The sequence below is a fragment of the Chlorocebus sabaeus genome, chromosome 10 (genome assembly GCF_047675955.1).
Source record: "Chlorocebus sabaeus isolate Y175 chromosome 10, mChlSab1.0.hap1, whole genome shotgun sequence".
NCBI lineage: Eukaryota > Metazoa > Chordata > Mammalia > Primates > Cercopithecidae > Chlorocebus > Chlorocebus sabaeus.
The window spans coordinates 95,890,830-96,035,008 of NC_132913.1; the positions used below are offsets into that span (position 1 = coordinate 95,890,830).

Sequence of the window (144,179 nt, forward strand, 5' to 3'; positions counted from 1 at the left end):
TCTAGGGTGCTCTCCGGTCCTACAGCCTGCTTCTGTAGCTTCCTTCTAATGTGGGGAGATGCCTGTGTGATAAACTTGTCCTTCAGGATGAGCTGTACCTCAGCTGAATCAGGGGATAAAGAGGCGTGTTTTATTAGTGTGTTTTTCAGCCTTTCCATAAAGGCTGTGGGATTCTCATCTCATCTTTGGTCTAGCATGGACAGTTCAGAGTAATTGACAGGGTTGGCCCTGGTCTTCCATAGGCCTTCTCTATTAGAAAAAGGGCTTCCTTTTCCATTCCTCTCTTGAGTTCTTGGGATTCCAATCAGGGTTGTCTACTGCAACTGCTTCCCTTCCTAGTGGAATGGAGTTTCCACCTCTTGCTCACCTTCCCTCTCTCCTCTTTTTCTCCTGGGTCTGCTATACGAGGCATGTTGCTCATCTCCGTATTTTTCTGCTGCCTGCGGAACTGCCTGCTTTTCAGCTGCAGTGAGGGTCTGACTTAGCAGCAACATAACATCCCTCCATGTGAGATCAAACACCTGAGTTACATTTTGGAAAATTTCTATATACCTGTTGGGGTCATCAGAAAATTGGCCCAAGTCTCCCTTTATTTGCTTAAGGTCCTGTAATGATAAGAGAACTTGAACCCTTATGGCACCACTCCCATCAGGCATTTCCTGCACAGGTAAGAGGAAGGGGAGAGTAGGATATACCTGAGCTGGTAGAGCTGGAGGAGTGGATGGTATGATTGGAAGGGGACTGGAAGGGTTGGGACATTCAATAGCTGTCTCTGATTGCTCCTCTGGAACCTGCTTTAGCTCTAGGGAACTATTCTCTGTGGGCTTGCCTGTTGTGGCTGCTAAAAGAACTGGGTCAATTGTACAGAACTTGCAAAGGTCTGGGGGCAAGGTTTGGGGGGCAAAGAAAGCCTGTACATAGGTGACCTCAGTCTATTTGCCCTTCTGTTTGCAGAAAAGTTTTAACTTTTGGATAATACTAAAATCAAGGCTTCCCCCCAGCAGGCCAGGTTTGCCTGTCCCCAAGATAGTAAGAAGGCCATGCCCTTGTGCAACAGAATAGGAGGTGCTTGTTCTTCAAAGTCTCAGGGTTGAAGGAGTCCCAGAACTTTAAAATATACCCCAGGGGGGTGCATGTTGAAGATAATCTGTTACTCATCTAGAAAGAGAAGTGAGAATACAAGTGTTCTTTCAGTCTCCTTCCTTTCAGTGTGTGATCTGGGATAGAGAAGAAAACAGTAGAGGGTGTCCCCCTCAATTATTTTCTCTCCCTGGTTCCTGGATCCCGGCACCTATTTAAATGTGCCACCCATGACTGCAGGCATGACCCTCCAAGCATGGCACCAGAGAAACTAGACTTTGGGGCCTAGTCACGCTTCCCTAAGCAGCCTTAGTCCTCTGCCTTTTATTTCCCTTTGACCTCCTAGACGTGTGTGACCTGTGTGCCTCCCTGAAAAGATGGATCTCAAGAAAAACTGCGTAATTGAGCAAGGCCCCTTTAAGGGAGGGGGCGTACTAGATTAGATTGAACTCTATATCCTGCTATTATGGCCCGTGCTAAAGCATTTACCCTTAGAAAAATTGTTCCAGTTAACTTCTGGGCTTAAAATTATTAATTTTATTTACATAATTAAATTATTTAAGTAATTAAAATTATTAATACTATTATTAAGTACTTATTAATTAAATACTGTCTTAATCAGAGACAGAATAGGTGCCTTAAACGAACGTAGAAACTGAATGGCCATTTATTTTCCTGCTGATGGGACAATAACGAGACTAAAATTTGGCTGCGGAAGACATCTTACTCCTAACTGTTAAAGGCAGAACTTGCCTGTTCCCAGAAGAGGCCTAGAATCTGATCCCTATTGGTGCAAAAGGAAGCTGCGGTGTGGCTGTGGAAAAAAAAAATGTGCCTCATGTAGAGGATTTCTGTTTCCACTAGGTGGTGCTGTTGGCTTAGAAAACTGTGTGCTCGCCAGCGATGTGGTGGCAAGAAACCTCACCACCGGGGAAAGGGAACAACTCTGTTCCTAGAAGACTGCAACCACATTTTCCTGATCTTGCCTAACAGGATTACTTTCCTAGGCTCTACAAATCCCTGCACATTTCACAAAGAGAAAGAGTATGAGACCGTGGATAGAGAAGGAAGGAGAATTTTGCAACAGGATAGCTGAGGATTCTCTGCCAACACCCAGAATGGGCTGTCAGAGGCTGGGCCCAGTCCAGAGGCCTTTGAATCATGCCAGGGTCAGAAATCTGCCCTGGCCAGAAATTCTCAGTTACCTGAGAACTTTTCCCAGCCTCACACAATGGCAAGGTCTCCCTGTGAAAAGAAGCTGTTTCAAAAATGGCCAACATTACCAATGACCCTGGGGTACTGTGGGGTTCTCCATGTTTTCACCAGCAAGCCTCACATCCAAGCAGCTGATTGTAAGCATGTGTACCCATCTGATGGATGCCCATTGATTTATTTGATTTTGTTTTAAAATAGAGGCCAAGACCAGGGCATTCAGACAAGAGAAAGTAATAAAGAGTATTCAATTAGGAAAAGAGGAAGTCAAATTCTCCCTGTTTGCAGATGACATGAATTGTATATTTAGAAAACCCCGTTGCCTCAGCCCCAAATCTCCTGAAGCCGATAAGCAACTTCAGCAAAGTCTCAGGATACAAAATCAATGTGCAAAAATCACAAGCATTCCTATACACCAATAACAGACAGAGAGCCAAATCATGAATGAACCCCAATTCACAATTGCTACAAGGAGAATAAAATACCTAGGAATCCAACTTACAGGGGATGTGAAGGATGTCTTCAAGGAGAACTACAAACCACTGCTCAATGAAATAAAAGAAGACACAACTAAATGGAAGAACATTCCATTCTCATGGATAGGAAGAATCAATATCGTGAAAATGGCCATACTGCCCAAGATAATTTATAGATTCAATGCCATCCCCATTAAGCTACCAATGACTTTCTTCACAGAATTGGAAAAAACTACTTTAAAGTTCATATGGAACCAAAAAAGAGCCCATATAGCCAAGACAATCCTAAGGAGAAAGGACAAAGCTGGAGGCATCACGCTACCTGACTTCAAACTATATTACAAGGCTACAGTAACCAAAACAGTATGGTACTGGTACCAAAACAGAGATATAGACCAATGGAACAGAACAGAGCCCTCAGAAGTAACACCATACATAGACAGTGATCTGATCTTTGACAAACCTGACAAAAACAAGAAATGGGGAAAGGATTCCCTATTTAATAAATGGTGCTGGGAAAACTGGCTAGCCACACATAGAAAGCTGAAACTGGATCATTTCCTTACTCCTTATACAAAAATTAATTCAAGATGGATTAGAGACTTAAATGTTAGACCTAAAACCATAAAAACCCTAGAAGAAAACCTAGGCAATACCATTCAGGACATAGGCATGGGCAAGGACTTCATGTCTGAAACACCAAAAGCAATGGCAACAAAAGCCAAAATTGACAAATGGGATCTAATTAAACTAACGAGCTTCTGCACAGCAAAAGAAACTATCATCAGAGTGAACAGGCAACCTACAGAATGGGAGAAAATTTTTGCAATCTACCCATCTGACAAAGGGCTAATATCCAGAATCTACAAAGAACTTAAACAAATTTACAAGAAAAAAACAACCCCATCAAAAAGTGGGCAAAGGATATGAACAGACACTTCTCAAAAGAAGACATGTATGCAGCCAACAGAGACATGAAAAAATGCTCATCATCACTGGTCATCAGAGAAATGCAATTCAAAACCACAATGAGATACCATCTCACGCCAGTTAGAATGGCAATCATTAAAAAGTCAGGAAACAACAGATGCTGGAGAGGATGTGGAGAAATAGGAATGCTTTTACACTGTTGGTGGGAGTGTGAATGAGTTCACCCATTGTGGAAGACAGTGTGGTGATTCCTCAAAGATCTAGAACTAGAAATACCATTTCACCCTGCAATCCCATTACTGGGTATATACACAAAGGATTACAAATCATGCTACTATAAAGACACATGCACACGTATGTTTATTGCAGCACTATTCACAGTAGCAAAGACTTAGAACCAACCCAAATGTCCATCAATGATAGACTGGATTAAGAAAATGTGGCACATATACACCAGAGAATGCTATGCAGCCATAAAAAGGATGAGTCCATGTCCTTTGCAGGGACGTAGATGAAGCTGGAAACCATCATTTTCAGCAAACTATCACAAGGAGAGAAAACCAAACACTGCATGTTCTCACTCATAGGTGGGAATTGAACAATGAGAACACTTGGACACAGGGTGGGGAATATCACATGCTGGGGCCTGTTGTGGGGTTGGGGGCTGGAAGAGGGATAGCATTAGGAGAAATACCTAATGTAAATGATGAGTTGATGGGTGCAGCAAACCAACATGGCACATGTATAAATGTGTAACAAACCTGCACGTTGTGCACATGTACCCTAGAACTTAAAGTATAATAAAAAAAAAAAAAAAAAAAAAAGAGGCCAAGAACACCTTGGAATGACAGAACAGATTTTTAGCTTACTCCTATACTTAACACTCTGAAGAATGCTGTACTTTGGATACCTGGCCAATGCACCAAAATGATATGGCTTTGATGACTGGAGGAACACCAGGGTCCTTGGTCTCGCGCCAGTTTGAATAAAATGACACAGACACATGTGGAGTGGTTTTAGGGAGTGGAGAATTGTAATAGGCAAGAAAGAAGGAAGAGGCTCCCCCTGTACAGAGATAGAGGTGGTGGGGCTTTAAGCTGAAAGAGGGAACCCTGAGTGCAGTGACTATGAGGAGGCTGGAGGAGGTGGTGTCTTACTGGCATAGCACCCAGAGGATTGGTTTGACCAGGTATGTCATTCAAGTAGCCGGTGAAAAAACTGGCCCTCCTACCCTAGCTTTTAATATGCAAATGAAGGGCGCCATGATGTTCTGCACATATGGGGATGTGGGGGTGGCCATGTTGCCACGTACATGTGGGCACAAGAAGATGCCAGGAATCGCCATGTTTGGTGGACCTAGTTTCTAATGGCCTGCAGTTGCATATCAAAGCTTGTCTGCCAGGGTCTAAGAGCCAGAGTTTTTCTGCTAGGCCAGAAACATTTCTGGAGCTGCATTAAAGAAAAACTTCCCAAGGACCCCTTTTCTTCTTTATCTGTCTGAAATATTTTTTTAATAACTCCTATAACATAATGATTACTAGAAAGCAATTTATTCATGAAACTTAAAACTAAAATCAAATAATAGAAAATTAATTCATTGGGTTTTGATATTAATATTCTTTAAGCCACAGAAGTCATGGAAAAGACTGAATTTGTCACCCTAGGCATTTCATTAAAAAAAAGTTAGTTTCTTTTGTCTCAGAATGAAGTAGTCTAAGTCCCAGAGCAGATATATCCTCATTATCATTAGTGAAATGGTGGTTTACTTAATTTTTAACGTATAAATAGAGTCCATGTCACATTTATCACTCCTTGGCATTCTCTTCAAGGATCTGATGCCAGAATGGCCATGGAAGTCAAACATGTCTCATGCAAGAAATGGAGCAAAAAGTTTCTATGAGTTTATGGTAATGGTTGTTTGGAAGTGTTTACTTTTTGTAGCAAGTATTGTCAATGTTCCAATCATTTCCGATGATCTTGGTGATTTGGTAGATAATTAGATGTGTGTCCTTAGACCAAGAAACTGCAAAGGCATAGAAGAAAGACAATGTTCTTGTGTTCAATGCTCTTGTGTTCAACACAATGCTCTTGGGTTCAAAACGAAAAGCTTCTTTAGGGGCATTGTATTTTACTTAGATAATCATTTTAGAGCTTTATATGAGGTGTCTGGATGTGGTTTGGGGAATGTAATTAGATCAATTCCCTTAAAACTGTTTAAAGTGATTTCTCTCTTTCTGTAAGTTATTATATTACTAATTAATTTATTTACTATCTTGATTTTGTGCTGTTTGAATCTTAAGGCAGAAAAGAATTGTCTCATCTACCTGTATCTCTTGTGATAACACATATACTGGAATTAGAAAATTAGACTCTCTTGAATTCTAGCTCTTAATGAGCACCAAACTTGACTCAGAATTCAAAGGATCAGGTAAGCACCAGGCACAAATGAAACAGTGTTTTCTTGGAGAAGTCTGAGACCATTTGGCACAGATTTCCAAAATGACCCTATTCTCATGCAGTAGGATAAGTTTTAGATTTAACAGACAAGCTTCTTTATGAGCAATATGTGCAGAGACACTGTTCAAACAGAGGGAATAATTCCAGTTATGCAATGTCTCTTCTTCATACCTTATTGATTGTTTACATAATCATCTCTTAGTTTCCCATCTCATCCATAAACCTGTGAATTCGAAGTTTATTTATAATAAAAACCTACACAATCAAGATGTGTGCTCCTAAAAGCATTTTATACTCTCCATTATCTTTCCATTCCTAGTAAATACTTAGTGGGTTTCCTGAAAAATTTGGTTATTCATATGTGTGCCGGGAAGGGTTAGCTCAGTAGGTCTGGGTTGCTCAAACCCTGCACATCCCCAAGAAAGGCCACTCCTGAGGCCTGGTCCTTGGCTGGTTTCTGGGAGATGAGCTCTAAGTCCTCGGCATAATCTGATGGATAAAAGTGGTTTGTGTCTCTGCAGCCTTAGGCTACGCTGTACCTGTTTGAGCAGGTAGTTTGTGCTAACAATGTGATCTATGGTGAATGTCTGTTTTTGCTTGGGGCAGGGTTATGGTGGGGCTGGGTTCCCAGTATGTGATTAAAAACCCTGGACACCAGGACTCAGATAAGCTTCCCTGGTTGGCAACACTTTGCACAAGTTGTCATACATCATTGCTGGGAGAATTAAGTGCGTCTGTGTGACTCTACTGGGAGAAGACCCCTGGAAGCTTGTTCCTGGTTCTGCCTGAACATCACCTTATGTGACTTTTTCCTATGTTGAATTTAATCTGTATCCTTTCAGTCTAAGGAATCATAACCATGAGATAACATCCGAGTCCTATGAGTCCTTCTAGCAAATCATTAAGCATGATGGTGGTGGTTTTGGGGACTCCCAACACAGCATGTTTACCAAGAGATTTATTTGAGGTTTTTCTTTCCTTTCTGATAGAGAAAAGTTCACACGTGCTGTTCATCTTTTCCTTCCCACTATGTAGTGTGGAGCTATGAACCTCTGTGCTCACGTCCTCTCAGCCCTTTTTATTGATACTCACCCTGTCTCTGGGGCCTTAAACCTTCATTAATAACCCTATGGAAAGTAAAACTTTATTTCAGTAGGTCTCCAGTTATAGCACCTAGAAAATTAAACTCTTCCTAAAACCCAAGTTACTTCTTTCAGCGATTTGGCCTATTTTGTTTTTCAGAAAACTCTTCTGTTTATACCTTACTAAAATATTATATTGTAGTGGTTATATTTCCAGAGGCTAGTAGAGTACTTGTTTATTGAAAACAAAATAAAATATGAATTCTAAATAGTAATGTCTAAATTCTTCAAATTTTAAATGGTAGAATTGACTTTGGTAGACCTTTTCTCCTTTGTAATATATTGTTATAATATCCTGAGACATACTCAGCATAAATATCTTCCCAGTCATTAAATTAGTCATCAGCACCTCTCTTTGGGGACTGCCTACAATGAAAGGATGTGTCTTTCAGTGGAATATTCTTATATTTCCAGGGGTAGTGAGAGCTATTTGAATTTCTCATTAGAATATCTTTTTCAGATGTCTAGTTTAACCTGGTAACCTAGTGAAAATAGCAACATCCACATCACTAAAGGATGGTTCAGAGTAGATTATATTAGTGGTTATTTTGGTATTAGATTTGTGGTACTATCTATAACCTTTTATACAGATCTCATTAATTTATTTTAATGTAGGGAAAATCATTTTAGACATGGATGAATCAGACAACAACTTAATTTTATCTAAATATTTTGCAAATTTGGTCAGCAAGAGTTCACTATATAATTGCTAAAATAGTTTCTTTAATTTCCAAAGCATATGTATATTTTATTGGAAATGTGATTTATGTGCATTATATTCAACTAATAAACATTATATTTGATGTCTCAGTAAGTAACCAGATGTATATGTAGCTCTTGAACTTTTATTGCACAAACATAAAAATTCTGTTTGTGGAGAGAATAAAAGCAAATTTCATAGTAGACCTCAGTATATATTTGACAAGTACTGACCTCATACTTCTAGAATAGAAACCAACTTGGTATGACACATGAGAGTCAGTAGACCTAGCTTATGATCATTATGATAATTCATTGGTTGCATTCCAGATATCAGAGGGAGGTATACAAGAGGATTATGCCATGCTCAGAAATATTGGGTGTATGTGTATGAATCCTATGAAGAAATCATTCATATTCCCATAAACACTGAGTTTCTTCACAGTCTCACCTTCCATCTGTATGGGAACTATTCCCAAATCTGTTTTCAGCACTTACCTCAGCCTTACTCTCCAATTTCACATTCTTTTCAAAAGTCTCCAAATTCTCCCCTACCTGCCACCTGTATGTTCCAATGTTACCTGAAATGGAACATGAGGAGAGTTAGGAATTAGCATCTGTCCCCTGTAAAAACAGTGCCCTTTCCTGCCTTCCCACTACTATCAATACTAGTCTTGTTCTTTTGGCCTCTGAGACTTGCAAAATGGTTTTTTTTCTTCCCCCGTCATTCCTTTTACCTTCCAGACCACTCAGTGACTATGTCCTGTTAATATTTTCTTCATGGTGTCTCTCCTTTTTATTCCTTCCCAAGTATATATATATATTTTTTACTTAATCCTTTTCCTCCTCAGGGTTTGCAGCTGCCCTTCTTCCTCTGCGGCACACCTGCTGTTTTAGAATCCCTCCTGTTCTGCACGTCTCCTGCTTTGCACATGTTCTTCTCTGCTTCGAATGCCATCTTCAGCATCCTCCGTTGGGTCACATGCAGCCATTCTTCACGCTCAGTTCTGATGACTCCTCTGGAAATCCTCTCTCACCACACAAGGCTTAGAGGACTTCTGCTGTCTTTAAGGCTCTGGGAGTGCACTGGAAACAGGACAGGATCATTCTCCTTGAAGCTCTAGTGCCTACTAGACCCTAGCCACAGTGTGTTGTTATTACAGGTTGTCCCCTTACACAGCTCCCTGGTTCCTCTCCACTGCATCTGTTCTACAAGAGCCAAGAGAACGCCTTTTCCTACAAAAACATTTTTGTATCACAGCCATTTGGCGGCACATGACTGGCTACCACACCATTGCAAATGCCATGTCTTAGCCAGGCTTTGAAGGACTCCCAGTTCCTGCTACTCCACCTCACTTTCCCATTTTTACCAACAAGGCCGTTTTCTTCCTGTTTTTGCACATTATATAACACACCCAGCTTCTTGGTGTGCTTTTGCCATTCAAAACACTTAAAATGCCCTTCCCCTCTGTCATAGCTTCTGAGAAGCTTTGCAGATTTTCTCACTATCCTGGAAGACTTCTTCAAGTAACCTTAGCCCCAAAGTAATCAGTCCCTCCCTCTGCAGCCTGTAGCTATTTTTATATTACATTATTTTGTCCATTTGATATTTTGCTTTGTCATATAAATTCTTTAGGGGAAAACCAGTACGTTCCCTTTTTTTTGTTTTTGTCATTATTTACTTGTTACGGTGATCTTTCTTGTCTAAAAAGTTAGCATAAATTGTTAGCATAAATTGCTAACAAAACGTCATAGCTCCCTACATCTTAAAAAGTCCTTAATCAAATTTTATTTTTCAAGGCATCTTGTACTTATTTTAAGTGATAAAGAAACAACTAGATTGACATTTTCAATGTTCTTTCCTAATCCATCTTCAAATTAAAGAGTTGTTACTTTTCTTATCTAGGTGAAATTTCTCTTTCTTGTGTTATTTGGTACATTCTTGGGAGCATATGCCTTCGTATGCTGCAAGACTCAATATAAATTGCTCATAGATATGTCATACTGCCTGTAATGCTGACTGATCCTTTGGTTTAACAAGGATTAAAAATGTAATTCTATTGGGAAGTTATCTGTGTTGGGGGGAAATGAGAAAATGCATGAGAAGGTGCTTAGTACATCTGCGAAGTTCTATGGAAATGCTAAAGCACATTCTATAGGGGCTTGGTAGAATGGTAGAAAAAGTGAAAAATGTGAAAACAGAAGACCTAAGCTGAGGTCTTCCCTGGCTGCTGCGTGTCCTTCTGCACATCATTTAGCTTCTTTCTGAGTTGTAGTTTCCTCATCTAAATGGGTACTACCACGAAAATGGGTATCTTAGTTTATGTCTCTCTAAGGCTTGTTTGGGGAATCAGGATATTTTGCTGGATGCAAATGTTTTGAAGAATGCAGATTTATGAAATAAATTGGTAATATGTTAAAAATATGAGCTATTGTTATAGCCAGCAAATTATAGCCATTTAATCCATGATATTAGCTAGCTCAGTCAGACGTTTTCCATGGAGGCAGTAAGATTTTCATTATTAGAATTGTTTTTATTGAGGAAATATGCTATACATATGTAGGGATGGTTTACGTATTGGGAAGAAGTTAAACGACTTTTTCACATAGTAAAATCCTATGGGATTTCTAGAGAAGACTTACAGCTTTCCTAAATTGTTGACAGAAGAGTGTGTCAACTCTGAGAAATCCATTTAATTTTAGAAAGACAAAATGGAGGTACAAAAAGCCGAAGGGGCTATTTGTCCAGTTAGCATTTGGACAGGATTAAATCCTGGTGCTAAGTGATCTAACAATTAATGAAATCATATTGCCCTTACATGAGATGCCAGCAGCTAGATTTCACACTGCAAGCACAGGAGTTTGATGACAGGATGGTGTTCAGTTATTATTGGTGTGTAGCAAGCTACCCCTAAACTTAATGACTTAAAGTAAGTACAACCACTTACATAGCTCAGAAATCTGTAATTTGGACAGGGCTCTTCTCTACTTAAGCTGGCATCAACTGAGGCAGCTCAACTTGGGTTAGAGGATTCAGTTCCAACATGGCTCACTTATAGGGTTGATGAGTTACCACTGGTTGTTGCCTGGAACAGTGGTTAGGATTGAGACCTGAGATCTTCAGTTGCCTGCACTGGCTTTCTCTATGGGCGTCTCAGACTTCCTCACAGCATGGTGGCTAAATTCCAAGACTGAAAGGAAGTCCTAGAGCCTGGCAGTAGAAGCTGCCAGTTTCTTAAGGCCACGGTTTATTTCTACTATATTCTATAGATCAAGCAGTCATAGAGCCCATAATCACAGGAAGGAAACATAGACCCTCACCTCTCAATGAAAAGTGTGTGTCCAAGAGTTTTGGGGACATATTTTAAAACCTCTACAGTCAGAGAGTGTAAGGGGAGGACAGAGAGAAGAAGAACATTAAGTCTTAGGAGGACAAGCTTGAGTTGGGGCTGTTAGTTGGCTACTGAGAAGAAAGTTCTCATCTAATTATTTGAGAAACAAAGGCAGAACATTAGGAACTTAACAAGTAGGGTAGCGTAGATTTAAGAGAGAGGAAATGACATGGTGCCAAGCACACAATTGTCCAACTTCTTAATTTTGTTCAGGCTTTATCTTGACTGAGGTGGGCCTTGAATTTGTTAATAATTTTCTTTAATCCTCAGTAGGGAAACTTTAAAATTGGCTATTGCTTCCTTTTCATTATTTCTCTTAAGCTACAAATTAATTACTGAGTATTTCCATAATAGGCTTTGCATATTAATAATTATAAATGGAATGTAATAGTGTATATGAAAGTATTATGCAAATACCAAGCTTACTGTCATTTGTATAACTATACAGCTGATAAAAGTTTCTTCGACATTGTCATTATCTCATTTAATTGTTACATGGACCTTAGGAGGCAAGTTGTTATTAGTAATAACAACTTTTCCTAATTAAACAGAGAGAAAGACACTTGCACACAAGCCACTGCACATCAGTTTGGAGTCAAGACAAAAACCCTCGCCTTGGGGAGTACCTTTTCTCTTCAGATGTACCCCAAGAAGTACCTGTGTTTGAATGGCCAGACTTCTCTGTTGTTATCTGGCTACTTCCTGAGTTCCAGTGAGAAAACCCTCAGGACTGAGCTTCAGAGGCCTAAGTTCTTCAGCTTTCCAAATTTAACAGTCAGGCACTCAGAGGAAAGATTGCCAACCATTTGATGGAGGTGTTTCACATCTGAGTTTGATGAATGGTGTTCCACCCTGGATAAACTGGAGAGATGCTCTATTCAATCGATTGCAAACCCTACTTTGATTTCTAAGCCTCTTCTATAGAGCAGCCTTACATCGAGCTAAAGTTGTGATTTCAGAGGCATTAGCAAACTTTTGTCCTCCACCTCCCTTCAAAATATCTTTCCCAATAAAAAGATGGATTCTTTAATAAGTGATGTTGCATTAACTGGTTAGGTACTTGGAGAAATTGTTATATTACCTAAAAAATTGATACTTTAAAACATTAAATGTAAAATTATGAAACGGTAGAAAAGAACTAGTAAAAAGATCTGATGAAAAGATTTTCTATTTTTTAGTATGCAATTCCTTTCTTCCATAAAAGCTAAGGAAGAAATGATAAAAGAAAAGATTGCTAGATTTAGATACATAAATTTAAAAAAAACCTCTGCACTGATCAAGATATTATAAATTAGGCCAAAAACAAAGTTGAAAAACATTTTGGTATTTATGTCAGAAAAATATTTTATATTGTAAATATAGACAGTGCTTTTCTACATAGATAGGGAATACTCAAACTTACCACAGCCCTTGGCCCATTCACAGACTAGGATCACAATAATAATAATAATAATAATAATAATATTCATCTTCACCAAACAATGCTAATGATACTAGCTAATACTTATTGAGCATTTCCCTGGACTTTATGTTTGTTTACTCACTTAACTTTTCCAGCAAAATTTTGAGGGAGTGCAGTGGGCTGAATGTTCATGTTCCCCCAAAATACACATATTGAAGTTCTAGTCCTTAAGGTGATGGTTTACTAGGCAGAGACTTTGAGAGGTGATTTGGTCACGAGGGCTCTGAGACTAGTGTCCTTATAAAAGAGACCTCAGAAAAATCCCTCATCCCTTCTGCCATGTGAGGTTGCAATGAGAAGACAGCAGTGGTCAATGAGGAAGCAGGCTTTTATCAGACACTGAACCTGCCAGCACCTTGATCTTGGACTTTCCAGCCTCCAAACTGTGAGAAATAAATCTCTGTTGTTTATAAGCCACCCAGTTTATGGTATTTTGTTATAGCATCCGGAGCTGAGTAAAGGAGGTTCTCTCATTTCTCCCATCTTGCAATTGAGGAGATTAAGACAAAGAGAGGCCAGTATATAATTTGCTCAGGGTTACGCAGCTAGCACGTGGCAGGGCCAGAATTCAAAGCCTTTCTTCTTTCAAGAGGCAAGAACAAGAGATTTTAAAAGGCTGTAATACAATTGGCCAATGAATGTCTAAAATAGTCAAACTTAAAAATATACTAAAAATAAAAACAATAATGATATGTCCATCTTTGCTAAATTGTGAAGACTTTGAAAAATAGTAACAACCAAGACAAGAGAGTAGGGAAACACTTCACCAAGGCCATGTGTTCTATTTGTAAATATTCACAATTAGCCTTAAATTTGAGCATATATTTTTAACAAAAATTTCATTAAAAATTTTATATCAAGACAATATTCAATGATTTACATACAAACACATGTTCAAGAATAATCATTAGAGGTTCAGTAATGACCTGAGGTAAAACCTAGGAATATGCATTTTAACAAGCGCAGCTGATTCTGATACCTTGACCAGCATGTGACATGGTGGTCCTGCAAAAGACAAAAACAAACTAACAAATAAATAAACACCAGCAAAAATCCAAAGCAAAACATTGCCAGAAATAACAAGAAAATGTCATTTTGACTGTGATTTGCTCAGAATTGAGTCTCTTTATCATCAAAATTCCATTTTTCATTTGTAATTGGAGATGATAAGACCTGTCACCTGCCTTTCATTGATTTAAGGATTGACAAGATGTCATTTGCAGCAATTTGGCAGGTAAGTCATTTAATCAGCTTTGCATAAAGGTTTGTTTTAAAGTTGTTAGCTTATAAATAATGTTAATTAATTATTCCTAATTTACCCATGATATAAGCAATTACATATTTTATGACAAGAGCCACAAATATCTTGATATCACAGCAATTTATATATTTTTTCACTTTACCTAACATTTTTCAATTACCACAGTCTAATCAAGGCTTTCAATACTTTCAGTCTTGAACTGTGGATTTGTACCTGTTAGTATGAATGGACCACTTGAATAGCATACATTTAACAAAAATTGGTTTTAAGTTCCAAGGTATAGAACTTCTTATTTGATTGAACGTCTAGTTAATAAATAGCAGTAGTCTTGGGTACCCTTTGTGCTGTAATGCAGGGTTTCTCAACCTTGGCACTATTGACATTTTGGGCCAGATATTTCTCTGATTTGAGGGGCTGTCCTATGAATTGTGGGATGTTTAGCAGCATCCATAGCCTCTTCCTACCACAAGCCAGTAGCATGTGTGACATATCAAAACTGTGACACAACCAAAAATGTTCTCAGATACTGCCAGACTCCTAAAGTGGAGCATGAAATTTTTCTTGGCCCAGAACCCATGCTGTTATGCACATTAAATTATTCTCAATTTTTGGGAGATAGAACAATGAAATGAAAAGAAAAACTGCATGGAAAAGTATTCCTGGTTTTGTGAGTCCTAAGGAACATGATAAAAATTTGTAGTAATATTATTGCACAAATAGAACGGATGACTAGCAGTGCCACAATGATGGAATATCTGGACCTTGGACAAATACTTAGTGTCTATTTCCTTGTCTATTAATATGGATAACGATAATACTTACCTCACAGAGTTAAAGATTAATTTCATGGAAAGTACTTAGAATAGTAACTGAATGTAGTAGCACATAAAAATGTTATATATCAGTATTACTACCATTATCATTATTTTCTTGCTTGAATAGGGTAATGTAACATGTGACGATTGTAAATCATGTAATCAAATTGAAGATTTTAGATAATAGCAACTATAGAGGGTTCTATTTTGAAAAAGAGTTTCAACACCCACCTCCAAAAAGAACACACAAAAAACAAAAGCTCAAAACAAAAACTTTAAATCAGTGATGAAATCAGTGGAAAGTAAACTTTATTTGGTAATTCTGCAGGCATGTGCCAAGGTATGTATGTTGTATAATTTAGGTTCTGCTATTTCAAAAAAGCACATGAAATTGTTTATAATACATATACACGATATAAACAACACTATTAAAATAGAGATAGGAGTGAACATTTTCAGACATGTAGAAATGGAAATATGTCACTCCTTTAAATGTTTTAGAGCTGGTTGGCAATCAATAATCTATACATTTTATAAGCAAACCCAGTTGTCATTTTGGCAGCAAATGAAGCCAATCTGTGAGAAATCTCAGATTATTGTGAATTATTGGGCTTCACCTATGGGAATCGCCTTTTTCCAACAGTATCAGATCCTGGGAGACTCAATGTCTAAAGCATTCTCTGGCATCTTCATAATTAGGTTCTGAGGAAAATATAGGAATAGGCTTTGTCCCAAATCAAGGTGCTTACACAGCCACACACAAAGTGTTAAAGAATATTAGACTGGACGCGGTGACTCACGCCTGTAATCCCAGCACTTTGGGAGGCAGAGGTGGGCGGATCACTTGAGGTCAAGGGTTCGAGATCAACCTGGCCAACATGGAGAAACTTCGTCTCTACTTAAAAAAATAAATAAATACATAAAAAAAAATAGCTGGGCGTGGTGGCGCGCCTGTAGTATCAGCTACTTGGGGAGGCTGAAGCAGAAGAATCGCTTGAACCCAGGAGGTGGAGGTTGCAGTGAGCCAAGATCATGCCACTGCACTCCAGCCTGGGCGACAGAGGGAGACTCCATCTCAAACACAACAAAATAAAACAAAATAAAGGAAAAAAAAGAATATTAGTTATCTTTTTTAAATGCCAGAATTCAAAGCACAATACCACACAAAGAACTTTTAAACCACAAGAAATACATATATTATTTCTACTTAACACACACCCAGTATTATAATGGTTAGGAGAAAATTAGAGCATTTTAGAGGGTTTTAGGACTGTCCGGCGAACAGCGCAGACGCAGGGCCCACCTGGCCTTGGGAGCCTTTAGTCATCCTGTGACTGTCCTAGGGCCCGATGGTCAGCGCACGCAGGACAGTAGGGAACTTCTGGACCACTCCCCGAAGACCCAGGGGGCCCCTAGAGACAGGGCCCTGGAACGCGGGACGGAGTGGAAGGAAGCAGAAGCATTGTGAATCGGGGGTGGCGGCAGCAGCTCCGTGGGATCCTTTGCCCTCCGCCCCCTGGGCTGAGGGACGCGAGGAGGAGCGCGAGCGCAGCCGCGCGGGGCGCACCCGGATCCGCCTGGCGCGGGAGCCGCCCCCTTCCCGCGGCAGGTGGCGCGGGGCTGCGAGTCAAGTGCAGGACTCGGGTCAGTTTCTCCGGAAGACAAGACCAACCTCGAGTCGCGGCGCAGCAGGACGTGGGCTCTGAGAAGCGCGTGGCTCCGGCGACAAGACCCCAAGCACCTCGGCCGGCGGCCCGGGCCCGACCACCCCAGCTGCGCATCGTTACTGACCACAAGTTTGCCCAGGCCCAGCCAAGTTGGTGACTTGGAAGCTTCTCCCGGGCTCCGGAGGAGGGTCCCTGCTTTTCTCTACAGCCGTTCCGGGCATGGCCGGATTGGGGGCGTTACTCCACGTCTGGGGTTGGCTGATGCTAGGCAGCTGCCTCCTGGCCAGAGCCCAGGTAAGAGCCAGTGCTCCGCGACACCTGTTTTCGCGGAGCCTCAGGCGGCGATTCGGCTTTAGCAGCACGGAGGCCAGGTGCGCGCGAGAGCTCATTCATGTTCACACGTCCACACACGCCCCGGCACGCACCGAGGCGCACCCGGCAGGTGCTGGCAGGCAATTAGTGGAGCTTCAAAGATCTGCTTTAGTGGAGTGATGTCCTGGGGCATCCTGGCATCCGCAAAGTAAGGGGATATTTCAGAACAGCGGAGTCGTGGATCAGGAGTGTGAGGCTGGGAAGGTGAAGAAACTTTTCTTAAACTCCGTGGTCCCCATTTAATTAATCGAAACGGCTTTCGTTTGCTGGTAATTTACCATCGCTTTTGAGAATTTCAACTTACAGGATCGATTGTGACCACTATCTGAAAGAATAATTGGCTGTCTGTGATACAGAATCACACATCATTCAAGTTAGGAGACAGAATAAAAATACCAAAATACAGCTCATTTGTTATAATGTTAAGAAGCGGTGGCTGTCACTTTCGTACTGCTAATATCATTTAGAGATTTTCTGGGCGATCTTTCACAATGAAGCCTCTTTAATGTGCAAGGCACAATTCAGACGCCCTTTTTTTTTTGAGTCAAATCAAATGTAGGGTTTACAGTCAGCTTTTCAGATGAGCTAGAGAGATGCATTGTGGTGGATGTTATGCAGTTCAAGAGCCCTGTGAATTTAAACTGAATCAAGGTATTTCCAATTCGGTAGGGGGTGCACCTAGACCATCAAATGAAGGCCCAGTAAAAAATTATTTCACCGTGAGAATGTAAAGCAGTGATTTATATATTGATACTGTCTAAACTTAATACTATGTTCTCGGCTTTGAGATGACTAGTTTAAATTTCAATTATTCTAAAAGTGTAGTTTTAGAAACCTATTTGTTATAGACATAACCAGAGACATTAAAACTTAAAGGGGATTTCTAGAATAGGTGCCATGCTAAAAGTGGGCTTTACTTAACATGACCAAGATGCTTCATGTAGATTTATTTTGTTGATAAATAAATTTTGTTAATAAGCAATTTGTGTGTCATACATTGACTAATAATATTAGCAATGGATACCTGAAAGTAAGGTACGCTTAAACCTGAAAAAATTCATCAAGTTACCAGAAGGAATGTGAATGCATGGAAAAAAATTTGGTGATAAATTTCCAGGACCGTTATAGAACTCTGGTAATCTCTACTATACTTCCTACATTTCTATCTTGTAAGATATTTGGATAATATGCTTAAAAATGGCATCTTCTTATACCTAAGAGGCAACTAACCATTTATTTTATTTAGTGTTCTAGATTACTTTTTATAAGGAAATGGGGAGGTATTATTTAGTACAATACGAATAAAAGGCTTGGGGTGGCGCACGCCTGTAATCCCAGACCTTTGGGAGATGGGAGGATCTCTTGAGCCCAGGAGTTCGAGGCTGCTCTGAGCTATGATCATGCCACTGCACCCCAGCCTGGCAACAAAATGATACCCTATCTTGAAGTAAGAAAAGAAAGAAAAGAAAAGAAAAGAAAGAAAAAAGAAATCATCATGGGATTGTGGGCAGAATATTTTCTTTTGCTTTCAACAAAACCATTAGGACACTGAATACTTTTTCTATAACTTTAAACCAGGGTTTCCCAACCTTGGCATTATTGACATTTTGGGCTATATATAATAATTCTTTGTTTTGGTGGGGGCGGGGGTGTTGTCTTGTATATTGCAGGGTATTTAGCGCCATCCCTGTCTCTTATATCCAGTAGATGCTAGTAGCACCCCTCCCCCTAACTGAGACAACCAAAAATGTCTCTAGATGTTGCTATACATATTTGGGAAGGCAGAATCACTCCTGGTTGAGAATCATTGCTTTACACGGATTTCCATTTATATCTATAGATTATGAATTGCATAAAATGACAGTTTGTGGTATTATATTACATTTGCCAAATTTTTGACATTTTAAACAAAATCTGGAGGTTAAATTCAAGTGATTTATATCGACAAACTGATACATTTTCTGATCTTCAGTTTCTTCATCTTCAAAAGAGTCATATTGGCTAAGATTCTTTTAATTCTATAATTCTTGGCTTATTACTTTAGGTTACAGTCATTTTCTACTCTGAAATTCCATTAGTTAACCTGGAGTATAACAGAGACTAAATATATTCTGGGTATTATTTACTTCAAATATCAGTTGCTGATATTATTAGCTTAAGTATGAGAGACAAGGTATTTATGAAAAATGAGCCTGGCTTTATTAATTTTTTTTTTAGCGTACCCAGTTAATGATGAATATAATGGTAGCTAACACAGATATTTGAAAAAAATTATAATATATTGATAGAAAACCAAAGGGAACTCACAGGCAGAATGAGCTTGTGTAGAGTAAATATTTAGTATTCAGTAAACATTGGATCACACCACAAAATAGATGATATAGACTAGCGCTCATCAACTGTTTTGAGGGTCTCTGTGGTTTCTGGTTGGTAAAGATACACTTTCGTCTCAATGCATAGTTCAAAAGCCATGCACTCATACGTCGTTACAGAGCCCAGCAATGCATTTTCTATAGTCAGATTATCACATGGTAATGAGGACCACTAGATAAACATGTTCAGTATTTTCTTTTACTGTGTTAGTGGATCCTCCTGGTAACAGACTGTGAGATGGAATTGGGGTGCCAGAGATTTATTAGGGGAGGAGGTAATGCTTGTGAAAGTTGAAAGGGAGAGGGAGAAGGATTGGACAGGGGTAACCTCAGACCAGCAAGCGAATCTGACAAAGTTTTGTCCAACTCAATGGAGAACCCTGGGGGAAAGGTTGCCCATCAGAGGAGTCTCCTGCTGTGAAAAAATGGCCACGTCTTAGAATTCCTACTATTGACCTTCCAGTATAAAGATTCAGAGCCTACTGGAAAAATCAGAAGTCTGTTTCTGGGTGTGGAAAAATGGTAATCAGTGATGCTACTTGCCAAGTACCAAATACTGTGCTAAGTACTTGATTCTCTCATTTAATTATCACAGTAACTTTATGAGATGGGCACTGTAATTGTTCACATTTTTATAAATGAGAAAATGGGGCTACGAGATGTTAGATAATATACTCAACTCACACAAGCAGCCATGATTTATACTCTGGCCTTTACCTCTAGGGCCCACCCCTCCTACTGGTACCCTCATTGTGGAGATTAGCTGGGCACAGCTTAGTGACATTTTGTATACACATGTCCTCTGTCCCAGCAATCTCCGTCCTTGAGTCTCTATCCCAAGGAATTTCTCACCCAGGTCTGTAATGATTCTTGCAGTAATTCTGTGATGTTAGAGAATTAGGGACAATCTGGGTGTTTGTAATGGGGTATTGTGCAGCAATAAAAAGCAATGGCTTAAGTGTGCACAAATCAGCATGGACAAAATTGTAAAAACAGGATAACGTGACACAGAAACAAGAGGATATATGGTATGATATCATTTACATACATTAAAATACATGCGTATAAACAGTAATATATGTTTTATGAACATATTCAGATAAAAGATTGTGTGTGTGTATGTGTGTGTCTCACATAAATGCTTGTATATGGGAGGTAGAGAAGTAGGAGTGGGGTATAGAGATAAAAGGGGATAAATCAACAAATCAAGTAGGCCTGCACTCTGCATCTCAATGCATGTGTTAATTAGAAATTGTGGTAATAATAAACAGAACTGTCAAAACTATTACTGGTGGAGTTAAGAATGAGGACAGCTGGGCGCAATGGCTCATGCCTGTAATCCCAGCACTTTGGGAGGCTAAGATGGGCAGATCACTTGAGGTCAGGAGTTCAAGACCAGCCTGGTCAATGTGGTGAAACACCATCTCTACTAAAAATACAAAAATTAGCTGGGTGTGGTGGCTCATGCCTGTAATCCTAGCTACTTGGGAGGCTAAGGTGGGAGGATTGCTTGAACCCTAGAGGCAGAGGTTGCAGTGAGCTGAGATCATGCCAAGTCCTAGAATATAGGCAGCTTCTCCAAAGTGGAAACTAAGGACTATCTTTGGCAGAATCAAATGGAAACTTGACTGTTGATTATCTCTATACTGTGTTTATTGCCACAAACACTATTGTAGTTAAAGATAAGAGAGTTGGTTTATTCTCATTCTTTTCTGTTGACAACCAGGACTGTTTCCATTTGTCTTCTAGTTATAAGGAAGCCTTAAATCCCTGAGGAATGGGCTTCTCAGTGGCTGCATTGATTGTGAGTAGTCTCTTCAGCCCTGGTAGACCAGAGGCAGTAAGATGGAATGGTCACAGGTGTGGCTTTTTCTTGCCAATGCACAGAGAGTAGGTTTCATTTTCCCAGAACTTCCTCAATTCTTTGTGACAAAATAAAGTATTTTCAGCCAGCATTCATGCATCTCACTTATTTTCCTGTCTTGAACTTCAGTTGGTTTTGTCATCTGCTAGAACCCATCTTGTCCTTTCTTTCCCCTCTGTTTTGTTTTTGTCTTTTCTCTGGGTTATTAATTAAGTTTTTAAACAGTCATGTGACTTTAGGTAGTTAATTTCATTTCTTGGTGTCTCCATTGGCTCCACTGTAAAATAGGAATTACTCATAGAATAAGCATTATAGTGACATCTACTCATAGAATGTGAGTCTTGAATTTAAAAATATACAAACAAAAAGCTTTAAGGTGCCTGATAACAAAATATGTGAGCTCTTTCCTCTTCTTTTATTAGAAGATCAGTCAAGTTCTTTTTAATGGAACGATTATTAGATTAAGAATATTTCTAAGCATTAGTGGGAACTCCTGAAGGCTTTTAAATGGGGTGTGTATGTGTGTGAGAATTTTGCGAGGCTATTTTCTCTTCCTTTTATTTCTTATGGCTTCTCCTTCAGAACCCACATTTTTCTGATAGCAATTGGACATTTTCTTCATAACACTGATAGCTGTTATAGTATTACATTTATTAATATAAGTACTTGGTTAATATCTACCTTCTTCATTGCTTTTGCTCAAAATTTGTTTCCTTCTTGCTGATGGATATTACCACTTTACTTTTCCCAGTTGTTATTATCTCCAAGGATCGCACAGCTGTGCTGCATGACAGATGTATTGCCTAGAGGGAGTGACACTAGTTAGAAATGAATAGAACATTGACCATTGTTGCTATTATGTGTAGATATATAATTTGGCCTTCAGCCTGATTTTCTGTAATCTCAGATACTTGTTGCCGATTGCAGGCAGGAAACGATCTTCTTGATGATTTCTCATGTCCAAAACAGGTCAACACTATTTCTAAAGTGATAATCATTGGCTGATTTCATTTCCTTATGAAATGAACTCCATCACTGAGTAGAGCTGCCATAGAATAGCCTTGAAAGGCAGAGGTAGTGCTGTGTAAGGACACTGTACTGGGAGATAGGATACCTGGCTGTAGTCCATGTTTTACTGTAAATTAGCTGGGTGGCCACAGATAAGTGGCAAAATTCTGGGTCTCATTTTGTCATATGTCAAGAGTATAAGGCTTCAAGTTCCATCATACCAGAGATTCAGATTTTTTCAGGTTATCAACAGTAGTAGCTTTAAAAGTAGTGTTTTTGCTATATACGTATAACAGGGGTCAAAAGCAAAAACTACTCGCATTTCTATTTAGTCTTTGTCTATGTGCCTGTTCAATTAATATATACTTTCAATTATGCCATAAATGAAATTTTATATATATTTTCACTTGACATTATACAATCCACTTTTTTTTCATTTTCCTATGACTATTTTCCTGTCTTCTGTACTCATTCTCTTTCTCTCTCACTACAGGCCCATCTCCTCTCCATCCCACTCAGATAATATTGTGCATCTTCCACCTTTTTCTCCATAATTTTTTTGCTCATATAAAATATAAACACAGATGTAGTTATTTCATGCTTATTTGTTTAAAAAGTGACCACCACACACACACACAAACACACACACACACAGAATGTTTATAAACAATGTAGAAGACTGGCAATTTGAACTCATTAAATTATATTACAAATGACAGAGAGCCACCACTTGAATCTTGAGAGAGTGGTCCTCCTTTCATCTTGAGTGTTGTTATCATAGTATGTTCTCCCCATGTGATGCCACTCTAGCAATTTCAGACACAGCTACATAGAAGTCATGACTACAGGAACTCCAAGAGCCAGCCTTAGCAGAGACAGCATTTGACGCTATCAAGTGTCACTGATGTACAGAAAGAAAAATTAGACTTTAAGGAATGCAAGTGTAAAAAAGATTCAGTGCTCAGGAACTATAAAGTTAGTTACTTCAAAATGGAATTTGAGCTCTGTTATGATTTCAATAGTGCAAGAGCTATACTTAATCCTGCATTAACCATTATTTTAATATTTTTGAACATTTTTAACATATGGAATATAAGATATTGACTAAATGGAACATGTATTATTTTTACATTCTTGAAGTTTTCTATGTGTTGCTGAAAACCATTTATCTGTATTACCTAATTAGCCACCTTGAACAATGTCACAACTAAAAGCTGTAAGGGTTGAAGAAGGAAGAAAGAAACACAAAAAGTGGCTCAACAGTCAAAGACAGGTTTATTTTGGAGAATAAACCTGGGAGGGGCTTCTGGCCAGTTTTGGTCAGGAGCATGCTCTCTTACAGACTAAAAGTATTTAAGGGTTCAGGGTGGGAGAGCTTATCACAGACTTGGACTCCTTCTGTGCCTCTTTGTCTTGCTTATTTGGGAGGGATAGTTTTTGTGTTTGTTCCCATACATCTTCCTCCACCTGCAGGCATATCCCCCAAGTCTGCTTTTAGCTTCCCCATCTTAGTGCACCTAATGGGAAAGGAATATGCTGATTAGGGTACACTGTTTTACTGGGGCTCATTGTATGAGTGTGAAGTCTGGTGGTTACTCAAGAGACTTTCCCCCTCCTTCTGTGCCCAAGCTGTCTTATCTTTGTTTTACTGTCGGCTCTTTCTGGTTGCTTGTCGTTAGAAGAGAAGTGATTTCCTTGAAATGCGTGAGGTTAGAAAGGGAGCTAGAACTTAAAATGGTGGTATTTGTCCAAGATGACGGTGCTCCTGCTCTGTCAAAAGCAACTAAAAGTGGAGGTTACATTCACTCCATAGCCCATTTTCTTAATATATATGGTGACAATAGTACTTAGTGATACTTTTGTATTCAGTCTTGTCCATGTATAGATATAATATATCCTACATGGTTACATTCCTCATAGTATTCCCCCAAGTTCAGTAAAAGCAATAATCCATGCACTATTTTTTTCTTCTGATTATCTTTTGAGTCCTTTGTCAGCTAATGAGGATAGTCAATTTTTTTTCAGTTTTTTTCTATTAGAATATCTATTAGAATAGGTAATTTTGGGTTGATATATCCTCAGTTCTCAAACTTTATTCCAAAATTTTTATTCACTAGAACAAAAATGGGCAAACTATGGTCTGTTATCCAAACTCATTCCATCATCTCTTATTCTATGCCTCATGAGCTAAGAATGATTTTCACATTTTTAAGTCATTGAATAAAAATCAGAAGAAGGACCAAGGTTAACATTAAGAGTGAAGTCATGTTGATAGCTTGCACTATTGATAGGTGAGTGGCACTTTACTTCTGTGGTCTTCCTTTTCAAAATATATTGGCCCAGTTCCTTAATGAGAAAACCAGAGAAAAAACCCAACTGTGGGACATCATACAAAATTTCTGATTAGTGTTCCTTAAAACTGTTAAGATAATTAAAAACGAGGAAAGCCTGAGAAACTATCACAACCAAGAAGAACCTAAGGAGATATGACAAGTAAACATGATGTGGTGTCTTGATGAGACCCCAGAACAGATGAAGGATGTTAGGTAAAAACTAAGAAAATCTGAATAAAGTACCAACTTAGTGAATAACAATATATCAATATTGATTGATTAATTATGACAAATATACCTACTAAGATTTTAATAAGGGGAAACTGAGTGTTTATGGGAACTCTGTACTATCATATAACTAGATTTTTTTCTGTAAATCTAAAACTATTCTAAGATTTAAAACATTTAAAAGGGGCTTTTATTGTATTTTAAAAGGATAATATTTTGTAGATGTGAAGATTAAATAAAATTAAAATTTCAGTGTTAATAAAATTTTATTTGAACACAGCCACATTCATTCACTTACTTATTGTCTATGGCGCTTTTATGCTACATAGCAGAGTTGAGTAGTTTAGACAGAGCACCGCTTCACATGGCTGTTTGGTGCATTCTGAATTGCAGTGACTCAGTCATAACTTGACACATTTCAAGTGCTACATGTATTGCTCTACATTTTCACTTTACTTTTTTCACTATCAGGGAGAACCCATCATGTCAATATAAGAAGAGAAAAATGGACTAAATATTCTGCTTCTAAAGGCACAGTGTACGTGGATTTTTTTTGCTATCAAATAAAATAGAAAAGCATCGTGTTTATTATTCAGTGACACCGCAGCTGTGCTAATAGAATACAGTATATGTTGACATTCCCAGATTAAGCAATCATTACAGTATTCCCAGCTGATAGCACAGCATTCAGTCAGAAAAAATTAGAACATTTAAGATGAGATATCTCATCACATAACTTCTTTTAAAAAATGAGGCTGCAATAAAAGTAAAGTTCAAAGCAAGGTTGTCATTTGTTAGCTAAGCAAGGAAAGCCATTTACCAATGGTGAACTAATAAATGGGTTAAATCATATTTGATTGTAGCAGGCATGAAATGTGTCTAGAAAAAATAACTAGTTTAAAACTACTTACCTTTTGAAAAGAATGGAGTTGAGGATGTTGTAGCAACACCAATAATCAATTAAAAAACAAAGCAAATGATTTTAAGGGGTTTTCCTTGGCTCTTGATGAGTTAACAAATGTTACTGATATTAATCAGTTGTTTATTTGAGGAGTCAGTGCTGAGTTTGGTTTACTGAAGCGTTTGCCTTGAAAAATAGTCTGCGTGGGAGAACATTTTCAAAGAATTTGAGAAAATGACTAATTTAGTTCAACCTGAAATGGAGTGTTAAAGATGTGTTAAAAATGATGGTGTTAAACCTTTGCGTGGAAGACCAATCCAAAGCTCATGAAAATATAAAGCATTTAAAATCAATGGTTATTTATTGTATTATTTATCTGGAAGTGCTTTGTAGGAAATATTTGAATCTATCATGTGTTATTGAACCAATAATGCCAATGGCCAACTTTGTTCACCCTTACGAACTTAATTATCATCAGTTCTTTAAATTTTGGCAGAAATAGAAGCCACATACTTTGACTTGCCCAACTATGGCTTAGCCATGGTAAAGCTTACTATGATTTTTCTGAGCTCAGGGTTAAAATGTTGAAATTAGGTGAACTACTTTTTCAAGCTATCTGCTGTTCTGTATGTGATGGTTGATACTGAGGGTCAACTTGATTGGATTGAAGGATACAAAGTATCAATCCTGTGTGTGTCTGTAAGGCTGTTGCCCAAGGAGATTAACATTTGAGTCAGTGGGCTGGGAAAAGCAGACCCACCCTTAAGCTGGGCAGTCACAATTTAATCAGCTTCGAGCGTGGTTAGAATATAAACAGGCAGAAAAAATGTGAAAAGAGACACTGGCCTAGCCTCCCAGTCTACATCTTTCTCCCGTGCTGGATGCTTCCTGCCCTTGAACACTGGACTCCAAGTTCTTCAGCTTTGGAACTCAGACTGGCTTTCCTTGATCTTCAGCTTGCAGATGGCCTATTGTGGAATCTCGTGATTGGTGAGTTAATACTTAATAAACTCCCCTTTATATATATATATCTATTCCATTAGTTCTGTCCCTCTAGAGAACCCTGACTAATGCAATGTACCTCTCAATGAAGACTGGAAAAGAAAGAAGGGATGAAGAAAAAAATAGCTTAGTTTTAGGTCTAACAAGAATCTCTTGATCTTTGGTACTTTTTTTTTTTTTTTTTACAAGGGGTTTATAATTCAGTAGTGATGGATGAATCTCATATTAGTTTCAGGAAATTTGTTAAAGCTGCCAAAATGTCCTTCCTAGATTTCATTATTTATGTCTTGAAATGCATTAAGGATCCATTTTACATACATTGTAAAATTAGTCTTTTTTGTTATAATCCTGGAAGCCAAGTAACTAGGCATGTGTATAAAGAAAGAAGAGAGAGAAAATTCCTGTGCCAAAATTTGTAACTGGTGTGTAGCTAGATATTTTTTCTCTTGGAGGCAATCTAGTTCATTTGCAAGAAATGGTGTTGAAAAGACATGGATTTATTTATTTGAAAAATTCCAGGTCTGTTTGTTATAATAAAGCTGGTCATAAAAACACAAGTACTTGTTAAAAGAGAAGTACTGTTCAAAGACGGGAATCTTTTTTTTTTTTTTTTTTTTTTTTTTTTTTTTTTTTTTTTTGGTGATGGAGTCTTTCCCTCTCGCCCAGGCTGGAGTGCAATGGCACAATCTTGGCTCACTGCAACCTCCGCCTCCTGGGTTAAAGCGATTCTCCTGCCTCGGCCTCCCGAGTAGCTGGGATTACAGGCATGTGCCACCATGCCCAGCTACAAAGGTGGGAATCTATGGTCTAACAGGAGGCGAACATCATTAGAATAAGCTGGATAAAATAAGAGAAGCTAAATAGAAAATCCAAGAGTAACTGTGCAAGTCAGCCATATCTTGAGGGGAGAAAGAAAGGCAAAATATCACAGAAGTAGATCAGTCTTGCTTATCATTGCAAAACATGAAAAATCATTTTTAACTTTATGTTAAAATACAAATACCTTATGAGCAATTTTGGCTTTATTCTGTTGATTCTGTTATTTGCAGATGTTAGCAATACTTTTATAAGAAAGTCACTAGAATTCACTAGAAAGTATTAAAACTAAAAAAAGTTCAGTAATGTCACCAAGAATGACATTAAAAATAGGAAATAAAATAGCTTCCTTATGTGTAAAAAAACTACCACTTAGCATAATAAGAATATCCTATTAGTAATAGCGATCAAAAATAAAATAACTAGAAATGAACGGAAGAATTATACTGAACCTGTATGACAAAAAGAAAGCTTTACTAAAGCTTAAAAAGATAAACATTAAATAAATGAGGAAATATACCATACATTTATCAAAGGAGGATAAAGGGAATGTCTCATATTTTCAGGAACCTATACAAGTTGTGAGGGGCTACCTAATGCATGATTTCTTTTGCACTCAATTTTCTTTTTGCTAATGAAGTAGTCTTAATATATTTGACCTTACTTTAGCTCAAATACTATATTGCATTTAATGTACAATTAACTTAAAATTTAGTTGGTGTTTTTCATGGTTATAGTCATGAAACTAAACAATTCCTGAAAAACTTCAGCAGATGAATTTTTAAAAATCTGTGTTTTGGGAGAATTATAGATTCACATGCAATGTAAGAAATAATACAGATACTAAATACCTTTCATATACTTTGTCTCAATGGTAACATCTTTCATTACTATAGTACAATATTACAATCAGGAAATTGACATTGATATAATCCCTCTGTCTTATGCAGATTCCATTGGTTTTATACATACTTGTGTGTGTGCACGTGTATTTAGTTTATGCAGTTTTATCACATGTAGAGTTGCATGTGATCACCACCACAGGGAAGATACAGAATAGTTCCAGCACAGGAATCCTTTCATAGCCACAACCACTTACTTCTCCCTTCCCTGCAACACCTGGCAACTGCTAATCTGTTCTTTGTCTCTGTAATCATTATATGACTCTTAAAAATTTAACCGTGCTTTGTTTCTAAGTAGTAATTGGAGCTCTACAAATATCTGTAATAAATTCACATGTAGTTAAAATGTAAGAGAAAAGGATGAGCAATAGCTTTGAAGGATGACAGCTCAATGTGATCGCATTCTTAATGTTTTCATTTAACTATGTGTGAGCCACACCACAGATAGGTACATGGTTTTCTTAAATCATTTTCAATTTACTTCTTGCATGAACAGGGTCATGGAAATTTTTAGAATTTGTAGTCAAATGTGCAAAATCAACTGATCTTCAGATTTAGTTTGAATTAGAGGTCATTATGTGAAAGGATTAAAAACTTAAGAAGCCAAGACATTTTCATATTGTGTGTGTGTGTGTGTATCTGTGTGAGTATGCATGCTTCCTTGTGTGTGTTTGTGTAATGTATTTATGCTGTATATCTTATCTGTTTTTCTTTTTTATGTTGACTTAAAAAAAGGACTAAACAAAAATAGTTTCAAGGTTCATAATTTAAAGATAGATGATTCAGTAATATATTTCTGAAAACTATACTGTTTATTATAACAGATTCCCTTATTTTAAAGCAATATTGCAGACAATACATTCTAAATAATTGAAAACATGTTTTCATTGTTTTTTTTTTTTTTAAATTTATTTATTATTATTAAACTTCAAGTTGTAGGGTACATGTGCACAACGTGCAGGTTTGCTACATATGTATACTTGTGCCATGTTGGTGTGCTGCACCCATCAACTCGTCATTTACATCAGGTATAACTCCCAATGCAATCCCTCCCCCCTCCCCCCTCCCCATGATAGGCCCCGGTGTGTGATGTTCCCCTTCCCGAGTCCAAGTGATCTCATTGTTCAGTTCCCGCCTATGAGTGAGAGCATGCGGTGTTTGGTTTTCTGTTCTTGTGATAGTTTGCTGAGAATGATGGTTTCCAGCTGCATCCATGTCCCTACAAAGGACACAAACTCATCCTTTTTTATGGCTGCATAGTATTCCATGGTGTATATGTGCCACATTTTCTTAATCCAATCTGTCACTGATGGACATTTGGGTTGATTCCAAGTCTTTGCTATTGTGAATAGTGCTGCAATAAACATACGTGTGCATGTGTCTTTATAGCAGCATAATTTATAATCCTTTGGGTATATACCTAGTAATGGGATGGCTGGGTCATATGGTACATCTAGTTCTAGATCCTTGAGGAATCGCCATACTGTTTTCCATAATGGTTGAACTAGTTTACAATCCCACCAACAGTGTAAAAGTGTTCCTATTTCTCCACATCCTCTCCAGCACCTGTTGTTTCCTAACTTTTGAATGATCGCCATTCTAACTGGTGTGAGATGGTATCTCATTGTGGTTTTGATTTGCATTTCTCTGATGGCCAGTGATGATGAGCACTTTTTCATGTGTCTGTTGGCTGTATGAATGTCTTCTTTTGAGAAATGTCTGTTCATATCCTTTGCCCACTTTTTGATGGGGTTGTTTGTTTTTTTCTTGTAAATTTGTTTGAGTTCTTTGTAGGTTCTGGATATTAGCCCTTTGTCAGATGAGTAGATTGCAAAAATTTTCTCCCATTCTGTAGGTTGCCTGTTCACTCTGATGGTAGTTTCTTTTGCTGTGCAGAAGCTCTTTAGTTTAATGAGATCCCATTTGTCAATTTTGGCTTTTGCTGCCGTTGCTTTTGGTGTTTTAGACATGAAGTCTTTGCCCATGCCTATGTCCTGAATGGTACTACCTAGGTTTTCCTCTAGGATTTTTATGGTATTAGGTCTAACATTTAAGTCTCTAATCCATCTTGAATTAATTTTCGTATAAGGAGTAAGGAAAGGATCCAGTTTCAGCTTTCTACTTATGGCTAGCCAATTTTCCCAGCACCATTTATTAAATAGGGAATCCTTTCCCCATTTCTTGTTTCTCTCAGGTTTGTCAAAGATCAGATGGCTGTAGATGTGTGGTATTATTTCTGAGGACTCTGTTCTGTTCCATTGGGCTATATCTCTGTTTTGGTACCAGTACCATGCTGTTTTGGTTACTGTAGCCTTGTAGTATAGTTTGAAGTCAGGTAGTGTGATGCCTCCAGCTTTGTTCTTTTGACTTAGGATTGTCTTGGAGATGCGGGCTCTTTTTTGGTTCCATATAAACTTTAAAGCAGTTTTTTCCAATTCTGTGAAGAAGCTCATTGGTAGCTTGATGGGGATGGCATTGAATCTATAAATTACCTTGGGCAGTATGGCCATTTTCACGATATTGATTCTTCCTATCCATGAGCATGGTATGTTCTTCCATTTGTTTGTGTCCTCTTTGATTTCACTGAGCAGTGGTTTGTAGTCCTCCTTGAAGAGGTCCTTTACATCCCTTGTAAGTTGGATTCCTAGGTATTTTATTCTCTTTGAAGCAATTGTGAATGGAAGTTCATTCCTGATTTGGCTCTCTGTTTGACTGTCACTGGTGTATAAGAATGCTTGTGATTTTTGCACGTTAATTTTGTATCCTGAGACTTTGCTGAAGTTGCTTATCAGCTTAAGGAGATTTTGGGCTGAGACAATGGGATTTTCTAAATATACAATCATGTCGTCTGCAAACAGGGACAATTTGACTTCTTCTTTTCCTAACTGAATCCCCTTGATTTCTTTCTCTTGCCTGATTGCCCTAGCCAGAACTTCCAACACTATGTTGAATAGGAGTGGTGAGAGAGGGCATCCCTGTCTTGTGCCAGTTTTCAAAGGGAATTTTTCCAGTTTTTGCCCATTCAGTATGATATTGGCTGTGGGTTTGTCATAAATAGCTCTTATGATTTTGAGGTACGTTCCATCAATACCGAATTTATTGAGCGTTTTTAGCATGAAGGGCTGTTGAATTTTGTCAAAAGCCTTTTCTGCATCTATTGAGATAATGATGTGGTTCTTGTCTTTGGTTCTGTTTATATGCTGGATTATGTTTATTGATTTGCGAATGTTGAACCAGCCTTGCATCCCAGGGATGAAGCCCACTTGATCATGGTGGATAAGCTTTTTGATGTGCTGCTGAATCCGGTTTGCCAGTATTTTATTGAGGATTTTTGCATCAATGTTCATCAGGGATATTGGTCTAAAATTCTCTTTTTTTGTTGTGTCTCTGCCAGGCTTTGGTATCAGGATGATGTTGGCCTCATAAAATGAGTTAGGGAGGATTCCCTCTTTTTCTATTGATTGGAATAGTTTCAGAAGGAATGGTACCAGCTCCTCCTTGTACCTCTGGTAGAATTCAGCTGTGAATCCATCTGGTCCTGGACTTTTTTTGGTTGGTAGGCTATTAATTATTGCCTCAATTTCAGAGCCTACTATTGGTCTATTCAGGGATTCAACTTCTTCCTGGTTTAGTCTTGGAAGAGTGTAAGTGTCCAGGAAATTATCCATTTCTTCTAGATTTTCCAGTTTATTTGCATAGAGGTGTTTATAGTATTCTCTGATGGTAGTTTGTATTTCTGTGGGGTCGGTGGTGATATCCCCTTTATCATTTTTAATTGCGTCGATTTGATTCTTCTCTCTTTTCTTCTTTATTAGTCTTGCTCGTGGTCTGTCAATTTTGTTGATCTTTTCAAAAAACCAACTCCTGGATTCATTGATTTTTTGGAGGGTTTTTTGTGTCTCTATCTCCTTCAGTTCTGCTCTGATCTTAGTTATTTCTTGCCTTCTGCTAGCTTTCGAATGTGTTTGCTCTTGCTTCTCTAGTTCTTTTAATTGCAATGTTAGAGTGTCAATTTTAGATCTTTCCTGCTTTCTCTTGTGGGCATTTAGTGCTATAAATTTGCCTCTACACACTGCTTTAAATGTTTCCCAGAGATTCTGGTATGTTGTATCTTTGTTCTCATTGGTTTCAAAGAACATCTTTATTTCTGCCTTCATTTCGTTATGTACCCAGTAGTCATTCAGGAGCAGGTTGTTCAGTTTCCATGTAGTTGAGCGGTTTTGATTGAGTTTCTTAGTCCTGAGTTCTAATTTGATTGCACTGTGGTCTGAGAGACAGTTTGTTATAATTTCTGTTCTCGTACATTTGCTGAGGAGTGCTTTACTTCCAATTACATGGTCAATTTTGGAGTAAGTACGATGTGGTGCTGAGAAGAATGTATATTCTGTTGATTTGGGGTGGAGAGTTCTATAGATGTCTATTAGGTCTGCTTGCTGCAGAGATGAGTTCAATTCCTGGATATCCTTGTTAACTTTCTGTCTCGTTGATCTGTCTAATGTTGACAGTGGAGTGTTGAAGTCTCCCATTATTATTGTATGGGAGTCTAAGTCTCTTTGTAAGTCTCTAAGGACTTGCTTTATGAATCTGGGTGCTCCTGTATTGGGTGCATATATATTTAGGATAGTTAGCTCTTCCTGTTGAATTTATCCCTTTACCATTATGTAATGGCCTTCTTTGTCTCTTTTGATCTTTGATGGTTTAAAGTCTGTTTTATCAGAGACTAGTATTGCAACCCCCACTTTTTTGTGTTCTCCATTTGCTTGGTAAATCTTCCTCCATCCCTTTATTTTGAGCCTATGTATGTCTCTGCGCGTGAGATGGGTCTCCTGAATACAGCAGACTGATGGGTCTTGACTCTTTATCCAGTTTGCCAGTCTGTGTCTTTTAATTGGAGCATTTAGTCCATTTACATTTAAGGTTAAGATTGTTATGTGTGAACTTGATCCTGCCATTATGATATGAACTGGTTATTTTGCTCGTTAGTTGATGCAGTTTCTTCCTAGCCTTGATGGTCTTTACATTTTGGCATGTTTTTGCAATGGCTGGTACCGGTTGTTCCTTTCCATGTTTAGTGCTTCCTTCAGGGTCTCTTGTAAGGCAGGCCTAGTGGTGACAAAATCTCTAAGCATTTGCTTATCTGTAAAGGATTTTATTTCTCCTTCACTTATGAAACTTAGTTTGGCTGGATATAAAATTCTGGGTTTAAAATTCTTTTCTTTAAGAATGTTGAATATTGGCCCCCACTCTCTTCTGGCTTGAAGAGTTTCTGCCGAGAGATCTGCTGTTAGTCTGATGGGCTTCCCTTTGTGGGTAACCCGACCTTTCTCTCTGGCTGCCCTTAAGATTTTTTCCTTCATTTCAACTTTGGTGAATCTGGCAATTATGTGTCTTGGAGTTGCTCTTCTCGAGGAGTATCTTTGTGGCGTTCTCTGTATTTCCTGGATTTGAATGTTGGCCTGCCCTACTAGGTTGGGGAAGTTCTCCTGGATGATATCCTGAAGAGTGTTTTCCAACTTGGTTCCATTTTCCCCCTCACTTTCAGGCACCCCAATCAGACGTAGATTTGGTCTTTTTACATAATCCCATACTTCTTGCAGGCTTTGTTCATTTCTTTTTCTTCTTTTTTCTTTTGGTTTCTCTTCTCGCTTCATTTCATTCATTTGATCCTCCATCGCTGACATTCTTTCTTCCAGTTGATCGAGTTGGTTACTGAAGCTTGTGCATTTGTCACGTATTTCTCGTGCCATGGTTTTCGTCTCTTTCATTTCGTTTGTGAGCTTCTCTGCATTAATTACTCTAGCCATCAATTCTTCCACTTTTTTTTCAAGATTTTTAGTTTCTTTGCGCTGGGTACGTAATTCCTCCTTTAGCTCTGAGAAATTTGATGGACTGAAGCCTTCTTCTCTCATCTCGTCAAAGTCATTCTCCGTCCAGCTTTGATCCGTTGCTGGCGATGAGCTGCGCTCCTTTGCCGGGGGAGATGCGCTCTTATTTTTTGAATTTCCAGCTTTTCTGCCCTGCTTTTTCCCCATCTTTGTGGTTTTATCTGCCTCTGGTCTTTGATGATGGTGATGTACTGATGGGGTTTTGGTGTAGGTGTCCTTCCTGTTTGATAGCTTTCCTTCTAACAGTCAGGATCCTCAGCTGTAGGTTGTAGCTGTAGGAGATTGCTTGAGGTCCACTCCAGACCCTGTTTGCCTGGGTATCAGCAGCAGAGGCTGCAGAAGATAGAATATTTCTGAACAGCGAGTGTACCTGTCTGATTCTTGTTTTGGAAGCTTCCTCTCAGGGGTGTACTCCACCCTGTGAGGTGTGGTGTGTCAGACTGCCCCTAGTGGGGGATGTCTCCCAGTTAGGCTACTCAGGGGTCAGGGACCCACTTGAGCAGGGAGTCTGTCCCTTCTCAGATCTCAACCTCCGTGTTGGGAGATCCACTGCTCTCTTCAAAGCTGTCAGACAGAGTCATTTGCGTCTGCAGAGCTGCTGCGTTTGTTATTGTTTACTGTGCCCTGTCCCCAGAGGTGGAGTCTACAGAGACAGGCAGGTTTCCTTGAGCTGCTGTGAGCTCCACCCAGTTCTAGCTTCCCAGCAGCTTTGTTTACCTACTTAAGCCTCAGCAATGGTGGGCGCCCCTCCCCCAGCCTCGCTGCTGCCTTGCCGGTAGATCACAGACTGCTGTGCTAGCAATGAGGGAGGCTCCGTGGGTGTGGGACTCTCCCGGCCAGGTGTGGGATATGATCTCCTGGTGTGCCTGTTTGCTTAAAGCGCAGTTTTGGGGTGGGAGTTACCCGATTTTCCAGGTGTTGTGTGTCTCAGTTCCCCTGGCTAGGAAAAGGGATTCCCTTCCCCCTTGCGCTTTCCAGGTGAGGCAATGCCTCGCCCTGCTTCAGCTCTCGCTGGTCAGGCTGCAGCAGCTGACCAGCACCGATCGTCTGGCACTCCCCAGTGAGATGAACCCAGTACCTCAGTTGAAAATGCAGAAATCACCGGTCTTCTGTGTCGCTCGCGCTGGGAGTTGGAGACTGGAGCTCTTCCTATTCGGCCATCTTGCTCTGCCCCCCATGTTTTCATTGTTAAACCTCCTTTAGAACATAAAAGCTTCAGCTACCCTCAAGGGAATCACACTCGTGAGGGTGACATTGGCGTTTAAGAAAAGGAAAATAAAATAATTATAAGTTCATATGAACTTTTTTGAGGTCTGTGGGAAAACATGGAGTAGAGAGTTCATAAAACTGATTTGTTACTTGGCCCATTCATACTGGAGTAACCCTGAATTCCAAGCAAAATTCCTTCTTATAGACCAGCTCAGTTTTCTCTCAGGCTATGGCAAGTAGAATGGCTAGCTGTGTTAGAGTTCTTCAGGGATCAGAACCCCCATGGGATATATATACAAACAGATTTACTGTGAGGAAGTGATTTACACAATATGGAGACTGAGAAGTACTAGGATTTGCTGTTGTAGATGGACCAGCTGCAGACAAAACTCAGACACCAAGTTAAAGAAGGAAGGGATTTATCTGGCTGGGGGTATTGGCAAGACTCCTGTCTCAAGAGCGGAGCCCCCCAGAATGAGCAATTCCTGTCCTTTTTAAGAACTCACAACTCTAAGGGGGTACACGTGAGAGGGTCGTTATTGATTGAGTAAGCAGGGCGTACATGACTAGGGGCTGCATGCACCAGTAATTATTTCGGTACAAAACAGGATAGGGATTTTCACATTGCTTTTCAATACAAAGTCTGTAAACTATAGATAACATAACCAATTAGGTCAGGGATTGATCTTTAACTACCAGGCCCAGGGCGTGGCGCCAGGCTGTCTGCTTGTGGATTTCATATCTGCCTTTTAGTTTTTACTTCTTCTTTCTATGGAGGCAGAAATTGGGCATAAGACAATATGAGGGGTGGTCTCCTCCCTTACTGTAAGCAAGCTGAAGATAGGAAAGCTAGTGGTATAATTCAGTCCAAGTCTGAATGTTGGAGAACCGGGGGAGCTGATGGACTAAATCTCACTTTGAGGGCTAGAGAAGATGAGGTGAAATGTTGCCAGGAAGGGAAAAAAAGGGTGCAAATTCCTTCTTCTTCTGCCTTTTGTTCAATTGAAACCTTCAACAAATTAGATGAGGCCTAGTTACACTGTGGGAGGGCAATCTGTTTTGCTGAGTCTACTGATTTAAACGTGAATCTTAAATGAAAACAGACACACAGACACACCAGAAACAAATGTAATCTGGGCACCCATGGCCCACCCAAGTTGCTACATGAAATTAACCAACACACTAGCCTAGAAGGGAATTCATTTTTAAAAAACATCCTTTTAATCCTTTCCAAATTAAAGTAAAAATTAATATATAAATGTCATAGTAACCTTCCAAGAGAACACTATATTCGTTAAGTAGACTTCACTTTAGGAAAGAGATATTTTTGTAAAATTATAAAATAATCATATCTAAAATATTTTTATATACCTTTTATTATTATTATTATACTTTAAGTTCTAGGGTACATGTGCATGTGCAGGTTTGTTGCATATGTATACATGTGCCATGTTGGTGTGCTGCACCCATTAACTCGTCCTTTATATTAGGTATATCTCCTAGTGCTATCCCTCCTGGCCCCCCCGCCACCAATAGACCCCGGTGTGTGATGTTCCCCTTCCTGTGTCCAAGTGATCTCATTGTTCAATTCCCACCTATGAGTGAGAACATGTGGTGTTTGGTTTTCTGTTGTTGCAATAGTTTGCTGAGAATGATGGTTTCCAGCTGCATCCATGTCCCTACATGGTTACATCTGCAGAGGTTTCTGTTGCTTGTTGTTTAGTTATGCCCTGTCCTCAGAGGTGGAGTCTACAGAGGCAGGCAGGCCTCCTTGAGCTGTGGTGGGCTCCACCCAATTCGAGCTTCCTGGGGACTTTGTTTACCTACTTAAGCCTCAGCAATGGTGGGTGCCCCTCCCCCAGCCTCGCTGCCACCTTGCAGTTAGATCTCTGACTGCTGTGGTATCAATGAGGGAGGCTGCGTGGGCGTGGGACCCTCCAGGCCAGGTGTGGGATATAATCTCCTGGTGTGCCGTTTGCTAAGACATTTGGTTAAGTGCAGTATTAGGGTGGGAGTTACCCGATTTTCCAGGTGTTGTGTGTCTCAGTTTCCCTTGGCTAGGAAAAGGAATCCCCTTACCTCTTGCACTTCCCAGGTGAGGCAATGCCTCACCCTGCTTCAGCTCTCACTGGTCGGGCTGCACCCACTGACCAGCACTGGCTGTCCAACATGCCCCAGTGAGATGAACCCGGTACCTCAGTTGAAAATGCAGAATCACCCGTCTTCTGTGTTGCTCACACTGGGAGCTGGAGGCTGAAGCTGTTCCTATTCAGCCATCTTGGGTGCCCCCCCATATCTTTTTTTATGATCACCTTGTGGTAGATTCTCATTTACTAGAATGAGGTAGTATTTTGTGGTTTTTTTAAGTTAGAGAAGAATGCTTCGAAGAATGCTTCTTTTCTTAAAAAATGATTTTTTTGGTGATAGTTGTAAATTCACATGCAGTTGGAAGAACTAATGAGAAAGAACATGTGTATCCTTTACCCAGTTTCCCCCCTTATCACTTGTAAGATGATAACCTCTTATAAAACTACAATAAAATATCACAACCAAGATAATAACATTGATAACAGTCAAGATACAGAACATTTTCTTCCCAGAAGGATCCCTTCTGATGTTCTTTATAGCCAAACCCCTTCCTTTGCACTTGCCACTCCTCAACTCCTGGCAACCACTATCTCTTTTTCATTTCTATAGTTTAATTTGTGTATTCTTCCTTTTTTTCTTGGTTGCCTTTCTAGAAGCTTGTCAATATTATTGGTAATTTTAAATCACCAGCTCTTTGTTTTACTGATAGTCTGTATTGTTTTTCTGTTTCAATTTCATTGATTTCTCCTCTTTATGATGTCCTTTTTTCTACTTGCTTTGGTTTTATTTTCTTCTTTTTCTAGGTTCTCGAGGTGGGAGATTATATTATCGATGCAAAATTTTTCTTCTTTTCTAATGGGTGAATTTAGTGCTATGCATTTCTCTTAGCACTGCCTTAGATCTGTACCACAAATTTTGATATGTTATTTTTGTGTTTTCATTCAGTTCAATGTACTTTTGATTTCCCTTGAGACTTTCTTTTTGACCCATGGATTATTTAGAAATGTGTTTAGTTTCTAAGTGTTTGGAGCGTTTTATTATCTTTCTGTTATTGATTTCCAGTTGGATTCCATTGTGGTCTGAGAACATTGTGGTCTGAGAACTCCGTATGCTTGCAATTCTTTAAAAATTGTTGAGATTTGTTTTATGATTCAGGATATGGTCTACTTAGGTATTTGTTCTATATGTATTTGGAAAGAAAGTGTATTCTCCATTGTTGGGTGAAGTGTTCAGTAAATGTCTATTAGATCCTGTTGGTTGATGGCATTGTTGACTTCTATATCCTTGCTGATTTTCTGTCTAGTTGTTCTATCAATTGTTGAGTACGGGGGTTGCAGCTTCCAATTGTAATTGTGGATTTGTTTAACTCTTCTTTCAGTTCTATCAGTTTTTGCTTCAAATATTTTGCAGCTCTGTTTTTTTGATGCAAACACATTTTGGAAGCCATGTTTTCTTGATGGAGAGACTCTTGTATTATTATATAATGTCCCTCTTTTAGTCTCTGGTAATTTTGTTTGCTCTACTTTATCTGGTACTAATATAATTGGGGAAGTGGGATTATCACCTTATTACTACTCGTGGAAGTAGAAGTTTTGGTTCCCCTGTCAGCTATCACTGACACCTATGGTGGGCTCCTCCATGGTCCTGAAGGGTGGGGGTATGAGTTCTGCTTCTCATGTGGCCTCCACTGACACCACAATGGGAGTAGCCTTGTTACTGCTAGGCTGACTCTCCACTAGGTCTTCTCTGACTCCCCTCCAGCTGAGAAGTAGAGGGACACTGTTACTGTCAGGAGGGGTGGAAATCCAGGCACCTCATATGCAGGTTGTGGAGAAAAGGTGGGGTGTCCAGAAACCTTTGGTAAAGCATAGTATTAGGGTGGGAGTTACTCTTGTTACGGGCCAGTGAGAGGGAATGTTTTAGTTCTTTACTTTGCTCTTAAACCATTCTGGGAGGTTGTAGCGGTCCCTTGTTTTGGGTTGAGTTTGTCAGACAGTGTGACAGGCAAGCGTTCTTGTACAAGTGGTTAGCTGTCCTTGTGTTGCTAGCTGTCCTTGTGTAAGATATCCATGTAGTAAACTGTGGTTTGGAAAAATTTCTTGCGATGGTTCCCGTTATCCAGCAAATCATGTGTGAGAGCCCTGCCTTCATGGTTCTGCCCTGCTCCGCTTGCCAAGGCTTGACACAAGTTACTCTAGTTTGGATCTTACAACTTCCACATTTCTCTGAAAGCATCACTGATCGACTCTCCTGTGGGTTGGTTTTAATTGTCCCTTGGTGCTGAGATGCACCTGTCCTGGATTGTTGGTCTGGGCTCACATTGGGAAGAAGTAATTGGCGACTAGGAGTCAGTATCGTAACACTTTCAGCCACATTTGAGCAACAAGCCTGACCTGGAGAAAGTGACTCTCAGGCTAAATCTTCCCAGAGTCCACTGTTAAGTTCAATTTTGTTGGTTCCATAAGTATTGGTTGTCATTTGAAGCACTGGGCCAGCATTATTCTATTAGGTGTGTTATTTCTATAGAATTGGATCATGACACAGATAGGTCCAAAGTTTAAAGGAAATAATACAAAGTAAAACCAACAGGAGCATAGCGAATTTATTTTGTACAATGGTTTTGAACCAAAAGGCCAAGCCTGAGGGCAACAAACTAAGCAAATCAAAAGACCACAGGGAAATTGGGTGAGACCTGTTGTAGCCATTGAGATCAACTGACTAAATAAAAATTTCTAAAACTCTAATGAAAAAACTAATGGGTTCATGAAACTGCAAATCAAGATCAAGCAGAACAAAATAATTACACAAGATTGAATAATTCATAAAATTATAATTTTTATGACTTTTTAAGGAGAGTACATCAGTGTGGAGGCAATGATTCATGACCTGAAAATCACATGTAATGAGATGGAATAAAAAGCTGAATCCTTGAGATATTGAGGTAGGAGGTGGGGCTCAGAGACTGCACCAAATTGAGGACTAGCTAAAAGAGGGACAGGGTGAAAGTGGCTTTCCATAAGACACATCCTCCAGTGTTCCATGCCAGTTTACCATTGCCATGGCAGCACTGAAAGTTACCACCCCTTTCCACAGCAATGACCCAATGACCCGGAAGTTACCACCCTTTTTAAAAGAAATTGCTTTATAATCTACCTCTTAATTTGCATATAAGTGGGTATAAATATGACTACAGAGCTGCCTCTGAGCTGGTACTCTGGGCAGACTGCCTAGCCCTGCTCTGCAAGGAACAGTACCGCTGTTGCTGCTGTACACTGTCACTTCAATAAAAGTTGCTGTCAAACACCACCAGCTTGTCTTTGAATTCTTCCCTGGGCAGAGCCAAGAACCCTCCCCGTCTAAGCCCCAGTTGTGGGCTGCAGCTTTTTCTGTGGTGTTTTTCCAGGCTGTCTTTTTCTTCCTTGTCTAGACAGCAGGCTTCTCTTGAGACTTTAAAATTTTTTTGCCTGTGCCTATTGGTGTTCCAGAGTTTCCAGCTTCTTTTACTCCAAGTTGGGGATGTAGAAGGCAGAAAGAAAACCCAGGGAATTTACCACTGTGTTGTTTTCCAGGATCTGTAGCCTGCTCTGCATCTTCTCTCTGCCTTTTAGAATATTGTTATATTCATTTTATATGTAAAGTGTAGGGCTTTTGTTTATATTTACTGAGAGGAATTGGGGAAAGCACATCAACTCCATCATGCTGGAAGTGGAAGTTCCAGAATACCTCTTAAATTAATCTAACTTATGGATTTATGGTTACTTAAAAATTGAATAAATGTGAATATTGGGTTAATTATGAAGATTTTCATATCTTAACATTAAAATTGGCATCTGTATTTACAACGTTAGGGGCTTTTAATAAAGTACAAATTACCAAATTACGGCTTCTCTTACCTATCAAATATGTGACAGATTGGAATTTAACATTTTATTTCAAATCATAAATGATCACTTGTCCAGGAAAAATTACTAACATCTATTTTTCTAAATGTAACATTTTGTTTTGGGTGCAATTGTTGCTTTTGGAGAAACAGACATTGAAAATGTAAACTGCTCTTCTATTTGAAGTACACTATCATTTTAATGTCATTCTATGTTAAAGAACACTTGTGTCTATAACGAATGAATAAAATAAAGCAGTATAAAAAACAAATACTTATTTGCTTTTACTGGAAATGACTGATTTGGTTTGGCTGTGTCTCCACTCAAAATCTCATCCTGAATTGTAATCCCATAATCCCCACATATCAAGGGTGGGAGCAGGGGAGGTCATCAGATCATGGGGGCGGTTTCCCCCATGCTGTTCTGATAGTGAGTCTCATGAAATCTGATGGTTTTGTAAGCGTCTGGCATTTCCTCTGCTTGCACTCACTTCATCCTGCTGTCCAGTGAAGAAGGTGCCTCCTTCTCCTTTGCCTTCCGCCTTGATTGTAAGTTTTTTGAGGCTTCCTCAGCAATCTGGAACTGTGAGTCAATCAAATCTCTTTCCTTACCCAGTCTTGGGTATTTCTTCATAGCAGTGTGAGAATGGACTAATACAATGACTAAAGATCAATTTAACAGATCATGATTTAGCACATTCTGATCATACTTGCTCCTCGCTAAACTGACCAGATGTTTTAGAACAAAATGTCTTTAGAAGCTATAGTTTATAAGACGCACAGGTTCCTGAAAAGTTTATCCCAATAAAAAGGCGGCATATGCACAGAAAGAAATAAAAAAGAATATTTTCAAATAAAAATGGTACAAGGGGTGATTTGAAATATTCACCTTTGATAATTGAAGTTAAATTTCTCTGAATCAAATGTACAGTTCTGAAATTTGGTCACAATTTACATAGTGTTTTCTAGGATTGAAGTAAAAGGAAGTAACGGTTTAACTGAAAAAGCAGCCAGGAAAAAAACAAAACAAAACAAAACACTTCAGTGGTGCCTGACTGTTTCTAGAGGACGAATGGGAAGGAGTCAATTTTTCCTGCTGTGCCCACTCAGAGACTCATCTGTTTCCAGTTCATTCTTTCTTTTTGATATATGAGATTTTAGGCTCACTTTCAGTGTATCTACTTATAACTCAGAATCTGTGTTGTATTATATTGATAGATAAACTCTGGTATATATTTCAATCCCCCAAATTAGTTTTTACTTATTCTCTCATTTTCAAAAAAAATCATTAGAATAAGTTTGGGCATTGAGCTATGAATATAATCCAGAAATCTCCAAAACTATGTATCTGACTATTCACTGAGCGTCTGTTTGTGCTATAAATATCTTAGAAAATAATACCCAGCTGCATCCATGTCCCTACAAAGGACACAAACTCATCCTTTTTTATGGCTGCATAGTATTCCATGGTGTATATGTGCCACATTTTCTTAATCCAGTCTGTCACTGATGGACATTTGGGTTGATTCCAAGTCTTTGCTATTGTGAATAGTGCTGCAATAAACATACGTGTGCATGTGTCCTTATAGCAGCATAATTTATAATCCTTTGGGTATATACCCAGTAATGGGATGGCTGGGTCATATGGTACATCTAGTTCTAGATCCTTGAGGAATCGCCATACTGTTTTCCATAATGGTTGAACTAGTTTACAATCCCACCAACAGTGTAAAAGTGTTCCTATTTCTCCACATCCTCTCCAGCACCTGTTGTTTCCAACCATCATTCTCAGCAAACTATCACAAGAACAGAAAACCAAACACCACATGTTCTCACTCGTAGGTGGGAACTGAACAATGAGATCACTTGGACTCGGGAAGGGGAACATCACACACCGGGGCCTATCATGGGGAGGGGGGAGGGGGGAGGGATTGCATTGGGAGTTATACCTGATGTAAATGACGAGTTGATGGGTGCAGCACACCAACATGGCACAAGTATACATATGTAGCAAACCTGCACGTTGTGCACATGTACCCTACAACTTGAAGTTTAATAATAATAAATAAATTAAAAAAAAAAAAAAAAAAAAAAAAAAAAAGAAAATAATACCCAGCTAAGCATCTCCCAAACTGTGAAACAAATTAATGTTTGTTGTTTTAAATCACAACATTGTTTTGGGATGTTTTGTTACACAGCTATAGGTGATAAATACAGATTGTTTCCTCTTTAAGTTTCTGTTCCTCTGGAACCAACCACTCTTGGTACTAAATAAATTGTATCATGTTAGATGGAAGCATAATATTGCAGGAAATTAATTTTTTCGTTGTATATTATTTTTATTTTTAGTAGTATATTATCTCTAATATAAGTTTTTTTAGTATTTTTTCTTAGTATAATATCTCTATTTTATTTTTTCCTTAGTCTATTATCTCTAATGTAGTTACCTAACTATATTAAAATTTTCTTACTTCTGGTATGAGATTTTTTAAAAGGCTAATCAGGTAAAAGTAAAATTATTCTAAAATCTTACACATTGATGGATTTTGAGTTTTGATTCAGATAAAGGACTATTTCAAATAGCTTGATATCAAAACTCATTTTCAATTAGATTAGAAGGTGAAATAATGAAAGCTTGCATCCTGACTTGGAAAAACATGATGAAAATGTTTGTATTTTGTTCATTTCTACAGCTGGATTCTGATGGCACCATTACTATAGAGGAGCAGATTGTCCTTGTGCTGAAAGCGAAAGTACAATGTGAACTCAACATCACAGCTCAACTCCAGGAGGGAGGTAAAGATGCCAAGAAAATTTGCTACCCTTGTGCCTCCTATTCGTTCTCATAAAGATTGCATATTTCCTTCCTTCTTTAGTGCTAGGGAGATCCTTATCAGTCAATCCACATTTCCATGTGGAGGGGTGTACAGCAGAATAACAACACTCTTTTCATCTCTACCCTACATGCTTTTCCTTCCCTGTGGAAAAAGTGACTTGCCTGATAGTGGGTTTGAGAATAGCAATTGGGCATGTGCACATCAGTCTGTCCCTTAGTCCTTTCTTCAGGGTTTGTCTGCCTGTAGAGACCATGCATACTGATTTGCCCTTGAACATGCAGTAAGCTTGGAGGAGTAGGCTCTGTCCCTGTGGACATTGCCTCTATTATAAAATATGAAGTTCAAAATCTACTTCATACTTCTCTAAATGCCAACAAATAATTGTGATTGATTTCTCAATTGTTTATGATCAGAGAATGTGGTCTGCATGACACTGAGTTTTAAAAATGTGTTGGGACGGCCAGGCGCGATGGCTCACTCCTGTAATCCCATCACTTCGGGAGGCCGAGGTGGGCGGATCACCTGAGGTCGGGAGCTCCAGACCAGCCTGGGCAACAATGGTGAAACCCCGTCTCGAAACCCCATCTACTAAAACCCCGTCTACTAAAAATGCAAAAATTAGCTGGGCACGGTGGCGCATGCCTGTAATCCCAGCTACTCAGGAGGCTGAGGCAGGAGAATCGCTTGAACCCGGGAGGCGGAGGTTGCGGTGAGCCGAGATGGCGCCATTGAACTCCAGCCTGGGCGACAGAGCGAAACTCTGTCTCCAAAAAAAAAAAAAAAAAAAGTGTTGTCAGTTTTGATAACGTTCCATGTGGTCTTCAAAGGTATGTATGTCCTCTAGTTCCTGAGTACAGTGTTTCATAGTGTCCACTAGATTAAGCTTGTTAGTTTTGTGGTTCGTATATTCTGCATCCATAATTATTTTTAAAATGTGCTTGACCTATTATTTTCTGAGATAATATATCTTAAAATTTATGCTACTATGATGATGAATTTTTCAACTTTTCATTGAAAAATTCATTGGATATTTTTACTTCATATATTTTGAAAATATATTATAAGGTTATTTAAGTTTAGAAATATTAGATTTCTTGGTGAATTAAACCTTTTGTAGTTATGCAGTAGCCCTCTCTATCTCTAGGATACTTTTCCTTCATATTTAAAAAATATGTACAATTTAAAATTACTATATTTTAAAAAATTTAACAACACTAGTTTGCTTCTTTCTTGGTTAGTGTCTGCCTTGTATATATTTTCCGATCCTTTAAAAAATGTTTCAATTGTGACAAAATATACATAGCATTAAATTTACCATTAACATTTTTTTCATTGTACTACGCAGTAGTGTTAAGTATATTCGCATTGTTGTGCAATCAGTCTCCAGAAATATTCCATCTAAATTGACACTCTGTACCCATTAAATAACAACTCATACTTCCTAATTCTTTTATTAACCTTTTCTGTATATTTACATTTCAGGAGTATCTTTTACAAACAGGACACACATAGAGTTTTTCTTGTTATCCATTCTGATAATCTTTGTCTGTTAACTGAAGAATTTAGCTCAACACTTTAATTGTAGTTACTAATATACAGTATTTGAGTTTAATTCTAAAATCTTATTTGGGCTTTCTATTTCACCAGCTCTTCCTCTGCCTTTCCACTTCCCCAGTTCCAACTCTCTCTTGGATTGAGTGAGACCTTTTACTCATTTTATTCCATCCCCTGCCACCTGCAACTAGTATGGAAGATATGTATTATATTTAATGCTTTTAGTGGTTATCCTAGAAATTTTTCACATATTTAATTTCAGAAAGTTTAAAGTTTATCATTCACTTCCTTTTTCCAAATAATGTATATAGTTTGAGATACTTTTTTTTTTGCTTCCAAATTATATGCTTTTTAGCTCTGCCTTAATTTTGTCTTATAATTTTTCTTCTTTGAATAAAATATCCTTTATTTATTTATTTTTGAATCTTTATGTTAGAATATGTTTACAGTGATCTAGTTTTTTTCTGTTGGAAAATGTCTTTATTTCAATGTCAACCTTGAAAGGTACTTTTTCTGGACATATGATCCTTGGTTAAAAATTATTTGCTTTTAAGATACTGTTTTTTTTTTTTTTTTTTTCTTGCTTCCATTGTTATTACTGACAAATCAATTCTCAGCCTTTGTTGGTGATTAGCTTTTTCTGTCTGGCTCTTTTTAAGAAATCTTTAACATTGATATTCTGCAGTTTCACTGTTTCTAGGTATAGATTCACTGGATTTCCTGAATCTGAGTATCTGTATCTTTATTCAGTGATGAGAATGTTTTAGTTATTTTGCCTCTAAAATTTTGCTCTCCTTTATTCTCTCTTTTATCTCCCTCTGGAACTTTAAGAAGACGAATATAGGACCTCCTCATACTGCCCTTTGTGTGTCAGTGTCTTATGTATTTTCCTTTTCTTTGTTTCTTTACTGCTGTTTTGGTAATTTCTTCAAATATATTTTCCAGTTTGCCAGCTCTTTGTTCAGCTTTGTCTAACAACTGTTCAATCCATCCATTAGTAAATTTTCATTATATTTTTATTTTCTGAAGTCTTCATATTCAATTTTGATAGTCTCTTGCTCCTTCAATATTCTTTCAAATTTCTTTCAAATTTCTTTTTTTCCCTAGACATGCTTTACATGCTGCATATGATAATTGTAATATCTATAGACTTTGCTGGTCAATGCTGACTACCACACATGGTAGCTTGTTTCCTTGTGTGTCTAATGATTTGTGATGAGTAACTCATGAGGTTCTTGTTTAAAGTGCATTTCTTTAGAGAAAATTTGTGTTTGCACTTGCAAGGTGCCTAGATAAATTATTGACCTAAGTCCATTTTAAACTAAATTTAGATCACACATGAATATGGGCTTGTGGTTAGAAATGTATAGAGAAGAATTCCCCCTGCTCCCACTGTTTTCTATTCCAACTCCAAATGTAGCCAAGAATGATACAAACCAATCTCTTTCTGAAGGATGGTTTTATTTCTTGTCCACCCACGTAGTGGGAGAAGTGTCATCTTTTGAGGATACTGACTTTCTACAGGGGTCTCCTGTTCAACTTCTCCACCCTATCAGGCCTCAGGCTCTTCTTTTGTTACCTGAACACCAAAACTCTAAGTGAACAGGGTAGTAGAAGCCTCTAAAGTAAACCCCAAATGTAGAGCTTGCTGCTCCTATATTTCTGGTCTATAATCTATTCATTTACTTTATAGCCAATTAAGCCATATTTAAAGAAAGAAGACTTTTGCATTAATATAGCCTTTGTAGATATCTTGTACTAAAAGGAAGCTTTCTGAATGACTAGTCTAGTAGTATCTGAAAAGGGAATCACTCATGCAACTTCTAAAGAATGCTGATCCTAATATCTTAGATATGGAAATCTAACAAGGGGATACATCATCATGAAAAATTTGAAAGCATTATTATCTATGATGGCTGAGTAAGCAGTTTTCTATGAAATCTTATAAACCGTTGAGCTAGAAGATATTTCAGAGATCACCTAGGCCAACATTATCATTGTCAGTGTCCCTTTAACAGTTCAACAAATATTATTATATGCCCAGAGTGTTTTACTTCTGTTGTAAGCTCTGAAAAGTATGAATAAGATTCTGTCTTTTCTCTGTGGGGTTAATGGTTTAATAGGGAAGGCAGGCATCTTTCAGAATGGTGTATAATTTTAAGAACAAAGGTATTTTAACAACTGTAGAACCACTGAAGATGAATCTTAATCAAGGAAGGCTTCCTGAAAGAATAATGATCTCATCTTAAAAGTAAAGAAGTAGTTAAAAGTAAAGAAGATGTGATGAGGGGAAAGTAAGACTGTATTAGTCAAAGTTCTCCAGAGGTACAGAACTAATAGGATATTCATATATATGAAAGGGAGTTTATTAGAAAGAATTGGCTCACATGATCACAGGGTGAGTTCCCATGATAGGCCGTCTGCAAGCTGGGGAAGAAAGAAGACAATAGTGGCTCAATTAACTTCAAGAGCCTCAAAAACAGGGAAGCCTTCAGCCCATGTCCAAAGACCCGAGAGCCCCCAGCAAACCACTGATGTAAGTCCAAGAGTCCAAAGGCCTAAGAACCTGGAGTCTGATGTCCAAGGGCAGGAGAAATGGATGGAAGCATCCAGCACAGGGGAAAGATGAAAACTCAGCAAGCCAGCTTATCCCACCTTCTTTCCCCTGCTTTGTTCTAGCCAACCGGAGGGTGCCCACTCTCATTGAGGGTGGGTCTTTCTCTCCCAGTCCACTAACTGAAATGTCAGTCTCCTCTGGCAACACCCTCACAGACACACCCGGAAACAATACTTTACCACCTATCTAGGCATCTTTCAATCCAATCAAGTCGACCCTAATATTAGCCATCACAAAGACATTTCAAAAGAGGAAATAGGATGGGCCAAGATAAGCAAGTGTGCATCAGTCACACACCCTATGAATTATACAAAAAAGAATAAATTAACTGGTTGTAAACTTAGGTCACACCTAAAATTTGTGAAGATGCAAATGATGTGAAACATGTAGATGAATAAATACTAAAAGAGAAAAAGCACTTTTTTCAAGATCCTTATTTGCATGGAGATCTTTTTCTATGCAAATAAGACAGAATTAAATGTGGTCAAACTTTGGTTTACCTTTCAATTAAAATGTCTAATTATAGATAAATTGACTCAAGTGCTCTTTACTTTAAAGTTGTAAAACACTAGAATGACGTTTTGAATTCTCTAGCTAATTTAAGGAATTTTAATTTTTGCATTCTTCTAAAATTAAGAGATGCATATCAAAATATTTAGGAGTGAGCTGTCAGACTGTCTATACTTTGAAAATCTGTAGCAAAAAATAAATTAGATTAACTATTGCAAAATATTAGCAGCTGCCAATTCTAGGTTATGAGTATATGATTTTGTTTTATTTATGAAAGATTTTTAATAAAAGAACATAAGAGCATAAAAGTTTTCCTAATGTTTATGAAAGAGAGAAAAGGATATATAAATGCAAATATTTCAGCTATAAAACTATTCAAGTACTTAAAAAACAAAGACCAAAATATTATTGATCCAAAATATTATTATTTCAAGTGTGGTCGCATTTTATTTGAAAAGCGAAAAACATTCTCCAAATTTTAGATTGTTCTGTGTAAATGTCATGTTTTGACAAGCTTCACTCATAATTAGTTTGTCCTGGCACACAAAAATAATTATAGAGTTATAATTAATGGTACTAATTTATAAAGAGAGATTGGGAGTCATTAGTCAATTAATTAGATCCTTGCCAAATAATGCAAGTGTTAACTCACATTGGATGGCAATGATGATCAAGGAGAGAATGCTAGTTAAGATCTTTATTTTTGGCCGGGCGCAGTGGCTCATATCTGTAATCCCAACACTTTGGGAGGCTGAGGCGGGTGGATCACCTGAGGTCAGGAGTTCTAGACCAGCTTGACCAATATGGTGTAACCCCATCTCTACTAAAAATACAAAAATTAGCTGGGCGTGGTGGCAGGTGCCTGTAGTCCCAGCTACTCGGGAGGCTGAGACAGGAGAATTGCTTGAACTCGGGAGGCAGAGGTTGCAGTGAGCTGAGATGATGCCACTAACTCCAGAGTGAGACTCCGTCTCAAAAAAAAATTTATATTTTCTATGTGAGGTTCATGGTGTCTTCATTTTTTTCAACCTTTTGTGAATATTCACTACTGTCTTTGTCAAAGAGCAACCACAAAAATAAGCATGATCTACAGAAATATTTTGGGAGACTGTTGGTTTTCTAAAAATTGGGCAGCATGTCCTTGTGTGTACATGTGTGAGGTGGTATCTTGTAGGGAACGAGAAAAACTGTCCCTTTTAGAGTAGGAGGAAAAAAAATTTTCATAGCAGTTTTAAAAGTATATAATTATAGAACAAACTGGCCATTGGCTTTTGCTAGAAAATAGCACATGACATTGCAGCATACATTTTGGAGGGATAGCTAGTTGCCAAGAAATAAGAATGTGTGTCCAGGTCCAATTTATGTAGAATACACAATAGATACTGGGCACATACTTACTTGCAGTCCAGATATATAAAGACATGTGACTTATTAATGAAAAGGCAAATTGAAAGATATCAAGATACAATGTTGAGGGCAAAGTTGTTGGAAGAGGTGGAGTCATTACATTCTGTATAAACGAAAATGAAAACATACAAACAACAAAGCATATAATGGTGGAAAGAGAGGCAGGTGGAGCTGTGCACCAGAAGCAGGAGCCATTAGGATAGGCTCCTGCCTTGCCTGTGATATGTAAAGCTCAGGCTTTTATTATGTGAGCAAAGCAAGGCTTTTTCCAAGAAAATGTTTTTGGAAAGACATTTTCTTTTCTTATTGCTTCAGCAATGCACAAAGCAAATCAAGTATTTGTTTCTGTGTGATATGGTGGACACTAAGAAGTTAATTTCGGGTTCATAACTGATTTTTTTTTTTCTGTAGAGGTGAGTGTTTCTGTAAGGTTCTGTTATGCTGACTGTTTAAAACTGAGCAAATAACTTGACAACATGAACATTAGCTAGAACAAAAATCTTCAGCACAGTTAGTATAACTGGTAACTAAAAAATTGAGAGAGCTATAATGGGTAGTACTTGTGGTGGCAAGTAACTTCTACCCTAATACCTGCTGTTGTGCCTATGTATGCTGTGTCACATGGCAGAAGGGACTTTGCAGGTGGAATTAAGGTTCTGGACCTTAACATGAGGGAGCTTATTTTGGGTTATCTGGGTGAATTCCATGTGACCATATGGGCTCCTTAAAGTGGAAGAGGAAGACAAAAGAATCAGAGTTGAAGCAGAAAATGAGAGAGGAGGAGAGATTAAAAATGTGAGAAGGACTCAACCTGCCTTGCTGACTTTGAAGATGGAAGAAGGGGGCCATGAGCCAAGGAAAGCAAGCAGCTTCTGGAAGTTGGGAACAGCTCTCAGCTGACAGCTGACAGCAAGGAAATGGGGACCTTGGTTCTATGTCTGCAAGGAGCTGAATTTTCCCAACCACCCAAATGAACAAGGAGAGAGATACTCCCTCAGAGCCTTCAGAGAGGAATGCAGCCCTGCCCAGCCCTTGATTTTGGCCTCACGGGTCTACAAGGAGAGAAACAGCTGAGACCAGCAGACTGTTGACCTACAGAAATAGTGAAAAAACACATTTCTGTTATTTTAAGCTGTGAAGTTTGTGGTAATTTGTTACAGTAGTGACAGAAAACTAATACAGCAGTCATTGAAGGTATCTCTTTTTGAGAAGCTGGGGTATAATTTGGCTGACAGGCTGTCTTCCTGGAAGTTCAGGCCATCACTAATCGAAAGGAGTTCTGTGAGAGCACGGAGAATTGACACTGAATATTTGTTAATCCTCCACCAAGTGCCAGGTGCATTCCAGGAATGTGGCTAAAGCTTGAGACAAAACAGGCAAAAATCTCTACCCTCAGGTTTCTTAAATCCTGTGACTTAGGAATATAATAACACAATAACACCCAATACTGGAAGGTGATGAGAACTCAGGTGAAAAATACTGCAGGAAAAGGTATAAGGAACATTTTGGGATGCAATTTTAGATGAGTGTGTTTACTCAGAAGTTGACATTTGAGTGCAAATATATAGGAGGTAAGGGAATAAGTGTGTCTGGGTGAGAGGGCAGATTCTGTGGGCACTTCAGGCCTTATAGAAATTTATGTTTTGAGATGGGGAGCTGTTGGAAGATTTGGGGCTATTGTGTCAAAAATAAAGGAAAGAAAGTGTGAAGCAGGTTTACTGTGCACTAGTTACCAGCTTGTCTGAGTCCAGTGAGGCAGAATACCCAGCGCATGAGATATATGAAACGGGTTTATTACTCACAGGTAGGCAGCAAGGAACAACAGAAGCCTAGGAGTCCTTGGGAACTGGTGCTCCACAGTTTGGGAAAGCTGCCTGGGCTGGATGGAATCTCAACTGCTCATGACCTGTGTGCACCACAGCAGAGGGACCCCACAAAACAGCCCAACCCTGGTTATATACCTCAGGGAACACACAGTGCATGGGGCTAATGTCTGGAGACATCCTGTTCCTGGGAGGGCCTGCAACGGAGCCTGGACTGTTCCAGGCAGTTCCTCACCCCTTATCTCAGCATGTTGCATTCCCAGCACATTCTACAGTTATTCTTGAGAACTACAAGAAAAGGGGGCAGGGAGAATTGGGTTCATTCAATGCCACCCAGAGAACTGTCCTGCAGAAAGAAATGTTGGAATCAGGAGGGCCAGTCCTGGACTGTTGCACTCATTCAGGTTGGAGATGAAGTGGCTTGGACTATTGTGGTGGCAGTGGATGTTGTGGGAAGTGATGAAGTTCTGGATTCATCTTGAGAAGAGTAGAGTTTATGAGAATGTGGTTTGAGATGAATGTTAGACTCAAGGAAAAGTATTGGTTAAAAGATAAACCTGAGTCTTGGGGCTTGCCAGTGAAGTGTGCTGCTTTAGGTGTTACGTTCTTTAAAAACAGTTTTCAAGAATCTAGTGTAAAAATGTAGCTACAACTACGATGGTCAGAAAAACTTCACCACAGAAGTAGTTCACAATGATTTCCAATGTTTCTTATAAATTAATTGCTATAGCTACCATAACTAGTATGCTGGAATGATTTGAGTATTTTTGATGTATGCAAAGCAAATGTTCCTATGAATGGGCCTTTGATGAAGCCACACAGATGAATTTTTGGACATTTGCATCATATCTATCCTATCTAGTTTCAAAAACTACCAATTTTTTTTTAATTTTGCTACAGACAATGACCTAAAATTTTGTATTTTGAATGCATTTGTTCTCTGGTTCCAACTACATTTTTCTTTGCTTATTTGCTTCAATTTTTTTCTCATTAGAAGGAAATTGTTTCCCTGAATGGGATGGACTCATTTGCTGGCCCAGAGGAACAGTGGGGAAAATATCAGCTGTTCCATGCCCTCCTTATATTTATGACTTCAACCATAAAGGTAGTGAATTTTTATGTAATGATTAATTTAAAACAAACATTTACTTGTCCTTTTTCTTGGTAATAGATTCTAAGGGAACTGAGCAATCTCAGCATCTTTCATGTCTTTACAGGAGTTGCTTTCCGACACTGTAACCCCAATGGAACATGGGATTTTATGCACAGTTTAAATAAAACATGGGCCAATTATTCAGACTGCCTTCGCTTTCTGCAGCCAGATATCAGCATAGGAAAGGTAATGGAATTTTTCTATTTGTGAATTCCTAAGGGAAAGCAGAATAATGTTTTAATGCAATTCTCAATTGCCAACCATTATATATAAAAACCCTCTTATTCCACGACACAAGGATCATAAAAGATAAAAGCAATGTTGCAATCCTTTCAGATGCATATCAATCATTCTGGTATTTTCTATAGCCTAGAGCTACCGGACTGAGATACATACATCCATACTTATATCTGTGTGTGTATTATGTTTATTATGTTACATTACATTGTTTACATTGCATTACATTATGCTGTATTATGAATAAAAATCCCAGTAGGTAGTTAGTAACATGATTCATGATTTCTTCTTAGTTACGTATGAATGGCTACATCTCATCTGTATGTTCCAGAAGGACCTTTGCATTTTAGAGGTGTATTTTCCACCTCATAAGATTTACCAATAGATGATTTCATTAGCATATAAAAGATTAGAGTTGTAGGATTAAAGGGGAGCAAGGGGCGTCATATAATTCTTCCAGCACAATATATTAATTTCAAAGATGTGAGTCAACTGAGAACCAGAGATTAGGTGTTAGTCAAAGTGACATAGCTCGGTGACAACAGGGTTTAAAGTAGAGCCCTTACGTCCTAATTTCACATCAGGGCTGTTTCCAATATAGAAATCATATGTAAACTTTGGGATATTTTGGAGAGTTACTTTTAAGTTATAAAAGTTGGTTTAAAAGTCGTGTTTAAATTTGTACCACTTAGACCTCGTGAGTAAAAATGCATGATGATATATGCATATGATGCTAAGAGTTAATGTGATAAATTAGCATATAAATGACCTTTATGAAAACCCTGAGAATAGTCCATCATACAAAAACTCTTCAAATTTTTGACATATTTCTTTATATCTGGTGATGTTTTGGGGAGGTAGGGAGGCAGAACAGCAGCAAGAGAAGTAGTGAGTTGAAGGTTTCTTTGTTTGATTTTGCATTAATAGAACTTCCTGTCTTAACTTTCTACCTTAATGAGTTCTTTAGGAATTGGCTGAAAGACTTTCAGTTATCTGTTTAATTGTTGAAAAGCTTCTTAGATAAAATAAGTCAATATGAGGAGATTGTTAGGTACTCTACAATGGAACTAACGTCAACATTCAGTTAAGCTAAAATGCTTCAAAATAATTTCAGTCTCATTGATAGAAATAAACATTCACTGATACTTAGTGTACTCTGTGATTATCTTTATTTTTGCATTACATGATGAAAAATGCAAACCTCTCAGAGCTGTTAATGGCCATTAAATTAAATCATGGTTTTATTTATACTGAACTCTAATCTTAAAACCATTTTCTGTGATTACTGTGTATTTTAAGAATAAAAATAACTAAAGATGGTTGATGTACTCAATATATGTATTAGTTTATGTAAAATGATTTAAAAGTTAATAGAAAATTTGAAGAATCGTGTTAGTATAATTTAATCTCCTTAATTAAAAACACAAAGAATGTTTTCTATTGTTTGTAACCTTTAAGTAATAATTTGGGAAAACCCAAGAAAACAAAATATGTCTAATAAGAACACTAGATATCTCCTGAAGTTTTGACACACTGTAGGGCAAAATGGTATTACTTATTTATGAGATATAAATTATTAATAGCTAATAAAATTTTTTTATAAGGAAGGAAAAGCAAAAAACTAAAAAAGTGTACATTTAGAATAAATGCCACAAGACTAAGATATTTTTGAGCACTATTTTTTTTCTCTACATTTTCATATAGTTGGCATGGCAAAATGAGATAATTATTTTAGTAAAAAAAAGGGAAGAAATTCTAATGATAAGTGACAAGATTATTAAATTTTTTAGAGTGTGGTATTTAAAACAGTAGCATACCGTAGAAACTACCATATAATACATCTCCTATCCAATGGCTAGATGTACTTTTGGAAAGCAATTTAGCAGTATATATTTAAAAACTTCAAAGGAATCATATTTTTTGATCTTATAAATTTACTTCTAAAATCAAGCATAAGGATTTAGAATGGGGGAACTGAATGGGAAAAAATGTTCATCAAACAAATAATTATTATAATGAATGTTTCAATGAGTTTAAATTTCTAATGAAGAACTGGTTAAATAAGCTCAAATGTATGCATATAAATGTTATATAGAGTTTGCAGCCTTGGGCAATTATTTTGTCTCACAAAAAATTCAGGAATAAACTTATATATAAATGGAGAATGCAGATGCTTAAAATAATAGGTAATATTTCACAGAAATAGAATGAAATGAAATACATGAAGTACTAGCTGGGCATGGTGGCCTGTGTCTGTAGTTGCAGCTACTTGGGAGGCTGGGGCAGGAGTTCAAGATCAACCTAGGCAACATAGGGAGATGCCATCTCTTAAAAATAATAACAACAACTTCAAGATATATGTGAAGTACATGAAGTATTAACAGTGTTTCTTTCTGATTGGTTAGAATTTGTAAGATTTTTTTTTTCCTCCTCTCTTTTATATTTTACACATTATTCAAATATTTTCTATGAAAAGTTTTACTATTTTATTAAGAGAAAATAATAAGTAGTAAATAATATTTTTTAAAAAGAAACAAGAGGCAAAGTCTTCCTGCTTCCAGTCAGATTGTAGGCAGTTGCAACAATAAGTTGGGTTAGATGCAAAATTAATAATCTGTAAAAATGAGTTGAGGATACCAAGAAATCTAAATGAACTAAATTCCGGAAATGGGCAAGCCCTTCCTATGAGAGAAGGGACCCATGGCTGCGTGTATCCCTAGGACCACAGTAGAAGGGGAGAAAACAGGCCATTGAAGGGGATAAAGAGAAAAGAGACAAGCTTTTATACCAACTTTTAGCAGACAAGGGCTGGCATAAAGGCTTAGAATCCCAAGGAGTAAGCCCTAGTCTTAGTGAGCTATGATCCACCAGGCAATTCTTTGCTGTGAGGTCTTAAACGAGTGCATGGGGAAAGTATGCCAAAGGCTGGGGCAGGCAGAGGGCTCAGAGAAATTCCTTGAGATGTGCACAGGGCTCTCACAGAGTGAAAGGCAGCAGTTGGCTGAAGGCATGGATCAGGACAGAGGAGCTGAGAGGCATCTCTTGAGGCACATGGGGCCCTCGCTAACTGCATGACTGATGCAGCCCACAGGCCAGGAGAAGGGCAGGGAAGCTGAGAGAAATCTCCTAGAGATGCACAGTTCTCACTAAGCTCAAGGCAGCAGCCAATTGCAAGACCAGGCCCCTGGAAGTTCTGACTAATGACCTTCAAGGCGGGGTTCCCACAAACCCCTCTTTAGGCTTGATTAATTTGCTAGAGCAGCTCACAAAACTCAGAGAAACACTTACATTTACTATATATTATTATAAAGGGTATTTTAAAGGATACAAAAAACAGCCAGGTGAAGAGACACATAGGGTGAAGTCTGGAAGAGTCTGAAGTGCAGGAGCTTCTGTTCTGGTGGAGTTGAGGTGCATCACCCTTCTGGTAAATGGATGAGTTCTTGTTCACCTTCCTGAAAGCCTCTGTAAGTTCAGCTGTCTAGCAGCTCTTTATATCCCATTTTCTTGGCCCTTTTGTGGAGACTTCATTGGATTGGCCTGATTGAAACATGGAAAACCCTTGCTGGGTTTCCCCATTCAGTCTATTAGTATTAGATTATATCCTTTTTGTCCAATCACATTTTTACACCATTGTCCAATCTTAAAAGATCCCATACTGTATAATTCTACTTATATGACATTTATGAAATGACAAAATTATAGAGAAAGAAAACAGATTAAGGGTTTCCAGGTGTTTGGAATAGTGGAGAGGGGGAGGTGTCACTATAAAGGGTCAGAACAAGGGAGAACTTTGTGCTGGTGAAATCATTCTGTACTTGATTTCAGTAATGGTTATGAAAATGTACATATAATAAAATGACATAAAACTATAAATATGTGCATTGCATCAATATTAAATTTCTGGTTTTGATATTTTAGTAAAACTATGTAAGATGTAAGCTTTGGAGAATACTGGGTGAAGGGAACCTGGGGCTTTTCTTACACTATTTTCTACTTCTTTTAAATCTATAATTATTTTAAAATGAAATAATTGAAAAGGAATGAACCATTTATACAGGTAACAATATCAATGAATATAAAAAACAGTTTGTTGACCAAAAGAGTTTATACTGTATCATGTAATCCTATGAAGTCTAAGAGTAGCCAAGAAGTGTATGAAGTATGTGAACAGAGAAAGCTAATTTGTGGTGACAGATATTGAACAGTGGTTTCCTGGGGGTGGATGGTGGGTGTTTTTTTGACTAGCAAGGGGCACAAATGAACTTGGTTTGTCAAAACCTATCAAAATGCTCACTCCAGATATCTACATTTTATTGCATTCTAATTACAGCTCAAAAAAGTTAAAGAGAATTAGAAATAAGATTCCAAAAATGACATGCTATTTCTTTGCCAGTTTATTGGTAAAATAGTCCTATATCATACATGACCATCTCTTCCCTTGCAGCAAGAATTCTTTGAACGCCTCTATGTAATGTATACGGTTGGCTACTCCATCTCTTTTGGTTCCTTGGCTGTGGCTATTCTCATCATTGGTTACTTCAGGTGAGTGATGCCCATCACTTTCTCCGTGAAGGGACACATTCTCTTTTCTATCCAGAGAAGACATAGTGGTCTCACAATGTTTTCCAAATGTTTTCCTCAAATGCAAGTTTTCAAATTCAGCCTAATGTTGTTATATTATTTGACAATTAATTTTTCATGACAAATTCAGGGTTCTTTGTTTAAAAACTTAAAGCATCAAAGTAGTATGAAACCTTTAAGCCAATAAGTATGTATTGCAGTATATTTGTTGCAAAGTGAGACAGCATCTAGTTGAATGAGTTCCCAAGTGATTTTGGTGCTATTGGACAAAAATTCATCTTAAATAATCCCCCAAATTATTGGATATCAGCACATAAAGAAACAATATTTATTGTTTTTGTTATGGTTTATTTTTTATACACTTTAACATGTGTCCAATTCCATTCAACTTAATCTGAATCATTACAAAATTTTGAGCACCAATTCAGCCGGCCCTTCATATACCGGGATTTCACATCCCCAGATTCAACAGACTATGGATGGAAAATACACAGGAAAAAAAAAAAGTTTGGTTATGTTTATACTGAACATTTACGTACCTATTTTTGGGGTCATTTTTCTCTAAACAACACAGTATAACATCTACTTACGTAGCATTCACATTGTATTTGGTATTGTAACTAATCTAGAGATGATTTAAAGTAACAAGATGATGTGCATAGGTTATATGCAAATACTGCAGTATATCATATAAAGGACTTGAGTATCTGCAGATTTTGGAATTTGTTTGGAGTCTTGAACCAGTCCCTGCTGGAGGGGAGCAGGCTGGCTGGTGGTGGCAGCAGTCGCCGTGGGTATTTTCCCCCATTTTAAATTTTATCCAAATTTAAATACTGAATATTTCTCTCCATAGACGATTGCATTGCACTAGGAACTATATCCACATGCACTTATTTGTGTCTTTCATGCTGAGAGCTACAAGCATCTTTGTCAAAGACAGAGTAGTCCACACTCACATAGGAGTAAAGGAGCTGGAGTCCCTAATAATGCAGGATGACCCACAAAATTCCATTGAAGCACCTTCTGTGGACAAATCACAATATGTAAGTGTTTTCACCATTTTCTCTCATTACTAATTTGTATAATATTACAAATAAGTACAATTTTACAGTCCACTAAACATATGTTAACTTGCTTTTGCTTATCTCTGAACTAACTAAAATGGATTATCAATTTGTATAGTGATGTTTTCTCCCTCAATTCTGTCCTTTCATGTCTAATCAATCATCATTTTATTAAAAGTTATTGGGTTTTTTCCTCAAGAATATTCTGGAATGGAAACTGCAAAATGCACAAGATTGGAATGGTATTTGGTGTAGGCACCACAGTAACTGTCATGGGCCCCACCACTTTCGAAAGTAAAAATTCCATCAGCAAGCCTGAGATTTAAAAGCTCATGATATTTAGTCCCTTTATTAAATACTCAGTGACTTGTTCCAATATAAAATTTTATGTTACTTGATTCTGCTCTTGAATGTCCTGGTGGTAGTAAGTAGATTGATCCAATGATTCACTCAATTAGATCACTGAAGCAATATATCTGGTATGGTTAATTGTCTTGATGGTGTGAATTAATACCCCATCTGGATCTGTGCCTTTGCCCTGTAACTTAATAATCCCTGCTGATTCTGATTCTGGGCTGCCACTGTGACTTGCTTTCTCCAACAGAAGGAAGTGGAAGCAACAGTGTACCAGTTGAGAGTAGACCTCTAATAAGTGAGCCTAGCCGAGATAAGCCTAGCCCAGATCAGATGAACTACCCAGCCCATCCACAGATATATAAGATATGTTAAATATTTACTGTTTAAGTCACTAACTTTGGGGGCAGCTTGTTTTGCAGCAATAGCTGCATAAAAAGACCAAAATAAAATAAATCCAAGCTAGAAATATGGGTAACATTCTCTTCTTTATGCTTTTCTATATGTTCCTAATTTTCTGTGATGGTCATGTATTATTTTTATAAAGTGAAAAAATTGAGAAAAGGTGATTTTTTGGGGTAACTTCTTAAAGGAAAAACTTATTTTAAGAATAGAATCAAGTTCATGTCTCGAAAAGTGATGCATTAAAATAACTGTTTTGGCCTCTCAACAGTTTTGACTTTACTGTGTAAAGGAGACATATTAGCCTGAAAAAGAAACTGAAGACTTGGTTTTTAGTGGTCTAATCTTGGCATCCAGTACAACGAAGAGTTCTAATATGATGTAATTCTGGTTTATTTGTAATAGATCGGGTGCAAGATGGCTGTTGTGATGTTTATTTACTTCCTGGCTACAAACTATTATTGGATCCTGGTGGAAGGTCTCTACCTGCATAGTCTCATCTTTGTGGCTTTCTTTTCGGACACCAAATATCTGTGGGGCTTCATCTTGATAGGCTGGGGTAAGGCATTTATATCTCCATTCCTTTCAAACTGGGTGATGGATATGATGACATTCTGTCATGCCCATCGTTAGCATCCCTACAGCAATTTTCCTGAAACAATCCCTCCCATTCTTATTTTTATCTCCCTTTCTTTTATTCTGTTCTTAGACAAAAATAATTAAGATCAAGTCTGTAATTCTCCCAGTGGTGACGAACTTTTAAAGTTATTTGTGGTTAGTGTCCTTAGACCAGATTCTTGAGAGGATTCTTTGGAGGAAATGTAAGAGAACTCATTGTAAGCCATACACATGTAAAACTAAATGTCAGTGTTCTGCTTTATCAATAATTTTATCTTAAAAATTTTTATTTTTGAATTTCTAAGCTATAATGATATATTTTTGGTTTGTATTTCTAGATCATATGATGAGAGTGCCAGAAATGAATTTGTAGGACCATCCTGACCGTATTTAACAAATACAAATTACAAACTAATTGCATGGACTTACCATGTGTTTTAGAAGGAAATTATTCAAATTACTTTTGGCATAAGTAATTAAAAAAGTATTCAGTTCTCATTCTAAAAATGATTTAGCAGTACAAGGGGGATTACTGGGTTAGGCACTGACTCAACATGACATAGAGAGAAGAAATTGCTTGTTAAAAATTAAGAGAAATTAAAACTCATATGTGGTTAAAATTGAGAAGAGGTTGGAGATTAATAGTTGCAGATCTCAATTGCTATTTTAATATTTAAATTAGGAGGTGCTCAACATAGGAAAACAATTCACTAAGTAGCTCATAACTAAATTTGAAGGTTTTTTTTCCTCTCCAAAATAAGAATATGCCTTTGCCTATTTTGCCTTAATTTTTTTCTTAACAATTGAAATGTGAAGTAAAGAATGCTGAACTTTCTGCTAGCTAATTAATAACCTTTAAGAAGACAAAGAAAATCAATTTACTGTTATACTTTATTATGAAATAATCATCACATTTAAAGTTGTATTTTTGTAGACAGCTCATCTGTTTTAAGTCTCTTTCTTATCTTTGACTAGCAGTTATAAAAATAAAAAAGATAATATTTTGCTTTTTTAGGATCCTTTGGAAATTTTCTTGACAGTTTGTGGTAGTTTGCCTTCCTTCAAATCAAAATTATATCTGTGTACCCACATACTTATTAGGAGTTGGAAAAGGTGTTGATAGAAAATTCAATAATGAATGTAGACATTTGTTTATTTGGGTTATATTTTATTTTTCGAATTTCTTCATCATTGCTCACACTTTAATAAATACTACTGTTAGTCACATTGTAGTGATGTGTGGAGCTACACTTATATTGATTGTGATGATCCTTTCCTTTTTAAATGTTTTATTATTTTATTTCTTATTTGTTAGAGATGCGGTCTTATTATGTTGCCCAGGCTGGTCTTGAACCCCTGGCCTCAAGCAATCCTCCTGCCTTGGCCTCTCAAAGTGCTGGGATTACAGGTGTGAGCGACCGTGTGCAATCTGATTGTGATGATTCATAAAAATAAATTGGAAGGAAAGGAAATGACAAGCTGGAGAAGAATAGGTGTCATATCTGACCTTTACTAAATTAAGGGCAAATATTTAAAATGACTGTTTTTACATTTTTTTATTATGAAACAAGATATATAGAGAAGCAAAGGTGAATACTAGTGATAACTCTTCCTTTTCTTTCAACCAAGCACATTGTTAATTTTCCCCATCCTTGTCTCAGTTTTCCCATAAATAAGGTGCTTTATTCTTAGTTCCATTTTATTTCAACTACACATTTTCCTCTATTTTAATTCTGTATATAAAAGGTAAGTCTTTTTTTAATTGTTACTAAATATGGTAATTTACTTCTATATTAACAGCCATCCTTAATTTTCAGCTGTCAGATGAAACACCAGTATGTACATATCATCATATAACAGCACCTATCCTAGTAATACCATCTTACATAGAATATTTTCACATAATGTGTTCCATGAAAATAATCAGGAGATGGTCCCACACTCCCATTTTATTCCTTTTATAAAATATCTTAATCCAGCAAACATTTTTTGATCATCCACTTGGCAGTAAGTGTTTAAACACAGAGACATGTGTTAAAGTCTCCCACACAAGATACATGCACTCTGACCCTTCAAGTTATTTTTTTTGTTTGTTTTCTTGTTGTGATCATATGTATCATATTCAACATTTTAAATGTATAGTTATTTAAAAGTTAAAGTTTTGTCTTCACAAAACTTATTTATATTGTATTGACATGTCTTATGAAAATAACTCCACTTTGGGATGCTGAAGCAGGCGGATCACGAGGTCAGGAGATCGAGAGCATCCTGGCTAACACGGCGAAACCCTGTCTCTACTAAAACTACAAAAAAATTCGCAGGGCGTGGCAGCGGGTGCCTGTAGTCCCAGCTACTTGGGGCGGCTGAGGCAGGAGAATGGCGTGAACCTGGGGGGCACAGCTTGCAGTGAGCCAAGATCGTGCCACTGCACTGCAGCCTGGGTGACAGAGCAAGACTCTGTTTCAAAAAAAAAAAAAAAAAGAAAAATAACTAAACTTTCAGTAAATGCACATATTGGATAACATTTAAATTTATATTAAATTTACTTAATTTAACATTTAAATTTAAAATAACATTTACATGTCAAGTATTTTTGCCTTTATTTCTGTGTTCTAGATTATGTAACAAAGTCATATTAAGACTGGTGATCAAAAATCCTTAAAGGATCCCAAAGTGGTTTTCTGTTCTTTATTCATGATAGTCTTTATGCTAGTGTTACGCATAAGATTCTCTAAGAAGATGAGAAAAGCCAATTCCATAAAGACATAGTGCCTATGTATGATATTTGATGTAATTATCATCTAAAACATAATGCCAACTCAAGAACCATTAGTAAATATTGTATAGAACAGCATTCAGGAAGTGCCTGATTAGAAGACTGTAAAGGAAGCAGAAGAGGCAGATATAAGAATGATAAAATGTGAAAATTGATGAAAGACAGGCAGACACTTTTTGAAGATAACTAAGACAGAACAGCTGAGGGATCTGTGTCAGGCCATATGGTAGGATCTATGCCAGGCTGTATGGTGGATTTATATCTAACCATCCTACCAGAAGCCGCTGTCCCCTCCCCATTACACAGTATCACTTTTATTTATTCTTCATAGCACCAACTGAAGTTGCTTTGTTAATTTTGACCGCTTCACCAGAATATAAGTTTTAGAAAACAGGGATATTGTTTATTTGTTCATTATTTATATGATTTAGAACAATCTTTGATACATAAGTAGACACTTAATAAATGACTAATGGAGAAATGTGATAGATAGATAGATAGATAGTTAGATAGATAGATAGAATATGCAAACTGAACCTAAGAAATAACCAGAATTAGGTAGATCTATTTTGACAAAAAATTCCTAGAACACAGAATTTGAGCAGATTAAAAAAAGAATAGTGTAGAAACAAGAAATAAAATTGGAATACAGAATCATAAAATTCAGTAGAAGTAGCGACAGGCTGAACTTAAGTTAGATGGTCACCAAGGAGACCAAAGACATAATTGTGCATATCATTATTTTCATCTTTTTCTGAAAATTTTCTTTTTCTCAGCCTATTTCTTTGTTCACTTTGTTGCTAAGAAAGAATATCTAAAAAATTACAAATGTGTTTTTTTAAAGGTAAATAATTTAAAAGTATGCATGATAAAAAATGTTCTTGACCAAAATTTTGTTTTCCCCTTTTGTAAGGTGCTTCCTTGATTCTAAAATGTTTTCCTTATGGTTTCTGTATATCCTTTATTTAAACCTCTTTCATAAAGGCCACATAAGAAAAGTCATCTCTTAAATCTTTCAGTCCCCTACTGCAGTGTTCCATAAAAGTTATGGTTCATGATTTTGCGCTTGTGTGATGTCAGAGTTTAAACTACAACATGAGCTGGACAGTGAACTTTTACTGGAGGGCAAAAGAAAGTTGGTATACTAGATTTGATGTTGCAAGCCCAGAAGGTGTTTGGCACTTATGAAGGACAAATATCTCAATTAGAAGACTGTAAAGGAATGCATGAAAATGCATTCCTTTTAATTATGCATGAAAATGCTTCTATCTTGTGCCAATATGAACTAAAAGAAGAGACTAAACTGGTTAAAACTTCCTGATTTTTATAACTTGCCTCTGTAGGCCTTCTACTTTTAAGATGAAAAAGTTCTAAGTTTTTAAAACAACAGCATCCCTCAGCTTCTCAGGAGTCTCTGTTGTTGCTTCAGTCCTTGAGAACATATGATGGTCAGTGTGACACGAGTCAAAGTCAAATGCGCTAACCATTGCCTACTTCTGACCCTAGGAACTTCACTCTTCTCCAAATATGGCTTTTCCCTACACCCCTCAAATAAAAATTAGGCCAGTTTTATCTTCAGACTAGAGGAACAAATAACATTAATATTCTTGATAATTTCTCAAACTGACACGATTGAAAATTAAGTGGACTTTTCTTGTTCACATATCAGAAATTTTCATGTCTATTTTTCTCTCTGAACTGCTAGTAGTATATTCCTATGTATGGTGAATTTGAGGAAAAAAATCCCTTAATCTTAAAATAAATCTAGTCTCTGAATCATTTTCTGATTGCAGGGTTTCCAGCAGCATTTGTTGCAGCATGGGCTGTGGCACGGGCAACCCTGGCTGATGCGAGGTGAGTGAAAAGGAAGAGGAAAAGAGAGAACCTCAGATGTTCTCAAGCCTCAAGCTTCCTGCTCAGAATTCACAGTCGCTACTGTTCTTGATGCCTTTGCTCTTTAGGGATGCCACAAAGAAAATTACCTTGATGCAATGGTAGCTTCCAACACATTACCAGCAAGCTGTCTATTCCAGAGGTCATGGAGCAGAAACACTCACAGACTAGATGCAGGTGCCTGACCTCCATAGATTATGAAATAAATTTAAAATGTAGTGTGAGAAGCAAGTGGAAAGAGATGGTTAAGAGAATCCACTTAGGATTTAGTGCAAGCAGGTTGAAGAATCACACTACCTGATTCCTAGCATAGGCAGCATTCATACTTCCTCTCTCTCTGCCACATCAGCTTTCCCTGCGGATGGTGTGGTTATGAGGACCAGGGATAAGGTGGCAGGAAGGGGAACTACAGACAGAATCTGGTGCCCTGGGCCAGTGACACATAGTTACTCCCTCATAGAGATGGAGGGGCAAGTACACTGGCCACAGTGGTAGCTTCCGAATTAGCCTGCAGAGAAGTTCTGGGTTTTATTTGTGGCCCTTGGGAAAAGGACAGGTGGGAAGGAGTTCCATCAATCACTGGCTGATGATGCTCTCAAAAATATTAAGAACTTCCTGTGTGTCAGGGATTGTTCGTGGCTCTTGTTTATTTAGTATATCATGAATGTTTAGAGCCCAGTTGCCTCATGTATCTTTAGTACCTGTGTTTAACACACATGTGGTCTACTAACTCATCTCTTATCTATATTTAATGCAAACTGTGGGTTTCATCCTTCCCATTTGTTATCATATCTTCTGTAGCAGAATTAAATATTTTAAAATAATAAACATACATTAGAAGTGGAATTTATCTCTAACTGTGAGTCATTAAGTTCTTCCAGGTAGCATCGGGCTAAGTTAATGTATCATTTTAAAGTACAGGACAACAATGCTGTAAATCATTTAAAATATATCATTTTTAAGGATTCATTTTAATGTATCATGGTACACCTAATACATTTAAAGAACCATTTAAGTATAAAGGGTACATTTGCATTAAATAGTAAAGAATCCTTTCTTTACATTTTGACAGACCTGAGTTCAAATCTTAATTTAACTGCTTTGCTAGATTTGGGACCAAGGGACCCAAAACACATGATCTCTTTGTGTATCAGTTTCTCATGTATAAAGTGGAGATAATAATGTATAAATTGCATTAATACATTATTGTGAACACTTAGCATAGTACCTGACACTCGATGGGAGTGTGCTGAGAAGGAGCTCAGGTACAAATGTCTTATAGGCTTGTTCTGCTACTTCTTGGTTCTGGAACAGCAGATGTACAACCTAACCTCTCTGAGCCTCAGTTTTCTCAGCTGTCAAATGCAGTTAAAATGAATACTACTGTCTACAGAGTTGTAAGAATAAAGAGATAATGTGTGTTAAATACCTAATGCAAAGTTTGGAATATACTGGTAGTAAGTGCTAAATACTCATTAACAAGTATTATTCTTTTGCTTCATTAATTTGTATTCACAGGTAATGCCTAAAGAATTAAAAACCAGCATTTTTGTATATTGTTATTTCATTAGAAAGCCAAACTCATCCTTCCATTAATCCTAGCTTATAATATTTTGATTTTTATCCTGTCAAGTCGATGGAACCCTGCTTCTGCTGAAGCTAGAGCTTACAAATTAGGCTGCAGAAAAGATGAGGGGTGGAGGCCTTATAGACCCTCATAGGCCAGATTAGGATGTTTGGTCTTTGTTCAGTGATAATGACAGCAAATTTGCATTTTGTAAAGATAATTACCAGAACATAGGGTAATAGTACCCGATGTTGGAAGAAAGTAATAACGAAAACAGTTGCTGGCATTTCTGAGTGCTGACCACTTTCCAAGTACTTCATAATTCTGCAAATACTAAGTAAATTAAAACTCATTATCAACTCTATGAAACTGAGGTCAGAGAAGTTGTGCCCAAGGTTGCACAGCCATGAATGATAGAAAAGGACTTTGATCTCAGACATTCAGGCTCTCGAGGCGTTCAGAAAATACTTACAGGCAGATAAGATGTTTCTATTGAGATAAGTGGAATTTTTATTATATGTGGAGGAGTAGAGTTGAAGAGGGATTCTTTTTATAATATCACTGAAAGCTTCTCACTCTTCAGTTGATTTAACACGTCTGGTAATCAAGAGTGCACAGTGGAAAATGTCCAGAGTACACTAGACAGTTTTTCTCTTATCTTTACTATGTCTAGACTTTTGTCTTTTTACCTCAGAGAGGTAAAACTTCTAGTTCTTTCTGTTCTGTAAATCAGAAATAGGTTATCACCTACCATGGACTTTTCAACAATTCCCACTTTTTGTTGACATATGAGCTCATGCCTGTGTATTTGTATTGTATGTATACATGCAGTGTTGTCTCCTGGCATATGTTTTTCTCATTCACATGATAAAATTAAACATGTCTATATTTCACGTATTAAATGATAAAATTAAATATATCTGCATTTCATGGTGAAAACCATAACTACAAATGTTCTACCTTGTTAGTGTGTTTGAAATCTACTATTCTACCATATAAATCTTCCTTATCATATTCCTGCAGCATTTAGTGTACATATTATATAATTATTCCTTTCTTATCTACCATCTTATTTCTCTTAATGTGTAAGTGTAACTGCCTCATTTTTCCAACAAACCATGAATTCCAAATGGGCATAAGTGAAATTCCCTGTTTTACAGTAGATAACTCTTCAATGCATGCTGATCAATTCTTCTAGATTCGGCTGACCATTTTTTCTCTCTTTGCTCAGTATCTATTAAGCAATGATAAAGTTTGAGTTAATGCAAGTTGTGAGTTATAAGGAGATGTGGTTTTTCTTCCGTTCAGGACTTGCAGCAGTTATTCTCAGCCTCAGTCTTCCATCTGTAAGATGAGAATAATATTCTTGGCCATGAGTAATGCTGTGAGTTAGCAGGGGACAGATCTGAGAATTAGATGAGAGGCCATTATGAAAGGGCTTTGTAAACTCCAAATTTTAGATAAACCATAAATGTTACCTTCATTGTGGGTAAAGAACCAGTTAAGGCCCGATCATCATATATAAATAGAAAAAATCTTGACCGCCCATCTCCTATCATTCCTTATAAGTGTCTGATAGCTTGTAAGTCGCCCTTTGCTTCTGTCTGACTCAAGTGCCTCCATGGCCGACTGCAGGGAGGCTGCCTGGTAAAGGCTTTCAGTTGTCTCAAATGGACTTTGACCAGAGTCCCCCAGTTGTCTATGTTTCTCTTGAGGGGCTATATGATGAATGAATATGAAAACATTCATTTTTTGGGTATTATTTCTATTTTAAATAATGATGAGTCAAAGAAAGAAAAGGAAAAAGTAGAAAAGCATCCGGGTACCTGTGCTTTGCTCTCATGGTCAAGCTTATTGCTATGGACTGAATTATGTCTCCCAAAATTCACATGTTAAAGCCCTAACCCCCAACGTGACTGTATTTGGAGATAGGGTCTATAAGGACCTAATTAGGGTTAAGGAGGTCATGAGAGTGGGGCCCTGATATGAAAGGATTAGTGACCTTATAAGAAGAGATGCCAGAGAGATTGGCTCTCCCTCTCTCTCTCTGCACACAAAGAAGAGGTCATGTGAGCACACAGCGAGATGGAGGCTACTTACAAGCCAAGAAGAGAGGTCTCACCAGAAATGGACCATGCTGGCACCCTGATCTTGAAATTCTAGTCTCCAGACCGAGAAAATAAACGTCTGTTTAAGCCACTCAGCCTGTGGTATTTTGCTATGGCACCAGCCTGTGGTATTTTGCTATCACATGTCAAGTAGATTAACACACTTATGATAAAGAAAAGGTAATTTAAAGAGAGGCAGTTTTAACCTATATATGCAGTAATGCCAAGAATTCTTTCATGTTAATAGAGAACAATTTAATATCCATAGATTGTGTACGCTTTGTGATAGCAGTTCCCTTTTTGTTATCTCCTGGGAACTTTTCTTTATTTAAGCCAATATATTGTTTTGAGTTACTAGATATTTCCTTCAGGAATTATTTTGTCTGCTATACACTGAAAAAAAAATATCACATGCTGTGAATACCTAAACTCTATAAAGAACCTGTCTCTCACTGTTCCTGAAAATTGGAACCGTACAGAGTCATTGTCTTTAGGTGTAGCCTTCCTCCTACTTGCTTCAAAGCTCCCCATTGATCAGCTTCCCTCAGTTCTAAAACTTGTTGGCTTTGGATTTTTCCTTGCTTTGATCCCTTTATGCTATTTGAATTTGTTAACAATTGAGAGTTGATGTTCTCTACATTGACATCATTATTGCTATGTATACACAGTGAGATTGGAAATCACAAAGAAAACTTGCAATGGCTACTATTTGATTTACATGGGAGGGAAGTGGCATCAGTAAAGAGGTACTAATTATTGCTATCATGATCATATTCTGAGATGTGTAACTGTATGACCTAGATTCAGAATTTTAGAGATGATAGGACCGAAGGCATTTTCTGGTTCAATCTTCCCATATTAGGGATAAGTAAAATGTGATCCAGAGACATCAGGACGTATTCTCAAAGCCTACAGCTAGACTGAAGCAGAATTTTGACTCATTCATTCAATTAGTTACATCATGTGACCACCGTGCAAAATATTTCACTTTCTTCCTAACTTACTCAGAATAAAATCTTGAATTTTACAGTGCCCAAATCTGGGATAATTGGATGAAGGGTCATTTTATATTTAATTTTGCCTATAAACATAAACTGTATTACTACTTAACTGAGAAGATTTCAAAATTGCCTGATTCAACTTCACATAAAATTCAGCTTTTCTATAGATGAAGTTTTTGTGAGTTTTCTTGGGTGTTATCTGACCTACATAGTGCCATGTGACAACATTCGCGGGAGAGAACAGAAGTTAAATATCTTCAAAGGATGGATGGGGTTCATATTCATGTCTTACATTTGAGACTCACTGTTTTCTAATCTGGCCTTTCAAAGTAAAACCTCTGATTTTCTCTGCATCTTGGCCATTTAGAGAGAAGCGTATCAGACCCAGTTTTAAACGATACCTTAAACTCTACTGATATACAAAAGAAGTCTCTTTCAGATCTAAAATTCTATTAGGTGTTATTTGGGCTGGGCATGGTGGCTCATGCCTGTAATCCCAGTGCTTTGGGAGGCCAAAGCGGGCTGATCTCTTGAGGCCAGGGGTTCAAGACCAGCATGGCCAACATGGTAAAACTCCATCTCTTCTAAAAATGCAAAATAAAATAAAATAAAATAAAATAAAAAATTAGCTGGGCATGGTGGTGCATGCCTGTAATTCCAAATACTTGGGAGGTTGAGGCAGGAGAATTGCTTGAACTGGGGAAGCAGAGGCTACAGTGAGGCGAGATCATGCCACTGTACTCCAGCCTGGGCGCCAGAGGGAGACTCTGTCTTAAAAAAAAAAAAAAAAAAAAAAAAAAGAAGAGTGTTATTTTACTAAGGTCAGCTAAGATAATCAAGTAGGTTGGGCAAATTAAACAGTGAGCAATTTTGTTCTCTTTCTTTTTACTTACAAAAGCAAAAACACCTTACAAGATAATCTTATTATCTTCTCTTTGCTTCATTCAAAGGAGATAAGAGATGCCAGTGAGAGGAGAAACCCATAACTTCTTTACTTCTTTGCTATATTTTTGTTTCACCATCCAGCAGCAAAGGTGGGGGCTGCAAAGGACCAAGAAGCCGTCTGACATTTCTAGAACATCTGCACAGGCTTTTGGGGTCAGCTTCTCTCACTTCTTCTACTCTTACTGATTGTATAAGTTGTGGAGAGAAGGTAGTACTCAGCCAATTCAATTCTTTGGATCCCTTGGGCAGAACAATCCACCTGTTTTCAGCCCTGACTGTAGGAAGTCCTACTTTCTAGTCAGACCTTTGTATCTCTTGCTTCACCATCCAGAACTGCATTTCCTAGAAGTTTAAAGTTTATTATTAAAATTTTGAACAGAGAGTAGTTTCTGAGACATGTTAACAAAGACAATGTGAGTGGGAGCATTGAAGAATTAACTAAAAACAAGCATTAATAGCGTTTTCTTTAAAAGGTTTGAAATCTCAGCTTCCTTTCTTGTATCACAGGGCAAATTTGAAACTTTGACACTGAAAAGCATCAAAGAGAAGTGTTTTATGTTTTTAGAGGTAGCTGGTTTTGACCTACTTCCAAATGCAAGCATTTTATAGAGCCTGAATTGCATAATTGAATCCCAATGTGTTAGGAGACACCATGATGAAATGCCATTAAAGCAAAGACAGAAGACTGTGAAGATATTACCAAATGTCAAAAACTGAAAAGAAAATTTATGGAATCTGAAAGCCTTGTAGCTTAGATCTTGGCTAAGTGAATCAATGTTCAATTTACAGTCACATGATATATGCCACCTTCCTTATGGTAGAAAGCTTTTTTAGGGTAGTGTGATTCTGCATAGCTCAGTAACATTGTCTTTTATCTTTCTTGTCTGGTTAAATAATGTGAAAAACAGATGCATGTAAATAATGCCAGAAAATGTTCAATAATATGCAAGTGTAACATTTTTGTTCTTAAATTTCCATGTTATTCAAACTTCAGGTCCATTGAATATGCGCATTTCAGTTTGGCTGAACCAGAATTACATTGTAGTGTAGGGTTCCGGTTGATTTGGCTGTGGTATATTCTCCCAGTGGAGTGCGGAGCTACTGAGCTCAATTGGTATGGATATGCAAAGAAATAAAAAATACAGTTGTAAAAGGAAAAAGCAAATTGCAGAATAGTGCATACATGACATTTTTGTATGATAGAGGCAAGTAAGACTATAACCTTTGTATTTGTTTGCATATGCATGAAGAAGCATTGGAAGCATATACAATAAGGTAAGAGAAGATGTTATCTGTAAGGAGGCAGACAGGAATGTGGGGAGGATTGAGACACCTCAATGGCTGTCTTTTTATATAGTTTGACTTTAAAAATGAGAACATATTGCCTATATGTAAAAGTTAAACTTTAAAAAAATGTAGTTCTTAGTGTGTATTGAAAATGTTTTACCCTTAAGGAATAGTCAAAATGGTATTTTATTATCTATAACTTGCTCATTAATAAAAAAGTAACTTCGTTATGTTTATTATCTAGAATTTAAAAATTATCATTGTATCCCACAAATTTCTTTTTTTTATTTATCATTGCCACAATCAATACTGGGTTTTGTGAAAAGAGAAAGAAACTTAAGAGTTTTATTTATGTGTCTTTAGTTTAAAAAGACTGTTTCAAGTGCTATATTAAAGTGCCAAGTGGTGCTAGTTTCTTATCATTTCTGTGCTATTTATTCTAGTGTAAGATCTTTACTAGTACAAACCAGATTGGGAGATTGGGTGAGCATGAGTAAAACTTAATTTGAATTCAGCTGATGTCAATTCAATCCAATAGATATTTATTGACTACCTACATACTGTTCTAGGACTTGCAGTACATCAGAACACAAAAACAACAGTGATCTCTGCCCATGTAGAGCTTAAACTCAAGTTAGGGTGAAAGGGAAGCACCAAATATAAAAAATAGGCAAATTATATAATTTTTAAATTAAATACTGTTAAAAACAAACATAAAAATTAAGATAAGGTCATGGATCTTATACAAATAGAAAATGAACACCTGTCAAAGATTTTTTTTTTTAACTTTTATTTTAGTTTTGGGGGTACATGTGAAGGTTTGTTCCATAAATAAACATGTGTCACAGAGGTTTGTTGTACATAATATTATATCACCCAGGTATTAAGCCCTGTACCCAATAGTTATCTTTTCTGCTCTTCCCCCTCCTCCTACCTCCCCCATCAAGTAGACCCCAGTGTCTGTTGCTTCCTTCTTTGTCTTCACATATTCTTATCATTTAGCTTCCACTTATAAGTGAGAACATGTGGTATTTGGTTTTCTGTTCCTGTGTTAGTTTGCTGAGGATGATAGCCTCCAGCTTCATCCACGTTCCTGCAAAAGACATGATCCTGTTTTTTTTTTTGTGGATGCGTAATATTCCATGGCATGCATGTACCACATTTTCTTTATCCAGTCTGTCACTGATGGGCATTGAGATTGATTCCATGTCTTTGCTATTGTGAACAGTACTGCAATGAACATTTGCAAACATGTGTCTTTATGGTAGAATGCTTTATATTCCTCTGGGTATATGCCCAGTAATGGGATTGCTGGGTTGAATGGTGGCTCTTCTTTTAGCTCTTTGAGGAATCACCATACTGCTTTCCACAGTGGTTGAACTAATTTATGCTCCCACCAACAGTGTATAAGGGTTCCCTTTCTCTGTAACCTCTCCAGCGTGTGTTATTTCTTGACTTTTTCATAATAGCCATTCTAACTGGTGTGAGATGATATCTCATTGTGGGTTTGAGTTGCATTTCTCTAGATACTTTAACCTCATTAATTAATGAGAGAACTACCAAGATGTTATGGTTGGTTCAAAGGAGAAATCTAAAGAACCACATTTACATTCAGTACAATAAATACCAAAATTTACAAATAAATGCAAAAACTACTCAATATTTTCAGGATACTAATCAATTACATTCCACTGAACATCACAGCTAATTTTCATTTCTATGGACAAGAATAATTTGCATTCATTCTCTATTGCATTACTATGGATAAGAATAACTTGCATTATTGTAAGGATTCTACAATTTATGAAGTAAAATAGAATTGCCGTAATGTCTGAGAGAGAGAACTTTCTCTATCAGTGAATTTAAATTATGGCTTATTCCAATAATAGTAAAAGTGAAGTATGAATTGTATGACATTTAGAAGACTATTACTTTTCGTGGCTCTGGAAACATGGTTTTTAACTTTTGTCACAATAAAAGTAATTCACTAATATTTATAATTCTCTACTCATCTTCAAGGGGTAGCTAATAATATGAAAATCAATACCCGCTACATGTTCCCCCCCCCCCCCCCCCACTGTCTTGGGTATTTTAAGATAAGATTTCTTTGTCTATTTGTTTCTTAATTGGAAGTGTGGGGCTGGAGTTTTTGGTAAAACTTAAAATTTTACTTAATTCTTACTACCCATTTACTTTGCCAATTTATTCATGACGGTTTTTTTTTTTTTTTTTTCAATGTCGCAGGTGCTGGGAACTTAGTGCTGGAGACATCAAGTGGATTTATCAAGCACCAATCTTAGCAGCTATTGGGGTAAGTTTAAAAGTTTGTGTAGTTAAAAAAGAGATGGATAATTAACCTGCTGCTAAAACCCAGAGAAAGTGTGTCTGTCACTGCATTCTACAATAGATTTGAGAAACTCACATGTACAACAACATCTGTTGGGAGAGTCTGGGACAGAGATCAGACCCTTATTGTAACTGACACTGAGACCCATGAAAGCCTTCCTTTAATCAGCTAGCACTTGGGTCAATTCTGAGACTTCAAAATATCTATAAGCATTTATATGTTTAGGGAGTTGGAAGGCCCTACGTCTCCTTTTCACCCATTATTTTATTTCACCACTTTAACATTCTGACCACCTGATAGTAGGTCAGTGTGGCAGGGAGGGAAAGATGGAATAGCAGAAAAGCAGAGAAATTACTGAGACAGAGGAATGGTAATATGATGTATAAAGTATTCCCTAAATCTTTTATTTGGCATACTTCCCCCAAGGAGTTAAGTGCATCCTATACCAGGAAATATCTCACATAATTCTATCTAATAGATATTAGACAGAAAATTAGAATTGAAAGTAATGGCAAAAAACACAATTACTTTTTCACTAACCTGATAGTAGGGAGAAAGACCACAATGCATTTTGCACTGAGCCTTGTCTGCCTATATTTCCAATGCATATTGCATCTGTGTTGCAAAGGAAAACAAAATCACACACTTCTTCGCATCTAATAAAACTTATCAAAATGTTTACTCTTGATCTTCTTTGAAGACTTTAAGGTGTCAGTTTCTTTTGGTTTGTGAAAGAAATTATACCACCTTGTGTTCATGTATGTAATACATATTACAAGCATTTTTAAAAAACAATTACTATCCTGATAATAAATGTTAAAGTAGAAAACAACGTAGCAACCTGATTATTAACTAATTTTGATGCTTTTCTTTGTTTCCCAGTTTCATATTCCTCTTTTTATCTTTTGGACAATGTGTCACCCACTTTGTCAGAAGGGCAGCTATTAATGTAGTTGAGGTATTGTAGCCTCATCCAAAGAATCAGATAAAAGCTTATTTACCTCATAGGAAAAATGCGTAAAGAAAATAGGAGAGATCAAAAGGAATCTTCAGTTTAGAAGTCCATTGAAATAAATGTTTGGAGAGGGAAATAAAATACAGAACACTTTTAGAGAAGCTATTTTGTATCCTTGCTAAACCATCCTATTAACAAATTGGTCCCAATTCCATATATCCTAGGAGAAGCTCAAAAATGGATTATGGATGAATGAATGGCTTGAATATGTAAACACCTGTAATTTTAATTTTTTATGTAAATGAAATGCTGCTATATTAATCCAGTGATAAAAAATCCTAGATCTGTAAATATACCCCTGAGAGACATCAGTGAACTTAAAGATAAAAATTAACTGCTCAGATTTCCCTTTCATTCATTGGTATTTAATCCTTATTTATACTTTCAAGGCTTTTATTTTCCTTCTTTCTAGTTCATCTTCTGTGTGTTTGCTTCTCCATATATTACTATTATCTTTTTTTAATGCTATATATTATTTATTAATATAAATCATTGTACATCCAGTGAACAATCTTATTCTGTCAGATGCATTACTTAACAAATCCAGTGATCAAAATCTAGAGAGAGCAGTAGTTAGTTGCCTGCAGAAATGAAGTTTTATAAGGTACAAGTAGATTTTGTGAAGTGTCTCTTCTTATGAGACCTCAGATATGCATAGAGTATTTTACACAGGTTGTATGCACTATAGTATTTTTAAAATAAGGAAGAACATTTTAGCATTACAAGTTGTAGGAATTATAAGATGGAATTTTAAAAATTAAGTGAACAAATGCTTAGAAAAACGAATGATTTGTAAAGCAATCTCTTCATATTTCAGTATTGATATTGGAACTGATAGGCACAGTTTTCATATGATGTATTACTATTTTCTTTTTAAGGGAACAATCTATATCTTATTATTTTTTCTTTGCCTTCAGTGTCTTGTACTGACACTTACCAATAAGAGTTAATTAATGCTCTCAAATTTACCCACATTTTAATATAATGATTATATAATGATTAAGTTTGATTTTACATTTGATGAAAATGAAGGACCTATTGAATTCCACGAGATCCTTGTAAAATTATCAGGAACTGAAGCAAAGGACAGTGCAGAAAAGGAAATCTTAGGGCATTTGCCATGGAAATGACTGATTTTTATCCAAAGCTTTTTAGTTTGTTTACAGATCTAAGTCACTCACATCATCAACATGGATGAAAAATTTATTTTCTGAGGTTTGTAACTTGTAAAGTGAAACAGTACAGCTAGGTGATTAAAGGTTTTCTGAAGATTCACCTTTGGAGAAGGAGAAATAGAAGTGATGGCACACTCAGTAAACTTTGAAGAAAATTAATGTGGAAGGTCATTTTCCTCTTCTTGAGTTAAAATCATGACAGTTCTAAGCTAAGAATTCTGAAGTACTTTTCCTATATTATGAAGTTCATTTAATCTCAAAAATCACAGCTGATACTCAAGAATATCTTTCTGTTCACTAAGAGTTGCCTTTTTGTTTCATTATTATAATTTAGTGTTATCATAATTCCCTTGAAGGTTCTTAACTTACTCACAATCTACTAGTGTATCTGAAAGTTTTCATAAAATGTCAAGAATTGGATTTGAAATAAATAATTTACTTATTTTAATCAATAATTTAGAGAAGGCTGAGTTATGAAAGAGAAAAACTAAAAAAGCAAGTGGAAAACTAAAGGAAAGAAAAAACAGAATTATAAAGAAAAACTCCAAGGTATAGTTTTCAATTCAAAAGAGGGGAATACCTCAAGAGACAAGAAGCTACACCTCAAGAATACAGAGTTCCTAGGAGAGAGATTTGGCCCTCCTGGGAATAAGAATGTGGAAGGCCTGTGTGGATAATTCTGTGATGTGTAACACCAGTTAGTTAGATTGCCAGTGGCACTGGTTCAGAGCATCAGCTTGAAGTACACACAGAAATCCTGGAAATCCAGGAGTTTGGATTATACATAGTGAGCCCAAGTTGATACGTTTTAAAACCTGGATTCCAAGGACAGTGATTATTTCACTTAGAATGCCAAAGACTAGGGCTCTGTAAGCATGATTGACATTCGGGAAAAAGAATAATTTAATATCTGCATTGGAAGTAAATAATAAACCCAAAATCTTGAGCTAAGGTGGTAGTGATTAATGGGGGAAATGTATTCACTGCAGGCTGGCAAGTAGTACGAGAGCATTCCAATGGCCTGTGCCAAGGGTGGGTGTGGGTGTGGAATAATATCAGGAGCTGAGGCTGCAAAGGAGGCCAGGCCAGACCCTGAAGGGGCTTCTAAGTCTCACTAAAGAATTGACACCTAATCCTGCAAGGGGTGACAACCAAAGGTTTAGACATTGGAAAATGAAGGAATCAGGTTTTTCATTTGGAAAGATCTCAGGGCTTCGTTGAAGCTGGCAGTGGGGAAACCACTGTGGGTGTCTGCTGGGTGGGGGTTTAAGCCACAGTGATGTGAAATGGAAAGGACATAGGTCTGAGAGAGTTAGGGCGTGGAGTTTTGAGCGCTGTCCCTTCACACTTGGCATACACATTTTCCTCATTTCCATGACCTGGTCCCTTCTTCCTCCCCCATCTCATGTCACCTCATTGTCTCCTTCCCGCTGCCTCAGCTCCACACAATGGCTTTCTTTAGTTCCCTGAACGTGCTACACTGTTCCCACCCGCGCTGTTCTGTATGCCTGCCATACTGTTCTCCCTGCTTGTGCATTCTTCCTTCGGGTCCCAGCTTATGGATAACCTCTTCAGACAGTCCTTTTCTGACCACTCGACAGTGTCACAGTGGTTACAGCACAGGCTCTGGGCGAGACTGCCTTCGTTAGAATCTCAGGTTTGCCCTTTTGTCGAGTGTACAGGCTGAAATTTTATGGTACAGGCTGGTCTTGGGCAAGTTATTTAAACTCACAATTCCCTTTTGCCATCTATAAGATGGGAATAATAGTGTAGATTACAAGAGTTAATCATTGGGCTGCATTAGGAACAGTGGCTGGCGCATAGCGCTATAAGCATTAGCTATTATCATTTTTACTTTTCACGTGTTAATAACTTGCCCACACTCCAGGTAGATTTCTCCTACTCCCTGCAACACATTAACTTAAAAAATGTCTCCATAAAGTCATAAAAATAATGTTGGTTTCTGGACAGCAATAAGGCTAACACATTGTATCTTGTATATCAGTAAGTGGCTGTTCAGACCTGAGGGGACTCCCAGGGATGATCTGGTTTCCCAGGCTCCACGGTCCCCTAAGATGATACCATGATTGCTTCTCTGTTTGTGCATAGGCACTTCTGATTGCAGAATGTCCGCTCTCCTTGTATCCCATAAAATCTGGCATACCATTGGTGTGACTGTTTTTTAAAAGGCTGTAATGTTATCTACCCAAAATGGTATAATTGTTAACTCTTTTTGGTAGGAGTAGAGCTTATTTTTACCCTTTTGTTAAACATTTTAGTATTCTCCATTTTAGGGGCATTGGAAGGCTCTACTTTATAATCGAGAAATCAATATTTACATTTTGGAAAAGTTATGAAGCTCTCACTTTTGTAATTTTCCAGATAAACCGTTCCATGATTCACCTTCTATTCAAACACAATAAAACACGAGGTGAGAAAAGTATACATAATGTTATTTTCACTTTCTCTTTCTTGCTTCCTATGTGAGTTCCTGTTATTAAATGCAATAAATACTTGATTAAAAAGAAACTTCTTCCTAAGTACATTCTATGATCTTCCCTGTGACTTGCTGGCAAACCAGGCAGACACCACTGTGGTGAACCTGATGGGCACCCGAGCTCTCTTCTCTCCAGGTCTGCGTGAAGATGTAAAGACGGGGAAAACTGTGCCACACCAGCGCATGATTTGTCTGTCCAGCCCGTTTGAGATGCTCATGGACACAGTATGAAGGACCAAGAGGTCTGCCCTTTCTTGGGAGTGACGCCAAATGTGTCACAGTAGTTACAGCTTAGACTCTGGGCCAGGCCGTCTTTGTTAGCGTCCCAGGCCTGCCCTTCTGTCGAGTATGCAGGCTGAAATTTTTCTGGGCAGGCTAGGCTTGGGCAAGTTTTAAAAACTCAGGGTCCACTTTTGCCATCTATAAAATGGGAATAGACTGGGCGTGGTGGCTCATGCCTGTAATCCCAGTGCTTTGGTAGGCATAGGCAGGAGGCTCGCTTGAGGCCAGGAGTTCAAGACCAGCCTGGGCAACAAAGCAAAACCCCGAATTCTTTTTCCCATAATGACTACACCTACTCACATTCATACTAACAGGGTGTACATTTTTGTTTTTCCTCTCCGCATCCTAGCTAATGTTTATCTTTTGTCTTTTTGAACTACCAACGGCCATTAAGCCATTCTTTGTTTGTTTGTTGTTTGTTTGTTTGAGACAGGATCTCACTCTGTCACCCAGGCTGGAGTGCAGTGGTGCAATCACGGCTCACTGCAGCCTTGATCTCCTGGGCTCAAGCGGTCCTCCTGCCTCAGTCTCCTGAGTAACTAGGACTCATGGCATGAGTCCTAGATGGCATGTGCCACCATGCCTGGCTAATTTTTTTATTTTTTGTAGAGATGTGATTTTGCCATGTTGCCCAGGCTGGTCTCAAACTCCTGGGCTCAGGCAATCTACTCGCCTCCACCTCCCATAGTGCTGGGATTACAGGTGGGAGCCACCGTGCCCAGCACCATTAAGCCATTCTAACACGTATGAGGTGATAGCTTGTGGTTTTGATTTGGATTTCCCTGATAATTAGAGATGATGATCACCTTTTCACATACTTGTTGGCTATTTGTAAGTCTTTTTTTTTTTTTGAGATGGAGTCTCACTCTGTCGCCCAGGCTGGAGTGCAGTGGTGCGATCTCAACTCACTGCAACCTCTGCCTCCTGGGTTCAAGCGGTTCTCCTGTCTCAGACTCCCGAGTAGCTGAGATTACAGGCACGTGCCACCATGCCCAGCTAATTTTTGTGTTTTTAGTAGAGACGGGATTTCGCCACATTGGCCAGGCTGATCTCAAACTCCTGACCTCAGTGATCCACCTGCCTTGGCCTCCTGAAGTGCTGGAATTATAGGCGTGAGCCACCGCAGGGCCAACTCCTCTTCTTTTTAAAAATAGTTTAATGCATTTTGGTAGTAAACTGACAGGAACAGCACAAAACAACATTAAAAACATGTACTTGCATGTAGAATTATTCAGAAAAATATAGTGAGTGGATGGAATTTACTGTATGATAAAAGTGCTGCTAACACCAGTTAGTTGCGGTCAAGAAATTTGTTTTTTTAAAAATCCAAATGCTGGCATTGTTCAGAAAAAATTAACAACTATTTATAACTGCTGTAAAGGTGAACTGCTGAAGCTTGTTCAGCTGAAACATTTGGTGTGCATTAATACTTTGTTTCCATGCATTTATATTACAAATTCACACAAAAATGAAAATGGAGAAACTGCCAATATGTGGTTTCTGTTCCCTGTTTTTTCACTCACTATCATTTACTTAGGTGCCTTTTGACTCCATAGGGGTGGCGGCAGGGGGAATCTGATGCTCAGAAATACCAATAAGAGGAAGAAGAGCTTTTTATTTTTTTCTTTGAGAATGGAATGTTTCCCATCTTAGTGGATTGTCAAGCAAGTTCTCCATGAATGCAGCATGGATGTCTTTTGGCATAATTGTTACACATTTGGCCTGGATTGCACATGGCTCGGTGTCTCCAGAAAGGCCATTATGGTAGATCTCATTTGTTTCCTGCAAAGCACCAGTAGCTATGCTCTGGATGTGCTGCTCTGTTTTGAAGTCCTTAGCAGTTTCTTGCACCAGACGGTAGGAGGAAAGTTTATGGATTAGGCTTTCAGTGGATTTCTGATAACATCTAATTTCACCAAGTGCCTTGGTATCCAGGTTGTTACTGGTGAAGTTTCGTCACCCATCCAGTAGATGGCACACTGGCCTTTGCAGTTTTTTTGTAGGTTGTTTTGAGGGCAATCTGCATGGCATAGAGACCTCCTAACTCACCCCACTTCTCCTTCAGCTACGGCTTGGTGAGCTAGAGCTGTATGTCTTTTTTTGAGAAATGTCTATTCAGCTCCTTTGCCCATTTTTAAATTGGGTTGTTTCTTGGTATTCAGTTGTCTGAGTTCCTTATATCATTTGGATATTAGTCCCTTATTTAATACGTTAATTTTTATTGAACACATTCAATACATAAATATTGCAGACATTTTATTTATTTATTTATTTATTTATTTATTCATTATTATTAAACTTCAAGTTGTAGGGTACATGTGCACAACGTGCAGGTTTGCTACATATGTATACTTGTGCCATGTTGGTGTGCTGCACCCATCAACTCGTCATTTACATCAGGTATAACTCCCAATGCAATCCCTCCCCCCTCCCCCCTCCCCATGATAGGCCCCGGTGTGTGATGTTCCCCTTCCCGAGTCCAAGTGATCTCATTGTTCAGTTCCCACCTACGAGTGAGAACATGCGGTGTTTGGTTTTCTGTTCTTTGTTCTTCTGTTCTTGCTAAGAATGATGGTTTCCAGCTGCATCCATGTCCCTACAAAGGACACAAACTCATCCTTTTTTATGGCTGCATAGTATTCCATGGTGTATATGTGCCACATTTTCTTAATCCAATCTGTCACTGATGGACATCTGGGTTGATTCCAAGTCTTTGCTATTGTGAATAGTGCTGCAATAAACATACGTGTGCATGTGTCCTTATAGCAGCATAATTTATAATCCTTTGGGTATATACCCAGTAATGGGATGGCTGGGTCATATGGTACATCTAGTTCTAGATCCTTGAGGAATCGCCATACTGTTTTCCATAATGGTTGAACTAGTTTACAATCCCACCAACAGTGTAAAAGTGTTCCTATTTCTCCACATCCTCTCCAGCACCTGTTGTTTCCTGACTTTTGAATGATCGCCATTCTAACTGGTGTGAGATGGTATCTCATTGTGGTTTTGATTTGCATTTCTCTGATGGCCAGTGATGATGAGCATTTTTTCATGTGTCTGTTGGCTGTATGAATGTCTTCTTTTGAGAAATGTCTGTTCATATCCTTTGCCCACTTTTGGATGGGGTTGTTTGTTTTTTTCTTGTAAATTTGTTTGAGTTCTTTGTAGGTTCTGGATATTAGCCCTTTGTCAGATGAGTAGATTGCAAAAATTTTCTCCCATTCTGTAGGTTGCCAATATTGCAGACATTTTCTACCATTGACAGGTTGCCTTTTCACTCTATTGATTGTTTCCTTTGCTGTGCATAGGCATTTTAGTTTAATGTAATCCTGCTTGTTCGTTTTTGTTTCTCTTGCCTGTGCTTTTGGTACTTATTTCTAAGTATTGTATTCTTTTTTGTTGTTATTGTAAATTGATTTTTTTCTTAGTTTTTTTGGATAGTTCATTGTTTGTACAATTTGTTCAACATTTCAGCCGAATTCTTCTTATCAGCTAGCTTTTGGCATCTGCCCCAGGGAAGCAAGTGCTTACATTCCATCCTCCTTGGAGATGTCAGACTTTCCTTAAATTTTGGGTTAATTGCTCATCCTATAACTTTGTTCTCTGATGCATTTAAAAAAGTTTAAAAAATTTTTGTCAGATTATCCAGCATTTGTTTTTTATAATAGTGGGAGCAAGTTTTCTTTTCTTTTCTTTTTTTCCCTAGCTTTCTACTACTGGGGAAATATAATTTAAAACAAAAATCTTCTCCTAATCTAAAAATCTTCTCCACATAGGTAATACAGAAGAAAAACACTTTTAGTATTAAGTTATTAAACCAGAATGTGGTGTGCATTACACGCAATCTGCTAAGAGATTGCAAAGAGAAAGAAGTCTCACTCCTTTGTATAGCCAAGCAGTTACAACTCATTATATATATGTTTTCAAGAGACACAATAACTAGTTCTCAAGTAAGAGGGACTTGACAATACTATATGCCACACATGATTCATCCTAATTTTACCTGGTAATTGGGGTGACCATTTGTCATGGCTAAGTAGCTTTATTGGAGGAAAAACAAGTTTGTTATTTCTTTATGGCAGGAGGAAGTTTTGCCACTTCAAGATAGGTGCCTACAGAAGTTAAGCTCCTACCCTACAAAAACTGGGAGATGATGGCGATGCTATCTCTCTTGATGTTAGCATTTCAAAAAGATGGTTCGTAGGTCCTTGCAAAAGACATTCCTGGGCCATAAAGCTGACCAAAGGCCTATCTAATCTTCAAAAGGATTTATAAGCATTTCAAAGAGATGAGAAAGTACATACAAGTTTTCTAAGGTAAATGCTCTAAGAAAAAGGGGGAAAGTGAAATCTCTTCTCCCATTTTCAACAGGGAGAATGAAGCCTCTTATTTTTAAATTTGTATTTGACCTCACTCTGTCTCCTATATAACAGCTGGCATCTCTAGGTTAATCTGATAATGAAATGGTCTTGCAGTGATTTCCAGCAAAACTCTCCTATGTATTTTCCTCCTGGGATTTCAGGCCCACATTCTTATGGACCATGAAGCCTACATCCCTCATTTTACTTTTGAACCTGTCTGTAAAGGGAGAAATAAGCCCAGAACTTAAGCTCCATGTGTTCAGAGTATGGTGCTCCTTCTTCTGAGTTGTTCTGTGTGGTGAAACCAGGAAGGATGAAGATAATAATGACAACAAACACGACATAGTTCTTACAATGTGCTGGGCAGTGTTTTAGGCGTTTTATATACATCAATATATCTAATCCGACAAATAACTCTAAATAAGGAAACTGTCCAAGAATACCCAATATTAAGTGATGGAGCGGGGTTCTGACTTCAGGATCAATGTCTGCACCCAATGAACTCCATGCACTTATAATGAAATCTAACATCTCTGATAATCCAGCAAAGATGCCTCACTTGTGCTTGTGCCTCTTTACATGCCACACCCTGGCTATGTTGTTTACCAGTCAGTTGCTTGACCTTGTCCACCTCTGTTTTTCTCAGGGCTGTTCTACATGCCCCACTGTACTTCTAGAAGGTTGGAATGTGCCTCCTTCTATGCTTCTTTTGAAATACTACTTTTTCTTTGTGACCTGGATGCCCTCCAATCTAAATTAGATTACCAATTATAATCTACGGGTCGTAGAAAGGCTTTTTCTTTTCAACATTATGGTATATCATGTCTTTCATTGTTGAATGTCTATCTTGTCCACCAAACTGCAAGGTTTATGTAAACAAGGATCATTTTTTTTTTTTTTTCTAAACTTATGATGCCTAGTGCTTAGCTAGTTTCCTGGCACAGAGTGACCACTCAATAAATAGTTGTTGGAAAAACAAAACATGCATATAAAATAGATATCCTGGGGAACTGGGAAGAGGAAAGAGGCAAAATAAGAGCACAAAGCAAGTAAAATTACAGAACTTGTGAGTTCATTTTATGCAGTCTTTTCAATTTCTAGAGAAGAAAACTACAGCTCACACAGATAAAGATCACATACTAGTACAAAGACTTTAACATGCATTTTGTGACCACGTTCTTTTCACTTGCATTCCGAAACCTGTCAAACTGTGTCTTGAATTTAGGGGAAAAATCTTTCCATTTATATAGCTACATTCATAGTTTTAAAAATAGCTTAACTTTAGGATATAAAGTTGTTTTGTAGTCATGCGTTGCATGTGGCATGGTTTTATGTAAATATATGCATCATATGTGCTAACAAAGAAACTATTTGCCCAGAATTTAAAATCCAAATTAGATCCCTTACTTAATTCTGTCTTTGGATATTATAATACTATAGATTCTGTTAATTTGATGTTTGTATATATAGGAGTAAAATTAGATAAATTATGGTCAGAATTTCTAAGCAATATATGAGGTAAACTAAATTTAAGAGAGTAAAGGAATTTGTTAAGTATGAGCAGTCTGGAGAAGTCACATCAAGATAACTGATTTTTAGAGATAACCATAGACTGCAGTATAAGTTTGGAAGGAATCACTTAATTTTGGAATTGTAAGATGTATAATTATAGCATTGTTTTTTTCTGTTTTGTTCAAGTGTGTTAAAATTATGTTTAAGAGAACTACAGTCATTGGAAAATACTAAATTTTGTTCTGAAAATAAATGTCCCCAAATGTAATCATTTATCAGACACCTGTGTCATCTTGATGTTGGTTTGAGGGTGATTTTTTAATTCTTCCCCTGTAAGATCAAAATATAAGAGAAATATTCCCTAATTAACAACAGAGCGTGATGCTTTGTTTTGGTTCTGGGCCTCCTGGAGCATCATGAGAAGGCGTAGGGATGCTCAACCTGAAGAGCAGGAGATGCTGCAGGCAGGACAGCTTGCTTGGAAGAAGTGGGAAAGGTGAGATTGATTGATTCAATACATTCTGACCAAGCTGGGGCACTTACTGAGACATGAGCACCTGCATTTGCACTGATGTCAACCAAGAGGCACGGTAACAGCTGAAACAAAATAAAACCAGAGACATAAAAATACAGATTGGGAAATTCAGCAGATTCACTCTTGGGTACTTATGAGAGGGCCTTGAGAATGCCAGTATTATGGTGTGAAGAGTTGTATGGTACTGGCAGAAACCTGAGATCTTGAATTTATAGGTTAGGGAAAACAAAAGGAGGAACTGTGGTATTTGTCTTTATGTAAGTATTTCCTTCATGCTGTGTTACTGTCCCCATTCACCCATCCTTTCATCCACCATCCAGTGATAGGTCATCAAACTGTCTTTCTAGGCCCTGCTCAAATTTTATATTTACCAAAATTGATATGGTTTGGCTGTGTCCCCACTCAAATCTCATCCTGAATTCCAACATGTTATGGGAGGGATCTGTGGGAGGTAATTGAATCATGGAGGCAGGTCTTTCTTGGGCTGTTCTCGTGAGAGTGAATAAGTGTTATGAGATCTGATGATTATATGAGGGGCATTTTTCCCTGCACAAGTTCTCTTCTCTTGCCTGCCGCCACGTGAAAAGTGCCCTTTCATCTTCTGTCATTATTTGAGGCATCCCCAGCCACATGGAACTGTTAAGTCCGTTAAACCTTTTTTTCTTCCCATTCGCAGGTATGCCTTTATCAGCAGCATGAAAACAGACTAATACAGTAAATTGGTACCAGTAGAGTGGGGCGCTGCTGAGAAGATACCTGAAAATGTTTAAATGACTTTGGAACTGGGTAACAGGCAGAGGTTGGAACAGTTCAAAGGGTTCACAGACAGGAAAATGTGGGAAAGTTTGGAACTCTCTAGAGACTTGTTGAATGGCTTTGACCAAAATGCTGACAATAATGTGGACAATGAAATCCAGGCTAAGGTGGTCTCAGATGGAGGTGAGGAACTTGTTGGGAACTGGAGCAAAGGTGACCCTTGTTATCTTTTATCAAAGAGACTGGTGGCATTTTGTCCTTGCCCTAGAGATTTTTGGAACTTTGAATTGGAGGGAAATGATTTAGGTATCTGGCAGAAGAAATTTCTAAGCAGCAAAGGATTCAAGAGGTGACTTGGGTGCTGTTAAAGGTATTTAGTTTAAAAAGGGAAACAGAGCATAGAAGTTTGGAAAATTTGCAGCAAAAAAGAAAATCCCATTTTCTGAGGAGAAATTGAAGCTGGCTGCAGAAATCTGTATTAGTAACAAGGAGCTGAATATTAATCCCCAAGACAATGGATAAAGTGTCTTCAGGGCATATCAGAGGTCTTCACAGCAACCCCTTCCATCACAGGCCTGGAGGTTTAGGAGGAAAAAGTGGTTTTGTGGGCTGGGTCCAAGGTCCCTGTGCTGTGTGCAGCCTCGGGTCTTGGTGCCCTGTGTCCCAGCTGCTCCAGCCATGGCTGAAAGGGGTCAATGTAGAGCTCGGATCATGGCTTCAGAGGGTGCAAGCCCCAAGCCTTGGCAGCTTCCATGTGGTGTTGAGCCTGTGAGTGTATAGAAATCAAAAACTGAGGTTTGGAAACCTCTGCCTAGATTTCAGAAAATGTATGGAAATGCTTGGATGTCCAGGCAGAAGTTTGCTGCAAGGGCAAGGCCCTCATGGAGAACCTCTACCAGGGCAGTGTGGAAGGGAAATGTGAGGTTGGAGCTGCCACGCAGAGCCCTACTGGGGCACTGACTATTGGAGCTGTGAGAAGAGGGCCACTGTCCTCCAGACCCCAGAATGGTAGCTCCACCAACAGCTTGCACCATGTGCCTGGAAAAGCTGCAGACACTCAATGCCAGCTTGTGAAAGAAGCCAGGATGGGGGCTATACCTTGCAAAGTCACAGGGGCAGAGCTGCCCAAGGCCATTGGAGCCACCTCTTTCATCAGCATGACCTGAATGTGAGACATGGAGTCAAAGGATATCATTTTGGAGCTTTAAAATTTGATTGCTTCAGTGGATTTCAGACTTGCATGGGCCCTGTAGCCCCTTTGTTTTGGTCAATTTCTCCCATTTGGAATGGCTGTAGTTACCCAATGCCTGTACCCCCATTGTATCTAGGAAGTAACTAACTTGATTTTGATATTACAGGCTCATAGGCAGAAGGGATTTGCCTTGTCTTGGATGAGACTTTGGACTGTGGAGTTTGAGCTGTTGTTGAAATGAATTAAGACTTTGGGGAACTGTTGGGAAGGTGTGATTGCTTTTGAAATATAAGGACGTGAAATTTGGGAGGGTCCAGGGGTGGAATGACACCTAAATCATTTCCTTCTAATTCAAAGTTCCAAAAATCTCTGGGGTGGGGACAAAATGCCACCAGTCTCTTTGATAAAAAATAAGAGTCACGTTTGTTCCAGTTCTCAACAAGTTCCTCACCTCCAAATCTCATCTCGAATTCCCACATGTTGTGGGAGGGACCCAGTGGGAGGTAATTGAATCATGGGGTCACTTTCCTGTGCCATTCTCATGATAGTGAATAAGTCTCATGAGATCTGATGATTGTATAAGGGGAAGTTTCCCTGCACAGCTCTCTTCTCTTGTCTGCTGCCATGTGAGATGTGCCTTTCACCTTCTGTTGTGATTGTGAGGCATCCCTAGCCGCCTAGAACTCTAAGTCCAGTAAACCTTTTTTTTCTCTTTCAGTCTTGGGTATGTCTTTATCAGCAGTATGTAAATGAACTAATACAGTCTTCCTTTGTCTCTTAACAAAGTTAATCTCTTATATTTTATTAATCATCTGATAATAAATATTTGAGTCCCTTTTTGTTTCAAGCATATTTCAGAGTCTTTTTTTTGCATTGATCCTCAAATAACTTTTAAGTAGGTATTTTTATTATTCCCAGTTTGGGTTCACAAAAGGTTATATAACTTGTCTGAGGTTATAAATTTAGAAAATGCTGAAGCCAAAGTCAAACCCAGGCAATGCCATTCCAGAGCCCACAGGTTTTCCTCTTTCTTGCCATAGGATTTAAGCTAGGGCGGTGTTTCCTTATGTAGGGGCACATACCCTGGTGCATGAGAGGACTTAGGTGGTATATGCAAGATCACTAAGCAATATTGAATCATACCATAAAAATCCTAGAGGAAAACCTAGGTAGTACCATTCAGGACATAGGCATGGGCAAAGACTTCATGTCTAAAACACCAAAAGCAACAGCAGCAAAAGCCAAGATTGACAAATGGGATCTCATTAAACTAAAGAGCTTCTGCACAGCAAAAGAAACTACCATCAGAGTGAACAGGCAACCTACAGAATGGGAGAAAATTTTTGCAATCTACTCATCTGACAAAGGGCTAATATCTAGAACCTACAAAGAACTCAAACAAATTTACAAGAAAAAAACAAACAACCCCATCAAAAAGTGGGCAAAGGATATGAACAGACATTTCTCAAAAGAAGATATTCATACAGCCAACAGACACATGAAAAAGTGCTCATCATCACTGGCCATCAGAGAAATGCAAATCAAAACCACAATGAGATACCATCTCACACCAGTTAGAATGGCGATCATTCAAAAGTCAGGAAACAACAGGTGCTGGAGAGGATGTGGAGAAATAGGAACACTTTTACACTGTTGGTGGGATTGTAAACTAGTTCAACCATTATGGAAAACAGTATGGCGATTCCTCAAGGATCTAGAACTAGATGTACCATATGACCCAGCCATCCCATTACTGGGTATATACCCAAAGGATTATAAATTATGTTGCTATAAAGACACATGCACACGTATGTTTATTGCAGCACTATTCACAATAGCAAAGACTTGGAATCAACCCAAATGTCCATCAGTGACAGATTGGATTAAGAAAATGTGGCACATATACACCATGGAATACTATGCAGCCATAAAAAAGGATGAGTTTGTGTCCTTTGTAGGGACATGGATGCAGCTGGAAACCATCATTCTTAGCAAACTGTCACAAGAACAGAAAACCAAACACCGCATGTTCTCACTCATAGGTGGGAACTGAACAATGAGATCACTTGGACTCGGGAAGGGGAACATCACACACCGGGGCCTATCATAGGGAGGGGGGAGGGGGGAGGGATTGCATTGGGAGTTATACCTGATGTAAATGACGAGTTGATGGGTGCAGCACACCAACATGGCACAAGTATACATATGTAACAAACCTGCACATTATGCACATGTACCCTACAACTTAAAGTATAATGATAATAAATAAATTTAAAAAAAAATATTGAATCATATATGAATTTTGGTCCCTTTCCAACCCTTCTGAACACATCAAGGAGAAAGTTTTATTTTGGTCCTGGTCTTGAACAACACTCACATGTGTAATGTCTTTCTTTGGGGATGGGGGGAGGTAGGGCAGGCAACCCAATCTAGATAACATTTCATAAGGCTTTTTGTTTCCATCATATTTATTCACAGTTGTCTCTTATTTGTAAAAGTGTCTACTGGTTCTTTATTTATGTTTAATGGTATGAAATTTAAATTTTAATAATTTAATGAAAGTCGATTGAAGAAAGGTATGAAGTAGACATTAGTAGGTAAATAATATCAATATGGCAAAATCATGATGGTGGCACCCTAAATGACTTATTTGGAGAACACTGAACTCTACAAATTCCTTTAACAATGAAACCTGAAATTACGCAAAATTCCTGACCGGTATAAGCAGTGGGTGTTCTCCTGGTTGTGGCAGGCTGGTTGTGTTTCATGTGATCAGACACTTTAGAAGGAGTGTACCACACTGCATTTTACTTACTAGCTCTGTCTTCCCTGTGTGCTCCTCATGGTTAGGGATAATCTATTCTTTTATTTTCCTAGAATGCCTGCCCTTTATTGGTGCCTAGGAAATATTGGCTGAATGAAAATATAAATATATACTTAATAATATTACTTATAGTGGATCATAAGATTATTTGATAAGCATGCCACATGTAGGTACCTTACAATCATTTAAAATATAGTTTCCTTCATAGTTAACTGAAATAAATATATCAATATTATTGTTTCAATTTTATGACTGGCAATACCGGCACACAGAGAAGTTTTGGAGGGTTTTGGAGCTGGGGGTACTCTTAGATTTTGTTGAGTCTCACTAACTTTACTAGTCTACAAGCAGTCAAACTCACATCGAAGGTCATACAGGTCATTAGTGGAGGAGGTGCAACTCATAATAGTTTTTATTATAGGGTTGGTAGTTATGTGAACAAGTGTATGAATCCTGTGTGAACTCTTACCAGTTGCTGACTGTACTATGATTTAGCCTCTTTTAAAATGAAGTTTTCTAAAAAGGAAATTGGATATTCTAATATTTACTTCATAGGGTTATTAGGAGGACTATATAAGATTATTAAAGTGCTTAGTATAACCTATGAAAAACGTTCAATAAATAGTAGCCTATAATACAGGTAGTAACACTACTAATACTACTACTAGTGATAGCATGGTAATAGTAGAGGCGTAGTAACAGAAATGGTGGTTCATGTAGTAGTGATATAAGCTTATCCAAGTCTTTCTGACACCATCATGAAGTTCAGAATAGGGAAGAGACAGCACCAAACTCTGTCTGAAGGGCTTTATAAAGGAAACACCAAGAAGGTGAGATTTGAAAGAAAAGTATGAAGGAAGAGTAGAAATCACTTACCTAAATCACTTAATAGGTAAATCACAGAGAAGGGTTTTCCTGGCATAGAGATTAGCCCATGCCAAGTGGGCATGTTATGTTTTCTATGGCTGGAAGGAACAATGCATCTGCAGAATGTGCAGAAGATCAGACTGTGAAGTTGGATGGGAGTGGATTCATGTCATGCTAAGGCACGTTGGAATTTTCCTTAAAATTGTGATGAGACATCAAAATATTTTAAGCAGGTTAGTAAGCAGATCAGATTTGGGTTTTAAAAAGAAAACTCTAGAGATATTATGATGGATAGATAAGATGAACTAGCTTGGAGATGCAAATGTCTAAGAGAGGTACTATTCAAGCACCTCTAAGTGCATAGTCCTATCTGATTCTGACAACTATATGAGAGACAGTACTCTTGATGCAACCTTCCAAGCAAGAGACAGGAATTAAAGAGTTTTATTAAAATGATAACAACCATAAATAACTGTCAGCTGCTGATATGAGTAATGGAAGGAGATCAGCTTCAGCAGCTGGTGAGCTTGGGCAGCGAGCGTGATGACAATCCATGTTTTTTGCTATTTGATGAGAGTTAGTCCCACATATTCCATTCATTTAAATCCATTTCTTTGGAGATGCTGTAAAGCCTCAAAATATTTTCCTTTATAATGAGTTGATTCATCTTAGCTGAATTAAAATGTGAATGTGCAATAAGGAGAACTATTTTTTTTAAAGACCCAAGAAAAGGTAAATATTGTCATAAAATGTAAATGTATAACTAATTTAATGACATATCTTTTATATTTGAATAATAGAAACTTCTTCCAGGGTCACCTTTCTTATAGTACATATGTCTAAGCTGTGCTTATAGAATAGGAGTAATAAAAGAGAAAATCCTAAACTCAGTGTTTAAAGCAACCCTTAACTGGCATTAAAACAAACAAACAAACCATAAAACCTATTAGGGAATTAGGGTCTGTCACTCATTGAGACTTTAGAATTCATATGCTTATTTTTTGCAGTAGTTCAGGCAGTAGTTCCTTTTCTGGCAACTCCATAAAAATAATTCATAGAATCAAAGAATGTTCAAGTTGGGAAGCATTTTGGGGATAGCTTGCCCAATGTTTATCTGACAACATTATTGCAGAGATTTTGGCCTTTAAATAACCCTCCAGAGAAGTAATGTAACTGACAGCTTGTGGTTTGCATTAGAGATGTTGACAGGTATGAGAAATTTATGGGGCATTTGTGATTATTTCTTGTTCAGGTCACTTTTTATTGGCATGTATTTACTTACTTTTAGATGTTTGTTTCATCATGCCTCACGTCATCATTGTGTATCCAAGCTGAGAACTAATCTTTCTGGTCAATAAACAGTTTGTGATGTTTATCTTGGGTTTGCTCATTGTATCAGTAATGATCAAATTTGAATATTGAATGACGTTGAATGACTAAGCAAGTAGGTGACTCCTGAGGAAGCGGCATACTACATAGTGCATTACAGAGCTAAAATGTTTTTTAAATAAATGTTTTGTTTTCCATACTTGTCACAGGGTATTTAAGGGAACTCTGGCAGAAGGAATAAGATGGAATTCTAATAAAGGTCTTCAGGAAATATTTTAGGTGATAAGTTTTAAAAATATTATATCTAGTGTACTTTTCAAAATATGAAAAGAAAGGGACAAACAAGGTGCATGCTTTTTAGCTGTTGTCGGGTGAATGATTCATTTTCTTCCAGTTGCAGGGAGAGGTGCAGTCACCAAAAACAAGGGTTGACTGGGAAGGAAGGAATTTTAAGAAAAATGGATAAAATTTAATCTCTGATCATTGACACAATTGTAAATACCAAATTGATTTTTCCCCAGAGAAAAATCTCCCCTTCAGAACTCCTTTTCTTTTCTAAATCAGTTAGAAATATAACTTTAAATGAAATTAAAGCTCTAACATTTGCCCTAGAAACTGTCTCCAAGTTATAAATTGAATTCCGACTGATTAGAAATGAACTATATATTTTGATCTTTATATTTGTGATACAGATAATCAAATTATAGTATTTGATAGAGATCAGGGAGTTTATTACCTGTTATGTAAAAGTTCAGCATTTAATACCAACATGCAAATAAGCAAAGCAAAAAAATTCTTATGTTTGTGATATTGAAAAATAAGCCAAAACATGCGTTGAGCAGATATGACGTATTTAGAGTGTCTCTGAGGGAAACTAACACATAGCATCTCTCTTGGCTTCCCTGATTCTAAACATGTTAAGATATAAAGCAAGGGAGCGAGGGAGAACCTTATTGCCGCAGGAGGCTGGGGTGGATGATGTGACCCTAGGTCTGTTAGACAAGTGGGTCTATTGAAGAACCCCATAATTAGTCAGGATCTTCCCACTTGGGCACGGGATGCAGAGGGGCAGGCTCCTATCCCTGGAGATGCTGCAGAGAAAGTCTGCTCACTGCAAGTTACCTTTTCTATGCCTAAATTTTGACTTCTTTCTATGATTACATCTTTTGCGAGTTATGCCTAGAAGTGAAAATTCTACATTGAAGGGGGATGTGCTGATTAACCTCAATATAAATAATGTTTACAGTGTGCACATCTCATTCACTTATGTATTCACTCTCATTGGACAAATCTTGATTAAACACCAAGAACATTGCAGGCCCTGTGTGACGCATTGGAGAAGAGAGAGTAGAGGAGAAGATAGACACCAGTTTCTTCTCCCACAGCTAAAGCTTAGTGAGTGAGGCAAACATTTAAACATGAAAAATGCTTCTGAGAATAAGTGACATTCAGCCTGAACCCTGATAACTGACCTAAGAAGGGCGAGTGAGTGGAGAGAGTAAAGGATTCAGGCAAAGAAAACTCCAGGAACCAAGTCTCCGAGACAGGATAGCCTGCGCTTCCATGGCTGAAATGTTTTCTTTGTTTTAGTTCATCTGTGGTTCACTCTGAACAAATCTTTACATTTATTTAAATAATTACTTGCAGACTACATGTTGGGTACAGTGTACACTGCTCCGGTGATGGGGGCACTAAAATCTCAGGAATCACCACTAAAGAACTTAGCAATGTAACAGAAAACTGCCTCTACCCCAAAACTATTGGAATTAAATAAAAGAATCTTTAATTGCAAAATATTTTGATTTCTATATTTGCATTATTTTAAAATGATATTTACAAAAAATTAATTCTATGTGTTATTGGCTTTAATGTTTATTAAAAGTCATGTTATTCTAAGCCTTCTTTCTTTTTTTAGATTTCTTTGCTTTGTTTTGTCTGTAGTTTGCTTCAAGCAAAATTTTTCCTACAGGAAGTTTACATAAAATATGCAAGAACTCTTTAATGATGTTTTTCTTAGAATTAGGTCTTAATTAAAAAAAATTACTACTACTACTACTACTACTACTACTACTACTACTACTACTACTGCTGCTGCTGCTAAAATTTCACCAGAAACTTCCTCTTTGTCTTATTCTCTTTTATTTCTTTCGCCTGGTATAAAATGCCACCTTCCCATTTGCAGACTCAAGTCTTCCTTTAGTGTAAGATTTTTCTTCTGTTATGTTTTTATTGATTTATTCTATTTGTTGTCTTTTCTTTAGAAAGAGAAGTAATCTGCCACATCCTCCAGATAGGTATCTTACACCTCATATACCTCCTCACACCAGTCTTTGTTCTTCTTCTTTTCTTTTTTTTTTTTTTTTTTTTTTTTTTTTTGAGACGGAGTCTGGCTCTGTCGCCCAGGCTGGAGTGCAGTGGCCCGATCTCAGCTCACTGCAAGCTCCGCCTCCTGGGTTTACGCCATTCTCCTGCCTCAGCCTCCCAAGTAGCTGGGACTACAGGCGCCGCCACCACGCCCGGCTAGTTTTTTGTATTTTTTTTAGTAGAGACGGGGTTTCACCATGTTAGCCAGGATGGTCTCGATCTCCTGACCTCGTGATCCGCCCGTCTCGGCCTCCCAAAGTGCTGGGATTACAGGCTTGAGCCACCGCGCCCGGCCCTTCTTTTCTTTTTTTAGTGGCTTAGAAGAACATGCATTTGTTCTCTTACAGTTCTGGAAGTCAGAAGTCCTAAAATCAAGGTGTCAGCAGGGCTGCCTTCCTTGTGGAGGTGCTAGGGGGAATCTTCATCTTTTTCAGCTTCTAGAGGCCACTGGCATTCCATGACTCTTGGTCCCTTCCTCCATCATCAAAGCCAAAAGTGTAGCAATTTCCACTCTTAAATCCCTGGCCACATCCTCACTCGAATGCACTTTCTCAAACTCTCAAGTCTTTGTTCCTTTTCCCTCCCTTTGGGAGGATTCTTCAAATGTCTCCTAAATTGCCGAATTCATTTTTTTGCTTTGTCAGATCTACTGTTTGTTGTTCTAATATTGATTTTAAAACTTGGTTATATTTTAGATTCCATATAATCTTTTGTTAATCCATCCTGCTCTTAAATTTCTGTCTCCATCTCAGTCTACTCTTAACTCAATTCTATTTTATGGACACTATAGTGCAGTGATTAAGGGTTTACAGTGTGGATACAGGCTGCATGGGCTGCATTAAGGCCCTGCCATTTGCTAGCTGTGTGGCTGGGAAAAATATGTGGAATCTGTGCCTCAGGTTCCTCATCTGTGAAATGGGGACAAGAAAATGCCTGTCTCATAGAGATGCTGTGAGACTAAGAGTCAATTCATTTGCCATGGTTAGTAGTCAATAACGTAGTTTCTAATTCACCCATAGTCTATATTTTTCTAAATTATTCAGAATAATTATTTAGAATTTCATCCATCTGTTGTTGCTTGTATCAGTATGTGTGTATACATGTCATGTGTGTGTTTGTTACTTATCTTTTAAGGCATCAAGTTTTACTCAGTCTTAATATTTAAAAATTCTTAATTCTTTCCATAATCAATTTGGTTGGCCTTGAACGTATCTTCTCAGTTATTAAATGGATGGACTGTTTGGCATGTATTTCCTTTAGTCAGTTTTCTGGGAGTGGGAGGTGCAGATTTATTTAGTGTAGTTTACTAAAGGACTGAGTGCTTGGTCCCGGGCCTTTTAATAAGGTGAAGCTTAAGGCTGGCTCGTCAGAAGCTGTCTATACTTCTTCCTTTTCCAGGACAAGGTGTGACAAATGGCAATCCAGCTAATGTTGCCCCACAGCTCTCCCAGCTTCAGCTCCTAGCACTTAGTCCTTCCCCCAGCCGTTCCATGCATCACTCCCCAGTATCTTCACCCCAGCTACATCCTGTTGCCGGGGGCTGTTGTCTTAGAGGGACAGGAATTAATGGGGCATGAAATAAATCTTGTCATTCAGAAAGTTGCACTCACGTGCTTCTTTCTCAGTGACCTGAGCAGTACTCAAGTAGCTTTTCAACTTCTCATTAAAACAAAATCTGTCTGTGGGCTGCGAGTTGTAGTGGGTGAAGATGGAAATCCTCAGCTGTCATGTTTTGCATCTTTTTGTCTTCCTGAACAGAAGGTATCAGATGGTGGTTAAGGATTCACAATACAGACTCACAAAGACCTGGTTCAAATTCTAGCCGATTGATGGGTATTCCAGGTTAAAACAGTTAATCTCTTTGAGGTAAAGTTTCTTCATCCATAACAAATGGATGTAAGAAAATAAAAGTGTCTCCTCCATGCTCATGTAAGGTTTTAAATTAGAAAATGTTCAATAAATGGCAGCTGTTATCAGCCTGGAAGCATCCCTTTCCTTTCATCAGCTCACAGCACAACTTTGTTTTCCCCCATGTGTGGGGCTCAAGACCTAGCCCTCAGTTCTTGTAGAAAGTTGTGATTGTTGAGAGGTGCTCACAGGGTTGTCAGTGGTAGGATAGCAGAGAGGTTGGTGGGGTGTTCAAGGCTGATACAGACAGTCAGCTGAATTTGGGACTGAGATACACAAATCCTCTGATAACCAAATTCCCTAACTTCCAGAAGAGATTGAGAACTCTGCAAGACAAGTTATCCCCAGGACTGCAGGACTTGATGACTTTCTCTTCTGCCCCTGCTCTGGCAGGGACACAGTGCTTACTGTTGGCAATCTACATTTCCATTATTCCTAAGCACTAGCACTTTCTGGAAAGCAGACATTTCCCTGAATGGAGGGACACAGAATTTCAGGGCTCGATCTCCTTATGACCCCAGACCTGGAGATATGTTCTTCATCTTCATCTGGAATGTCTTCACTGATCCTTGAGGTCCTCAGACAGAAAGGGATTTATTCCTTTGACACTCCCCTCCCTCCCCTTTTAAAAGCCAGGACTTGATTATCTCTAGTGGTATTCACACTTACAACATTTAAAAAAAATCAATCTAATTGACTACACTGAGAGCCTTTTCTTATATAGCATCTTACTTCCCTTAAAAAAAAAAACACCTCATATCACCTTCACCCAATACTTTTCATACATCATAGACAGAGTGGATCCCCAAAATAGCTCTATTATTCCTCTCCCTAAAGTAGAGACATAGCTGGGAATTCATTTTAAAGAGGACAGTTGATTACATTTATATAATAACTGTTACCCTTTGTCCTGCCAGTTTGCCCAAGGGCTTCATCTAAACTTCAGTTTAGAAAGGCCCTGTGGCTCCCGGCAGATCATCCTCTGGTATTTTCAGTGTTGTTGAAACTTTATATTTCTTTGTGTTTTCATGAGGGTCAATCAAGAATCACTAGCCTTCCAATATCTGATCTCAGGTTCCCCTGTTCACATTTGTGAAATGGGTAATTTTTCTTATTTGAATGGAAAAAAATTTCAATTTATGTAAATGTTTATAAATATCTTGAAGACTAACAGTAATTCTTTGTAATCTTACCTTCTTTTTCAGCTGAATTTTATTCTGTTTCTGAATACGGTTAGAGTTCTAGCTACCAAAATCTGGGAGACCAATGCAGTTGGGAATGACACAAGGAAGCAATACAGGTAATTTCAGGACAGGCACCATCAGAGGACATATTTTGGTCCTTCCTTCCTTCCTTCCTTCCTTCCTTCCTTCCTTCCTTCCTTCCTTCCTTCCTTCCTTCCTTCCTTCCTTCCTTTTCCTTTCTTTTTCTTTTTGGCAGAGTATCACTCTGTTGCCCAGGCTGGAGTGCAATGGCACAATCTCAGCTCACTGCAACCTCCACCTCCCGGGTTCAAGCAATTCTCATGCCTCAGCCTCACGAGTAGCTGGAATTACAGGCGTGCGCCATCATGTCCAGTTAATTTTTGTATTTTTAGTAGAGATGGGGTTTTGCCATGTTGGCCAGGCTGGTCTCAAACTCCTGACCTCAGGTGATCCACCTGCCTTGGCCTCCCAAAGTGCTGGGGTTACAGGTGTGAGCCACTGTGCCCAGCCTTTGGTTACTATTTCAAGTAAAGAACAGATATAAATTGATTTGAAATACCTTTAAGAGATTAAATTTATGAATGTATATTTATTGTGTGATTTATCAGAAAAGCATATATATTAAGAAAAACATAAGTAACCCCAAGGACTACCCCTTGTGCTTAAATTCTAAGTATATTTTAAAATCTGTTTTTAGCAGGTTGGGATGTTCCCATCAACCGTTTGTGAACTCACAGAAAATATCTTGATGATCTTGGCAGACAATTTTATTTGCATTCTATAAATATGTCATAACTGAAAAGATCAAGTAGATTTGCTGTATTGGTTCTAATCTTTACATCAAATTGTCTCTCACTAAATATGCAAATGTATTGATTGAGAGAGGTCCATTCTTCAGCCTTTCATGAGGAAAAGGACAATCGAGTGTTTGTGATCGTTATCAAACTATCTTAAGGTTGTGTGCATTTCTCATAATGATCATTTTGGAAATTTTGAATATTAGTGGCATCTATCCAACTGGACATCCAGTAATCAGGTAGATGTGGATTTGGTTTTATAATCTTCAGTTAACTATTTATTTCTGCCTCAGATTGTTATGAAATGCTATCTCAGACATAGAGAGGAAAAACATCATAGTCAGCATTTTGATCTTCTCTCATGAATCTTCCATAAGTCCTCGTTGATTTAGTCCTCTCCACCATTTAGGTCGTATTTACTGTTGAGTTGCAAAGACTACAGGTATGGCCTGCAGGATTCACAGTATCCTATGCCCATAGGATGCACAGTATTTACAAATCAGCAGCTGCCAGTGCCAGTTATTTTTCGTGTGCTGTCAGTGGTAGTATTATACATTGTGCATGAGTTTACGGTGAAAGGTCTATGCTAAACTAACACAGCTTATCTCACATGTCACATCCCATCTGTGAAGACACAGGCCAAAGGATAGAATAATAAGAAATGTAAATAACTTTTCACTCTTCTTCATAAAGTGGAAGAGTGTAGTGGTGTTTGGAAGCTACTTACTTCTCTAGTTCTAAACAAAGCTGCTTATTTCTATAGTTCCGAATGACATGAACTAATATTTTTAGTAAAGTGGTGCCCAAGGGACATGAGAAATTTTGGAGGGAACAAAGGGTGACCTCTTTTAAAAATGGATAGAATAGACAACATTTTGAATTAATTCGTGGAGGATTATTTCCCAGAACAATTGAAGAGAATAATTTATCAAGGATTGAAATAATCAACTACTGAGAATTCAGAATAACTTTGAAATAATCTGGTGCCCAGAAGATTTCAAGTATGAAATTGTTAATTAGAACAGTTTAGACTAATGGAAGTCAGAAAAAGTATTTTTCAGCCAAATACATTTTTTAATGGCTGAGACATATTTAATATCCTTAATTATGTCCAAAGTTAAGCCACAGATAAAAATGTAGTGAAAAGTGACTCTTTTTTTCAGAGAAAAATGTGGGAACCTATTTGACACCAGTTTGAGAATTCAATTCCATATTCTGTTTCTGAGGCCATAGATTTTCAAGTTCAAATAGCATCTCACTTTTTAAATAGGCTTAGGAAAATTAAATCTGGGTCCCTGTCTCAGTGACATTCCTACAATGAGGGTTAATTGAGTATTTAAATTTATATCAGCTAATTTTTGTACCTTTACACTTATCTTCCATTCTGTTATTACCTTTGTCTAACAAATGTTCAAATATTCTTGCTAAAATAAAATGATACAAAATTTCCAAATGGTGGCATCTAAAATGGTTACAAAGCATGTTTCCATGCATACTACTATGAAAAACTAAAAGCACCTTTCAGAGCTGAGATAATCTCTCCAGGTGAATGTGCGCTCACACACACACAAGACAGGCTTCTGAAAAGTACATAAAATCTCTTAGTTGGCATGGTGGTTTAAAATGGAAAGGAGTTAATCAATCAGTTCTTAAAATAATTTTTTATTTTGAGATAATTGTAGATTCACATACAGTTGCAAAAACCATACAGAGAGATCACATATATCCTTTGACCCATTTCCCTCAGTGGTGACATAGTGTATAACTACAGTTTACAATAATTTACCTTAAAACAAAATTGTGTGAGTAAAATTCAATCATCTGTTAGATTTAATAACACAGATAATACATTTTTTTCCCTTTTAAATTACAACTCAATTGCTTCATAAAATAAGAAGAGGTTGCCAGGCCTGGAAAAACAAGAGATATGAAAAAATGCAAGATTTGGTGAAAAAGAATATTTGGATGTTTTGACTAATTTGACTTCCCATTTAATGTTAGACAAAACTCATATTTAATGTTTATTATTTTTAGAATAAATCCAACCAGTATTTATCATGTAGCATGCTAATAAAGAGGAGAGGTTTTAAGGCCGCATCCATCACTTACTTCATCACGTTGAGTGGATACTTTCTCTCTCTGAGCCTCTATCCTCTCTTGGCAATGGGACAATAATAGCTCTCTCCCATGGTTGTTAGAATAAAATGAGGCAACCAGCATGGGATGTAACAGGAGCATGGTGCTTGATGGCCAGTAGCGTCATTTGCTGAATGCCCTCCTTGAACCCTCAATTTAGGTGGGGATGGGTAGAGACAGAGAGAGTGAGAGTGATAGATATTATGATTGATTTAATTAAATAAAATGAGGAAAGTACCAATAGAGATGCCCATACAAAGTGCTATGTATACAGAAAAGAGGGAAGGATTAATTCAAGGCCATGGGGGATCAATCATGAAAGGCTTAAGAGCAATAGTAGTTTCTTTTTAAAACTAAATTGATTCTTAAAAGAAAATCAGAGATTTTCTAGAGCTGCTCACCTGGAGAGAAATCACCTAGGGAGAGAGAGCACAGAATTAGGCATCTATTTTCTAAACAGAACACTGAGTCCCAAAAACACCTGACTTCTTTGCATTCCTCTCATGGCTTTGCCCTTGGACACAGAGCACACCATGTTTCCAGCAAGCCAGAAGACCGCTATCAGTTGGTACATCCCTGAATCATCTTATTAGACAGCTGTGCATTTTCAGAGAGCCAGGGTGTAAAAACGTACAATGTGCGTGGGTGACCATATGGACGCTGAAAAATATCAGTGCCCAGGATTGCTACATGATTTGAATAGAGAGTAAATGTCCATTTTAAGTGAACAGCCAGACCCATGACCCACGTACACATTTGCCTGGCATATGCAAACTAGCAAAACTCATCAATATTCACAGGGCTATAATTAGTTACATTCCACTGGACAGAATTTGTATTTCTATGGGCAGGAATTATTTGCATCACTGTGGTAGGCATATTTCTATACTGGCCCCCAAGATTCCTGCCCCTGGGTGTATAAGCCTTATAAAATCCCTGCTCCCCCAATATCCTTCGCCTTGAGTGTAGGTAAGACCTATGATGGGGTAGCCTTTCCATTGGTTAGTTTACTTTATATGATAAAGATGTTAGGATAGTCATTCCTGTGATTATGCTGTGTTATATAAGAGTCCATCCTGTGAGCCTGGAGAGAGATTCTCTGGCTGACTTTGAGGAAGCAATCTGACATGTTGTGAGGGCCTATAGCTAGAACCTGAGAGAAGCCTGCAGGTATTGAGTGACCCCTGGTTGACAGCCAACAAATAGTCCTGCAACTGCAAGAATCTGAGATTTTTCTAGCAATGTGAATGAACTTAGAAGTGAACCCTGAGGCCCAGGTAAGAATTCAGCCAACACCTTAATTTCAGCCTTGAGAGACTGTGGGCCAGGGACCCAGGGTATGTGCCTGGACTCCTAGCCTATAGAAACTGAGAGAGAATGAATGAGTACTGTTTTAAACCACTAAATTCATAGTAATTTGTTATACAATAGAAGATGAATATAATTACTACCGGTTTTCTATAAATGAACTTCTATCTCCATGGAGTTGTAAAAGAGCTTAGTTCTAGAAAAAGAGGGAGAAAACCCAGATGGCTGAGCCTGCAGGATACCCACTACATTTTGGTTGCCTAAAGCAACTTTGCCTTAACTCTGCATTGAACCAAACTGTCCCTAATGTTCACATTTGTGATAATTTCACAGTGTGCTCCATTGGTGTTGTTTTTGTTTTCACTTAGTTTTGGGCTCCTAGTCATACACAGTAGGAAAAATCAGCAGCTTGATTCTGAGAACAGTCTCTGGGAGGATTTACCCTTTCATCTTAAAGGAGGAAATATAATTTTTGTTTCAGAGTGGTGTTCAACAAGACTTTCAAGGTTTTGCAAGTGAGTTAACGCTGTCTCCTTTTATCTGATTAGGCTGAACTATAAAAGGCCATGAAGGTACTCAGTGTCCTGCCCAGACAGGTAGTGATGGAAAGAGGGCACTCACCATCAGGATTCAGGAGAACAAGCACATCCCAGGGAGCCCTGACAGTTGAAAGGACTAGTTTAGTCAGAGGAACCCGCTGTTTATCAGGGATCTTACCTTGGATGGAACAGATTTAAGGTAGATTCTTCATATTGAATAGACTATAGGTAACTTGAAGTATGAGGTGTGAGGACCAGGAACAGCATGGGAGAAAGCCCATAGGCTGCAGGGAAGCTCTGAATGTGAGGATGAGTGGGTGGAGCAGATGGTTCAGGCACCAGTGAGAGATAAGACACACAGAGGACAATGAGGTGGAGCAAATGTGCAACCCCCACTACATCTACATTAGGCATTTCAATATGATTTCAATATGATTTTATGGGACACTTTAGCTCCTATTGTCAAGAGGGTTATGATAGGAAAGTGTATGTACATGGAAGACAGTTCCCAGTGGAGCCTGAGAATATTATAGCTCATATGGACTTCTAGGCCCTATTTCCTCATTTTGGAGATAAAACTAAATCACAATCACACACGTAGTTAATATCAAATCTGGAACCTGAATCAAGATCCCTGCAGCCTTAGTCTAATGTGATCTCTACTCACTCACAGAGCTTATTTCCAAGAAGAAAAACAGATAAATAAAGCAGCTGGAGGAAAGACTAGTGAGAAAGGAAGAGGATCAATTGTTTGAGATTATTAGAGTGTAAATAATTCACAGAGAAAGGGAGATATTTGCAATAAGTATGAAAGAAGAAGCCAGATTTGGCAATTTCTTGGATAAAAAGTATAACGTCATCCACCTTAGGAAAACCTCCCAGAAAATGGTATGCTTGAGGGTGCTAGCTATCTATTGCTGCAAAAGGAATGACGACAAACCTAGTGGCTTAAAACAACTCCCTTGCTATTTCCCAGTTTCTGTAGGTCAGGAATCTAGGTATGAATCCCCTGCTTCAGGATCTCTTACCAGGCTGCAACTGATTTTTCATTTGGGACTGTGGTCTTATCTTAAGGTTGGACTGGGGAAGAATCTACTTCTAAGTTCATGTGATTGTTGGTAAGATTCAGTTACTTGCTGGCTGTTGTCCAGATGCCTCCTTTCCTTGCCACATGGGCCTCTCAGTATAGCAGCTCACAACATGATAGCTTACTTCATCGAACCAAGCAAGAGAGCCAGTCTGCTAGTGAGATGAAAGTTACAGCCTTATGCGATGTAATCTCAGAAGTGGCATGCTGTCATCTTTGCCATAATCTACTGGTTAGACACAAGTCCCAGGTCTTGCCGACACCTAGAAGGAAAGGATAAAACAGGGGCATAAATAGCAGGCGGGGGATCATGAAGGCCCACTTAGAATAGCCATCATATTGGAAAGCCTGGGATTCTTCCAAATACTTAAGAAAATTTATGGAAAGAGGCAGTTAAGGAGAATGATAAAAATATATCAAACGACTTAGTTTGCCAAAAAATAGACAAAATAGATCTATAGGCACTTTGAGACAGAGTATTTGGCAGAGAATATTCAGAGAAGGCAAGATGAACTGACCACATATGGCTCATAGAAAAATATAAAATGTGTCCCAAAATAAGCATCATCAGTGAAAAATGGAGATACAAATGTAAGAAGAAACAAGGGAGTAATGAATTTTAAAATGAACAAAATAAGCTGAACTACTTCTATGAAAGTAAAGGCAGTTAGTCTGGATGGAAGTAATACTTCTTTACGTCTCAAATATAGAAGTTAAAGGAAACTTAGGACAGAAAAAAGGCATTCTACAACTTTATGTAAATAGTATCCTTTAAGCAAGAGGAGTGGAAATGAGACTGGAGAGATTTATGGGATAGCAATTATAGGGAGTGAGAATAAACTACCTGATTTAGTATGTAAGTGACAGAAAGAGGAGGGAAGGGAAAAAACCAGCAGAAGCAGTGGGATCCAAAGAGATAGGGAAAGGTCAACCCAAGCCTGGACAACATGGCGAGACCCCGTCTCTAAAAAAAAATAAAAAAATAGCAGGCATGGTGGCAAGCACCTGTAGTCACAGCTACTTGGGAGGCTGAGGCAGAAGGATTGCTTGAGCTCAGGAGCTCGATGCTGCAGTAAGCTGTGATCACGCCACTGTATGTCAGCCTGGGAGACAGATAGAGTGAAATGATGTCTCAAGAAAAGATAAAAAGAAAGGGTCAGTCCCACCCCCGTTAGCTCTGCTAAGTTTTTTTTTTTTCCTCCAGCACGCTGTCTCTACTGAAAGGCACTCTAGTTAATGAATGAAAAGACTTGCTGTTCTCCTTTAGGAAACTGGCCAAATCGACCCTGGTCCTGGTCCTGGTCTTCGGAGTGCATTACATCGTGTTCGTGTGCCTGCCTCACTCCTTCACTGGGCTTGGGTGGGAGATCCGCATGCACTGTGAGCTCTTCTTCAACTCCTTTCAGGTAAAGGGTGCTGCCTAGTCAACTGATTCTTGTAATTTGCTTGCCTTCCTTCCTTCCTTCCTTCCTTCCTTCCTTCCTTCCTTCCTTCCTTTCTCTCTCTCTCTCTTCCTTCCTTCCTTCCTCCTTCCTTCCTTCCTTCCTTCCTTCCTTCCTTCCTTCCTTCCTTCCTTCCTTCCTTCCTTCCTTCCTTTCCCTCCCTCTCTCCCTCCCTCCCTCTCTCTCTCTTTTCTTTTCTTTCTTTCTTTCTTTCTTTCTTTCTTTCTCTCTCTCTCTCTCTCTCTCTCTCTCTTTCTTTCTTTCTTTCTTTCTTTCTTTCTTTCTTTCTTTCTTTCTTTCTTTCTTTCTTTCTCTTTCTTCTCTTTCTCTTTCTCTCTTTCTTCTCTTTCTCTTTCTCTCTTTCTCTCTCTCCCTCCCTTTCTTCCTTCCTTCCTTCCTTCCTTCCTTCCTTCCTTCCTTCCTTCCTTCTTGCTTCCCTCCCTCCCTCCCTCCCTTCCTTCCTTCCTTCCTTCCTTCCTTCCTTCCTTCCTTCCTTCCTTCCTTCCTTCCTTCCTTCCTTCCTTCCTTCCTTCCTTCCTTCCTTTGCAACCTTTTGCTCTGCCCTCTCTCTGGCTTTGGTGCACCTGTGTGGGGAGTCGGGAGTGGCAGAAAGGTCGATATTATAGTGCCTGTGCTTCTCTGTCCTGTAGAGGTCAGGTTAATCCTCTGCTCACAGCAGGAGCAGTCTGGAACTGTTCCTCACACAAAAAAGCCTGGACAGAGAGTTAAGGAAATTTCTTGCTATAAAATATATAACACCTACAAGAATGAGGAACTCTGCTTGTGTGTATGGAAGATAAATAAAAATAAAAGAAGGTGAAGGCAGGAAAGAGAAAAAAGGAGTGGGGAGGGGAGACAAAACTGAGGAAGAGGTTGCTGGCACACATTTTATCTCATTTGAAGCTATAATTACCATCATCTCTCACATGGATTACTCTTTGTCCTGCTTACTCATTTGCTAGTCCACATATGATAGTCTGGAGAATCTTAAGAATATAAATTTGATCATGTCATATACTTGCCAGAAATACCCGAAGTTTTCCAGTTGCAGTCAGACTAAAACTCACATACCATTGTTTGGCATACACAGCCCTGCATGTCGTGGAACCTGTCTGCCTCTCACCCTGTATCACACCAGCCTCCATGTAGCTCATTAAGTTAGGGCACAATATTGCTTCCATACGTTCTGTTGCTTAAGTTCACCTCTGCCTCCAGGGCTCACACTTGTATTTCCTTTGCCTAGACTGCTTTTTCCCCAAATATTTACACAGCTGGCTACTTGTTCTTGTCACTCAAACCCACTTGAATATCACTCTCATAGATACTTTTTTGAGTTCCTCATCTAATATATCCACTACGTTACTCTTTTTAAAATCACTCATTTTTTTTCTTGCATAACCTTTATCATTTTTCATTTTTCTCATGTGCTCTTTGTTTATATTTTATCCATGTCTCTTCCTTTCTAGAACAGGGAACTTGTCTGTCTTGTTTACGTTGTTTATCCCTGCCCCTGTCATGCTGAACATCTACCACACTGCATAAGCTCAATACATATTTTTGAATGAATGAAATAAAAGGTGTCTTTGTATTCTTACCATGTATTTTATGTTTGTAGTTTTCAGCATTTACAGCTTATAACTTCCTTTTACCAAGCAGAGGACAGGTATTATGTGATCCATGGGTCACAACATAAATGAAACTAATAGGATAGAAACCTATTCCTTGTGTGTCTTGGAGTGTTTTATGAGTGACTTATTTGGTTCAGCTGACACCAAGGAAAGACGTCAAACAAATTTAATGTAAACGTAAGGATTTGGAAACACTAGGAGAGAATAATTTGTATATAATTCTCTGAAGGAATCACAAAAAACAATTTTTGGACGTACACGTTTTGACACAAGATGCTTTAGTGCTGTGAGTTTTGTGAGTTGGCAGTGGGCTAATATTCTCTTTTGTCTGCAGGGTTTCTTTGTGTCTATCATCTACTGCTACTGCAACGGAGAGGTAGGTTTGTAGGAACCTTGGACATCCCACAGGTCTCACTTCAGCTTGTAAATGGCCATCACAATGTATCCTGAATCTCTTTAGAATTTCCAGGATTTACAGGATGGAATGGGTGAGGAGAAGGAAGCTATTTTAATCATAAATTATTTTGGAAAAGAAAAATTAGTGTAAATAACCTAAAGTCTTCCTCTTCTAGTACTTTTAAATGTGAACTCATCTGTAGACTCTGATATTAAAAAGCAACTTGTTGGAATACAAACAGACACTTAGATGGACAGTGAACATCATATTCCAGTTAATACTTCTATTCCGTTTCAAGTTCTGTACAAAACTCAAATAAAAGTTTCCCTGGGACAAAGTCTTTCAACAATTTTGATGTTTTTTGAACTATAAGATGATGGTGGGACAATTTCAGTTCATTTAGGAGTTGGCTGGAAAGATAATAATACATTTTACCTTGTAACTTTTAATATGCCCTGCTGTTGGATGAGCTGCCATGTTTCTTCTCTCAAATTTTAAGCTTGCTGCAGGCCCCAGAAGTGCATGGATACTTTTATTGCGGTAGACCCGCTGATGCTTCTGACCATGTTTAGGGTTTGGACATTGTGGCATGCTAGTCCAGTACTTGCAGAAAGAGCTTAAATTAGTTTCCTGACTTACTTCTGTATTGTTCTTACCTTATTTTGCAGGAGGGGTAAGTAGTTCAGTGTAAGAGTTAAAGAAAGAGGAAAGAAACACAAAAAGCACTCAACAGTCAAAGACGGATTTATTTTGCAGAATAACCCTGGGAGGGGCTTCTGGCCAAGTTAGGTCAGAAAGCCTTCTCTCTTACAGACTAAGAGCTTTTAAGGGTTCAGGGCAGGAGAGCTTATAACAGGCTTGGAGTGCTTCTGTGTCTCTTTGTCTTGCTTATCTGGGAGGGTGAATTTTTGTGCGTCTTTTCTCATACATCTTCCTGCAGCTGCCTGCACACCCCCTCCTACCCCCACCCTCTGAGTCTGCTTTTAGCTTCCCTATCTTAGTGCACCTAAAGGGAAAGGAATGGGCTTATTAGAACCCACTGTTTTACTGGGGTCCATTGTAGACTGTGAAGTTTGGTGGTTACCCAAGAGACTTTCCCTACTTCCTCTGTGCCCGAGCTTTCTTACCAGTGTTTTACTGTCTGCTCTTTCTGGCTGCTTGTTGTTAGAAGGGAAGGGAATTTCCTCAAAATGCACGAGGTTAGAAAGGGAGCTGGAACTTAAAGTGGTGGCGTTTGTCCAAGATGACGGCGCTTCTGCTCTGTCAGTCGGGTGTTGATTTTTTTTGCCAAGATGAACAGATAGAAGTTTGTTGTTTCAGGTGACATCAGCATACCAGGTTTCCACTGCTTCCCATGGAAATTCCAACTAAGCTCCTTTCTGAAAAGTGGCAATTGAAGTAGAAATGAATCTTCAGTAGTAGGAATGGAAGTAAGAGCCCCCACCCTTTTAAGAACGCATTTGCAGTGCCTGCTTTTCTATCCACGAACCTTCTTTTCTCACTCTGACTCCTTCAGGCTGCCGATGCAGACAGATAGCATGACAGTTACATCTCAAATTGAGTACCTTCTATGCCATTGCTCAGCCTCAGCTGGTGCCAAAGACATCAGCAATTTAAGTGGTAAAAACGGATTTTATTCAGTAACTGCTGACAGTAGGGGAAAGAGCTGAGGCCAATTCCAATTCACACAGAGGCGATTTGGGCATTTTAAAGGGAGAATGAGGGAGGTGGACTGTAAGGGCTCAGTAGAGTCAGAGAAGTGAAAAAATGTTTGGTCAGTGTCAATATGTTTAGGCCAGCTGTGCTACCAAGCAGGCAGTTAAATTAGAATTCTATCTCCCACAGAGACTGGGAAACAAGAGGCCTTATCCCTCTTGATGATTATATTTTGAAGGGATGGCTCTCAGGTCTTTGAGAGAGATGCTTCTGAATTACAAGAGCTGCATACTTACAACTGTGAGCCCTTTTTAGTAAATGCCCTAAGAAAGGGGAGTCATGGGCCTATCATCAGGTGTGTGCTAGCTACAGCAAATAGTCAGTTCTCCTGGCAGCACTGAGCTTTCTCAGGCAGGACTATCAATGGCTGAGATCATCCTAGGGAAACCACGTTGTGCTGCTAGAAGCCGGCTTGAGTTTGGGCGGGTCTCAGTGCAGGGGTTCCAATGGGCTTGTCATGTGCCAAGAAGGAGTTCTGAAGTTCTCACCGGCACTGTTTATCTTGAGTTTCTCTTCCAACCCAGAATCTCTTTTTTTTTTTCTCTCCGGTATGTCAGATATTTCTATTGGCTGCATTTAAACTTCTATTTAAATTCTGATCTTGGACAAGCCCCTTTACCTCTCTCTAAGCTCAGTTTGCTCACCTCCAAAACTAACACCTATCTCAAAGGTTTTTTTTTGCGGTTGAGAGAAAATACATAGATGAAGTCCGTGGCAGGTAGAGGAACCTCAATCAGTGATTGTTGCTGTCTTTGAAATCAAGGCAAACCTCCTTGTAACAAGGCTGCAGGGTCTCCTTTAGGATTTCTCATGCACAACCTGTTTCTTGTGGCTTAGGTTCAGGCAGAGGTGAAGAAGATGTGGAGTCGGTGGAATCTCTCTGTGGACTGGAAAAGGACACCGCCATGTGGCAGCCGCAGATGCGGCTCAGTGCTCACCACCGTGACGCACAGCACCAGCAGCCAGTCACAGGTGGCGGCCAGCACACGCATGGTGCTTATCTCTGGCAAAGCGGCCAAGATTGCCAGCAGACAGCCTGACAGCCACATCACTTTACCCGGCTACGTCTGGAGTAACTCAGAGCTGGACTGCCTGCCACACTCTTTCCATGAGGAGACCAAGGAAGGTAGTGGGAGGCAGGGAGATGATATTCTAATGGAGAAGTCTTCCAGGCCTATAGAATTTAACCCAGACACTAAAGGATGCCAAGGGGAAACTGAGGATGTTCTCTGAATGGACATTTGTGGCTGACTTTCATGGGCTGGTCCAATGGCTGGTTGTGTGAGAGGGTTTGGCTGATATTCCTATGCTTGAATTCAAAGGCTGAAAATTCAGAGTTAAGGTATTACTTAAAATTTTTAGGCTCCATGAATTGACTCCTGTAAATACTAAAGACGTGAAAAGGCAAGTGTCAACGGAGTAGTTTATTACCTTCTCTTGTCATCAAGTTTTCCACTAAATTAATGTACGGTATTTTCTCTGTGATTGTTCATTTTTTTCCTGCTACTTTTGGGTAGAAAAAAGTTTCAATTGCTTGGTGGTAGCTTTCTCTCATATATATCACCCTAAATATAATGAAGATCATTTAGTGTGTATCAGTTTCCTTTTAGAAACTAGTATTCTCTTATTTCTTACTTTAATGTACTTCTATCATTGCACTTATTTTGCCTGTGCATAGGGGCAATTAGGATCTAAACAAATATGTGGGAAGATAAAAGTTCTAAGAACAAGTACTTGCTGGAAAATTAGTTGGCTGGACATTGATAAAATAATGCATTTATAACAATTACACATGTTTCTAGGAACAAGGAAAATTTCTCAAAAAAGAATATTTCACACATCCCTTCTTTTGAATGTCCTCTTTGTGACCAGCAGACCTCAGGTCTTCACTCTTTTTTCTTTGTAAACCATGTCGTGTAGAAAGGTTTCCTCAGTTAGTGAGCTTCTGTCTGCAAATTGATTTTGTTTGTAATTTATTTTGATAGCAAATCGCACTGCATCTGTATCTTTTTCTTGTCTGAGCTATTACTACGTTGTACATGGCATATGGGATCAATTAAAAATTTGTTTTAAAAATACATTTTGGATCACTTTTTAAAATTTTTCTTTCAGTGTCTCACTTTATTTTTGAGAAACAACGAAACTTCCCTTCTGTAAATGTACACATATCAACATTTAGCTTTTGTACTTTATTCAACTTGAAATTTCAGTATGTTGCAGTTTTGAAAACTTTTATTGAGGGCATGTTATGTATCGGCAGGCATGCTGCTAGGTTCTTACAAGCATTCATTTATTTAATTCTCACTATAATTTATGCAGTAAGTCTTATTACTGTTGCCTCTTTTACAGATGACAGTGTGACTTGTAGGCGTGGAGTTAACTTGCCCAAAGTCGCCCAGCTGGTCATTGACAGCTTTATTGACTTTAAGTCCCATGTTCTTAATCATTATGTTGTATTGTCACTAGTATATATGTAGTCTATTAACCCATCAAAAATTCAATAAGGCCGGGCGTGATGGCTCATGCCTGTAATCCCAGCACTTTGGGAGGCCAAGGTGGGTGTATCATGAGGTCAGGAGATCAAGACCATCCTGGCCAACACAGTGAAACCCCATCTGTACTAAAAATACAAAAAATTAGCCAGGTATGGTGGCACATGCCTATAGTCCCAGCTACTTGGGAGACTGAGGCAGGAGAATCACTTGAACCCAGGAAGTGGAGGTTGCAGTAAGCTGAGATTGTGCCACTGCACTCCAGCCTGGGCAACAGAGCAAGACTCCGTCTCAAAAAAAAAAAAAAAAAAAAATTCAATGAATTCTGAATAGAGAGTACTTGGGAGTCTTGCACCGTAGTATGTTTTAGCCTCTGATCCTCATAAAATTTCCACTCTAGTGGAGAAGACATACACCTAGGAAATAAAAAAAAATCACAGAACAATATGTTTCCAGATAAAATGACATGGATCCAGCTGATCTATGTCATTTTGCTGAATGACTTAACCAGTAGGCAAGTAGTGTCATGATGAATAAAGTTCTCCAATATCAACAAACCTTCTTGAAAAACATTACACCTCCCTTCCATGCTTTTTCTTTCCTTCCTCTTCTGTGCCATAGCAGAGACCATTTCCACACTTCCTGTTTAGGAAGGTACCATTGTGCATATGTAATTCAGCTGATTCAATTCTATATTGTTAGTTCCCCAGGGTACCTCCCTGTTAGGAGAGAACCATCATGAGCTGAGTCAGATATTAAGTTATATTGCTAATTTTATGCAAGGCTTTATAAAATCACTTACCTTCCTGTATAGTTCAATTTTTCCATCTTTAAAATGAAGACATTATCTATCTAGCTCAGAGCGATGTTCTGTGTTAAGGGAAATCACATGTTGAAAGCACTTTGTAATATAAAAATTCCATACGAATACTTGGTTTAGATTATTGTTTTAAGTTAAATCTCATTTTACCCTTTATATTATAAAAGCTCTCATTAGTCACTGCAATATTATAGAAATTACTAGAATAGATGTATTTTGATAATATAGAAAATACAGAGTTCTTGCTTTTCAAGCCAACTCCAAATTCTAAGGCTACATCACTATTCCTTTTCTTCTATTTTCTTGCTGCCTTTGAAGACAGAATATTTCTTTACATTAACAAGTATAATAAAGCCCTCAGAGTTGCCAAGATTTTTCTTAAAGCTTATTTATTTATTAAGCCAACAAACATTTACTTAGAGCTTATTATGGGACAGATACTATGTTAAGTGGTGACCCACAAAAAAGAACAAGGCATAATCTATTTTCTCAAGGAACAGATACTTAGTTGCTAGGGCTCTTAGTCTGTCTCTCAAAGATGAGGTTTTGCTATGCTGCCCAGGCTGGTTTCAAACTCCTGAGCTCAAGGGATACTCCACCTCAGCCTCCTGTGTAGCTGGGACTACAAGCGCACTACACTGTGCCTGGCTTAATCTTATTTTGTGCACAGGTTTTTTTCCTTCTAGGTTTTGATAATGTCTGCATCCAATTAGACCGCACAGACAATGAGTTATGCCAGTCTGTTGATTTTTCTTATAAAATATTGGACAGTTATTGAGGATTGGCTGATCTAGATCCAAAGGTGCAAACTACTGGCTCATAAGCTAAATTTAGTTCATACTTATATTTTATTTGCTCTGCCAAGGAGTTTGAAAATATATTATTTACTTGCCAGCATTTAAAATTTGAGCTATTTCTCATAAATTACACTTCCTGACTTATAAAAATACCCGAGGATTTAATGAGACAACCATGAGCTGGTGTTGACTGATGGCTAGCTATTCAGGCAGGTCAAGAGCTCCACTATGGCCAGGTGGGCACTGGGCAGTATTTTGTGACTGTCAGAAAAAAATGTAACTCTAGCTGCCTGGGCTCTGGACACATTTGTTCTATGTCCTCTGATCTAGATGATGCACTTATATACAACTAAGCAATCGTTTTAAAAATATTGTTGAGGAATGATATCTATACATTTTTACTAATGAAATCAAGCAACCAAATATCCTTAGGTATACTGGAATTTCATTGTAGCTTGACATAGCAACAGTTACTCTGTTTAAATGAGCCTGTTAAGAGGGAAACCCATCACAATTTCTGTATTCATACTGTACATACCAACCACACTATTCAAAGATTCACTTTCTAAATCATCGCTCTGAAGTACTTATCTGTGGAAGACATTGTCATCTTTTCTGAAGAGTTTAAAACATCTTATTTTATGGGTTGGATATCAGTTTTCTTCTCTCTTTAGACTTGCTCTGACTATTCAAGTCTCAGGCCCTCTCCCTAAGACACACAGGGAATCAATTGTTCAGTAGATCTCTTACCTCTGCATCCAGAGAAGTGTTAGGCTAAAAAATTGGCTTCCCTATGGTTGTTTAGGAATAAAATGGAAAAACAATTAATATAACCTGCTTTATTTTAGAAACTGAGCATAATATTTTGGGTATATTTTATCATATAATGATTGTAACACACAATGATCCCCATTTCAAAAATGTAGAAACAATTAGGCTAGATGACTTACTGCAGATTAAAATGTCTGAGTTGGGATTTGAACCCAGTTCTGTTTGACTCCAAGGCCCCTGAGCATTCTCCCACCTATGTGATCTTTACTTTCTTTATGAAAAGTACAATAATAAACCAAATCATTAAGAAAATCAGTAATAATGCATTTAAACTATTTTGCTGTTATAATTGTGGGAATGTGAAAATCAATAATTATATAATTATAGCGTTAGATATAAACATTCTTGTCTCCCAGTATTTTGTGACTATAAGAATAAAAAGTAACCATTACATCTAAATTCTCCTTTCAACCCCATCCAAAATGTATAACTAGATATAAAAATCTAAATTCTGTTCTTCAACTGCGTCATAAGACCATGGAAATTTGCCCACGTATTGTTGTAAAAATAACTTTGAACAACTTTATCTTTAAATTACTCATCTGTATCACATTTAAAGACAGATTTTATGTAGGTTTCCATTTATTCACTATTATAATAACTACCCAGGGCAATGGAATATCTATAAATGGTGCAGAAGCCGGGGAAAATGGCTAACATTCTTATCCCTTACTGACTCTCGTTTTAATACTATTAACGTTTAAATTCCATTCCTGTTTAGACACCTAATCTCTATCAAAACTACTTTTATTTTGGGAGCTTATATGGTTTATTTGATTAATGATTTAAATGGTGACATACAAAGCGAGATTAGTACATAAAGGTGTCATTTGCACACATTTTTTCCCATCTCTAAGACATAGAGTAGATTTTTGCTGACCAAAGATATTTCCAACATTTGCACCGCTTGACCTCCCCAGACCATGGCAACAGAAATCTGTGCCTCAGAAAAATGCCAACCTGAGCACGCAAAAGCCAGGCACCCCCAGTTCAGCTTAATTTCAGGGGCACTGGAGGCACTCTTTTCCAGCTCCATTCCAATTGGCTAGCAGGGTATCTAACATTTTCAAAGGCAGAGTAACTTGGAAAGAATGCCTTTCTAAATCCTAAGAAGTCCTTAAAATGTGCACGTACCTCAAAAACTGCAATGCCTGATTTAATTTTGTTGGATCTAGTTTGGGGTCTGATTATGAGCAGAATAAACCAAGAAGGTTTTCACAGCTTTTTTTTTTTTTTTTTTTTTTGGCCCACGTAAAATGACTTCTTAACATACGACCGTTTAAACAACTGGTATTTCCCTTAAAAAATATCTTATTTTATTTTGGTTTAATAATGAAAACAAAACAAAACAAAAAAACAAAAAACCCAGACAAACTTAGATTGAGGGACAGTTGGTCATACTTAGATTGAGGATGCTTGATTAGTACTCCTGAAGTCTGTCAGAGTCAGGATAAAAGGGAATAGATGGCCGGGGGTGGTGACTCATGCCTGTAATCCCAGCACTTTGGGAGGCCAAGGCTGGCAGATCACAAGGTTAGGAGTTCAAGACCAGCCTGACCAAGATAGTGAAACCCCATCTCTACTAAAAATACAAAAATTAGCTGGGCGTGGTAGCAGGTGCCTGTAATCCCAGTTACTCAGGAGGCTGAGGCAGGAGAATCACTTGAACCTGGGAGGCGGAGGTTGCAGTGAGCCGAGATCTCACCACTGTACTCCAGCTTGGGCGACAGAGTGAGACTCTGTCTCAGAAACAAACAAACAAAAAAAAAAAAAAAAAAAAAAGAAAAAAGGGATGGACTCAGAAGCTGTCATAGGTCAGAGGAGACTGGCGACACATGACAACTAAATGTTAGATTTAGTACATTTGTTACTTTAGGTGGGTGATGAGACAGAAAGCAGAGATTAATGTTAAAACTGGTATATCCAAATAAAGCATGGAGTTTAATTGTTAGCAATGTGCCATATGTATAATAGTAATGTAAAATGTTAACCATGAAGGAAACTAGAGGTCAGGTATATAAAAAATCTGTACTATTTTTGCAACTTTTCTATACATCTAAAACTATTCCAAAATAAGAAGTTTATTTTTAAAAATCTCACTTTAGCAGTTTAGGAATAAATTTAGTAAATCATGAATACTATAGTCCAACTCCACTTGAGTTTTTCCATGTCAAATATTTGATATGATTGAGCTGACATATCACAAAAATCACACACCAAGATTCTTTAGTTCATAAATATATACAATATCTATTCTACATTTGAGAATAACTAAAAATTACTGAACGGTTTTATCTGAAAATGTCAAATACTTATTTTTAGCTGTTCCCATACCAAGCCTTCTGCCTCTTTCAAATTCAGTAACTACACTATAATTTTTCCAGTTTTAATTTGTCTGCATGATATTAGATCTTAGATGAATTTAGCAATGTTTTATTTAAATGTAAGGGTTTTGAGGCCCTTGGGGGAAAATGATAAACTCTGAAAGTGTAGTCTATGGCCTTAGCTTTAGGAATCTTCCCTTCATCACAATTCTTTCTGGTAAAACTTCATTGCCACCTCCCACCTTCCAGATCTTTTGAATGCCATTTTTATTCTAGCTGAATTTATTTTATTCAATAAAATGAATTCTAGCTGAATTCATTTTATTACATTGAAAAGTAGTTGGTAAAATGTCATATTTAGAGTTCAGCTCCTATAATTTTATTATATTGGTTGTAATATTTGTAATATCATCAAGCACATCACAAGTACCTCTCTGCAGATTTCCTGTTTGATAATTGCCCTTTGTGAAGTTGTCAGTTTCTAACATGCAGTCTATTTTACATGATTTTCTTTGTAAATAAAAGTTACAATAATCCCACTGTCCTCTCATTATAATTTTCATACACATATACATTTATTGATTAGAGCTGGAGATAAGTAAGGTGGAGAATTTATTCTTTGTAGAGTGTTAGGCTGTATGTTTATAATTTTTGAAACTGCCAACTGAGCAACAGGGGTATGTCAATTTATTCTTTTGTTTAATCAACACCTATTGAACTCTGACTAAAAATTGTAAGTTTAAGACACAGAAATAACAGAATGCTCTCTGATTTATAAATTCAACTGCTCTCAAGAAGCTAACAGTTGAATTTATTTATTTATTTAAATTTTAAAAAAATTTCAGTAGCTTTAGGGATATAAGTGGTTTTTGGTTACATGGATGAATTGTATAGTGGTGAAATCTGGGCTTTTAGTGTACCCATTACCCAAACAGTGTACATCGGTACATCAGTGGTCCTCAACCTTTTTGGCACAAGGGACCGGTCTTGTGGAAGACATTTTTTCCACTGACTGAAGTCAGGGGTTGGGGGATGGCTTCAGGATGATTCAAGCACATTACATTTATTCACTTCAGTCTATTATTATTACATCGTAATATATAGTGAAATAATTATATAACTCACCATAATGTAGAATCAGGGAAACCCTGAGCTTTTTTTCCTACAACTACACGATCCCATCTCGGGTTAATGGGAAACAGTGACAGATTATCAGGCATTCGATTTTTATAAGGAGCGTACAACCTAGATCCCGCGAATGCACAGTTCACAGTAAGGTTTGCACTCCCATGAAATCTAATGCTGCGGCAGCTCTGACAGGAGGTGGAGCTCAGGCAGTAATGTGAGCTATGGGGAGTGGTTGTAAATACTGGGTTCTGTTTCCTGTTCTATTGATCTATTTATTTTTCACCAATGCCATTTATCATTGTATAGTGTTCCATTCTGTTGCATGGATATACAATAATTTTTTCAAAATTAATTTCCTGTTGATTGACATGAGTTGTTTCTAGCTTTCAGTCATTATAACTAATGCCACTAAAAACGCTTACCAGCAAGTCTTTGTGTGAACATGTGCTTTTATTTCTCTTGAGTGAATACTAAGGAGTGGAATTGCTAGGTGGTATGTTTAACTAAGTGTATGTTTAACTATATAAAGAACTACTTAGTAGTGTTGGTTGTGTTATATTACACTCATATTAGCAATACATGAAAATTAAGTTGTTCCATATGTTTGTCAACAATTGATTGTCATTAAATTAACATGTGGTTTTAATTTTTTTTCTTTTTCTTATGGGTAAGGGGAGCCAGTTATGTGTATGTGCATAGAGGTGAGGGATAAGGAATGGGAGATCCCCACTGGGAGAAAGATACTTCAAGAAGTTCTGCATTTGTGTCTCCAGTGCCCCCATCAACAACTCTCTGCTGGTGGATGGGAATGTTCTGGTCACTGGGGATGACACAGGTGGTATCCATCTCTAGGATCAGTGGAAGGAGGGCCTCTTAATGGATATGAGGTAGCATGAGGAGTACATTGAAGACATGGCTCTGCATCCAGCTGAGAAGCTGCTGCTGATAGCCAGCTACAACTTCAAAGCTGCCTTCCCTCCCCATGTTCAATACCTTCCTGAAGGGAAACTTGTGGCTAAGACTGTTGCCCTACTCTTCACAGTGGAAATGGCTACTTTGGCGTTTTCGAAATCAAGAGATGTTGGTTTGAGTTGCAAAATAGTATTATATCAATGTAGCTTTAATTAGAATTTCTATGATGACTAATGATTTTATCCTTTTTTTGTGCTTATTGACCATTCATATATCTTATTCTATGAAGATACACAAAAGATATATTTATTTTTTCATCTTATTAGGTTATTTGTCCTTTGTTGAGTCGTATAAATTCTTAATATTTCTGGATACAATTCATTTTTAGAAATACGTTTTGTAGTTTTGTGAATGTTTTCTCTGTATAGTCTTTTTGTTTTCTAAATGATGCCTTTTTAAGAGCTGAACTTCAAAATTTTGATGAAGTACAATTTGTCAGTTTTTTCGATTGTTTTTATGGCCTATGATCTTTTTCTATCCCAAGGTCAAGGATTTTTCTCTTATGCTTTCTTCTAAGAGTGTTAGGGTTTATGTTAAGAATTATGATTCATTTTGAGTTTATATTTGTGTGTGTATATATAAATTTATATATATACATATTTTGTGTATATATATTTGTGCATATATATACATATATATGAGGAATTGTTCACTGCTTATTTTTTCCTATGTAGATATTCAGTTGCAACAGCACTATTTATTGAAAAAGACTACTCTTTTGCTACTCTTTTGTCCATTGAAATTACCTGCATGGCATTGTCTAAAATTAATTGACTATGTTGTTGTGGGTCTATTTATGTACTCTCTATTCTGTTCCATGAATCTATATATCTACCTTTATGCCAAAAATAAGTTTTATAATACATTTTAAAAACAGGCAAGAGTTTGTTCCTCCAGTTTTGTTCTTTTTCAAAATTACTTTGGCTATTCTTAGTCCTTTGCATTTCTCTATAAGTTTTAGGATCAACTTTCAAACTCTGCAAGAAAGACTGCTAATATTTTGATTGGAATAGTATTAAATCCATAGATTAATTTGGGGTAGAACTGGTGTCTTAACAATATTAAGTCTTCTGCTCCACCAGTGTATTATATCTCTCCATGTATTTACATCTTTGATTTCACTCAGCAATATTTTGTAGTTTTCTGTGCATGGATCTCACATACATTTTGTAAAATTAATCCCTAAGTATGACATGCTTTTTTTTTTTTTTTTTTTTTTCCCCCGACACAGTCTTGCTCTGCCACCTAGGCTGGAGTGCAGTGGTTCAATCTTGGCTCACTGCAACCTCTGCCTCCCAGGTTCAAGTGATTCTCCTGCCTCAACCACCTGAGTAGCAGGGATTACAGGTGCCTGCCATCACACCTGGCTAATTTTTTGTATTTTTGGTAAAGACAGAGTTTCACCATGTCGGCCAGGCTGGTCTTGAACTCCTGACCTCAGGTGATCCACTCACCTCAGCCTCCCAAAGTGCTGGGATTACAGGTGTGAGTCACCGCACCTGACCAATTACATGCTTTTTGATGCTATTATAAGTGACATTTAAAAATTCAAATTTCCAAGTGTTTATTGCTAGTTTGTAGAAATATTTTGATTTTGGAATATTAACCTAGTATCCTGCAACCTTACTATACACACTGAGAGTTATAATTTTTACATATTTTTTCAGCCTTATTGAGATATTAACAAATAAAGGAGTCTTTCTACACAGTCATGTCAGCTGTGAATAACGACATTTGACTTTGTTCTTTCTAATACGTATGCATTTTCTTCCCTTTTCTTGCCTAATTGCCATAGCTAGGACTTCAAGAACAATGTTGAATACATGTGGTGAGAGTAGACATCTTTGCCTTTTTCTCAATCTTAGAGAGAATCATTCCTTCACCATTGATCATGGTATGAACTGTGGGTTTTTCATAGATTCCCTTTGTCAGAATTAGAAAAATTTCTTATAGTTTGCTGAGAGTTTTTATCAGGAATAGATAATACATTTTGTAAAATATATTTTTTTCTGCATCTATTGAGATGTATATCACATATAGACATATATTTTATTCAACAAAATGGTGAATTGGTGAATTATATTAATTGGTTCCCTGATGTTAAACCACTAAGAAAACTTTTTTTGGTCATGATATATTATCATTTTTATTATTATACTTTAGGTCCTGGGATACATGTGCTGAATGTGTAGGTTTGTTACATAGGTATACATGTGCCATGGTGGTTTGCAGCACCCACCAACCCGTCATCTACATTAGGTATTTCCTCTAATGCTATCCCTCCCCTGGGCCCCCACTCCCTGACAGGCCCCAGTGTGTGATGTTCCTCTCCCTGTGTCCATGTGTTCTCATTGTTCAACTCCCACTTATGAGTGAGAACATTTAGTGTTTGGTTTTCTGTTCACGTGTTAATTTGCTGAGAATGATGGTTTCCAGCTTCATCCATGTCCCTGCAAAGGACATGAACTCATCCCTTTTTATGGCTGCATAGTATTCTGTGGTGTATATGTGTCACATTTTCTTTATCCAGTCTGTCACTGATGGGCATTTGGGTTCATTCCAAGTCTTTGCTATTTTAAACAGTGCTACAATAAACATACGTGTGCATGTGTCTTTATAGTAGAGTGATTTATAATCCTTTGAGTATACACCCAGGAATGGGATTGCTGGGTCAAATGGTATTTCTGGTTCTAGATCCTTAAGGAATCACCACACTGTCTTCCACAATGGTTGAAGTAATTTACACTCCCACCAACAACGTAAAAGCTTTCTTATTTTTCCATGTCAACTCTAGCATCTGCTGTTTCCTGACTTTTTAATGATTCCCATTCTAAATGGTATCTCATTGTGGTTTTGATTTGCATTTCTCTAATGACCAGTGATGATGAGCTTTTTTTTTTTTCATATGTTTTTTGGCCACATAAATGTCTTCTTTTGAGAAGGGTCTGTTCATTTCCTTTGCCCACTTTTTGATGGAGTTGTTTGTTTTTTCTTGTAAATTTGTTTAAGTTCTTTGTAGATTCTGGATATTAGCCCTTTGTCAGATGGATAGATTGCAAAATTTTTCTCCAGTTCTGTAGGTTGCCTGTTCACTCTGATGATAGTCTCTTTTGCTGTGCAGAAGCTCTTTAGTTTAATTAGAGCCCATTTGTCAATTTTGGCTTTTGTTGCCTTTGCTTTTGGTGTTTTAGTCATGAAGTCTTTGCCCATGCCTATGTCCTGAATGGTATTGCCTAGGTTTTCTTCTAGGGTTTTCATGGTCTTAGGTCTCATGTTTAAGTCATTCTTCCATCTTGAGTTAATTTTTGTATATGGTGTAAGGAAGGGATCCAGTTTCAATTTTCTGCAGATGGCTAGCCAGTTTTCCCAAAAACTTTTATTAAATAGGGAATCCTTTCCCTATTGTTTGTTTTTGTCAGGTTTGTCAAAGATCAGATGATTGTAGGTGTGTGGCATCACTTCTGAGACCTCTGTTCTGTTCCATTTGTCCATATATCTGCTTTGGTACCAGTACCATGCTGTTTTGGTTACTGTAGCTTTGTAGTATAGTTTGAAGTCAGGTAGCATGATGCCTCCAGCTTTGTTCTTTTTGCTTAGAATTGTCTTGTCTATATGGATTCTTTTATGGTTCCATATGAAATTTAAAGTAGTTTTTTCTAACTCTGTGAAGAAAGTCAATGGTAGCTTGATGGGGATAGCACTGAATCTATAACTTTGGGCAGTATGGCCATTTTCACAATATTGATTCTTCCTATCCATGAGCATGGAATGTTTTTCCGTTTGTTTGTGTCCTCTCTTATTTCCTTGAGCAGTGGTTTGTAGTTCTCTTTGAAGAGGTCCTTCACATCCCTTGTAAGTTGTATTCCTAGGTATTTTATTCTCTTTATAGCAATTGTGAATGGGAGTTCACTCATGATGTGGCACTCTGTTTGTCTATTGTTGGTGTATAGGAATGCTTTTGATTTTTGCACATTGATTTTGTATCCCGAGACTTTGCTGAAGTTGCTTATCAGCTTAAGGAGTTTTTGGGCTGAGATGATGGGTTTCTAAATATACAATCATGTTATCTGCAAATAGAAACAATTGGACTTCCTCTCTTCCTATTTGAATATCCTTTATTTCTTTCTCTTGCCTGATTGCTCTGGCCAGAAATTCCAGTACTATGTTGAATAGGAATAGCGAGAGAGGGCATCCTTGTCTTGTACTGGTATTCAAAGGGAATGCTTCCAGATTCTGCCCGTTCAGTACGATATTGGCTGTGGGTTTGTCATAAATAGCTCTTATTATTTTGAGATACATTCCATCAATACCTAGTTTATTGAGAGTTTTTAGCATGAAGTGCTGTAGAATTTTGATGAAGGCCTTTTCTGCATTTATTGAGACAATCATGTGGTTTTTGTCATTGGTTCTGTTTATGTTTTGAATTACATTTATTGATTTGTGTATGTTGAACCAGTCTTGCATCCCAGGGATGAAGCCAACTTGATCGTGGTGGATAAGCTTTTTGATGTGCTGCTGGATTTGGTTTGCCAGTATTTTATTGAGGCTTTTCGCATTGGTGTTCATCAGGGATATTGGTCTGAAATTGTCTTTTTTTGTTGGGTCTTTGTCAGGTTTTGGTATCAGGGTGATGCTGGCCTCATAAAATGAGTTAGGGAGGAGTCCCTGTGTTTTCTATTGTTTGGAATAGTTTCAGAAAGAATGGTACCAGCTCCTCTTTGTACCTCTGGGAGAATTCAGAAGTGAATCCATCTGGTCCTGGGCTTTTCTTGGTTGGTAGGCTATTAGTTACTGCCTCAATTTCAGAACTTGTTATTGGTCTATTCAGGGATTCAACCTTGTCCTGGTTTAGTCTTGGGAGGGAATATGTGTACAGGAATTTATCCATTTCCTTCAGATTTTCTAGTCTATTTGCATAGACGTGTTTTTAGTATCCTCTGATGGTAGTTTGTATTTCTGTGGGTAGTTTGTATTTTTAGTATCCTCTGATGGTAGTTTGTATTTCTGTCACTGTATTTCAGTGGTGACATCCCCTTTCTCATTTTTTATTGTATCTGTTTGATTCTTCACCCTTTTCTTCTTTATTAGTCTGGCTTGTGTTCTATCTATTTTGTTAATCTTTTCAAAAAACCACCCCCTGGATTCATTCATTTTTTGAAGGATTCATTCATTTTTTGTGTCTCTCCTTCAGTTCTGCTCTGATCTTAGTTATTTCTTGTCTTCTGCTAGCTTTTGAATTTGTTTGCTCTTCTCTCTAGTTCTTTTAATTGTGATGTTAGGATGTCAATTTTAGATCTTTCCTGCTTTCTCCTGTGGGCATTTAGCACTATAAATTTCCCTCTAAACACCGCTTTAGCTGTGTCCCAGAGATTCTGGTACATTGTGTCTTTATTCTCACTGGTTTCAAAGAATATATTTATTTCTGCCTTAATTTCGTTATTTACCCAGTAGTCATTCAGGTGCAGGATATTCAGTTTCCATGTAGTTGGGCAGTTTTGAGTGAGTTTCTTAATTCTGAGTTTTAATTTGATTGTACTGTGTTCTGAGAGACTGTTTGTTATTATTTCAGTTCTTTTCCATTTGCTGAGGAATGATTTACTTCCAATCATGTGGTAGATTTTAGAATAAGTGTAATGTGGTGTTGAGATGAATGTATATTCTGTTGATATGGAGTGGAGAGTTCTGTAGATGTCTATTAGGTTTGCTGGGTCCATAGCTGAGCTCAAATCCTGAATATCCTTGTTAATTTTCTCTCTGTGTGATTATTGACAGTGGGGTGTTAAAGACTCTCACTATTATTGTGTGGGAGTCTTAAGTTTCTTTGTAGGTCTCTAAGAACTTGCTTTATGAATCTGGGTGCTCCTGTTTTGGGCACATATATATTTAGTATAGTCAGCTCTCCTTGTTGCATTGATCCCTTTACCATTATGCAATGCCCTTCTTTGTCTTTTTTAATCTTTGTTGGTTTAAAGTCTGTTTTTTCAGATACTAGGATTGCAACCCCTGCTTTTCTTTTTTCCTTTTTTACTTTCCATTTGCTTGGTGAATATTTCTCCATCCCTTTATTTTGAGCCTATGTGCATCTTTGCAGGTGCAACTGGTCTCCTGAATACAGCACACCAATGGATCTTGGCTTTTTATCCAATTTGCAAATCTGTGTCTTTTAATTGGGGCAGTTAGCCTATTTACATTTAAGGTTAATATTGTTAGGTGTGAATTTGATCCTGTCGTTATGATGCTAGCTGGTTATTTTGTCTGTGAGTTGATGAAGTTTCTTCATAATGTTGATGGTCTTTACAATTTGGAATGTTATTTCAGTGGCTGGTACTGGTTTTTCCTTTCCATATTTAGTGATTCTTTCAGGTGCTCTTGTAAGGCAGGCCTGGTGGTGACAGAATCTCTTAGCATTTGCTTATCTGTAAATGATTTTATTTATGCTTCACTTATGAGGCTTAGTTTGGCTGGATATGAAATTCTGGGTTGAAAATTCTTTTCTTTAAGAATGTTGAATATTAGCACCCATTCTCTTCTGGCTTGTAGGGTTTCTGCAGAGAGATCCATTGTTGGTCTGATGGGCTTCCCTTTGTGGGTAACCTCACCTTTCTCTCTGGCTGCCCTTAACATTTTTTCCTTCATTTCAACCTTGGTGAATCTGATGAGTATGTGTCCTGGGGTTGCTCTTCTCGAGGAATATCTTAATGGTATTCTCTGTATTTCCTGAATTTGAATGTTGGCCTGTGTTTCTAAGTTCAGGAAGTTCTCCTGGATAACATCCTGAAGAGGGTTTTCCATCTTGGTTCCATATTCCCTGTCACTTTCAGGTACACCAGTGAAACGTAGGTTTGGTCTTTTCACATAGTCCCATATTTCTTGGAGGCTTTGTTTGTTTCTTTTTACTCGTTTTTCTCGAAACTTCTCTTCTTGCTTCATTTCATTCATTTGATCTTCAATTGCTGATATTCTTTCTTCTGCTTGATCAATTCAGCTATTGATATTTGTGTATGCTTCACGAAGTTCTCGTGCTGTGTTTTTCAGCTCCGTCAGGTCATTTATGTCCTTCTCTAAACTGGTTATTCTAGCTAGCAATTCATCTCACCTTTTTTCAAGGTTCTTATCTTCCTTGCATTGGGTTAGAACTTGCTTCTTTAGCTCGGAGGAATTTGTTATTACCTACCTTCTGAAACCTTCTTCTTTCAATTCGTCAAACTCATTCTCTGTGCAGTTTTGTTCCCTTACTGGTGAGGAGTTGTGATCCTTTGCAGGAGAAGAGGTGTTCTGGTTTTTTGAATTTTCAACTTTTTTGTGCTGGTTTTTCCTCATCTTTGTGGATTTATCTACCTTCATTCTTTGATGTTGGTGACCTTTGGATGGGGTTTTTGTGTGGACTTCCGTTTTGTTGATGTTGATGCTATTCCTTTCTGTTTGTTAGTTTTCCTTGTAACAGTCAGGCCCCTCTGCTGCAGGTCTGCTGAAGTTTGCTGGAGATCCACTCCACTTCAGACCCTGTTTGCCTGGGTATCACCAGCTGAGGCTACAGAACAGCAAAGATTGCTGCCTGTTCCTTCCTCTGGAAGTTTTGTTCCAGAGGGGCACCTGCCAGATGCCAGCTGGAGCTCTCCTGTATGAGGTATCTGTTGACCCCTGCTGGGAGGTATCTCCCAGTCACGAGGTGTGGGGGTCAGGGACCCACTAGAGAAGGCAGTGTGTCCCGTAGCAGAGCTCGAGTGCTGGGCTAGGAGATATGCTGCTCTCTTCAGGCTGGCAGGCAGGAGTGTTTAAGTTTGCTGAAGCTTTGCCCACAGCTGTTCCTTCCTTCAAGTGCTCTGTCCTAGGGAGATGGGAGTTTTATCTATATCCTCCTAACTGGGGCTGCTGCCTTTCTTTCAGAGGTGCCCTGCCCAGAGAGGAGGAATCTAGAGAGGCAGTCTGGCTACAGTGGCTTTGCTGAGTTGTTGTGGGCTCTGCCCAGTGTGAACTTCCTGGTGACTTTGTTTACACTGTGACGGGAAAACCACCTACTCAAACCTCAGTAACGGCAAATGCCCCTCCCCCCCCAAGCTCGAGTGTCCCAATTCGACTTCAGACTGCTGTGCTGGCATTGAGAATTTCAAGCCAGTGGATCTTAACTTGCTGGGCTTTGTAGGGGAGGGATCTGCTGAGCTAAACCACTTGGCTCCCTGGCTTCGGCCCCCTTTCCAGGGGAGCGAACGGTTCTCTCTCCCTGGCCTTCCAAGCGCCACTGGAGTATGAAGAGAAAATCCTGCAGTTAGCTTGGTGTCTGCCCAAAGAGCTGCCCAGTTTTTGTGCTTGAAACCCAGGGCTCTGCTGGTGTAGGCACCTGAGGGAATCTCCCGGTCTGCAGGTTGTGAAGACCATGGGAAAAGCATAGTTTCTGGGCTGGAATGCACCGTTCCTCACGGCACAGTTTCTCATGGCTTCCCTTGTGCTGCTTAGGTGAGACGATGCCCCACCCTGCTTTGGCTCACCTTTCGTGGGCTGCACCCGCTGTCTAACCAGTCCCAATGAGATGAGCCAGGTACTTCAGTTGGAAATGCAGAAATCACCCGCCTTCTGCATTGATCTCGCTGGGAGCTGCAGACGAGAGCTGTTCCTGGTCAGCCATCTTGCCAGCCCCTGGTATATTATCATTTTTATATCTTACTGTTAAGGATGTGTGCATCTAAATGCTTAAGGATTAAAGTCTTGTGTTCTTATAAAATCTTTTTTGAATTGCTTATTTTATGTTTTCATCCAGCTTTCATTTCTTTTTAAAACATTTTCTGACACATAGTTGTACACACTTACGGGGTACATAGGGATGTTGCAATACATATAATGTGCAGTGATCAGATCAGGGTAATTAGCATATCTGTCGTCTGAAACATTTATTATTTCTTTGTGTTGGAAATATTCAATATCCTTCTTCTAGCTACTTGAAAATATGTATTATTGTTAACTATAGTCATCCTACAGTGCTGTCGAACATTTGAACTTATTCCTCCTATCTAGCTGTAATTTTGCATCCTTCAGTGAATCTCTGACCCTCTCTCCCTTTCTCCTACCCTTTCCTGCCTCTAGTAGCCTCTGTTCTACTTTTTGCTTCTACAACATTAACTTTTTTTGGCTTCCATGTATAACAGAACATGTGGTGTTTAACTTTCTATTCCTGGCTGATTTCACTTTACAGTGTCCTCAAGTTCCATCCATATTGCTACAAATGACAGGAGTTTTATGGTTGAATAGTATTCCATTGTGTATATATGTCACATTTTCTTTATCCATTCGTCTCTTGTGATATCTTTGCCTAGTTCTGGTATCATGGCAATAGTGGTCTCATAAAACGAGTTAGGAAGTCTGTCTTTTTTCTCTGTTTTTGATGTAATTTGTGTAGGTTTGGTATTTCTTCCTTACATGTTTAGTCTCCATATATAGAGTTCTCTTAGTGAAAATGCTTTAAATTATGAAGTCAGTTATTTAAAAATTTGATATGGGGTTATTTGGCTTTTTAACTTCTTTTTGATTCAGTTTTGATTATTTGTGTCTGTCAAAGTGCTTCTTAATCTAAGATGGCAAATTTACTAGTGTAATGTTATTCACAATATTTTCCTAGTTATTTTGTTTTTGTTTGAGATGGAGTCTCTCTCTTTCACTCAGACTGGAGTACATTGGCACAATCTCGATTCACTGCAACCTTTACCTCCCGGGTTCAAGCGATTCTCCTGCCTCAGCCTTCAATTAACTGAGACTACAGACACGCACCACCACACCTGGCTAATTCTTGTATTTTTAGTAGAGACAGGGTTTCACTATGTTGGCCAGGCTGGTCTCGAACTCCTGACCTCAGGTGAGCCACCTGCCTAAGCCTCCCAAAGTGCTGGGATTACAGGCATGAGCCAACACACCCAGCCCCTAATTATCTTTTTAATGTCTGTAGTTATGTTCTTTTTTTATTCTTTATATTGCTAATTTTTTATTTTTTATTCAGTATAGCTAAAAGTTTATGAAAATTTTCAACCCTTTCAAAGAATCAGCTTTTAATTTCCTTGATTTTCTTATTGTTTGACCATTTTTCATTTCTTTGATTTCTATTCTTTATTATTTTATTCTTTCTATTTTGTGCTTACTTTGCTCCTATTTTTGTAGATTTATAAAGTGGAAATTTAAATCATTCATTTTAGAACTTTCTCTTTTTCAAAATTAAGCGTTTAAATTAAGCATCTACCCCATTCACCACTATCTTTGCCAGCCTTTGGTAATCAATATTCTTCTTTCTATCTTTATGAGTTTAATTAGAGAAGTTGGTTAATGGGTACAAAAATATAGTTAGATTGAAGGAATAAGATCTAGGGTTTGGTAGCACAATAGGGTGACTATATCTAACAATAATTTATTGTATATTTCAAAATAACTAACACAGTAGAATTGTAATGTTCCTAACAAAAATTAATGATAAATGTTTGAGGTCATGGATATCCCAGTTACCCTGATTTGATCATTACACTTATATCAAAATATCACATGCCCCTGTAAATATGTACAACTATTATATCCACAATAATTATAAAAATAAATTTTTTAAAGATAAGCATTTAAAATTACAAAGTTTTAAAGCACTGCTTATTAGCATTGCAGATATTTTGATATGTCATGTGTCATTTTTATTCTTTTCAAAGTATTTTCTAATTTCCCCTGTGATTTCTCGTTGACAAAAGTGTACCGTTCAACAATGTTCACTATGCAGGTCATGGGTACAATAAAAGCCCAGTCTTCGCTACTATGTAATATATGCATGTAAGAGACCTGGACTTGTATCCCCTAAATATATCTTTTAAAAGTGTACTGTTTAATTTCCAAATACTTGGGGGACTTTTCAGATATGTTTCTATTGTTTGTTTCCAATTTAATTTTATTGTGATCAGTGAACATATTTTGAACTACTTCAATTGTTTTATATTTATTGAGACTTGTTTTATGGAACATTGTATGGCCTGTCTTTGCTCATATTCCACATCCACTTGAAGAGAATGTATATTCCGCTGTTGTTAAAGAGTTCATTACAGTTAACATAGAGTTATATCAGCATTTGTATGGTTAGCGCTACAATATTGTAATATTAGTCATTGAAGCACCCATTATTAGCACTGTCAGTGAGAGTTTTGTGTATCTTACATAAGATGCTTTTAACCTTACACCCATCCCTTATTCAATAATCCATGTAATTATCAGCTGGAAATGATTAAGGAAGCAGGTGTAGTAAAAGTTTTGAAAGGCAGTAAGTCACACTCAATTTGCACCCAAATCCAACACATCTGCTGAGAATGGTTTAGTTCTTAATTAAAATTTGATTTTGAATGGAAACAGCTTTTCCTGTCAGCCAGGGAAAAGCCACGGTCATATGCTTGGAAAGAGTTGAAGTGGCCTTTATCTTAGGTATCCACAGGAGAAACTACCTCAGGTGGTACATAAGCTAATATAAACCACAGAAAAAATTAAAATCAAATCCAGAACCAAATTCTGGGAGAAGGGAGATTGAAACTGATATGAGAGAATTTTCTGAGGACATGGAAATGTTTTATTTCATCATAAAGTATAGGTTACACAGTAGCATACATTTGTTAAAATTGTACATACAAGGCCTGGCACGGTAGCTCACTCCTGTAATCCTAGCACTTTTGGAGGCCAGGGTGTGTGGATTTCCTGAGCTTGAGAGTTTGAGACCAGCCTGGGCAACATGTTAAAATCATGTCTCTATAAAAATACAAAAAAATTAGCCAGGCATGGTGGCACATGCCTATAGCCCCAGTTACTCAGGAGGCTGAGGCACAAAATCACTTGATCTGGGAGGCAGAGGTTGCAGTGAGCTGAGACAGCACCACTGCATTCCAGCCTGGGCAACAAAGCAAGACTCTGTCTCAAAAAAAAAAAAAAAAAAGTACATATAAGATTCCTTTAAAAGATATTTCACTGTTTAAAGCAAACAATAATATATTGTGAGATTTATGACATACAGAATTTTACTTTAGAAAAGTAAAAATGATTTGAAAGTGTACAATAAAAATAAACTTTAGTTTTTTTTTTTTTTTTTGAGACGGAGTCTCCCTCTGTCGCCCAGGCTGGAGTGCAGTGGCACCATCTTGGCTCACTGCAAGCTCTGCCTCCTGAGTTCACACCATTCTCCTGCCTCAGCTTCCCGAGGAGCTGGGACTACAGTCGCCCGCCACCACGCCAGGCAATTTTTTTTTTTTTTTTTTTTTTTGTATTTTTAGTAGAGATGGGGTTTCACCGTGTTAGCCAGGATGGTCTCGATCTCCTCACCTTGTGATCCGCCCACCTTGGCCTCCCAAAGTACTGGGATAACAGGAGTGAGCCCCCCCTTTTTTTTTTTTGGAGACAGAGTGCCCCTCTGTCGCTGAGGCTGGAGCTCAGCGTAGTGGTGCGATCTCAGCTCACTCTAACCTCCACTTCCCAAGTTCAAGTGATTCTCGTGCCTCAGCCTCCCGAGTAGCTGGGATTACAGGTGCTGCTCCACCATACCTGGCTCATTTTTGTATTTTTAGTAGAGACAGGGTTTTGCCATATTGGTCAGGCTGGTCTCAAACTCCTGGCTTCAAGATATCTGCCCACCTCAGCCTCCCAGACTTAGTGTGCATATTAAGTATCTGGGATGTTAAATATTTAATTACCATATTCCACAATAAAGATTCTGATTTTTTAGGTCTGGGGTGGAACCTAGGAACTGGTTCGCTTAACTATTCCAGGTGCTTCCTATAAGGATAGTTCAGTGGCTCACACTTGAGAAATAATGAGCAGAAATAAATCTAAAGAGGACAAGGGAGAGAGAGGTTTCTGGTAGTTGGGAAGCGCTTTTTGAAAGAAGTAGGAGGTAGGGTAAACACTGTCAAATAGGAAACTTCTGCTAAAGTTCAATAAACAGTGAGGAGTTGCATGAATTTTGTAGAGAAACATTCATTGCCCAAAAGTCCTGAGATGTAAGGATCCATCCATTTGGTAAACTTCAATCCTATCATTATTTGGTGAATAGAAAGTTTAAAAAACAAACAAAACCAACTGACTTCTGAACCATGTGTAACCATGGTAACCTTTTTACAACCACAATTCTCTAGAAGAGAAAGTAGTGAAAATGGCTAAGTAAACAATAAAGCATATTCTTTAAACATCCTAATGAAAACTAGTTGAAGAGAGGAAATGAATATAGTGAGACTTGGAATTGCAACTCAAGAAAATATTTTATAACATGATCTATACTAATCTCTCACACAACCTTTTCTCAGGGTAACAGGCAAGATACGGCAGTTTTTTTTTTCTTTTTGTAAAGACACTTACCTACTGTGATTAGTAAGTTAGAAGGTCTCTTAAGCTACATTGAAGTGAAGACTTGAATGTTGTCCTAATGCATTTAGAATTTGAAGATGAACAGGGATATGTGCAATGATTTATAATTCACATTGAGGTAGATATATCATGTATTAAAACTGAATGGTGATTTCAGTATCAGAAACTTGGTGATTAATAGGTTTTGAGACGTGCCAAGGAGCACCATTTTACTCTTCATATCTAGTGAGGTCTCCTATTCAAAGTCCATGTACTTGTTATGAGTTATATGAAAAGAACACATAATCATTATAGTAATGGAAGGATGCCATGACCCTAAATTAGTAAGTGCTAAACTCAGACACAAAGGAAACAGGCATAGACCGTTTCCTTCTTCCTCATTTTTGTTGTGTTTGCATGCATGTGTGCATGTGTGTGTAGGTATAGGTGTGTGTATATGCATTTTTATATGCTTTTATGCATTTGTGAATGAAATTGGTAGAAGTTATGGCTATAGATAATGAAGTTGTACATTATGTATCAAATTTAGCATCAATGAAATGGGGTAAATATGTAGTGATTTAATTGAAAATTGAACCAAAAGCCTAATTAATGCAGAAATACATTCAAATTAATTAAAGAGCTGTCACAACCAGTCAGAATATTTTCATAATTATTGTGAATAGTTTTAAAAATTTCTGCATAGATTTAATAATCTCAAGCACCTGGAGCATGTTATAATGATCCTATATTGGGAAATGATATCTCCTCATCAGATAAATGTGCATAATGTTAAATTAATGTCTTTTTGAAGATGCTGTTAAATATAAAAAATTAAAGCAGGATATTGGAATACATGTACATATTCACACACAGTGACATTAAGAATCTACAAAAAATAGTCATTTTTCCCTGAATCAGAATGACAAGGATGTAATGAAGACTGGTAAGTTATTCCTTTTTGTGTTGTCCCTTTATTCAAGAATATGATCAAACCTCGGTCAAATGAAGTGCCTGAGATGAATGGGGAATAAAATATAAAATATATTTAAATGTTAAAGATGTGACTGATGAGTGCTTACTTCAGAGAGTCCCTAAATCGAATACCCTGTCAGCATTGAAGTGGAAGACAGTATTTTCATCTTGCATTGATCAGTTCCATTGAATTCTTACTGGGTTCAGAGTTCTATACTAGACATAAAAACACAAGTCTTCATAGAGTTGTTGCTGAGATAGAAAACATTGCCTCCTTTTACATCAATATTTATAATAATACCATTGGATCCTATCTATACAGCAAATCAGTTGTATAAATAAATAGTACTAGTTATTGGGAAAAGGTCTTATGCTAGCTAGCTGCTTAGTGCTTTGTATGTATTGTCACCATAAACCTACTTTACCATAATAGAATTCATGCCCACAATGTGAACAGGGAGGATTTAAATTTTATTATCAATAAGGTATTGATAAATAATGTTCATATTGATGATTCATTTGCTATAATTGCAAATTGTTCAACTGGAATTAAACTAGGCAATGAAGGAACTGTTCTCATTTAAATGGAATCTACACAGGGTTGAAAGCCACAGGACTTGTCCTACTCCAGCTCTGGAGCAAGCCTGCCAGGTGGCCTCCATAAGGTTGCAAAGTATTCCATTTTAAAACAAGTGGGCCCACATTCAAGCTTTCCATCTGAAATATTTATGTCTGAAATATTTTATCTGGATAATACTCAATCTTTTCATTTGGAAAACAATTTGAGAAAATAACAAACTTAGCAGTGTATCTTCTAGTTGAGTTTTAGTGTCATGTTATGACATATGGGAGACTTCCGACTTCCTGCCTGGATATTCACTAACAGTTACTGGATGAGAAACTGCTGGACAAAATCAAAAGAGTCCTTCAGGAGCTCAGAGCAGGAGTTTTTTGAGCACAGTCTGGTCCACCTCTGGGCAGCAACCAAGGACACTGCCTCTGCCAGGCAGTAAGTGACTGCACAATCCTACTGCAGGTTTTAAATGTTCGTTTGCCCTGATATAGTCATTTGGCTAGTTTTTAGATTGCCCCACTGCTCCATAGATGAGTAATAATTGAACACTTTGTCAAATATAGTTGGTTGCCTTAAATCAAAATTTATAAAACACAGTTAATTAGAACATTTCTTGATAAAAAAGATCAATGATAATGTTATGGGATCTTTGGGGTCTGGCTGGAAACCTCTGTGGCTGGTGGTGCCTTTGCCCGAGTTTTGCTCAGGCCTGCTGGGCTCGTTTCACCCACTTGGCCTGGCAGGCTGAGCTTGGCTTATGCTACCGGCCTGGTTCCCGTGCCTAGAAAGGGTGTCAGGCGTGGAACAGTGAGGGGTGTGTGAGTGAGTGTGTGGCCCGGCCACTGTACACAGACATGCTGGCTGCTGCAGTGGGGTGGGCAGCTCCAGGTTCCAGCATGGGTGCCGGCTCTGTGAGGCTGTGGCTAGACCAGGTGCCCCACATACAGCTTTCATGACTGGCATCGGGCAACATGGTGGCACCCAGAAGCTTGGAGATGCCTGGAGCCCCAGGACCCCAAAGAGGGAGTCACAGCCCTGGCTTGGGGAGCTCCCAGGTCTGGGCCCCCCAAAGGGCTGCAACTCTTTTTTCCTTCTCTTTGCCCATAATGTGGCAAGCAAGGGGCACGTCTCAGCCCTGTTTGTGTTACAGCTCTTTCAGCCTTGCCATTTGGTGGTTTCTGAGTTCTTGTCCTGTGACCAGGAAGAATGAGGTATGCAGAAAAATGAAGGGTGGGCCAGATGAAGAGGAGCTTTATTGAGCATTAGAACAGCTCAGTGGAAACCCACAGCAGGCAGCTCCTTTCCTCAGCTAAGGTGTCCCATCATGAGTTCATCTCCTAACAGAGAGGGTAGCTCCTCTCTGCAGCTGGTCATTCCAGTGTCTGCAGCTCTCAGCAGAGAGGAGGCTCTGGAGTGGGTAGCTCCTCTTTGAAGCTAGTTATCCTGACATCTGCTCTCAGCAGAGAGAAGGCTCTGGAGTGGGTACCTATCTGCAGCTGGTCATCCCCACATCTACTGAGCTCTGGCTGAGTTCAGGGCTTTTATGGGAGGAAGTGCATGCTGATTGGTTCATGGGCAACCATGGGCAGGCCAGAAAAGGCACCACAAGGTTGGTGGTGCCTGGCCTAAAGGTGGGGCCTCACCGGAGACCTGCCCTTTTCTGCCCAGGAGTCTGTCTCCCTCTGGCTGCCATTCATGGCACCCAGGCTGTTTGTACCAAGGAGCACCTGCAGGCCAGTGCTGAGTTGCCCTCCATCCCCCTTGGCTTCCCTCCCATGCTCTCCATGGCCAAAGTCTGGAGGGAGCTGAGGTGACAGAGGGCTGGTGTGTCAGCACTGCCCTGAGTGTGTGCATACCCCGCCAGGCTGTGACAGCACCTGGGCTCAGTCCCAACTTTGCTCCAAGATCTGAGCAGGTGCTGACAGCAGGGAAAAGCCTGGCAGTAGGAGCAGGCATTTCTTTCTTTCTTTCTTTTTTTAATTTTTTTGAGACCAAGTCTCGCTCTGTCGCCCAGGCTGGAGTGAAGTGGCATGACATTTCTGAGCCAGTGAGGGCAGGGAGGGCCTTCCCAGGCCCCCAAGAGTTCAGGGATGCCTGGGTTCGAAGCTGCAATTTGGGAAGCTGCAGTTGTGTAGGGGGCGGGGCTCCTTCCTGCTCCATGGAGCGGGAGGCCCGGGTCTGCAGCCATGACTTGCATGGCTGCAGCTGTCCCTGGGAGGGCGGGGCTCCTTCCTGCTCCATGGAGCAGGAGACCCAGGTCCTCAGCCATGACTTCGGGCAGCTGTGGTTGCACCCGGGGAACTCCCACCCCAGTAACTCATAAGGGGCAGGCCTCCCTCTTGTCACCGGCTCCACAGAGTGTGCAGCCCCAGTTGTGCCTCCCTGCTTGAGCTGGCATGATGGCAGCGGCCACTGCAGACTGGCTGCTGCTGCCATCAATTAGTTTTAGAGTATGAATGTCATGTTATTAGCACATATAACAGATACCTTTTCTGTTGAAGCAATAAATTTCTTCTTTTGATACCAATATGTAGAAAAAATAATTTCTTTTTGAAAATTTACTGACAAACCCTCTGATACCACTTCATAGAACATGGGGACATCAAAATTCCATTTTGAAGCCAAGGGATCGTGTTTGATATTAGGTTCAAGGGAGTGAGGATAAGGTTGGTCTCCCTTGGTCTTTGACTGTTGTCAATTTGAATATAAAAGTTTAGTATTTTGTAGATGGATTAATAAGATCAAGGTAGAGGTGTTTGTATGTATGCTTGTGTGTACGTGTTAACAAAAGGGTTCTGTATGTATTATCAATAAACCAAATTGACTTTGATGTTACACTTCTAAGTACTATTTTATTATAAAAATGAAGGAAGTCTAAATGTATCCATCTTTCAAAAGCCTCACGTTTTTAAATGAAGTAGATATTTATTATAAAATGTTTGCTAAATCAAAGAAGGAAGTGATTTGAAAGTAGGAAAAAAATGGAAAGCCTCTCATGAAAATAGTGCGCGTGGATGAAGGCTTTTAATGCTCCTTTTTCAAAGCATATGTCAAGATTTTGATTTTTTTCTTCCTCTGAACTAGGTATAGAACTCTTAGGGATGATTCTGTTCACTCTATCACTCTCAGCAGAAATCCCATTACAAAGAGGAAACTGTGATATTATGAAGACTGAAAATATCTATGTTTTAGTATAAACCTACTACAATATTTTGTCATGTTGCTAATGCACTTTCCCTAACAAGCAAAATTGTTCCATAACTCCATTTATAGGTTATATTTTTTTCCCATGGGTTATTTTTTTCTGTGCACCTTTGTCCTCTTCAGTATCTTTTTACACAGATGCAACACGTTGCTTTCCATTTCTGTGAAAGTTAGTGAAACTTGAAAGCACATGTTGCAGTCAGCCATTTCACTCTTTCAGCAGACACCTTACCCAAAGGGAAGGAATTATGCAAAAGTTGCCCCCAACTAACACAACAAAGTGAGCAAATACGAGGCCTCCAATTTTGCTGTTAGTAACACAATTTGTCCTGCTAACAAGAACTTTTAATGGTTACTCAGAACTACAGGTGTAGAAAACATTCTTTTATTTTGTATAACTAGGGTAATTCCTCCATTTCAGCTGGCCTGCCTCAGGCTATTCTCAGGGTGTTCCTAGGACCACCAGGGTGTCCTTAAGTCACTTTCCCACAGTTTACAAGGTCCTCTTTTATCCAACTTTATATCTGGGTGAGGCAAGATTTTCTTCATATACTTCCAACAAAAACAACACATCACAACAAATTGAATACCAAAGCAGTTATATGAATCCAACTGTCTTTTGTTAAGCACAACATGAAATAGCTTTTTCCAAAATGTAAGACAACTATTTTTCTTTTAAAAATATAGTCATTTTAATACAATGTTTAGTATTATGTATATTGTACATAATATGTACTTTTTATTGTATAATGATTTATAAATAAATATTTCTAGATGCCACAGTATTAATTTTGAATCTGGTAAATATTGATGGATAGAACTGACACAGATTAAACATTCCTTTGGGTTCCTGATTTTTAAGAGTGTAAAGGGTCCTGAAACCAAACAGTTTCAGATTTGATGTTTTAGAGCATGACATCTACCCACTAAAGCAGAAGAAAACTAATACTTTTTCCTTAAAATAAGAATTTGAGGGAATATATTTTGGGGTGTATTGTCTCAAGCATATATTTCAAGGTAGTTTTCATGGCATTGGTGTGAAAGTCTAAGAATATCATTGCTAAAATAAACAAATGAAAACATTTAGAATGCAAGGTATTTATTTTTTATTCTAGTTGTGTGACTCAAACTTCTATATAAATTAAATTAACAGTGACATTTCCAAATAAATAGTTCCCTTGGTGTTGTGTGAATTAGAGAGTGAAAGGTCATGAGTACAGGCACACCTCATTGTATTGCTCTTCACTTTATTGTGCTTCACATATATTGTGTTTTTCTTACAAATCGAAGATTTATGGTAATCCTGCATTGAGCAAGTCTATCAGCACCATTTTTCCAATAGTATGTGCTCACTTCATATCTCTTGTCATGTTTGGTAATTCTCACAGTATTTCAAACTTTTTCATCATGATTATATCTTTCATAATAATTTGTGATCAATGATCTTTGATGTTACCATTGTAATTGTTTTGGGGTGCCATGAAACACATGCTTGGAAGACAGTCAACTTAATCAACAAATATGCGTGTTCTCACTGCTCCACTGACTAGCCATTCCCCTATCTCTCTCCTCTCCTCTGGCCTCCCCCTTTCCTGAGGCATGACAATACTGACATATCAACCAATAACCCTACAATGGCCTCTCAAGTGTTCAAGTGAAAGGAAGAGTTGCACATCTCTCACTTTAAATCAAAAGCTAGAAACAAGAAAGCTTTGTGAGAAAGGCATGTTGAAAGCCAAGATAGGCTGAAAGCTAGGCTTCTTGTACCAGTTAGCCAAGTTGCAAGTGCAAAAGAAAAGTTCTTAAAGGAAATTAAATTGCTACTCCAATGAACACCCAAATGATAAGAAAGTGAAATAGTTTTATTGCTGATGTTGGGAAAGTTTTAGTGGTCTGGATACAAGATCAAACCTGCCACAGCATTTCCTTAAGCCAAAGCCTAATCCAGAGCGAGGCCCTAACTCCTTTTAATTCAACAAAGGCTGAGAGAGGTGAAGAAGCTGCCAAAAGAAGTTTGAAGCCAGCAGAGAGGTTGGTTCGTGAGGTTAAAGGAAAGAAGCCACATCCATAACATAAAAGTGAAAGGTGAAGCAGCAAGTGCTGATGGAGAAGCTGCAGCAAATTATCTGGAAGAACTAGCTAAGATAATTGATGAAGGTGGCTACATTAAATAACAAATTTTCAGTGTAGATGAAACAGTCTTGTGTTGTTAGAAGACGCCATCTAGGATTTCACAGATAAGAGAAATTAATGAGTGATTTCAAAGCTTTGAAAAACAGGCTCAATCTCTTGTTAGGGGCTAATGTAGCTGGTGAGTTTAAGTTGAACCCAGTGCACATTTTCCATTCCAAAAATCCTAGAGCCCTAAAGAATTATGCTAAATCTACTCTGCCTGTGCTCTATAAATGGAACAACAAAGCCTGGATGATCGCACATCTTTTGGCAGTATGTTTTTTTGACTATTTTTAGCCCACTGTTGAAACATCCTGCCCAAAAGATGTCTTTTGAAATATTACTTCTTATTGACAATGCACCTAGTCACTCAAGAGTACATCTGATAGAGATGTACAAGAAGATGAATGTTGTTTTCATGCCTGCTACATCCATTTGGTAGCCTAAGGATCAAGGAGTAATTTTTGACTTTCAAGTCTTAATTCATATATATATATATATATATTTTTGTAAAGCTATGGATGCCATAAGTAGAGTATATTTTGATAAATCTGGGTCAATTCAAATCCTTCTAGAAAGGACTCATCATTCTCGATGCATTAAGAACTTTAATGATTCATAGGAGGAGGTCAAATATCAACATTAACAGGAGTTTGGAAGAAGTTTATTCCTACCCTCATGGATGACTTTGAGGGATTCAAGACTTCAGTGGAGGATGTAACTGCAGATGGAATGGAAACAGCAAGAGAACTAGAATTAGGAGGGGAGCCTAAATACATGACTGCAATCTCATGATAAAAAAGTTGAACGTATAAGGAGGTGCTTCTTGTGCATGAGCAAAGAAAATGATCTCAAGAAATCTCTTGAGAAACTGACTGCTGGTAAAGATGTTGTGAATGTTGTTAAAGTGATAGAAAATGATTTAGAATATTACATAAACTTAGTTGTCAAAACAGTGGCAGGGTTTGAAAGGGTTGACTCCAATTTTGAAAGAGACTCTACTGTGAGTAAAATTCTGTCAAACAACCTTGCCTGCTCCAGAGAAATCTTTTGTGAAAGGAAGATTCAATGTATGCAGCAGATTTCATTGTTGTCTTATTTTAAGAAATTGGCACAGCCACTCCAATCTTTAGCAACCATCCCCAATTGATCAGCAGCCATCAACATTGAGGCAAGACCCTCCACCAGCAAAAAGATTATGAATCATTGAGGGCTCAGATAATTGTTAGCATTTTTAAGCAATGAAGTATTTTTAAAATAAGGCATGTACATTTTTTAGACATACTATCATATGCCTAATAGATTACAGTACAGTGTAAATATAACTTTTACATTCACTGGAAACCAGAAAACTCATGTGACTCACTTGTTGCGATATTCACTTTATCTCGGTGGTCTGGAACCAAATCTGCAATATCTCCAAGGTATGATTGTATTCTAAATTATGACCAAAAAATTATTTTGACACTTGCTTTCATTTTTATACCACCTTTTCCCCCATTTGCCATTGCTATTTGTTATTTATTTACAGTATTTAGGCATCCAAATTATTTTTTGAATCAAGTTATCTTTTATTTATTTCATGCTAGTCTGGATTATTTTCTTCCAAAAATTGTAAATACCCTATAGAAAGAGTTATGTTTAAATTTGTTCACCCTCACTTGTATACTGTTCGTGAGAATGTAAATTAGCCCAGCCACTATTGAGAGCAGTTTGGAGATTTCTTAAAGAACTAAAAGTTGAACTAACACTTGACCTTGCAATCTCATCGCTAGGTATACACCCAGTGGAAAATAAATCATTCTACTAAAAGAAAACATGCACTCCTATTCACAATAGCAAAACCATGGAATAAACCCAATAGCCCATCAATGGTGGATTGAATAAAGGGCATGTGCTACATATACACTGTGTGTATTAGTTCATTCTCACACTGCTAATAAAGACATGCCCGAGACTGGATAACTTGTAAAGGAAAGAAGTGTAATTGACTCACAGTTAAGCATGACTGAAAATGCCTCAAAATCATGGCAGAAGATGAAGGAGGAGCAAAGGCACTTCTTACGTGGTGGCAGGCAAGAGACCATGTACAGGGGAACTACCTTTTATAAAACCATCAGATCTTGTGAGAATTATTCACTATCACAAGAACAGCATGGGAAAAACCCACACCCATGATTTAATTACCTCATGACAGGTCCCTCCTGTGACACATGGGGATTATGGGAGCTACAATTCAAGATGAGATTTGGGTGGGGACAAAGCCAAACCATAGCATTTCACCCCTGGGTTCTCCCAAATCTCATATCCTCATATTTCAAAACCAAGCATGCCTTCCCAACAGTCCTCCAAAGTCTTAACTCACTTCAGCATTAACTCAAAAGTCCACAGTCTCATCTGAGACAAGGCAAGTACCTTCTGCCTATGAGCCTGTAGAATCAAAAGCAAGTTAATTGCTTCCTACCTGCAATGGGGGTACGGGCTTTGGGTAAATACAGCCATTCCAAATGGGAGAAATTGGCCAAAACAAAAGGGGCTACAGAGCCCACGCAAATCTGAAATCCAGTGGGGCAGTCAAATTTTAAAGCTCTGAAATAACCTCCTTTGACTTCAGGTCTCATATCCAGGTCACACTGATGCAAGAGGTGGATTCCCATGGTCTTGGGCAGCTCCACCCTTGTGACTTTGCAGGGTAAAGCTTCCTTCCTGACTACTTTCATGGGTTGGTGTTGAGTTTCTGCACCTTTTCCAGGTGCATTGTGCAAGCTGTTGGTGGATCTACCATTCTAGGGTGTGGAGGATGGTGGTCCTCTTCTCACAGCTCCACTAAGCAGTCCCCAGTGGGGATTCTGTATAGGGGTTCTGATCCCACATTTCCCTTCCACACTGCCCTAGCAGAGATTCTCCATGAGGGCTCCACCTCTGCAGCACACCTCTGCCTGGACATCCAGGTGTTTCCATACATCCTCTGAAATCTAGGCAGAGGCACCAAAACCTCCATTTTTGACTTCTGTGCACCCAGAAGGCCCAACATCATGTGGAAGCTGCCAAGGCTGGGGCTTGCACCCTCTCAAGCCATGGTTGGAGTTGTACCTTGGCACCTTTTAGCTATAGCTGGAGTGGCTGGGAGGCAGGGTACCAAGGCCTGAGGCTTCACACAGCAGGGAGGCCCTGGGCCAAGCCCACAAAAGCATTTTTTCCTCCTAGGACTCTGGGCAGGCAGGCTGGTGATGGTAGGGGCTGCCTCAAAGTTCTCTGACATGCCCTGGAGATGTTTTCCCCATTGTCTTGGTGATTAGCATTTGGCTCCTCATTATTTATGCAAATTTCTGCAGCTGGCTTGAATTTCTTCCCAGAAAATGGGTTTTTCTTTTCTATAGTATTGTCAGGCTGCAAATTTTCCAAACTTTTATGCTCTGCTTCCCTTTTAAACATAAGTTCCAATTTCAGATTACCTCTCTCAAGTTCAAAGTTCCGCAGGTCTCTAGGGCAGGGAAAAATGCTGCCAATCTATTTGCACAGCAAGAGTGACCTTTACTACAGTTTCCAACAAGTTCCTCGGCCTGGATCTTATTGTCCATATCACTATCAGCATTTTTGTCAATTCATTCAACAAGTCTTTAGGAAGTTCTAAACTTTCCCACACTTTCCTGTCTTCTTCTGAGTCCTCTAAACTGTTCCAACCTCGCCTGTTACCCAGTTCCAAAGTTGCTTCCATAACTTCAGTTATTTTTATAACAGCACCCCACTCTACTGGCACCAATTTGCTATATTAGTCTGTTCTCATGATGCTAATAAAGACATAAGCAACACTGGGTAATTTGTAAAGGAAAGAGGTTTAATTGCCTTACTGTTAAGCATGGCTGGGGAGGCCTTACAATCATGGTAGAAGGCAAAGGAAAAGCAAAGGTACTTCTTACATGGCAGCAGGCAAGAGACTGTGTACAGGGGACCTGCTCTTTATAAAACCATTAGATGTCATGAGACTTATTCACTATCAAGGCAAAAACCTACCCCCATGATTTAATTACCTCCCACTGGGTCCCTCCCACAACATGTGGAGATTATGGAAGCTACAATTTAAGATGAGATTTGGGTGGAGACACAGCCAAACCATATCACTGTGGAATACTATGTATCCATAAAAGTGAATGAAATAATGTCCTTTGCAGCAACATGGATGCAGCTGGAGGTCATTATCCTAAGCAAATCAATGCAAGGACAGAAACCTAAATACTGTATGTTCTCAAATGTAAGAGGGAGCTGAACATTAGGTCCACATGGACATAAAGATGGGAACAATAGATACTGGGGTCTACTAGAGGAGGGAGACAGGAGGCCAGGCACGGTGGCTCACACCTCTAGTCCCAGCACTTTGGGAGGCTGAGGTGGGCAGATCACGAGGTCAGGAGATTGAGACAATCCTGGCTAACATGGTGAAACCCTGTTTCTACTAAAAAATACAAAAAATTAGCCAGGCGTGGTGGCGGGTGCCTGTAGTCCCAGCAACTTGGGAGGCTGAGAGGCAGGAGAATGACCTGAACCCAGGAGGCGGATGTTGCAGTGAGCCAAGATCATGCCACTCCAGCCTGAGTGACAGAGCGAGACTGTGTCTCAAAAAAAAAAAAAAAAAAAAAAAAAAAATGGGGGAGAGAGGAAGGTGGGCAAGGGTTGAAAAACTACCTATTGGGTGCTATGCTCACTACCTGGGTGACGAGTTTAGCCATACTCCAAACTTCTGCATCATGGGAAATACTTTTGTAACAAACCTGCACATGTGCCCCCTGATTCTAAAATAAAAGTTGAAAAGAAAAAAAAGTGGTCCCTAAAATACAAAATATGGTATAGTAGGTACAAAATGATCCTTATTACATGAATTAGCAGATGTTATAAAATTTAGTTAGTACAATTAATATTACATCTAATAAATCTAATTGTTTTCTTTTGGGTGAAGTTGCAAAAACAATGATAAGACTCATGGGACTAAATTATTTCTATAGTCCTCTTACTCTTTATACTCAGTGAAAGTATGTCTTCTCAGAATTGAGTTTTAAAAATTTGTTTCCCCCAAATCAAAGGTTACAATTTAAAAATCTTTTCGCGTGTTTTGCTTACTGTGTTCCCACTTTCTCAAGAAATAGGAAAA

General features: G+C 38.2%; 1 protein-coding gene across 1 annotated transcript; it reads left to right on the forward strand.

The window, feature by feature from the left end:
* Window positions 1-16,801: 16,801 nt before the first annotated feature.
* Window positions 16,802-111,519, forward strand: PTH2R (parathyroid hormone 2 receptor). The gene is made up of 13 exons (XM_007966070.3): window positions 16,802-16,887; window positions 44,147-44,249; window positions 53,196-53,306; window positions 53,419-53,540; window positions 58,039-58,136; window positions 59,029-59,218; window positions 60,401-60,554; window positions 65,183-65,243; window positions 74,435-74,501; window positions 98,363-98,457; window positions 105,497-105,635; window positions 107,634-107,675; window positions 110,250-111,519. The coding sequence occupies exons 1-13, from the start codon at window positions 16,813-16,815 to the stop codon at window positions 110,643-110,645; spliced, it is 1,653 nt and encodes a 550-aa protein (XP_007964261.1). The 5' UTR covers window positions 16,802-16,812; the 3' UTR covers window positions 110,646-111,519.
* Window positions 111,520-144,179: the final 32,660 nt, after the last annotated feature.

Excerpts from the sequence above, each read along its gene's own strand:
- PTH2R (XM_007966070.3), top strand. The coding sequence starts at position 16,813 with ATGGCCGGATTGGGGGCGTTACTCCACGTCTGGGGTTGGCTGATGCTA. Across the intron at positions 53,307-53,418 it reads TTATGACTTCAACCATAAAG|GAGTTGCTTTCCGACACTGT; the intron begins GTAGTGAATTTT and ends ATGTCTTTACAG. Across the intron at positions 98,458-105,496 it reads GACACAAGGAAGCAATACAG|GAAACTGGCCAAATCGACCC; the intron begins GTAATTTCAGGA and ends GTTCTCCTTTAG.